Source organism: Rhinichthys klamathensis, unplaced genomic scaffold (genome assembly GCF_029890125.1).
Source record: "Rhinichthys klamathensis goyatoka isolate OS25496 unplaced genomic scaffold, OSU_Roscu_1.1 h1tg000350l_1, whole genome shotgun sequence".
Taxonomy (NCBI): domain Eukaryota; kingdom Metazoa; phylum Chordata; class Actinopteri; order Cypriniformes; family Leuciscidae; genus Rhinichthys; species Rhinichthys klamathensis.
The window spans coordinates 1,083,565-1,187,178 of record NW_026606862.1 but is presented as its reverse complement, the minus strand read 5'-3'; the positions used below and the strand labels follow the sequence as shown (position 1 = coordinate 1,187,178).

General features: G+C 40.1%; 2 protein-coding genes and 1 pseudogene across 2 annotated transcripts; all 3 read right to left on the bottom strand.

The window, feature by feature from the left end:
- Positions 1-36,446: 36,446 nt before the first annotated feature.
- LOC130068952 (NACHT, LRR and PYD domains-containing protein 3-like) lies at positions 36,447-41,987 on the bottom strand (annotated as a pseudogene).
- A 9,351-nt stretch (positions 41,988-51,338) lies between these two features.
- LOC130068944 (NACHT, LRR and PYD domains-containing protein 3-like) lies at positions 51,339-62,257 on the bottom strand. Its single transcript, XM_056232602.1, has 6 exons — positions 62,125-62,257; positions 54,940-56,802; positions 54,624-54,797; positions 54,358-54,531; positions 53,609-53,655; positions 51,339-52,038 (listed from the first exon to the last, which is right to left on the bottom strand). Exons 1-6 carry the CDS (start codon positions 62,238-62,240, stop codon positions 51,509-51,511), a joined length of 2,904 nt encoding a protein of 967 aa, XP_056088577.1. The 5' UTR covers positions 62,241-62,257; the 3' UTR covers positions 51,339-51,508.
- A 10,817-nt stretch (positions 62,258-73,074) lies between these two features.
- Positions 73,075-94,720, bottom strand: LOC130068950 (glutathione hydrolase 1 proenzyme-like). The gene is made up of 12 exons (XM_056232608.1): positions 94,647-94,720; positions 94,391-94,521; positions 88,832-88,921; positions 88,475-88,664; positions 88,137-88,297; positions 87,402-87,551; positions 86,341-86,477; positions 82,579-82,769; positions 79,256-79,371; positions 78,913-79,028; positions 73,338-73,445; positions 73,075-73,232 (listed from the first exon to the last, which is right to left on the bottom strand). The coding sequence occupies exons 2-12, from the start codon at positions 94,515-94,517 to the stop codon at positions 73,089-73,091; spliced, it is 1,530 nt and encodes a 509-aa protein (XP_056088583.1). The 5' UTR covers positions 94,518-94,521; positions 94,647-94,720; the 3' UTR covers positions 73,075-73,088.
- Between the last annotated feature and the right edge of the window lie 8,894 nt (positions 94,721-103,614).

The following is a 103,614-nucleotide window of genomic DNA, read 5'->3' as shown; positions in this document are numbered from 1 at the left end:
GCTAAGAAGCATACGTCGGGTAAGGGGGTCTGGTGTTCCTTCCCTGACATCCTCCATGCTCAGGTTAACTCCAGTCCTCATTTTCCCTCTTTTCTTGGAGAAGTTGATAGACGTCTGCAACCGAAGTTTGTCAGTTTCAAGTTCGTAACCGACCCCGAGTGCTTTGTTCTCCCCATCATGAATCTGGTTAGGCAGTACCAAGGTCCTCGGTATAATGGCTTCAGTAGTGACTCCACCCCTTCCACTTTGGCATGATAGAACCCATGGTTTCAGGAAGAAGCCTCCCGCTTTTAACATCTTCTCTACCCCTTTGGTGATCTTTTCCAATGCCTCAGGATCATTGTGCGAGGTTAGAATATCGTCCACATAGCTGTCCTCAATCAGAGCCCGGCGTTCTTCCACCATATCAGCAAACTGAGGAAAGTTGGCAGTTTCCCTCATTGCGACTTGGGCGATACATCCTGCGGGTTTATCACCGATATTCACTCTGACAACCGCAAACACCTCAATATCGTCTTTAGGATCGTCTCTCCAGAGGAATCGGTGGAGGTGAACTTCCTGATCTTTCAGCCACACTGAGTTATACATTTTCTTTACATCACCCAGTGCGGCATGGCGTCCACTCCTGAACCTCAACAGGACTCCTCTGATGGGATTAAGTACATCGGGACCTTTGTGGAGAAGATCATTCAGACTTATACCTTGATACTCTTGGCTACTATTCCACACAATTCTCACTGGGGTTGAAGAGGAATGCGGATTCAGTGCAACCAGATGGCTAATATACCACTTCGGTCCTTCCCACTTCTTTATTTCCTCTTTCGTGAGTTTAACAGCAGCTCCCCTTGAAACCATCTCATGTATTTGCTCTTTGTATGTAGCTTTCCACATAGGTTCCTTCTCCAGACGGTTTTCAGTATTTCTGAATGTTGCCTCCACGGCCTGCCTATTGTCGGGCAGTGTCTTGAGGTCTGTCCTCCAGGGATAAGCCGCGTCCCAATGGGGAGAGTTGCTGTGCTTGTCCGCCAATACATATGTTAGACATTCTTTTATCTTTTCCAGGTCTCGCTCCTCCTTGAGGGTCATCCCTTTTCCTCCAGGAGGGCACCTACCACACTTACAACCACCACATTGAGGACTGCACGCAGCTCCAATGCTGTCCCACCTGAACCACTCAAGGACCTCATTGTAAGGGGTTTTAGTGCTTCGGACAAGTGCATCTCCTTCCTCCTCTTGAGGTAAGACGGTTTCTTTGTACGCCATCGAAGCTGATCTCATCGTCCTTGCAAGGTGTGTTTCAGAGTGGTATACTGCCAAATCGACAGTCTCAATAAGATCAGGATGGGTACCTCCAACAGTCTTTCCCAGCGGACCATCCCAGAGGACGAGATCTCCTACTATTTTAATTGGCTGGGGAACAAGACGGCCTTCTCAATGACTGATAAGGAGGTCAATCTTTTTGGGACGAACTAGCTCGTCCCTGGGTACATTTGGAAAGAACTTCTGCAATTGCTTGGCTGTGACTGGCTGAGTCACCTCCGCGATGTCTTTCAACCCATAGCAGAAAATTCTATGCTCTGCTACCTCTCCCTTAGGTGTCTTCACTCTTAACCGTAGGGAATATCTTTTTGTAAAGACGGTCTTCTTCATCCCTCCTACTCCATGAACTATAAGCTTGATCTTCTCACCGCACAGTCCAAGGCGATCGGCTGTCTCATTGGTGATATAATTGGTGTCAGATGCAAGGTCGATTAGAGAGCCAATAAGGCAACCTGAGTTTGTCGTTACTTCCATCAGCATCATCACCACTGGATGCTCTTGCAATCCATCTCCAGCTGTGGCAGATACGGTAGTTGATATTCTGTTTGAGAACACATTCTTGTATTTCTCTCTTTGTTCTGGAGTCAGCTCCGCCAGAAACTCTTCTTGCTTGTTGGTTAGGCCAAGTGTCTTTCCTCCAACTTTTATAACGCTCTGCTCCTCACTGCTGCTGTCCTTCTTTGGAACCGGTGGCTTAGGACACAGAAGATAATTGTGGTCCGACATCCCTCCTTTCCGACAGTCTACTTTTGGGCAGAGGTATCTAGGTGTGCATCCTTTCCCATCCCTAGGGTGAGACCGCAAACACTTGAAGCACAACCCTAGCTTCTTCACATGGACCCCTTTTCTTGCGAGATCTTCCTCTCTGAAGACCTTGCACGCAAATAGCTTGCCACCATGAGAATGATCTCCACAGACAGTACAACTGGGGTAACCGTCCCTCTGACCTGCTGTGGATTTAGTGAAAGCCTTCCTCCCTCTCTTCTCGAAGTAATCCGCAGCACCCTTCTCAACAGAGCCTCTATCTGTGGGGCTTGGCTCTAACTGGTCCAACTCCTCAAGAATCTCCTCCTGCCTCTTTAGGAATCCTAGGAGGCAATCAAAATGATCCAGTGGAGAGAATCTGTTTGCTGGGTTAGTTTTGTGCATAATCCACTCCTTCTTGAGTGAACTGGGAAGCTTGCTTTCAAGCGATCGAGCAACAACACGGTTCTTCACGGCGTCCTCTTCACCGAGAATCTGGAGGTTACACAGTGCCCTTTCCACAGCCTGGATCAATTCAATTGATCTTCTTGGATTGTTTCCTTTGACAGGGGGAAGAGACTAGACCTCATTAACGATCATAAGGACTATTTTCGCTCTGTTCCCGTATTTGCTGTCCAGCAACCTGAACATGTCGTCGGCGGTTCCACAGCGAGATAGCACCAGATCCTTCTTGTATTCTTCGTGGAGACTATTTAACAAGTGAAACTTTTTTATACATTCCACACCTTGTGGGTTACCCAATTCTTGTAGATCTTCCCACTCAATCTTCCAGCGATAATAGTCTCTCATGTCACCAGAGAAAGTGGGTAGCCGTACTTTTTCAAGGCTGATTTGAGGCTTGAGATTAGAGTTTCCTTTGATCCTTTCCGGGCTGCTTTGCTGTAAGAGGGGCCGGGTGTTCATGTTCAATGCCCCCGTGTACCTTTTGGGCTTCGGCTTGCGATCGGAAGACATGTCAGGGAGAGAGAGGAAGGAAGCATCTTGCATCGGATCCCCAGCTGCGCCGCTCTCATCTCCCAGATTTCTTTCTCTACCCTTTACTTGGTCTGCTTCATCCTCCTCCAGTTTGTCAGACAGCACCAGGACCCTCTTCTTTAGTGTCTTGTGGCGTGTCCTGAAATCTAACGCCTTCGAACCAGGAATCAACTCCTTCCATTCTACTAACATTTCTCCGAGTTCAACAACCTTTTTCAAGAGCTCTATTCCTTAACCTGCGGTCCTTGATTGACTTCTGAGGGTTAACTTCCTCTTCCTCTGCCTGCGTGATGGCCGTCTCAGCTGTTTTAACCTGTTTAAAAAACGCCTCCTCAGCATAACTGGTCCAAAAGGTTTCCTGAGTGGCTACCTTTACCTCAAGGAACCGGTTTTCACACTCCGTTGTCTTCACATCAATTTGATCCGCCGATGCTTTCACCTCTTCATCCGTTGACTCCCTCAGGGCTTCAACATACTCATGTCCCGCGTCTATGACTTTAGAAAAATCCGTCCTGAAAATCTTCCATTCTTTGAGAACCTCAGTCGGTTCCAAAAGCCCCGGTTTGGTGAGAATATGAGCCCTCTTTGTGAACGAAGCCTGTGCTCTTGATCGCACACTTTTTAACTTTTCCAAGTCTGCCATAGTTACTCCTTTTGCGTTGACCAAAAAGCTGTCACACCCAATGTGTATTTCCGCTCTTTTACTTTAATCAACAGGCAGTTTAATTAATGGAAAACTTGGGGTCCGTCAGAGAAAGTGAGAAGCCAGCTGTTTTGGGTTGGTTGAAGCTTTCCTGGATTGATTGAACTTCCTTCATGAAGCACTGCACTCACTCAAGTGCAGTGAACCACGGTTTATAACTGTTCGGTGTTCCAAGAATTTCCCCACCGAACGGGGCGTCAGGAGAGAACACGTTGCATAACTCAATTGTGGTTTTGTTTACTTGGATTTATTATTTCCACATATAGTTGATTTGTCCACAAACAAAGAGGTTATAAACCTATAGACATAAAAAGACAGTGTAAATGACAATATTAATAACACTTACATATCATACTATAAATTCTGAACAATATAAAATATTAATAAACATTAATTCTAATAAATATTTCGTAATAATATATCAACATTCTCAATAAATACTATAGTATAATTTAGCAATTAATCTAAATGACTATAAACATTAAGCACAGAAATGCAACAGCTTCACACAATACACCAATATTCAATTAAACCAATCGCTCTAAATCAAAGAGATATTCTCAGTGCTTGGCCCGACGTGAATCTAGTGAGTGTAGTTTATGTAGTGGCGCTTTAGCATAGTAACTCATTATAAACGCAAGACAACAAACTACATTTCCCATCCGGCATCGCAAACCAGGAAGTATCTCATATGAAAGTGAAACGCTCCAAATCCAAACATTTCCTTAAGTTCTACCGCGAATACTATCAATACGACAACATTAAACATTGAGTGCAAACGAGGTTCTCAGTGTTCCCACAGCAACATTTACCAACATTCATCTACACAAAAACTGCGCGCATATGCCGCGGTTGTCAGTAGTTACACAAACAGACAGGCAAACTTTCCCCCGCATCTCAATAAGCGTTTCATTATTAAACAGCAGCTTACCGGTGGCGCGTCTCTCCCGACGAGACAACATGCAAACAAACTCTTGATTCTGCGTATATCTCAAGCTCATGATATCACACCGTTTTAAGATCTCACTGATTTGCGTTTCAATGCTTAACTAGTCCCTCCTTCAATCAGGAAGGTGAACCTCCCACCTATTAACATGCGTTCTCTACCAAACACCCGTGCTGTAGTGAGCGCAACACCCACGGCCCAGTCCATTCTTGGATCCTTCATAGCATCCTCTGCAGAAAACATTGTCAAGCCAAGGCATATGAAATCTACAAGTAAAAATATAGCTGCGAGCAGCGATTACGGGCCCAAGCTGGTGGCACCGCAACCCCGGTGCCTTTAGTTACCTAAAGGCACTGGAGTGGCGGTGCCGCCGGCTTTGGCCCTTCATCGCTGCTCGCAGCTATATATATATATATATATATATATATATATATATATATATATATATATATATATAAACAAGCCGGTGGCACCGCCACTCCAGTGCCTTAGGGGTTACTGTGCATGACGGGCAATAACGTAACCCCGCTTTGACCTTTGAGAAGATGTGTGCTGTAGAGCTTGCATTGGTGTGGGCTCTGCAAAAGTGTGCATTGAGGGCACATATCAACCACAAAGTATGCGTGAGCAACCTTCTGAAACCTAAAATGAAAAATGAGACACCCTACGGTCTCATGGACTTAATGGACACATGAAATAAGTACACAAGTTTGAAAGATATATGAAGTGTGCCAAGACAGAATATTTGCCTGATCTGATTAGAAAAATAGTTTGTGTGTGTGTGTGTGTGTGTGTGTGTGTGAGGCGTGATTGAACAATGTAGACGTAAAAACATACTCCGTCCTTTTGTTCATACAGGACATTATTCAAACTGCAAAGTGTTTACTTATATTTGTGTACAATCGCAATAAAACACAACATTGTGCTTTTGTCAAACTGTACTGCTAAACTACAACTGTCACCCATCCAAAATCTCTTACACACACACACAAACACACACACACACACACACACACACACACACACACATAGTTTAAAAGCAAAAAAATCTTTTGGACATTCATCATATTCCATTGGATTTCATTTATTGTCCTCGAACAGAGCCCTAATCTGTTTATTTTTTCAGTTACACATTCTACATTGATTAAAAAAGAAAAATCAAATGTGTTTTTTTTTATACATAAATAAATAATCTATCATTCAGATGAGAATAAAGTTAGTGTTAGTTCAAATTTTAAGGAAAACAAATATATGATCTGATATATAGCACATTCATTTAAAATTCATTCAGGTTCAATTACCAAACATACAAATCTCAATGTAATTTAAAGCAAACAATAAATTTAAAATATATGGGTTGTATGCTATTTTTTTATATAAAAAGATATATATCCAAAAAGACAAGGCCTAAACTTTAACAAGGGTTAAACAATCACTGTAACAGACACAATCACACACACACACACACACACACACGTCAAATCACTTACATTTTAGATGCAATATTGACTTTTTTTCTGTTTCAGCAGCGAAAATAGTTAAACAAAGATCACAGCAGAACCATCGAGCATCTCACAGCAACGCGTTCTCATTACTGAATGATTCAGCATTTTGAACGAATCGGTTGACTCAAAGATTCAACGACCAATCCATAAACATCTGTCTCATTCATGAATGACTCAGCCGTTTGAACGAATCGTTTGAACGAATTAATCAATGACTCGCTCATTAAGACGGTCGCCTGGCGACACCTAATGACGGTTTAGTGCTTTGTTTAAAAGTATCATTCTTTCCAACGATTGTTAATAAGGGTGTCACGATTTCGATCTTAAATCGATCGAAATTAATTTTTTTTCGAATCGATCGAATTAAAAAATGGAATCGTCGATGCTGCCACGCCCCCATGTCACGTCCGGTCGGCGTGCCAAGCGGGAAAAAAACACGCGTGTTGAAAAGCTGCGAGTCTATGGTCAACCTCCTCTAACTTAGCTATTCAAAAGATAGCATGGCAACTGCAGATGCAGGAGACCCATCGACAGAACTTGAACCCCCTCCTCTTTCATTGAAGTCGCAGGTGTGGAAGTTTTTGGGATTTCCAGTGAGTTATGTTGACAACGTTCGCGCTTCAAAAAAGCCACAGTTTACTTTGCAGACATCCCAAGTCTCGCGGAAGTTCCTGGAGTCTCCCGCATATTGATAGCGTTAGCGGCTCCCTGATGCCCGCAAATTTGTTAAAATCTCCCGGAATCTAGAGTGAGCGAGCGAGCAAGAGTGCGCAATCGCTGTGCTCCAAACCGTATAGCGCGCGCACGGGAGAGAGCAAGAGATCTTGCGTATGTGCCTCATGAAGCGCATGTAAGACAGAGAGCATCCTGATTGGCCGGTTTCGGCTTTAAAAAAATAAATGTAAAAATCATCGAGAATCGAATCGAACCGTGACCGTAGAATCGAAAATTTAATCGAATCGAGGATTTGGAGAATCGTGACACCCCTAATTGTTAATTAACTCATATTTGAAACATAAGCTATATATATATATATATATATATTCACAAAAATAAAATAAAAACACATTTGAAGCGTGTTTGCTTACTAAATTGTGAGCTGAACGAAAGTTGCAGCAAAGATCAGCAACAGGAGTCAAAATTCATTAATCACAAGAGTGAAGAGCTGACTGAAAAAAATGATGAAGGAATATTTTGTGTAAAAGCGCCTATTTAAGCGAATCTGTCATTTTCTCATTTGTTGTTGTGTTTTCCCTGAAAACCGGAAGCAATCGGCCCCCGATATGGTGCTAATTTTAAAGTGAAAAAGTATGCGGCTGCACTGGCATTCATAACGGTGCGCGTCCATGGCGACGAGCGAGCAGAACAGAGCGAACGTTTTTTCATTTCTACTTCCATAGAAATTCATTCGAGCGCACTGCGAGCGCCACCACTATAGATGTCCGTGCGGACGTCCTTACTTTACTTTCACTTTTATATTAGCGATTTAAAAGGCCTCGCTGGTGTCTAACGTCGATTAACCGGTGGGAAAAGATCCTCACAGCCACATACCTAATATATTTATATTTAATTACAATAGCCATTCCTGATAAAAAGTTTTATGTACTGAGTTGATATCATTTTGGACACAAGAGGGCAGTATAGCCTTTTGTATTACTTGATGTATTTATTTTTTAACTGAATAGCACATTCTGGCTGTTTTTAAACTTGTACATTATTCTTAGAACTAAACCCATTTTATTCTTGTTTTCAATTTGATATTTGTATAATTTTATCTAGAAATAAATGGTGTATAATTATTTTTTTAGAAGATATGAGGCTTTTAGTGTTTACTTTTTTGACATGACTTTAATCCCTCGCCATAGCAAAACAATTTGAGATATTCAATAGCCATTCACAATTTAGCTTCTTTAATGTATTTTCATCATGTTGAAAAAGTTTGGTGGGAATTAAATAAACCACTTAAGAGGAGTGGGTAAAAAATCAGAGGCTGATTTAGCCAAAAATCCACATTCAGACAAAAATATCTGACTTCCTGTTGATCCGAGGTAATTACGGTAAATTAGAAAGTTGTCCGGCTCGAAGAGTACAATATACATATCGAGTTTTGTTACTGTAGATAAAACTAACCCCCCCACTTTTGTCAAAAGCATTTAGAAAGTGACACACTTCCTGCTGCCAGTTGGTGGCGCTATAACTTTGACTCACAATAGTTACATCCATCCGATTGGCCTCTTACCACGAACACACTGCTGAAGTTTCATCAAGATCAGTTAATGTATGCAGAAGTTATAACACTTCGTGTTTCTCTTTTCTCGCCATAAATTCGTTTCCTCGCCACGGCCAAACTGTTCGAGATATAAAAAATCCGTCCGCAATTTAGCATCTTCAATGTGTTGACCTCAAGCTGACCGAGTTTGGCGGTAAACGGATGCAATCTCTAGGAGTAGTACTTCAAATTCCAGAGCAAGCGTTCTCCAAACAACCCATAATAGCCGACTTCCTGTTGGGCTGGTGTAAAACTTGACCGAGGGTAAGTTGTTCGGCCCGATGAGATCTATATGTGTACTGAGTTTCATAATAATTCATGCAAGCGTGTTTGATCTATGGACCAAGTTTTGGGGACCCCGTTCAAGGGGGCGCTGTTGAGCCCCCCTGCCACGCCCGGGTACCAGCTTCAGCCCGGCCCTGATGGCTGTGGGCGCTGACCTGTGTGCAAAGTTTCAAGAGTTTTCAAGCACGTTAAGGGCCCCAAAAGCCCCTGAAACCTTGAACACCATTAAAATAATAGTCAAATTCCCCAAACCCCCCACACACACAGAGACAGAGGGAGAGGGAGGGAGAAAATTCTCCTGAAAATCACATTCAAACCAAAATATCTGACTTTGTGTTGTTCGGAGCTAATGACTGTCAATTAGAAAGTTGTCCGGCTCGAGGAGACAAATATACATACCGATTTTTGTTACTGTAGGTAAAACTAATACCCCATTTTTGACTAAAGGTGGTGCTACTGAGCCCCTCACCACGCCCGTTTCTGAAACTTTGCACATGTCTACTAGCTAATAAATGAGATGTGTCTGTCGAGTTTCATGCAATTTCAAGCATGCTAAGAGTCTCAAAAGCATCAAAAAAGAATATTAAAGTTTGATGCGTTGCCACGGCAACATTATCTTAGATATTAATTAATCCTTTCACAGGTCTACATCTGGCATGTGTTTACATTATACAGATGAAGTTTGAAGCAAATCGGGTAAAAATAAGAGGGTGATTTCAAAGCATTTTGAAAGTGACACACTTCCTGCTGCCAGTTGGTGGCGCTATAACTTTGACTCACAATAGTCACATCCATGTGATCGGCCTCTTACAGCGAACACACTGCTGAAGTTTCATCAAGATCAGTTAATGTATGCTGAAGTTATAACACACTTCCTGTTTCACGTTTCTCGCCATAAATTCGTTTCCTCGCCACGGCCACACCGTTCGAGATATCAAAAATCCCCAGGCAAATTTTCATCCTCAATGTCTTGACTTCATGCTGACCGAGTTTCGTTGCGATTGGTTGAATTCTCTAGGAGGAGTATATCGAATTCCAGGGGCATACGCTTCCAAACAAACCATAATAGCCGACTTCCTGTTGGGCTGGGGTAAAAAGTAAAAGTACAAAGGATATATGAACCGATGAGATCTATATGTGTACCGAGTTTCATATTATTACATGAAAGCGTGTTTGATTTATAGACCCAGTTTTCGGACCGCGTTCCAGGGGGCGCTGTCGAGCCCCCCTGCCACGCCCGGGTACCAGCTTCAGCCCGGCCCTGATGGCCGCGGGTTCTGACCTGTGTGCAAAGTTTCAAGAGTTTTCGAGCACGTTAAGAGCCCCAAAAGTGCCCGAATACTCGTAAGAAAAAAAAAAAAAAAAAAAAAAAAAAAAAAAAAATCCTAAGGAAAACAATAAAGATGAATAGCAAATAATCCTAAGAAGAACAATAGGGCTCTGCGCCCTTTCAGGGCTTGGGCCCTAATAATAATAATAATCCTAAGGAAAACAATAGGGCCTGCGCCTTTTCAAGGCTTGGGCCCTAAATAGTAAAAGGCCCAAATGTGTTAAATTAAAATATTTTAGTTGTTTAACTAAGTACATTGACATTTTTTTGTTTGTTTGTTGAAAAACTTTTAAACAGAAATATATCTTTGGTATTTTAACTCTATTATATTTGTTAATATTAATGCATTATGAAAACATGACCAAAAAACGAAAATGCTAAATTATGAACACTGATCCAGATTTATTTCCTATCATTAGCTCACGATACCTAATGCATTTTAATGCTAACAAATAGAACATTATTATAATTTGACCATTTTTTAAAATGTTTACAAATTATGTACACCTATATGAGACCATTTATCAGTAAACACTGCCTTTTCCTAAATTCTGCTGGGTGCGCATACGCTCACATATAGTAGGTATTGTATGACGATTATCGCTCACTTTATCTTAAACTTTTAAATCTCTGTAATATTGGACTATTTGGCAGAATATGCTGAATGACGCTAGGTGTCGCTGTATTATCGAAAAATTACTAAGGGAATCTTTCAAATGTGTGAAATAGTTACACTATATTAAGGGAAAATGTTAAAACAACTTACCAATAGCTAAATGAAGTCTATGTCCAAAGCAAAGTAGCCCTGTGCGGTTATTCAGAGATGATCATATTAGCTTGTTGTCCGTTGTAATGCAGACGAGCGTTTCCTCAAGCAAACCCCACACAGAAATCGCTTCTTTGAGGCCGTTGCAATAGGAAATAGTGGGAAAAACGAAGTTTGCAAAAGCTTGCTTTTCTTTTCAAACTCGCAGTCAATAAAATGAAGTCAAGCTCAGACCGCAGCTCTACTTGACCACACAGCCCAGGCACAGCAATGTCAGAGGAATAGTTGCGTGAGGCAATCCTTTTTTTAATCCCTTCATTGCTTACAGTGTTTATTGGGCACACATCTTTGGCTAAATCAAATCAAATCAAATCAAATCCTTTTATTGTCACACAACCGTATACACAAGTGCAACAGTGGGTGAAATCCTTAGGTGCAGTTCCGAGCAACATAGCAGTCATGACACGATGTGACGTAAACAATTTACAGCAAACATCAGATTTACATAGATTACACATCTAATGTGTACAAAATTACTCATAAATAAAATTACTCATGAAGTGTACTGTCTTTATAAAGTATCTTCTTATTAAACTGTCTGTACACAATTCCAATCACCTGTCAAGTCCAGGTTCAGAAAGTAAAATTCCTCCTCAGTATTTTGTTCCAATCACCTGGATTTGCTAATTAGCACAGTTTTTCAGCCAGGAGATAGAACTAATTAGTGAAATCCCAATATTAATCCCAATAACATGAATCTTTGTCATTGCCTTGACCATTTTCTGACACCAAGACAAAATAGAGATGCTTTTAAATAATTTGATAAAAGAACATAGTTCTCAATGCTTCGGTTTGCAGCTAGAGACCCTCATTATGCTAGCGTGCTAGTGTGGGGCTATTTTGAGCCTTGTTAGCAGAGGTGTCAATTCCAGGGGTCAGAAAGTAAAAGTCCTGCCATATGTTTATTCCACCCATTAACTCCGCCAGCTGATTTCACTAATTAGTTCTATCTCCTGGCTGAAAAACTGTGCTAATTAGCAAATCCAGGTGATTGGAACAAAATACTGAGGAGGAATTTTACTTTCTGAACCTGGACTTGACACCTCTGCTTGTCAGTGGTATTAACTAGCGATTTTTATTTTTACTTATTCTATGCCCCATTCACTAGCGTTATAAGCTAATCTGTGGTTAAACTAACACTAACGTTAAAACTGGGTACATTCGATTATCATGAAAACGCATCCCAGAGAACGACCGACTCGGTACCCGTGTGTTATTTAGCCCAGGTTCATTTTTGGCCGGAATTGTCCTTTAACACATTTACAATTGGATAAATAAAGCTATGAGATTTTTTTTTTATTCAATATTTAAATATGAACTAATTTCTAATTTTAACGTTCTTATTAAAGGGTACTTTAAATATAAAACTAAAACCGCAAGCAAATCAGTGTGAGTTGAGGGAGTCATTCAACCGATTTAACTGTTATATAAAATAAACATCACATTTGCTATTATGCACAGGAAAACGGCACTCTTGCTGATGTGATATTGTATGATAACAACATAATATGATATAAATAGAAGACAAAAACTCATTTAAGAACACCTATAATCACACATCACGCAGTGAAAGCACGAGACAAACGCGATCAGCTCACAGTGCCTCGTACATCCTTAAAACAATCATTACTATATCATCATAGACAATACACATCGCACACCACTGCACACAAGCAATGAGCTTACAACTGAGCTGACATTGACCAGCTTGCTCTCTCCTGCTGTATGTGTGCAGGAGACAGACTGATGATGACACGAGCGTGACGCGATTGAGAGCTCTTACTTCATACTTTATAACAATCATTAAAGATTTACAAGAGAAAAGAGTTTACTTGATAAAGTAATTGTAACATGAACATTTACTGGACTCAAGCAACTTGGGTTTACTTGATTATTCATACTGTTAATGTTAAAAATTATAAATTCTTTTTACATTTGTTCACATTAATCAAAATATGACAATAGTAAAAAATGACACAACAGGCTTTATAATTGAATTGCACTGCATTGCATATATGAGCCATAAAAGCACAGAAGTATGAAATATGATACTCAACAATCAACAGGTATGCATAAGTTTGCATGTGTTTTTTGTTGAGTATGGTATTTCTCACTCTCTCACACACACACTGCCAGATTCTTCAACAGTTTTCTCCAGAAAGCCTCCAGTGCTTACACTAGAGCTATCTTTTATATATATAGCTATCTTTCACTATTAATAGATGAACACTTACTGTGCAACATCTGTGTGAATCATCTCACTGGCTCTTTCTGCTGCTCTCAGGTTTCAGGTTTAGGAATGTAATGCGCACGCGCGTGTGTGTGTGTGTGTCATTAGTTGCAGGGCGTAGCTGATTGGCCCAAAGCCCCAGGTGGAAAAACCACTCAAAGATTAGTCACTAGCCCAGAGCAGAGCCATAGAGAGAGAGAGTTGCGACACTCCCATAGACCGCCACAGGAACTCTGGAATGCGGAAGTAACGCGTGTCGTGGAGCGGCCGATAGTTCCAAACACTGATAGTTCCCCCATTGAACCCCATTCATTTTCAGTGCTTCAGAAGTACGTTCGCTGGTAAATGAATGAAATTACTGTATTTTTTTACTTTTACACACATTAGCCGACCTCTCGTGAATCTAGTCTGTAGTTATATTTAATGTAGCCAGTTTTAGTAAATGTTTATTGGAAGATAATAGGTTAATTGCAGCGATAGCTTACGTGACCAACACTTCACTAACCTTAGCTAACTGGTAACCTGATGTATATAATATATAATATTTTTAATAATATTTTATATGTATGTATATATATATATATATATATATATATATATATAGCCTATATAATATTATATACACACACACACACAATTCATTTATTTAAATGGGTTAGGGCTATGCATGTGCTTATATGTATTTAGGAACATAGTTAATTCACTCATTAACTATCTCTCCGGTTTAATTTTATGAAGAATATTTTTCGGTTGAATATTTACCGAACATTGCTGTATATAGTCGTTGCTTTCTATGTTATGGGAGCAGTCTATTCCCTCCTAAATCATTAATTTGTACATGCACAGCGTAATTATTTATATTTTATGTTGGTTGGAGTTCTGAACGGACTGCAGACCTCTGCGTGATCACGAAGCGGAATTTATAAGCAAGATCACGGGAATCAATAGCCTAATACAGCCCAGTTGTGCTCAAATAAATATCATGAGACGTCCATCATCAGATGAATGACATGGAAAAGTTAAGTTAGAGCCGCTAAAGCCAGTGCTATTACTACCGATGCGAACATGAACACTAGCGTTTCCCTCCAAAAATATAGCCTAAAACTTATCTAAGTTGTCGCCCTGCCTCTCCAAATGCAAAACTGACATTAACAAAACGCAATAACAGCTTAAAAAGTACTTGGGTGTGTGTTTTATTTTATATTTACCGTTTAATAATGCAATCGCTGCTGTCTGTCCATAGAAGAACATGACAGCCCGCGTACGTTTTGGAACTATTGGAGCTTACATGAACCACGTGACAGCCGTCGCGGCGACATCAGAGAGTGTCGCAACTCTTCCTCTCTATGGCTCTAGCCCAGAGTCTCTGAGATGCACGAGTTCCTCAAAAGAGTTCTAGAACTAAACTCGTTCCTGCGGTGCTAAAGACCCTTATATTAGACCTCTAAAAGGACGACGCTTTCCCAGAGATACAAATATTAACAGACAGATTATGAAGAATATTACAATTGAATTAAATTTCAACATAAACGTAACAAGCTTACACTTAACTTTTTATACAACTTTTTTATATGAAATAGATCCACTGTTATCTGGAGGCGAGTAGTTACCCACTACAGGTGATCATGGGGTTTTAATTGCCAAACAAAGATTGTATGAAGAAAAGTCACCAGATCTAAATATTCACACACACCCTTTCAACATGAAATCAAGACACTCAAGGCTTGTTCGACTTCATGCAGCTCTGCGCAGACCGATCGGCGGCAGACTTGAAGCAGTGCATGCCGGTTAGAAATTTTGTCCGACTTGATTTTTTTTTATTTTTTTTTTTTTATTCAAAAATAGGACATACAGGAGGAAAACAACATCTTCTGTACATCAAAAAAGTCTATAGACAAACCACAAATAAGCCAGGGAGTTATCAAAAACAAAATATAACGTAAAAAAAGCATAGAAAGGAAAAAAAATTAAATATCTTTTAAAGCTTAAAGAGGTCATATGATCTAACAGCTTTTTTGTTTGTACACTCAGATATTGAGAGAACATAGTTCTTAATATTAGCTGCAAGCACCAGAAAGCTTGGTTTCTTTTTTAAGAATTTTGACTTGTGCAAATAAAATTTGGTTAAAATGATAAGCAAATTTATCACATAATACTCTGAACATAAATTTTTATCATGTTGAGTGAAACCAAACAAAACATTTTCCCACCGCAAAGCAAATTGAGGGGAAATATGGACAACAATAAATTGAACCACTTTGCTCCAAAGTTTTTTGGTATGTGGGCAAGACCAAAATAAATGGACCATTGTTTCGTTTAGTTCTTCACAAAAAGTACAGCTGATATCCAAGTCTTTTTTCATTTTTTTCAGATAAAAGTTAGTGGGGTAAAACCTGTGAAGCATTTTGAATGAGATCTCTTTAACTTTGTTGGTTAAAAAAAACTTGTGAGGCAAAAGCCAAACTTTTCCCCAACAAATCTCTCCAACAAATGAGGACCAATAAGATACAGCAGCGGGTGCACACCTAAACTCCTGTAGAAAAAGCTGACGAACTGCCTAGGGCTGCAACAAACGATTATTTTGATAATCGATTAATCTAACGATTATTAGAACGATTAATCGACTAATCGTCGATTATTTCGCAGACTAATTCAGTAAGTTTGGAACGATTATTCAGCTTTTCCAATTAGTTAAAACATTGAGTTATACATATTCTAACTATAATACAAAAAAAGAAAATCACTTCAGCTTTTGAAATAGTTGTTTTAATGAACTTTGAGCCAACTAAACAGGTCATTCTCTTTAAGTTTTCAGATTTCGGTCCAACTCAAATCACACACAAATGCTCTCTAAGCATTGTTTAATAGGCCCACTGCTTTTCTTAGAACTGAAACAGAAAAAGGGACATTTACTTCAGGACACAAAGAATGGTAAAATATTAATCTGCAAACAATTATTATAATTATAAAATTACAATCTTTTTTTACATGACAATTGAGCTGACAGAGACGTTCTCATTCACCTTTTAATTTATAGTATGATAAAGTAACTGCCATGATATTATTCCTATGTCATAGGAAGGATATAACATCTCGTTTTGTAAGTCTTCATGATTATTGAACAAAATACAGGCAAGTGATAAGACTATAATAATACCTAATATACTAATAGTGTTACAATAATAAAAACAGCCCTGACTCCTAAGCTCAATCAAGCATTATTCTATACAAAATAAGTCATCACATTACTGTAATTATATTACTATTGATAATATTATTATTAGTAGTATTGCATTCTCTAATAAAGAGAGATTTACCGCTGGTTAGTAAGCTCCAGCTGGAGAACACTCACTTCTCACCGGCTCCTCTTTTGCCGGGATGTTTCCTCTTGCACTCCAACATGCATGTTGTGCTCCCGTGAAAATTGCACACGACAGCATTCTTGATTTGAAGTTTTGTGAAACTTTCCCAAACCTAAACCTTGCTAGTTCGGATTCGTTTGCACTGTCATAATTCGCGCTGTTTTCTCTTCTACCGCAATAGCATTTGTAAGGGCTGCACTACACTCTAGCGCTACAGCGCCGTAGCGTTCAAATCGCGGGATTGCAGGCCCTTACATTAGGTCACGTGAGATCAAACGACTACTCGACAACAAAGATATTTGTCGACAAATTTTTATTGTCGACGTTGTCGACAACGTCGACTAATCGTTGCAGCCCTAGAACTGCCTTATTCATACTTTTAGGTAGCAGTGAAAAACATATATTTCCAACAGCTGTTTCCTTCACATCCACCAGTTTAGGGGGATCAACAAGACCATTAACACCTTTAAAAAGTGAGATGACAGCTGAAGGTATGGCATCGAAGACGATAGAGAAGTCCTTAGGTGAAATAGGTATACCAAAATGATGAAGAAATTCACTGTAGTTAAAGAGTTGACCATGCTGATTGAGTAATTGATTTACAGACAAAATATTATTGTCATACCACTTTTGAAAGAACAAGGATTTGTTTTTATACAAAATATATCTGTTGTTCCAAATATAAAACCTATGAGGAGTGAAGTTGTGCTTGTAAATCATTGACCAAGATAGCAGCATTTGTTTATGAAACGAAGAAAGTTTAAGAGGAATTTTTTCAATATTATAAGTGCATACCAACAGGAACTGGAGTCCACCAACTGAAGAGAAGATATAATGGGGAATAAAATTCCACAGATTGGTTGGGCACTCTAAGTATCGCTTAATCCATTTAATTTTGAAAGTGTAATTTAACGTAGTAAAGTCAAGAAAACTAAGGCCACCTTTACTGTACTCATTCATTAAAACAGACTTTTTCAGATAATGATTACGATTCTTCCAAACAAAATCATAAAGGATTTTATCTATGGATTTACACATTGGTTGATCTATGCATAAAGAAAGAGCAGCGTATGTTACTCTTGATATTCCTTCTGCCTTTGAGAGTAAAATCCTGCCTTTCAAAGATAAATCACGTAATAGCCACATGTTAAATTTCTTCTTCATTTTTTTCAGCAATGGGAGTGAGATTATTCTTGCTTCTTTGAGATTCATTTTTATCAATCACAATACCCAAGTAATTAATAGAGTTTTTCACAGGAATATTAGTAATTAACTCAACATCACAGTCTTTAAGAGGCAGTAATTCACATTTTTTAAGGTTTAAGCGGAGACCAGAGGCTTTACTGAAGGCTTCTATTATGTCAATAGCAAGAGGAACCTGGGAGCAGTCTTTTAAAAACAGTGTTGTGTCATCTGCCAGCTGACTAATAATAATTGTTTTTCCAGCAATGGAAATGCCCTGCAAATTACTATTTTTAATATGATCACACAAAAGTTGAGCTGCAAGTAAAAAAAGATAGGGAGAAATGGGGCATCCCTGCCGAATTCCACGTCTGATTTCAAATCTGGGAGAAGACCCATTTTTAAGTTTAATTGAGCCATTTGCATTACTATATAAAGTTTTGATTGCATCACAAAAGAAATCCCCAAAGCCAAACTTCTTGAGTGAATGAAAAAGAAAATTATGTTCGACAGTATCAAAGGCCTTAAAAAAGTCTAGGAAAAAAATGAAGCTGTCCTCTGAAATTAAATATGAATAGTCAATTACATCTAAAACTAATCTAATGTTGTTGGAGATATGCCTCTTAGGCATAAAACCTGATTGTGTTCCATCAATTATAGAATCTAATACTTTTTTTATTCTTCTAGCAAATATAAAGGCCAAAATTTTGTAATCATTATTCAACAGGCTGATTGGACGCCAATTATCAATATAAAGTAAATCTTTGCGTGGTTTAGGGAGTAAAGTAATCAAACCTTGAGTCATGCTCCATGGTAAGGTTTTGGCTAATATACTTTCATTAAACACCTGCAGTTAGAAGGGCGCTATCTGCTGGGAAAACAATTTATAAAACTCAGATGATAGGCCATCTGTTCCAGGTGATTTGTTGTCTTTTAACAGTTCTAAACACTGAATGACCTCTGCCAGGGATAAGGGGAGGTCACAAAGATCCCTTTCTGATTTGTCGAGTTTAGAAGTATTATGTAGAGAATTAAGGAATATCGAAGAATCAACGTCGGTATATTCTGAGGTATATAGCTTTTTATAAAACGAGGAACAAAAATCAGATATTATATGTTGATCATCACTTATACAGTTGCCTATTATTAATTCATTAATAGTATTACTTTTTGCGCGATACTTTTCCAATTTGAAAAAGTATGCAGAATTTTGTTCCCCTTCTTCTAACCACCGTTGCTGAGACCTTATAAAAGCTCCTTCTGCCTTCTTTTTATATATATTATCCAGGCTCTCTTGTAAATTAAGCATTTCTAATTTATCTTCCTCTGTTAAGACGTCTGGTGAAATTTGAGACATTACCGAAATGCCTGTGATAACTCTCTGTTCCTCCAATTTTCTACTTTTGGCAAGATTACTACCAAGCTTCCTAAAGAATTTTGCTGATTCATATTTAAACAACTCCCAATTAAGACTAAAAGAATTTTCCACCACAGCTTTGTTGAAAAAATGTTTAATCAACTGTGGGATTTTCTGTTTAGCCTCCTCCACTTTAAGAAGAGAATTATTTATTTTCCAATAATTGGCTTTGTAAACATTATCTGAAAAAAAATTCAAAGAAATGAATACTGCTTTATGATCACTTAATGGACAGGGAAGAATGTTAACAGAGATATCCTGCTCTTTAATACTTTTTGATACTAACCAGAAATCTATGCGAGAAAGTCTAGTGTTGTCTTTGTTACTCCAGGTGAACGAAATATCATCTGGGAATTTAACTCTCCATATGTCAACTAAATCAAACCTGTCCATAAAAAGCTTAAAGTATGCATTTCTATTATTATCACGTGCAGGTGGCCATCTGTCAATCTCAGAGTTTAGAGAAACATTAAAATCACCTCCAAGTAAAATGTGAGCATTTGGAAATTTCGTTAGCCAATACTTGAGTCTATTTTCTATATTAGCCAATAATTGGATGTTTTCTAAATTAGAATTGTACCCGTAAATGTTGAATGTGATTAAAACAATCTTGTTATAATCAACCACTTGGCAGATAAAATGCCCTTTTGGATCAGTATCTGTGTGTAAAATGTCACCATTATACTTATGCTTCAATGTTAAAACTCCAGCGGATCTTTCTGAACAGTGAGAAAACCATAACTCGTTCCCCCACTGAGATCTCCAAAAATTTTCGTCGTTTGAGTTTGAGTGAGATTCTTGACAAAATGAGAGATCTGTGTTCAGCTGTTTAACAAATAAAAATAACGCTTTTCGCTTAGTTATATTTCTTAACCCCCTGGCGTTTAAAGACACTATAGACAATGAAATTTTACGAACAGAAAAGGCTTATGAAATGGTTTAAGTACAACGGAACAATTAACAAACAATGCTATACTGAGCACCAGATGCACATAAAAAAAAAAAAGAGTTATATGGTGGATATTTAAAACCATATTTTTGCGTCCCATCAATAGAAAGAAGACCAACAAATTTTATGTAAAAAAAGGTAAAAAGTTATTTTACGTTGGTGGCCAGTAAGTGTGATCTTTCAGGGAACATATTAAGCTGCATACCAAACGATCCTCAAAAATTAAAACTAAGGATCAGGCATCAGAACAAGGTAGTAAAAAAGAAAAACTAAGAGCATTATACCGGAGATTTCGGGCCAATATCAGCACAGATCTTCAAGTGATTTCCTTACCATCGACAAAAGCCCGTGCTCCCACAAAATAAGCCGATTTACCTTCACTACGCGCCTTATTCACCAAAGGCCACAACTTCAACCTAGCCTCCTTGACAAGTTACGTGAGATCTTCAACAAAGCGGAGTTTGTTGTCACGTATGACGGGGTGATTTTTTGCCGCTTTCCATAGAGCATCTCTGTAGGATCTCTGGGAGAATCTGATGATGATCGGTCTCGGCCGAGCGTTGGCAGGTGTAACTTTCCCAATGCGATGGGCAACGTCGATCGCTGGCGTCAATTTGTCATCTGGCAGAATACTCCGACAAAGCTCTGTAACCTTTTCCTTCACGTTTTCTCCAGAGTATTCGGCCACTCCATAGACCTTCAAGTTCCACCTTCTTGAGTAAGTCTCCATTTCAGACACGCGAGTTAAAAGCGCCGCCACTTTTTTTTCTTCCTCTTTAAGGCGGCCATCAACATTTTTAACTTTCTGCTGGGCTTCTTTAACTTCGCTGCATATAAAGTCCACTGTTTTCTTCAGCCCTTCAATTTTCAGTGCGTTTCCATCAATTTTTTTGGAGTTTTCACTCACCAGAATTTTTATGGAGTCAGCCTGCTCCTTAATAAGCTGGGAAAGGGTAGTAATGACTACGTTGTCTTGGGATATGGGCTCGTGTTTTGCACTATAGAGAGCCTTCTTTGCCGCTGGGGAATCACATGGAGTCACCGGTAGCCCGGGAAAGTGATCCTCCGACATGGATACCTCAACTGTCGACATGCTAGCATACTCGTGACACGAGGCTATCAGAGCATTATTTGGCTGTGTATCAGGGATGAGGTTCTTCTTGTTCTTGTGCATTCTTTTCTTCTCAGGCGGTGACATTAGAATGTTCTCAAAGTCATAAGAAATAATCCGATTATAGAATGCAGTTTTTCTTAAAATACCACCAAAGTAAAACTTTGTGCGGGAGCTCAGCAGTAACTGACTTACTCGGTCGCCATCTTGGTCGCCTTGTCCAACTTGATACAGCGCCGACGCCACGTGACTGTGACGTATGCCATCAAAGTACCGCGAGAGCGATTCGAGAGTAGCCGGAGAACTCAGCCAGCGCAGCTTCTGAAGAGCGGCTGCTCGGGGCTGCACGAGCTCTGATGACGACACAGCTGTTCCACGATTGGCCGGATTCACCGCATGACAACGATCACGTGCGTTTCGTGTTTATTCGGTTTATTCTCACACCTTTAGTTCCACTAAAGCTCACAAATCAGTTTTTTTTTTACAGTAAACACTCTTTTCATGTAGTCGCGATGTATTGTGTTATGTTTATCAAAATAAAACTGATTAAAAAACGTTGATTCCACTTCATTGATAGTAGTAGGCTTATGTTGAACTTTATTCTTGTTCAAACAAACGCTGTATGAAGCAGTACATAAAGTATTGAATGAAAATGTCTCTGAAACATCTGTGTATTTGGCAAATATTGCATTTATTTCACTTCAGCTGTGCTAAAGTATACAAACACCACGTGAGCGGTCACTAGGAACCAGAAAGTGTCCGACTTCACGTCTCCGTTTGCAGCTCCTCCCCGCCTGCACGCGGCTACTCTCGCCGATCAGTTACATCCAGCCGCAGCCGAACACACCTTCAGACGCTGGTCACGTGACGCAGGAGCCAGCCAATACTGAGCCGCGTTCTGACGCTCAAGCCGGAAGCGCTGCACTGTTTACACACGTGACCAGCGACGACACGAGGATGAGTAACGACAGAACTTTCACTTTTGGGTTCAAACAAGAATTGAACTTGTACTTAAATACAATTTCAACGTCTGTAAATAAGAAAGCTATAAAAACACCTAGAATTTGTACCATGTTTAATATTCTTTCATAATATGCTTTTCTTTTTTTGTGCCCCCACTTTTTTTCTTCTTTCATTTTCATTTTCTTCTGGCATATCAATAGATAATTCAGACTTCTTTATATTATTTTTCCTGTTAACTATTGAACTACAACTTGTTTATTGTCTTACAATTTGTCTGTTTTTTCGTATCTTACGTTTGTTAAAATTTTATTAAAAATAAATAAACATACTGATTTATAGAGTACACGCGAACTGACGCAGCTCCACTGACTAACACACACACACACACACACACACACACAATGTCCTGCCCTACGCGTTCAAAGCTAGATAATACCAGTGCTTCAGCAGCACTAGTGAAGCACACTTTATCGTCACTAACACACAGTAATGCTGGACTCACCCAGTGAAACACACACTTTATCGTCACTAACACACGGTAATGCGGGACTCACCCAGAGAAACACACACCAGCAGTGACACACACACTTCAGAGCCGCTGAGCTTCATAGTTGCGCGTCTGAATCCGCATCGCGAGTCTCTTTATCCGAGTCTGAGCTCGAGTGTGTGCTGTGTGAGATGTGCCTCGCCTGTACTGTATAGAGTAGAGTAACGTTAGCGCTGCAGGTTTCTCAATATGTTCTTGTCTGTACTTGTGAAACGTCATCATCAGTCGCTGCCAAATCAGTGTTGCCAACTATTTTCAAAGGAAAGTAGCTAAGGCCTTCCCTAAATGTCGCTAGATGACGTCATACATCATTTAGCATATTAATGACGTCATCGCGTCGTACTCGCGTTCTGTCAGCCTTGTGCGTTTTCTCTCTAAATTAATGCTCTATTTAATAAACAGCCGATTCTCAAATAAAGCTGTTCACATTTCCTATTTTTTTGTTGTCAGACAATAGAACGAGTAGCTATAATATAGGCCTATGTGGAACATTATCTGAATTGAGAGAGTTAGGGAACCGGATGAACTAAGCTCTGTGATAGTGAGTGTTACAAGTAATAAGCACAAGAAAAGAAATAAAATTAAAATGGTCAAACTAAATTCTTTAAATATAAAACAAAAGAAAAGCAGATAAGTAATAAGCCCGTGGAAAAACACTGCTCATTCGCGTCTGTCAGCAGCCATGCGCTCCTCTCAGCCATTAGGGACTTTAAATTGAACAAACTGAGTGCGGCCAGAGAGGTAAGATGTGAACCAGTCTAATGGAGTGTGGGTGATGCCGATGGAAGATAATCTGTTGAGAAGGACGGTGTGACAGATGGTATCAAAGGCTGCACTCAAGTCGAGGAGGATGAGGATGGTAAGGAGTCCAGAATCAGCTGCCATGAGGAGGTCGTTGGTGATTTTGATGAGTGCTGTTTCAGTGCTATGAAGTGGACGGAAACCAGACTGGAACTGTTCATACTGTTTATTGTGGGATAGATGAAAATGGAGTGGGGAGGCAACTGTTTTTTCAAGGATTTTGGAAATGAATGGTAAATTGGATATAGGGCGAAAGTTATTGAAGTCGGAGGGATTTTTTAAATTGGGGTAAAAGCAGCAGTTTTGAATGATGTAGGTACAGTTCCAGTGGTGAAAGAGGAGTGGACGATAGCAGAAATGAAGGGAGCCAGGGAGGGAAGGCAAGCTTTAACAAGTTGTGTGGGAATGGGGTCAAGTTGACAGGTGGAAGCCTTGGATTTCCTCATGAGTTCAGTGATTTCTGAAATAGCGGGGAGCTGAAAGGAAGAGAATGAATGTGTGAATGGGTGAAAGTCAGCTGAGATGCTGGGGAGAGGGATAGATCCAAGGTGCTGGTGGATGTTGTTTACAAATGAGGGGGGAGAAAGTCCTGTGGTTGGGTGATGTTGTTAAGTAAGGAACAAAGTGACTTGGAGTTTCCTTTATTGGCAATGATCAAACTGGAGTAATAGTGGGTTTTGGTGCTAGCAACGGAGTCCTTGTAAAGTAAGATGTGGTTATTGTACATTTCTTTGTGAATAGTGAGACCAGTTTTTCTAAAAAGACATTCAAGTTGCCGCCCTTTGGCTTTCATGAGACGAAGATCGTGGGTGAACCAAGGGGCGGAAATAGAAAAAGAAACAGATCTGTTTTTTTAACGGAGCAAGGGAGTTAAGAATATTATGGAGTCCAGTGTTGTAGTGAGAGACCAGATCATCGGGGTTGGATAGAGTGTCAGGGAGGCAGAAGGAGTGAATACTTGAAGTGAGAGTGACAGGATTGATATTCTTTATATTCCGAAATGTAACAAGGCGTGGTGTTTTAGAAATAGAGAGAGTGAGTTTCACAGTAAATGATAGGAGAAAATGGTCAGTTATAGGGAGTTCAACAGCTGTAATGTCAGAAGGGCTGACACCAGGGGCCTCATTTATAAAACTTTGCGTAGGATTTGCGTCAGAAGTGGCGTACGGATGAAACATAGGACGTGCGTACGCACAGAAATATTCGGATTTATAAAACCGTGCGCACGCACATCCTACGCATTTTCCCCTTAATAAATCACAATCAATTCTAAATGTAGCGCAGCTTTTGCGGCTTCATGTCACGCCCATAGTTGCCCATAAATAGTCAGTGAAACGCCCACAAGTTAATATTCATCGATTGCGAAATCATGGCAAACATAGAGAGGAAATCAAAAAAACGTAACTTCACTCAATGTGAAGTAGAAGTTATCGTTGGCGAGGTGGAAAAGAGGAGACAAATGTTGTTTGGAGGGCACAGTGTGGGCATTAGGCTACTAATGCCAAAAAGGCACTTGAGTGGCAAAAGGTTGCAGACGCCGTATGCTGTAGCCTCACAACCTCGGACTGTGGCCGAAATAAAAAAGAAATGACAAGCTACAGATGTCGGTTATAATCTACTTGGAAATGGGAAATAGTTCAGCGCAAATGTAATTTCTTGCAGCTTTCTGAATGATTGAGACATAGGGCTACGTCATACGTTATTTTATCAAAAATAAAACAAACTAAAGGCATATGCATGAATACCATGATTCCGTAGCTGATGAAGACATGTTTACTATGAAAACAACTTTCCCCAGTGGACAAATAATACATCTATCTATTTATCTATCTATCTATCTATCTATCTATCTATCTATCTATCTATCTATCTATCTATCTATCTATCTATCTATCTATCTATCTATCTATCTCCCTAATTGTCTATCTATCTATCTATCTATCTATCTATCTATCTATCTATCTATCTATCTATCTATCTATCTCCCTAATTGTCTATCTATCTAATTGCATCTATATCTGCTCCGCCAGACGGACACATTGGCGAGAATATCAGTTTTGTACATTATTTCGTTCTGTTTACCATCTTATTTATGAGGATGAATTGTATAACATGCCAATATTATTGCAGAACATATTTCACTTTTCTTTTTGTAAATATGTGTTAATTTGCATTTCTGTTGCAGATCGATCAAACGGGTGTTCGTGTAGGCTGTAAATTGTAATACTTGCTTTGTGACGTCTTCGTATTATTTATGAGAGGCAGTATTGCCATTACACAACGGTCTACAGTTTCACACACTTTCACGTGTTTCTTCCATCTGCCGACGGTGTCGCCATTTCTCATTTCACCCGTGTGTGTGCGTACGCCTGGGTCAGGGCTTGCGTGAAGGACCGCACATTTTACCGTCAAGTTTGCTTTTTATAAATACCAATTATTGCGTAGAGAGCGGCGTACGCCTTCTTTTGTGCGTACGCAACGTTTATAAATGAGGCCCCAGAACAGCAGATTAAGTCCAGAGTATGTCCTTTGGAGTGTGTGGGAAAGGTGATATATTGCTGGCATCCAAAACTCTCTAGGCAGGAGATGAAGTCTTTAGTAAGAGGCAGATTGATATTGTCCATGTGGATATTAAAATCACCCAGCAGTATTATGTTTGATGAGAGAGAGGATAAGTGAGTGAGAAACGCAGCAAAATCATTTAAAAATTCACAATTCAGTTTTGGTGGGCGATATACAGTTGCAATGATGGTTGGAGTGGGACCAGACAGTTTGCAGACAGCAGATTCAAACGAGCTAGAGACAGGCACGGATATCGTTGAGACTTTCCACTTCTCGCGAAGTTAAGTGCAGTGTTGTCACAGCTGGTGGTAGTGCTAGCCGACCGAGCTAGGCGGGCTAACACACTGTGGTCGACAGCCCGGTTGGTGGAGGGTGGAGGGCGACGTGAGCTGGACCAGATGGACTTTATTACTGTTGAGCTGTTGTGATGGAAATTCCGGCGGGACCCTCGGTGGATGTATCTCGGACGAAGCTGGAAGGCGATGTCCGGATGAAGGTGGAAAGCCTCCGGCACAGGTCCAGGCAGGTGATAGCGCAGCCAGAGCAGGTCAATGGCCGAGTATTGAAGCAAACCCGTCACTAGCAGGTGAGCAGGCAGTAGAAAGAGCCAGGCACAGACAAACAAAATGTATTTTCTACTGGCCCACATTGTAGAGGGGGATTTAAGCAGCGTCCACGGCCAGTGAAAACGCCAGATGAGGCTCAAGCCAGAACAAAACAGGTGAGCTAACGGCGAGCAGCGGCAGCAAGATGCGCCAGCGTTCACTCGCGAGCGTTATGTCATGAAATATACTGAAAAATATATGAAATACTATATTGTGCTATATATTAAAATATATTGAATAATACATAAGGAATTGTTGCTTTTTGTATATTTACAATATATTTACACTGTAAAATGTCATTAGATGAGTGTGAAAACATGTGGAAAAAGGAGGTTTTACTCAAAGTTGTAAGTCACTAATACGAAGACATAAAAGTGTTGGACACTGATAGACTGTGCACTTATTTGTATTTATTAAACCCCAAATACTTAATGAGCATGTCTGAAACTGAACTGAGTTTTAAATAAAGCAACATGCAGAATATCATCAGTGTTTCTTGGTCTTCTCCTGGACCGAAGCACATGCTCTACTCTTAAGAAACCCTTTAAATCCCAACAGATCATTAAACACTAACAGATCTCTCAAGATCTCAGCAGAGGAGGACTAAACAACAAAAACAGCATTACCAGCTTCACTCATTACTAACCAGATTGACTTTCTTTCTGTCATTCGTCTACAGAATCTCAAAATGTCTTATTGAGAATTAACAGAGGTTTAGATGTTGATGATTTATTGAAAAGAATATAATTGTAGTCACCATTATGGAGATCGGTGTTTACTATAGTTGGACTGTAACCAGGGGCGCAAATACCCAGTGTCAGAGGGGTATGCAGCAACAATTTTTGCGCCCCCCCCAAAAAAAATAACAAAAAAAATAAGTAAGTGTGCCATGTAATACGTGAGTAGGAACGAGTGAGAGCTAACAGATAAAATAAGTGCAAAATTGTCATTTATTAATACAATTAAACTATAGCTACTCCACCGTGATGAACCCCCCTAAAGAAATTATAAGCTCCATTGGAACAGCAATACCAGTGTTTCTCACAGGATTTTAGGTAAAACTGTGGTAGGTGGACCTCTGTTTCTCTAGGGGGGTTCGGGGGCATGCCCCCCGTAAGAAAATTTTCTGTTCTTTAATGTTAAATTCAGCAGTCTGGTGCACTTTGAGAGTTCAAAATTAAAAGCTCCAACCCATATTCAGGGTGCAAATTAAACAAAGAAAATTTTAAACCTCTTTTAGTTAGCGTCTACATTACACTACTACATAATAATAGTTATAATATTAATCCCATGATAGTAATAGCCATATATTGTAAAACAAATGCACTGAAAAATAAAGAAAACTTTTGTACTAATTTCTATATTGAAAGATATAAGCACATGATGACATGTTTCATGGGCCGGTGTGTCAGAAAAACACTATCGCTGACTTTTTTTGACCAATACACCGGCACTAACCCAGCGCCGCCAATTAAGCAAAAAAAGACAAAAAACAAAACAAATGGGCCGCCGATGGACGACTTTTATGGGCCGTTAAGACAAAAAAGAAGAAAAAAAAGTATGAGATGTATCGGCCGAAAAAGCACGTCGGCCCACCGGGAATCTCCCGGTAGTCCCGATGGCCACAGAGATATAGATAGCCCTGGATGTCACACTTTAAATCCTACCTGTTGGCTTTCAGCATGCACTTATTTAGCTGCTGTCGCATCAATTGACATGCCATCTCCTTTTCCCTCTTTCTTTTTCTATTTTTATCCCCCCAGCATTTTGTTTTATCCATCTTTTTCGACGACAACTCACTAGGCTACTCGTACCAGCTCGCTCAGCGCTCACGGCGCCCCCGCCCGCTCGCGATATTACCCCGCCCCCCTTCTCCATGAGGGCACCTACTCTAGCCTGTTAGTCCTCTAAAATTTTATATAACATTGAAGAAATGCAGAAATGATTTAGAAACGCACAACAGCATCTACATATAGAAAATACAATATCTTTTTTAAAATTAAATTTTAATTAATTTTCTTTTTTTTTACCATCGCTTTGGCGCCCTATGCGCCGCATATAGCGCATACCCACTTTTTGCGCCACTGACTGTAACTGTGTTTTAAGACAGTGGTTCCCAACCCTGTCCTGCCCCCCCAACACTGCACGGTTTCTTTGTCTCCCTAATCAAACACACCTGATTCAACTCATCAGCTCATTAACCCATGTGATTATGAGCTAATGAGTTGAATCAGGTGTGTTTGATTAGGGAGATGGGTATGATCTGATGGGTATTTATGGATGATGTCATAATCATCATTGACTATCCTGGATCCCATATCTCATCCCAAGGTTTATTACAAAAGTGTGTTAGATCATCAAATGCACATACATATTGCATTATAAACACTGTCAAACTATAACAAGAGATCAAATGTTGTGGTAATCAGATGCTTTTATTAAACACATTGTGCATATTTTTAATTACTTCCATATTTAGACACACACAGACATCAAGAATCAGCATATGAATCTCGACAATGGTGACATGCTTTGTCGCAATGCATGCTGGGAACCGTGGATGAGTTTTATACTATGGTAGCTCCCAGAATGCTTTGCAGCATGAAGCTTGAGAGTCTTTGGGGTTTACACATTTGTAGGGATTAAATTGTATATGGAGTCTTTTTTCAGGACGTAGGAGTAAAGCTACAGTGCTACTACTCTTCACTGTCGTCGTTCCTCCTTTTTTGCTTCCGCTCCTCTGTGAGAGATACGAGACCGGTGCGTCGCGCAGGTGTCAATCATTATCAATCACGCCACCGGCCTCACGCTGTTCTCCCGCGGCCCTCGGCCTCGTCCTGCTCGCTACAAGCATTTTACACACTTGTATAGCTTGAATGCACTTCAGATTTACATGTATTTGTGTACAAAGAAGGTATACAAAAAATATTCATTGACATAAGTGCTGTAATACGAGTTTAAAAGACTGTTCAGATGAGTACAGGTTAGTATAGAGCAGCAGTTTTCAATAGGTGAGGCGCGCCTCCCCTGGGGGCGCCAAAGAGCGACAGCAAAAAAAAATAACTGTATGCAGCTCTATGATGCAGCTCTATTAATATCGGCTGTGAAGAAAAACAAGAAAAAAATGTTTGGGAACTTGCATGCGGTTTAATATTTTCGAGTCAATTGATTTCACCTACCAATCATATGAGAGGAACGCAGCTCTAACACGTTACAAGCCTATCATAAGCAGAGCAGGGCGGGTCCTGGCAACAGTGTGATTGAGATCATATGTCACGTTAGCGTCGCCGCTGAAAGCATGGAGCGCAAGTTCATGAAGCCTAGGGATGATGTCCTACCCACGGGCGTAATTTCCTATGCGGACAGGGGGGACATGTCCTCCTACACTTTTCAAAATCCCGTTTGTGTCCCCCCCACTTTCAAATTCGTTTGTTATTATTTTTAACCGCATGCCGTCATTGCCACGGAGGAGCAGGACCGAGCCTGTGTAAAATAGCGTTAGCTCACTGAAGTGAACTAATGAGCAGGTAACGTTATAGCGGTTGCGGCACAGACAGCGATGAAACGCCAGACACAACGACAGGTGACAATGTCATTATGGATGAAAAGAAAGAAAGGAGATGTGAGTTGGTTGATTCAGTAAATTAGCTCAGGTCAGGATAATCATACTTAATGTCTACAGTGAATGTCCTCCTGACACACACACACGACACACAGAAAGACACGCGCCAGTATCGAGTTATTTTTCGTGCTTGAACAAACAATAACACACACATTTATGCCAAAATGTCAGTTTTGTCGAGTATCCTCACAAGAACAGTCTTAAATGAGTTAAATAAAATCTTAAATGAAAGTAAAGAGTATTGAGAGAATGAGATGTGAGATCATGTCAGCTGGTCTTAAAGTGACAGCAGCCACTCATTCTCTCTGTCAGTAAAGTTAACCAAAGAACAAAGGGATCAGTGAAAATTACTCACTGCTCTTGACTAAAGATATATTTTATATTTTAACATGCGAACAATTTATGCGAATCCATAGTTTTCCTGTGCATTTTAAAGAATTTAATTCTGCCATTAAAGCTATTTCCCCTACTCTGATTCATCCTATCAAAAGTCATATTCAATTTATTTATTACTATTTAATGTTTATTTGACAGGGACAAATGCATAAAATATTGCTTTATAAAGAATACAAAGTAGATGCCATGCATACAGGTTTCTAACCATGACTAATTTGCAACCCCTGTCCCTGGTTAGGCTTATACAATTAAAACAGAAATTACAGAGTATTGAGTTGAAAATGTATAGCTATTAAAATACATACAATAAATACATCCCATACATGAGATAAGATATGGGCTTAAGTAGATAGAAATCAAATCACTATAAAACAGAGTCTAGACACATTTCACAATACAAGAACACAAAAGTGTGCATATGTCTGTGCGTGCTAACATATGCAACATAATGTTTGTATGCGTTGTGTTGTATCCTGTTACTGTACAGTCAGTGTTCACAGAGTTGAACTTTTAAATGGCATTGAATTGATTGATAAAAAATGCAATAATAAACATATTTGTACAATATTTCAAATACAAAATAAAATAGCACCTAGAGGAATTTTTTTTTTTGGAACTCGAATATTGATAATGATAATTGGAAGACTGCTTGGTTAATCCCCTTTAAATATTTCATTAATAATAATACCAAAGAAATACATTTTAAAATTTGTATTTGTATTTGTAATTGATTTCCTGTTATATATATTTTTCTATTTATGTTAATAAATACACGTACAACCTGACCAACTTCACTATGTCCTCCACTCATTTGTCACGGCTTTGAGCCGGTCGTGACAGTTGTGACGGAAGGACTCCGTCAATGCAAAGATCCAGAGGTATGGGGTTTCGTATCCTTCCCCCCAGAACGGCGAAGGAGAGTTGCCTTGGCTTTTGGCTTGCTTAGTTGGGGACATTTAATATTCAATAATATTATTGATCTGCCTTACTTAGGTGGACGTTGACGCAATTTTCTTTTAGAAACAAACTTTGTTATATTGTTATATTGTTTTTGTTATATTGTTTTCATGTTGTCACTGTGAAGCGCTTTGATACAATCTGTATTGTAAAAAGCGCTATATAAATAAAGGTGACTTGAATTGAATTGAATTGCCTGGGTGGGAGATGAAGGGGCTGGAGATACTGAATTTTTGGGGGTTTACCAGCTATTTAATTCATCGGAGCCAGTGGGATGTATCGGAGCTTCGCCATGCCGACGAGTCCGGTGATCCCGAGTCCGGTGGTCCCGAGTCCGGTTGTCCCGAGTCCGGTGGTCCTGAGTCCGGTTGTCCCGAGTCCGGGGGTCCGGAGACGGAGGAGGAAAAAGGCCTCCTCAACGACTTGTCCGGTGGCTCCTAACCCAGAGCCCATTCCGGAAGTGACTGCCGTCTTTGACGCGCCGCCCAGTCGCCCCGCCCAAGCTGCTCGCCCTGCCTGTCTGTTCACGAGCCGGAGCCGGAGCCGGTGTCTGTTCCGGAGCCGGAGCCGGTGTTTGTTTCCCGAGCCGGAGCCGGAGCCAGTGTCTGTTCCCGAGCCGGAGCCGGAGCCGGTGTCTGTTCCCGAGCCGGAGCCAGTGTCTGTTCCCGAGCTAGAGCCGGAGCCAGTGTCTGTTCCCGAGCCGGAGCCGGAGCGTCTGTTCCCGAGCCTGTTCCAGTGTCCCCAAACAAGATGGCCGCCACCGGGTCGGTGTCTGTTTATGTGCCTGTGTCTGTTCCTGTGCCAATGTCTACTCCTGTTCCTAAGCCAGGCTCGGTTCCTGTTCTGCCTTGGTTTTCACCGCCGTGACCGCCCGAAGGGTCGTCTCTGCCGTGGCCGCCAGTTGGACTGTCGTCTCCGCCCTGGCCGCCTGATGGGTTGTCTGCTTTGCCCTGGCCGACTGCTAAGTCATCACCCCTTGTTCCTGTTTCCCTGCATGGTCCTGGCCCTCCCATCCCGCCCTCGGACCTTCCACGGTCCACCTTCCTCCTGGACTCTTGTGTTGTCTTGTTTTCTGTCGTGGAGCATCTGGTAGCCGCTCCGTAGGGGGGGGGGGGGTTATGTCACAGTGTCTGGCTGTGTTTCCCTGGGTTATCACTAGAGGTCCTCGTTCTCACGGTGTCATTCACATTAGACTACAATTCTGAGTACATTCTGTTCTGTCACTTATCTGATTATTGCACTCAGCTGTTTCCCGTCACCTTGTTAGTTCTGTGTATATATGCCCTTGTCTGTGTTTGTGTTTGTTACGGAGTCCTTGTTTTATCTCCCCACACTTCTGTTCATGTGTCTGCCTGTTTCTTGTTTGTTTCTGGATTGCCTTATTGGATTTTTATGAAAAACAGCTTATGAAAACCCCAAATTCAAATTTAGAATATTGTGAAAAGGTTTTCATAGATGTAAGCCATAATCATCACAATTATAACAAATAAAGGCTTGAAATATCTCACTTTGCATGTAATGAGTCTATATAATATATTAGTTTCACCTTTAAGTTGGGGATGAATTTAAATATTTTTGCTTATGGATATAAAATTTTGCCAACAGTATAAATAAATTAACAATGTATTCAATACCTTTGTTAACATTGTTTTCATAATATACAACAATATCCTTCAAAGTAAAATAGTATTTAATTTTTACTAAATTAAAGATAAATTCTGCCAATTCCTTCCAGAAATTTTGGATAATTCAACACCTCTTTCCCACTTTTACAAAAGGAACATAAATCGTCAATATCAGAGTATCTTGCAATTAATGATTTAACAGGATAAATGGTATGCAAAATTTTTAAATGTATTTCTTTGGTTTTATTATTCATGCAATATTTAAAGGGGATTAACCAAGCAGTCTTCCAATTAATATTCGAGTTCCAAAAAAAATTCCTCTAGGTGCTATTTTATTTTGTATTTGAAATATTGTACAAATATGTTTATTATTGCATTTTTTATCAATCAATTCAATGCCATTTAAAATTAATTTTGGATTTATCATTAATGTGGAGTTAAATTGAATATGACTTTTGATAGGATGAATCAGAGTAGGGGAAATAGCTTTAATGACAAAATTAAATTCTTTAAAATGCACAGTAAAACTATGGATTCGCATAAATTGTTTGTATGTTAAAATATTTCCATAATTATCAAACATATTCATAAGATGATTAATATCCCTGTTAAACCAATTCCTTAAAAATAAGGATTTATTGGTCGCGTTGTAACCAACAGTTTAACAACACTTTGGTCTTTTTTAATCTAGAGGAGAAGTTTAAACTTTGACATCCATGCTCTTGTTTTCCTCATAGTAATGACAGTGACGCAAATTGTACCCAAACCGGAACGTTTCGCGTGCGCACGCGATAGTCTTTTTTTTTTTTTTTTGCAAAGGTCCCTTTAGGGGCTCCGTAGTTTTATAACCTTATTCAATTTCTGTATATTTCATACCTGTACAGGAAAGGGCACAGGTAAATATGACATTTATTATGGGTTTAAGTGAGGATTGTTAAAAGTTAAAATTGTTAAAAGTTGTTATATTTTTTGAAGCCTAATGTTTAAAATTTGGGGAAAAAAAATAATTTTCATGGAGACATAAGTAGCTATATTAATATCAGTGATACTGGCCTTCATTCATAAAAAGATGCCATTAACATACAGCCGTAATACTTGAAAATAAATGGTTCCATTGAAGGTAAGTCCGTCTGTGCAGTTTCTCTCCAGTCGGCTTTGGCGCCGATTACACGTTAAGCATGTTTTGTGGACTTATGGTTAGGCCTACTGATGTTCAGTGATTTTAAAAGTAGCCTCAATTAGGCCTGCATGAAGTTGGAAATGATTTGCTGTTGCAAAGAATCGTTTATGAATGCACTTTTTAAAAAGTTGTGGAAATAAAATGTCTTCAAATACAATATTAAAAAATATTTACATTTCATCAGATTTAAATGCTTTTTGGACATTAAAACCCTACATGTTGCATCTATCATCGATGGAAATATCAAATTATGTGGAAGCATTGCTAGAGTGTGACTATTGTTTTGTGGTAATAGAAATGGTTTATTAACAGGGTTAAATTAGGATACACTTGAAATAGAAAATAGTTTAGTTTTATAGAAAGTAAATATTTAAAAGAAATATTATTGAATTTAATAAATTACCATCCAGAAAAATTACAAATGCTGCTGTTTCTTTCATTTCATCATGTCAGTCAGAAAAGCAATCAATGAGTTTGGTTTGAATTGTTTATTATTATTCTTAAAGCTGCCCTAAAAGGATGATTATTCATATGATGACTAGAGATAAACAGCTCTGAAAAACAAAAAGTCAACACATACACTCACCGGCCACTTTATTAGGTACACCTGTCCAACTGCTCGTTAACACTTAATTTCTAAGCAGCCAATCACATGGCGGCAACTCAGTGCATTTAGGCATGTAGACATGGTCAAGACAATCTCCTGCAGTTCAAACCGAGCATCAGTATGGGGAAGAAAGGTGATTTGAGTGACTTTGAACGTGGCATGATTGTTGGTGCCAGAAGGGCTGGTCTGAGTATTTCAGAAACTGCTAATCTACTGGGATTTTCACGCACAACCATCTCTAGGGTTTACAGAGAATGGTCCGAAAAAGAAAAAACATCCAGTGAGCGGCAGTTCTGTGGGCGGAAATGCCTTGTTGATGCCAGAGGTCAGAGGAGAATGGCCAGACTGGTTCGAGCTGATAGAAGGGCAACAGTGACTGAAATAACCACTCGTTACAACCGAGGTATGCAGCAAAGCATTTGTGAAGCCACAACACGCACAACCTTGAGGCGGATGGGCTACAACAGCAGAAGACTCCACCGGGTACCACTCATCTCCACTACAAATAGGAAAAAGAGGCTACAATTTGCAAGAGCTCACCAAAATTGAACAGTTGAAGACTGGAAAAATGTTGCCTGGTCTGATGAGTCTCGATTTCTGTTGAGACATTCAGATGTTAGAGTCAGAATTTGGCGTAAACAGAATGAGAACATGGAACCATCATGCCTTGTTACCACTGTGCAGGCTGGTGGTGGTGGTGTAATGGTGTGGGGGATGTTTTCCTGGCACACTTTAGGCCCCTTAGTGCCAATTGGGCATCGTTTAAATGCCACGGCCTACCTGAGCATTGTTCCTGGCCATGTCCATCCCTTTATGGCCACCATGTACCCATCCTCTGATGGCTACTTCCACCATGTCACAAAGCTCTAATCATTTCAAATTGGTTTCTTGAACATGACAATGAGTTCACTGTACTAAAATGGCCTCCACAGTCACCAGATCTCAACCCAATAGAGCATCTTTGGGATGTGGTGGAACGGGAGATTCGCATCATGGATGTGCAGCCGACAAATCTGCGGCAACTGTGTGATGCCATCATGTCAATATGGACCAAACTCCCTGAGGAATGCTTCCAGCACCTTGTTGAATCTATGCCACGAAGAATTGAGGCAGTTCTGAAGGCAAAAGGGGGTCCAACCCGTTACTAGCATGGGGTACCTAATAAAGTGACCGGTGAGTGTATATTAAATCATTTACAGCTTTTGGGGTTATAATGTACAATTAATGAAGTTTTCAGTACCATTCACTTTACTAATATACACTATGCTTTGTGATATTGTTAGATAAATAGAGACTCAGGGGTTTTTACAGGATAAAATAATGAACTGAACTAAATTAAAAAATCTTAAGTTGGAAAACCAACATGAGATTGACCCCTCACACACTAACAGAAAATTAAGTTTCTTTCAGTCAGTTGTGTGTGCTTGTTGTTCAATCTGACACAGAGACACTGAAGAACCATTATAAACCCCAAATCCAGCATAGAGGGGTTCAGTGAATGTGGTGTTGAACGTGTGTAAGAGTGTGAGTGTGTGTGTTTCAGAGATGATGTAGAAGGACAGAGTGCCGGCCGACACGTCCAGAGACACTCCTACTCTTTTAGAGTATAAAGGTGCAGATATGTCAGTGCTCTTATTGTTGTGACAGACAGTATATCTATTATTAATGCAGTACAGAGTCCAGGATTTATCATTGTATCCAAACCAACAGTTGCTCCCACCTTTTCTGCAGATTCCTTTATGAGTCACTGCTATATCAACCCAGCCGCTCCATTCAGCCTCCCAGTAACAGCGTCCAGTCAGACTCTCTCCACACAGAACTTGTTCAAAGCCATCAAATCTCTCTGGATGATCAAGATATGACTGTTTTTCTTTCATATATGTAACTTTTTTGTTCTTCTCAGACAGAATGAGATGAGTATCTATGGTGTTTGGATCCAGTGTGAGATCACAAGCATCTGAACATAGAAAGAGAGAACATTTATAACAAAGCTTCAAGCAGCAATACTAGATGTTAAGGGGCACAAGTGTATGTAAAATCTTTGAAGGAACAACTTTCATGACATTTAGAAAATAATTCAAAAGTAAAATTTTATTTAATTTTTCGTTTGTTCAAAAGTAGATATTTTTGCATGTTTTTTTTGTTTTTTTACATTTTGTATGGACTTATAAATGATTGCTCAGGTATACTCAGGCCAACGTTGTGATGACAGACTAAGTTTTGTTTTATTACATCAGAGTATTGAGTTTTGAAAATGTAGCATCACAATCTACTTGTAATGTTGTGTGCATTTGTGTGAGTTTGCAGATGAGTTTTTTGAGAACGGCGTGGTTAGTCAAAAAGCTTTGAACAACTTTGTCATGAGTGTCCCAGGTAATACATGCCCAAATTGTATTAATCAAACTGTCTAGGGGGAAAAGGAGCATAAGAAATCAGACGTAACAATTTGTTTCAGTGATCTATCTTTGACAAAATGGATATGTGAGTGTATGTAGACCTACATTTGTGTAGACCTGCTTTAACTCTGGACTTCCCCCCATGATCCATGCTACAAACACATGAACACACATTAAATGTATATATGCACCATACACATTTAATCTCCATATATTTCATATAAACACAGAACTGTATGACAGATTTAGTACCTACATACTTGAGTATCTGCAGTGAGCAGTTTGGATCCTTCAGTTTGTCAGAGAGCAGCTGTACACCTGAAACTCCTGGATGATTGTAGCTCATATCCAGCTCTCTCAGGTGTGAGGGGTTTGAACTCAGAGATGAAGACACATAACCACAGCCTTCCTCTGTCACCATACAACCTGACAACCTACAGATGGATAAAAAAATAAGGACAGCTAAAAATACATTTTCATTATATTAGACTCGCTGAGTGATCTCTTAAAGTCTTACCTCAGTATCTCTAGCAGACAATTTGGACTCTTCAGTCCATCCGAGAGCAGCTTCACTCCTGAATCCTGCAGGTCATTGTTACTCAGATCCAGTTCTCTCAGGACAGAGTTAGAGGATTGAAGAGCTGATGATATCATTTCACAAGGCTGAGCAGTGATATTACAGACAGCAAGACTGAAAGAGAGAAAGAACAATTTTTAAAAATCTGTTTATTGAAAAGATATATCAAACCAACAATAGTCAGTAATGGTTACTGCATTCTCATACAGTTTTCCTAAAGTTACGGTTAACCTCTTAACCGTCTCCAGAGCGTCGGCGCACTGAAGCGTTTTTTTATTTATTTAGTTCAAATATACTATCAGATTTAATGTTATACCTTGACAAACTATACATCATTAAAAAGATATAAGACTCAAGATTCAGTATTTGACCACTATTGTATTCTGAGAAACTTATAGTGACAGTTATGTCTTAATTTGTGTCAGGAGTTATGAAATTAAAAAATGAGTCGTTACCTTTAATATGAATTATGAGCCTCAGCCGGTCTCATTCAGAAAAAAACTCCCGTGCGATCGTCATGACAGCGCTTGACAAAACAACGTCCCTCAGGGCTTTTAGCTCAAACATGTGCAGATTTGGAGAAATATTGATAGATTCTCATAGCTTTACATTAGACTTCTATAGACAGGAATAATATTTATTGAATTTATACCCAAATGCGTCGATGTAATCATTTTGAGCGCTGTATACTCTGTACTGTGTTATCAATTCATCCTGAAAGTGAGGGCGCTGTTTGAACAGAAGTCCATAATATATGGATCACATGAAGAAGAGCCATAATCATGTGACATTCAGGAAGTCCTGCCACAACAAAGCTATCCGAGATCGCTGTAAAGTGCAGATAAAGATGTTTTGAAGACAATAAACATGATTGCAATGATATTTGATTTACCTGTGTTCTTCGAGTCATGTCAGGTATTTTCATAATAATTGATTATATGTATAATGTAATGCTAATCGAGATAGACTTTCAAATTGTGCAGAATACAATAAAATAATATATTTTCTATCTGATTTTTTTATCTGAAGCCAAATCAGATTACAGAAAGTTATTTAAAACACTCGACTTGCGCTATAAAGTAAGTTTGGAGAACAAACATAGTTTTATTCTCATAAATTGTCGTGTATTGATGGTGTGCTAAGCTAACATGCTAGCTAGTACTGAGCACCTGCTACCTTACTTCGGTGTAATTTTTATGATTTTTTTCTAAATAAGAATGCTTACTGAAATGTTTCGTTTTTCAAAAAGGGCATTTGATACAGTTTCACTGTGAAGTGAGAACTTTTATAAAATAAATGAGGGATTGAAACAGTGTGAATTGCTAGTCGTTAGTGATTATAATGCAGACAAAAGAAAAGCATATTTAGAGCAATAAACTGGCTGGAGAGGTGTGAATATGTGCAGGGGAGACTGAGACTGAATGGGGCTCGTTTTTGCATCACAAAACAATAGAGGCAATAGACTGAATAGATGCTTATAAGAAAACAATAAACACCAGTCTAATCAAAATAAAGTCATATGACATGATCTTGAAAAACATTGAACTAAATACAGAGTTTTAGACTTATCATCTTCAAATTTTAAATATAACATGGCCAGACATGTGGCTTTAGCTGCAGTGCATTTCTAGATTGCTACAATGCCAACTTCAATTTTATTTTCATGAAGATGTTTCATAAAAATAAATGTATAATAACTTTACAAAACTTTGAAGCTATTTATAACTATTTTTTTCATTATGATAATAATTAATTCTACATTTACAATAAACTTCCAGGTGTCAGCTTTCAAATGAGATCTTACTTGTGCTTTTAGTACAAAGGGTTCATGAACTGTATCTGTTTCAGTTTGGGAATGCCATATCTGGGGATTTTTCAAAAATGGGCTTGAAGCTTAACAGGTTAAGGGCAATTCTAATGGTATTTATATTTGAATTGGTAGCAAACTAAGCTCTCTACAAACCCCGTTTCTATGAAATTGTAGCACCATACACAAACCACAAAGATAATTCAGAAATATATGCATACTGTACTCACAGTGCTTTCCTGCAGTTGCTCACAGCTGCTATCAGTCTTCTTCTACCCTCATCTGATGTGTTGTATTTCTTGAGGTCCAGCTCATCCAGCACCTCTTCTGACATCTGAAGCATGTAGGAGATTGTTGAGCAGTGAGCAGGAGAGATTTTCTTCTCTGAGTTTTGTCTGATTTTACAAATTCCTGAATCTCTCTGGAAAAAGTCTGATCTTTCACTTCCAGCAGACAGAGGAACAGATTGATGGATCTTTCAGTGGAGAGTCCATGTCCATCATTGATCTTCTCTTTAATGTACTGTGTCGTTCTCCTGATGCTCTCTGAGCTGTTCTCTGTGTGTGTCAGTAGATCCTGTAAGAGTCTTTGATTGGACTCCAGTGAGATGCCCAGCAGAAACCGCAGGAAAAGATCCAGATGTCCTTTCTCACTCTCAAGAGCTTTATCTATTGCATCCCTATGCAGATTATGTATCACATCACAAAACGTGTCAACATGTTTTATTGCATGATGGTAAAATACATAAAAAGCAGCGAGAAACTCCTGAACGCTCAGGTGAATAAAGCTGTAGACTGTCCTCTGATGAATCACAGATTCCTCCTTAAAGATCTCAGTGCAAATCCCAGAATACACTGAGGCGTCAGTGACGTCTATGCCGCTCTCTCTCAGGTCCTCCTCATAGAACATCACATTGCCCTTCATCAGCTGTTTGAAAGCCACTTCGGCAAGTTTCACAATCACTTCTCTGTTGGACTGCAGGAGTTTCTCTGGATCTCTCTCTTCATACTTCTGATTCTTTGTGTTGATCTGAATCAGTAGGAAGTGGATGTACATTTCAGTCAGAGTTTGAGGGATTTCTGCACTCAGATCTTCTTCCAGGAGCTTCTGAAGCACAGTGGAGGAGATCCAGCAGAAGACGGGTATGTGGCACATGATGTGGAGGCTTCTTGCTCTTCTGATGTGTGAGATGATTCTGCTGGCTTGATGCTTGTCACTGATTCTCTTCCTGAAATATTCCTCCTTCTGAGGATCATTGAATCCCTGAATCTCTGTCAGACGGTGGATGTATTTGGATGGGATCTGATTGGCTGCTGCTGGTCTGGAGGTGATCCAGATGAGAGCCGAGGGAAGCAGATCTCCTTTCATGAGCTTTGATATCAACACACCCACTGATGAAGTCTCAGTCACATCAGAAACTTTCTGAGCGTCTGAAAACATCAGTGTGATTCTGCTTTCATCCAGACCATCAAAGATGAACACAACTTTACACTCCTCATAAATCTTTGAGTCCAGATCTTGAAGTTCAGGTTGAAAGTCCAGCAGAAGTCTATGAAGACTGTACTGATGATCTCGGATCAAGTTCAGCTCTCGAAATGGAAGAACAAACATGAAATCTACATCCTGATTTGCTTTTCCCTCGGCCCAGTCCAGAATGAACTTCTGCACAGAGACGGTTTTCCCGATTCCAGCGATGCCTTTAGTAAGAACAGTCATGATTTGCTCTTCCTCCTGGCGTCCTGGTTTAGGTGAAGCTTTAAAGATGTCATTGCAGTAGATTGGAGTGTCTTGTGAGTGTTGTGTTCTGGCTGTTTTCTCCATCAGTAAAACCTCATGTTCTTCATTCACTCCTTCTCTCTCTCCTTCTATGATGTAGAGCTGCGTGTAGATCCTGTTCAGGAGGGTTTGCTTCCCTTGTAGTTTGATTCCCTCAAATAATCTCTCATATTTGATCTTCATGCTAGTTTTGTGTTGATCTTTGACTCTCTGTAGTTCATCATCCAGTATTTGGTCTCCAGTCTCCACCAGCAGGGCTGCTTGTGTGTCATCCATCATGAGGTCAGAGGTCTCTGTTACACATCTGAAGTCTAAAGGACAATCCATGGACCTGAGAGTCTTCACAGACACACTGCTGGGTTCTGGAGACTCAGATTCCTGACTGCTGCTGATGCTGACAAAAACAGCATTGTAAAAAGGTTTGTTGTTGTTGTGGGAAGAAGGAGACGGGAACCTGCGAACGTTCAATAACTTTTGATAATTAAATAAACAAATACAAAATGAAAGTAAAGGCGGCAGCGCCTCACGGACGACTGCTGCTACACATAATAAAACAAAACACAACATAAGTCCAGGCCTGGTCCACTCTCTCTCTTCACTGTCGTCGTTCCTCCTTTTTTGCTTCTGCTCCTCTGTGAGAGATACGAGACCGGTGCGTTGCGCAGGTGTCAATCATTATCAATCACGCCACTCGTCCTGCTCGCTACATTTATCATCATTATTCATGGATTGATTACTCTTCTGAGAGACACCGCTTGATCCAGGATATGGAGAACTCATTTTAGAGGCAGTGCCCTCTTCGTCTCTTTTGACATGGAGACTCATTTTAAAGTCACTGTCCTTCAACTCTTACTTACTCTTACAAATGAGTGTTGAGAAACTGATTACAGACCTTTTGAAAATACAGAGTTTAACATGCTGTAACCAACAGTATTTTTGGAAACTGCAGAAACTCCTTTGATATCTCATTACCTTTATCATAATTTGATAAAGTAAAATTATAGTTAATTCTAGTTTAAACAAAGATGGTTGTTTAAAGGGTGTATTTAGAAACCATACCCTCCCCACAAACACTTAAGCTGAAATGGTTCTGTTGGGGATCAGGGTTCTTTATTCCTGCCTTCTTGTGCTTTGGTCATCCTGAACACAATTGCTTTTACTTTAATAAACGATAAAGACTGTGAAGTCATATTTCTGCCCAGACAGACACTGTCACATGCCAAAAAAAAACACATCATCTGGAAAGAGGAACAGACACTCAATAACAGCAAAACACACACATAATGATGGGCAATTAACACATCATAGAGGATTGTGCAGATATTTCACAGAACTTCTGTTTTGTGTTTATGTATTTATTCAGTTTTAATAATCAATTATTATTTATTAGCATATTCCGCTTGTTGGTAAAACCCCAATTAGAGGCTATAAGATATACAAGTAGATGGCATTAATTTATATGAATGAAAATATATATTAATATGCAGGTCAGATATTAATTAGTTTAAATTGATTCATATTCATATGAATGTGGTGAGTATAACAGAATTTAAACTCTAATTTCTTACAGTTTCTTCAGATTTAAATTTTTGCTACATCAGTGTGTGAATGTAGGATCTGAAAATATTGACAGTTTAAAATACTATAACAAAAACTTTATGAAATCTGAAGTAAATTACCTAAAGTAATTTAGCTTTAGTTATTATTGTTATCAAAACTGGTCAAAGATCGCTATTGTATGGACATAAGAGTTTAACCAAAAATCACATCAAAATATAATTATCCTGATTTAAAATATCATTTAAGGAAGAAAAACAAAACAAGAAAAAAATAGAAGCTCATTTTTATGACTACACGGTTAAATGAAGAAAAAGTTTTGGACTTACCAAAATATGCAGCCGTTTAAATCTCCAGTTCTAACAGGTTTAAAGCCTTGGCATTGATAATCTTTCATCCTCTTTTACTTTCACTTCCCTCCGTCTGAAAAGCAATCATACTCCATCTAGTGGTGCAGAGCATCATCACATTCTCAAAGCAGTATCTTTAAGATGGTTTAGGTGATTAAACACACACACACCGTATGCATTAAAGTTGTATTGTATTACTATAAATATTATTTAATAATAGCTTTTTGCTGTCAGTTACCAGTACTGTGTGTTACTTCTGACCTACCTACAGTTAAAACTGTCTAAAATTACAACTTGACAGTGAATGTGATTCACCATGTGCAAAGATTTATTGAAGAAAACCAGTAACCCAGTGTTACACAGTGCAGCTGTTACATTAAAGAGACATTTTCACCTGATCTGATCATTTCAAGTTATATTCACTGCTGAAACCGAATGACGTCATAGTGATTCAGTCACATAAAAAATTAGATCATCTCACATTAAGCACAGTAAAGAACAAAAAAAGCAATACAATTAAAACCACTGCAAAATTGAGAAAAATTATTAATGACACTATTAAAAGTTACCATATAATGTCATGATAACCCAAACCAGAATAAGACTTTTTAAAGAAGTGGTACATTTACATTTATGCATTTGACAGACACTTTACAAATTACATTGCATCCAAAATATACATATAGTGGAATGGAACATTAAAAAAATAGGTAACACTTTACAAGAAGGTTCATTAGTGAACATTAGTTTTACCTGGTCAAAAACAGCTCTGTTTTCAGCACGCCGTTTCAGTGCATATGACTTTAAATGATAATGAGCTTTGCTGACTCCGCCCCTCTGTTCTGTGCATACACCATTTGTAACTCAATAACACAATAACCATAACGCGTTGTTCAGTATAAACGTGGGATTATGAATTATATTGAGAACATCATACATAGAAAACATGCCGTAATGTACCCTGAGCAGAGGTGGGTAGAGTATCCAAAAACTGTACTTAAGTAAAAGTACAAGTACTTATAGAAATATTTACTCAAAGTAAAAGTAAAAGTAATAATCTTAAAAGTTACTTGAGTAAGAGTAAAAAAGTATCCAATGAAAAAACTACTCAAGTAGTTAGTTACTAGTTACTTTACACATAGGCATATATATATATATATATATATATATATATATATATATATATATATATATATATATATATATATAAATATATATATATATATATATACTGTATATGTAACATGATATTATTTAGATTTTTTTTTTCATTTAAATGACTATTATTATCATAATTAGATAAGCTATCTTTGCAACAAAAACAGAAGAGACAAACATTATTTCTGTATATCTATAGCCTGAAAACCATTGGCTGTCCTTTGGTTTGTATAATAGTATAGTAACTTATACAACTACATTTGGATTATTAGACAATGTAGGAATAAAGTGACTCTATGGAGTTTTGCATTCAAGGGATGGGAACCATTGACAGATTAGAAAGTGTTAAAACTCTGCACATGTGCTCGCAGTCATGTCATGCCCAACATAAACAACGATCAAATGCACGGATCTTCTTCTGTCTGTTCTCCAAAATGTATTTAAATGTAGGCTATATTTATGAAAGCATCTTTAAACTGGTTAACTGAGTCCAATAAGGCAGGCAAAGGCATTCGTTTTCAAGTCGAGTTCGCACGCCACTGCGCAATACCGACACTACAACACCGAGAATACATTGTGTGTGTACACACATTCATAAACTGGACGATGATAGCTTATTTAATGTATAAAGTAATGTATATGTCCAAAAAAAGGGTAATGCCATACTTTGTAGTAGTGCTATATATGGCGTAATAATGTGTTTGGTTGTAAAATGTATTACCTGAATGAAATCGAATGTATCGTCGTGTGGAATAATTCATTCACAGACAGCTTACGAGGTAACATACGAAGATGTTCAAGTTCACCTAATAAAGATCTTCATCGCTGGCAAAAAATATGATGCATTTGCAGATTTACTTTCTAGACTGTACTGTAGACTATGGACCGCCACACAATGTTCTTGATGTTCTTAAATCTTCCTGTTACGACTCCGAGACGATTCAGTGCGTGCAGGAAACTGAACAGATCATTCAAACTGATTCGCGAACCGATTTAGACAGATCTGCCCAACTTGTTTGATGAAGTCTTTGAACAGAATCGACTCAAAAGAGTGATTCATTTGTGAATTGAGCATCGCTCATGCCCAGAAAAAAGAGAGAGCGCGCGCTTAGAATAAACTACGCTTTTAACAACATATTGCATTAAAATAAAGTAACGAGAGGAACGTCGCCAAACGTAACGAAGTAAAAGTACAGTTTTTTCATTAGAAATCTACTCGAGTTAAAGTAAAAGTACCCACAATTAAATCTACTCTTAAAAGTACAAATTTTCCAAAAAAATACTCAAGTAAATGTAACGAAGTAAATGTACTTCGTTACTACCCACCTCTGACCCTGAGTGTAAACCTTAGACGCATTCATTGTGAAGCGTGCAGCTAGCGATTTGCAAAGATTAATATAAATATTAATATAAAGTTTAATAAATGTTACACTCACTTCAGTTGTTCTAGAGGTTCAGCAGGAACACGAATATCTGGTACCGATCCTTTATTCAGGAGCAGCTTCTTAGCAAATCCAGCTTTATACTGATCCTCCTTTATAAAGCAGTCTGGTGTGTGAAATGATTCGCGCAAACATGAGAGCATTGACGTTGTTTGTGGAGAATATTCCCTTCGAAAACAAACTCAGCCACTGCGTCTTCAGCGGTTCGGATTCAGGAACATCAAAATGACTGTGTTCGTTATTACACCCAAGAACAGAACACCACAATCGCTTAGAGCCATTCTGCTCATAGACAGTGCTCCGGCATATCAACACTGACCGCGCCGGTCTGCGCAGACTATGATTGACAGCTCGCTCACGAGCGAGGGCGGGTCTGTGTTGAAACGATGCTGTCAATCAACAATCGTGGGAGGGGCTTCCGAGCGTGTGACATCACAAAATCGAACGGCTCAATTTGAGGCAGGGGAAAACATATAAGGAGATTAAAGCAAAAACACTGGATGGATTTTTATCATTATATGATGGTTGTGTACAGGCACTGCCAACACACATTTCAGTACAATCAACTTGTAAAAGTGCATGTACCATTATATGACCCCTTTAATTTCAGCATTTACTAATATGTTATTAAAATCAAATGTTGTAATTGTTTACATTAGTTAATGCACGGTGAACTAACATGAAGAAACAATGAACAGCTGTATTGTTATTAACTAACATTAACAAGTATTACAAAATACAGGAACAAATGTATTGCTCATTGTTAGTTCATGTTAGTAAATACATTACTGTAACTAATGTTATCTAATGAACCTTATTGTAAAGTGATGTGATTCACCGTGAACTGCGTGTAAAGCCAGACTTCCGTCCCTTTGGATGCCGGAGGACATCTCTAATCACCGGGAGTTATCCACAGTTCTCAGCCTGGGAAGTTCCCGTTCACGGTGACAGAAGCAGTCGGAATCATTCCGTTGTGTGTGTGTGCGTGTGTGTGTGTGTGTGTGTGCGGGTGCGTGTGTGTGTGTGTGTGTGTGTGTGTGTGTGTGTGTGTGTGCGTGTGTGTGTGTGTGTGTGTGTGTGTGTGTGTGCACTGTTGAAGATTGCCAGGAATTTACAGGATTAAAGACTATTACTTTACAATTAATTACTGTAGTAAGAAATTTACAATGAAATTAATGCATTCTGGGTCATTTTCTTATGAATTACTGTTATTCAACAGCAAAAAGATGCTTAAATCACTGTAATTTACTGCTCCTTCTATACTGTGAATTCACATTATAAAGTTGTCTTTAACCATGCCACTGTAAGAAATGTATTCTTTACCACTGTAATGGTTTTGAAGTCACCATAATGGGAATTAGCTAGAATTTGAAATAAACTAATTGGCTGATTTTAAGTTAGTCAATCTATACTATTATTAGTGTCAATTCAGCATGAAGATCTTACTTCTAATTCATAATTGTTTGTAGATATTTCACAATAGTAAAGCAGCTGCTGAGATTTATTTTTGAAAGGTGTGACATCATCTTACAACACAAAATTAGTTTTCTTCCATCAGCTAATGATGCACAGACATCAGTACTCAACATACAAAACACAACAATGGTGACACTCAAATAATGATAATAAGATGAATTCTGAAAATTATAAAATAAACAAACAACGCAAACTGCTAAAAGTGAACCAAAAGTAGGTTCAGCAGCACAGATAAAACCACCAAGAATCCAGACACTCCACAGCATAATCTATTCATCCTGCAATGCATGCTGGGTACCTTCATAGTACATATGCACTGTACAAATACAGTATGATGTTGTAGACTTTAGTTGTATAAACTGTGTTCTCCATGTGTGTCAGTGGTCTCTCCCTCACGGCTCACAGCGGTCACATGATCCACTCAGAAAAAATATATTAAAGTTCCAGTCAGTGACTCTGATAGTGTTTAGGCCAGCAGAGAAGGCCTTGCTCGCCCTGACGGCCCACTGTCTGAGACAGTGACGACATCTACAGTAGCTTTTATAAGATCACACCAAATGAAGAACCTTTGACCCACACAACAGATAATATCTGAAACATGAACAGCCTGTCATATACAGTATATGTGACCTGCAGTCAGACTCTTCAAACCATTCAGAGAAGGACTGACAAAATTCAGTGCGATGGATTTTCACGATTAATACCGTTCCGAATTATAAGACATCCGTTCAGGACATCAATATAATCCCGCGGTAACTAAAGAGCCTATCCTTTTGTCGTGTCCTCAAGAGTTAGGCGATCAGTCTATATAAATTCGTATTCTACTATAGAAATAATAGATTTTCCCTTTATATTATAAGTATACCTTTCGTGGTACTCTTCAACCGTGTTCGCACTATAACAATTTGTCATACATATATCACTCTTTATGTTTACATGTTATATGCTGCCTCTTTGGCTAGGCTGTTTGATCAATCAAATTTAACAGTGAATTATTCTTATCTCAAAAGAATTCTCACCCCTTGATGTTGGTTCTCCCCAAAAAGGATCTTCCTGATACAGTTGAAGGAATGTGACTAGCACTCAATGATCCAAGGTCCAGTCAGATGATTATAATAAATGTAACAAAATTTATTAAAATAATCAAATGAAAAAGGAATACTTGTTACAGATCATAAATGAGTACTAACTAACAGATAGATACTAGCTAGGCTTGAAGCTTCTTGCCTCTGACAAATGATGGCGTGTCAGAGTGTTGGTTGCAAGGACGAGCAATGAGTCCGTCTGAATCTTCTTCTTTTATAGCAAGGTTTCCTCGGTACTCCAGCAGCTAACAGAAAAATATTTCAGTAGCTAACAGCAACCTCTTCGGTAGCTAACAGCAAAGACTTTCAGTAGATAGCAGCAGGCACTTAGATAACAGCAAAGACTTTCCGTAGATAACAGCAGGATACGTTTAGCTAATGACAGCATACCATAATTCTAAGTATACATAGGGTGTGCTTGTCTTTGGGCAAACATTCTTATCATAAACAGTGGACTTAGTTCTTGGAAACTGTGACAGGCCGGGCGGGGGTGTGCATCCTGTCCCAAACAACGGTAGCATGTCATTTTGTGGTTAAAGTTTTTTTCCTTTAAGCAAGTCATCCACAGTTCACAATCATTTATTTGATTCATTAGTATATTTCAAATGTCTACATCCCTTAATCGCCCAAATATTTCTCTTACTCTGGTCATCCTATTTGTAGTTTTCTTATTATGACCTTTTCTGGTTTTCTTTTGAGATTGAGCATCAGAGGAAGCGAGTGAAATGTCACCCACATGTGCCATTTCGATCACATCAGAATGGCAAAAAGAAAAACTAATGAAGTAATAATTATTTCTGTAAACATTATTTCCCCTCTTTTAGTCTAACACAGAGTGTAAGAAGCATTATTCTGTGAGCTCATCATTACTGTGTGTGGCTTCACAAAATATTCTTTAGGGTTCAGTAATTCCTTCATCTGAGTGTAACCAGTGGACGACGACACCAAGCGTGACTGATGTTGCTGGAGTTAGATGAAACTACTTCTGCGTTGTGTAGATGTTGAGCAGCGCTGGTCACTCAAACACGGGCAACATCGTTCGTTCACCTGGATCTTTATTTGCGCTCCTGATAAACACACACACACAAGCTTCCTCTTTGGGTGAATCGCTCTGTCCTGTATCTCCCACGCAATCATGGTGCAAAAGGGTCCAAAAAGCCCAAAAACAAACTCAAATAAGTGAAAAAGATTGATTTATACAAGAAAAGGGTATAAAACAGAAAACATACTTGATACAAACACAAATAAGCATCCTCTTTGTGTGAAACGCCCTTACATGTTCTGTCTGGGCAACATGACATCATGACTTTGCGTAAACATACACGCCACTTTCAATTCAAGTGGCGTGTTATCTATACGCATTTTGAGCTATCCGCGTGTATGTCCACGCCGAAATCTTTTGCGTGTATGTCTACGCCATTAAATGTCCGAGTGATTCCGCGTGTATGTGTACGCCGTTAAATGACCGAGCGAAACGAAGCAAAATCTATATCTACATCTGTGGAGCGATATTTCTTTTCCTAGGATGGTAGGAGAAGACTCATAAATGGTATTAACCCCAGTGACGGGTAGGTTTAGGGACGGGGTTGGGGTAGGTCATATATTTATATATACATAATACAGTAATATAACGTTAAGTCAAAGGCGTTGATAAACACGCTGAAAAGCGATTATGCGTGTTGATAGCACGCCAAAAATGAAAATACGAATTGGCGTGTCATACATACGCCATTTCATGAGATCAGTCTGGTCTGGGGTAAATGTACAATCTTATCACCATGTGCCCATTACAAAAATAATAACAGTCAATTAAAATAACATTATAAACATGAGATAAGATGGATATAGCTCAGTTGCATGGGAGAGGAAGAATAAGAGCAAACACTGGTAATAAGACATCCTGACTCAATTAAAGGGAAAACCCTCACAAATAGACAGCTATACCATATGCAGATATGAACAATTTTGTGTTAATCCTTAACAGTATAATTTCTTTATCTGATACATTAGCAATATGACAGAAAGTCTGACCAATCTCATCTCTTAATGAAGTTTTATGTAGCAAAGTTGGGGAGGAGCACGTTCAGGTAATCAACCATCAGCTAAATAGTAGAGGTGTAACGTCCGGGTTCAGGAAGTAAAAGTCCTCCTCAGTATTTTATTCCACTCGCCTGGATTTGCTAGTTAGCACAGTTCTTCAGCCAGGAGAACTAATGAGGGAATCAGCTGGCGGAGTTCATGGGTGGAATACACATACGGCAGGACTTTTACTCTCTGACCCCTGACCTCTGTATATAAATATATAAATGTATAGATATAGGCTTCCCTAACCTCTGTCTGGCAGTTTCACACTCCGCCACCCCGTCACACACTCTTGGCTGGTTTTATATCCCAGTCAAGGTCTTGTAGTAAGACTCTGGGTTCGGGCCAAATTCCCAGCTCGGAAACCTCCCCAAGACAGCACTCCAAATACACATAAATGACCATATCTGATTTCATGTACGTGTGAACTCGTGAATTTGCACTTGTGGAAGTTGTACTCCATAGCTCATTGAAGGGGAATTGTGGTAATTTTGTGGTAATTGTGACTTTAAATCTCAGAATTGCAACTACTTCTCATAACTGCAACTTTAAATCTCACACTCCAAATTTATATTAAAATCAGACAGTAACCTCATACATTGTGAATATAGCTCACAATTGCAAATCTATTTCTTATAATTGTGACTATTAATTGGTCACAATTGTGAGAAAATTGCATTGACAAGATATACAATCATAATAACCTTTGAGTTTTTTGCTCTGAGGTGGAAATATGCTTCTGGCGTTCCTCACAGGAGGTTATTAAATCTGACACAGAGACACTGAAGATTCAGGATAAACCCCAAATCCAGCATAGAGGGGTTCAGTGAATGTGGTGTTGAATGTGTATATGTGTGTGAGTGTGTGTGTGTCAGAGACGCTGTAGAAGGACAGGGTGCCGGCCGACACGTCCACACACACTCCTACTCTATTAGAGCGGGCTGAAGGGCCAGATACGTCAGTGCTGTTATTATTGAACCAGACAGTGTAATTCATATCAGAACAGTACAGACTCCAGGACTTTTCATTGAGTCCAAACCAACAGTCAATCCCACTTTTCCTGCTGATTTCTTTATATGTCACTGCTACATGACCCGAGCCGCTCCATTTAACCTCCCAGTAACAGCGTCCAGTCAGACTCTCTTTGCACAGAATCTGCTCCTGGTGCTGGAATCTCTCTGGATGATCAGGATACGGCTGATGATCTTTCACACATGTTGTTCTTCTGTTCTCCTCAGACAGGATGAGTTGAGTGTGTGCTGTGTTTGGATCCAGTGTGAGATCACAGGCATCTGAACACAACAAGAGAGATCAGAACATCTTTGACAATGTTAAATATGCACAGGTGTGTGTGTGTGTGTGTTTACTTGGTAAACCCTACGTCCAAGTCGGCAAGTAAGTTTGGCATCGGGCCAAAAAATCTTTTGCCACTAGATGGCGGGCCATAACATAGTCAAAGGATAATTTAGGAAATGTATTGATGAAAAATGCACCTAGAATTGCCTGTGACAGACGGTTACAGTGTCTCTCGCTGCTCAACCTTCCAATACTTGGTCAGCATTTGCTGTAGCAGCGCGCTTTCAGAAACCCTCCCCTTCCCCAGCTCCACCTGCATAGATCTGCTATGGTTCATTTCATGTATGTAATATTGTACAGAATCAGCATGTCTTACTTGCTCTGCAGCAGCAGCGTAGCAGATCTATTACGCGAAGGCCAAACATATCAACATTGTCACATCCATTACCATAACAAACTCCCTGTCATGAAGGAAATACAGTTTACAGTATAAAAATCATTACACCTATGTAATTTCCTCATAATGATACTGGAATACCAGTGTAGAGCTGGGCATTTACACAAATTTCAAGATTCGATTTCGATTCACAAGCTTGCTATTTGATTTGATTTCAATTCGATACAATTCAATTCTAAATCTATTAATTGAGGCCTATCAGGTACAGTACATGGCAAAACTGTAAATCTGTCAACTAATGCTGTAAATTTTAGTTACATCACTGGTACATCACTATTATATTAAAGGTTACAAAACAGGATGAGTAGAAATACAATGAATATGCAATATAGTGCATTTATTAAGTTAATTTTTCTAGCTGACCAGCTAGTTTTTGGACTTTTAATGGCTTTTCTGAGGTACATGTAACATTACACGACATTGTATACAAGCCATTTTATTGCCGAAAACAGAAGAAGCCCTATTCGGACGGGACTAGTTTTCTAAACAGCGTTTGAGTTACAATTCTTACCACTCAATGTCTGTGATTTCATGTACCGATTTGGATGGGACTGATATCTCTGTGTTTATTACAGAGGTGGGAGTGTGTGTTTTCTAGATGTGGCCGTTACAGAAGGTCATGTCCTGTGTGTGCGTCACATATATGTCTTTTAATTTATTATTAGTTTTTATGATTTTATATTATAAAAAAGCATTCAATTAAACTTCACGAATTTATAGCAGTGGCTATTTATAATAAATAATTGAGCAGAGAAATCTAGACAAGTATCTTACTCATACCTGACACTGATATTAAAATGGGCAGTCTACGCAGTTTCCACGATTTGGCTCCATTTATTAATTGTAAGGGTTTTTCCCGCACATGAGGAGAAGTACATTTTTACGTCTGTGAAACACGAATTTCACCAACGACCCCCTGGAAAACTAGTTCCATCTGAATCGCGCTATTGACTGAGAATTAAATTCTTGGGATTTAAGAATCGATAATGGTTCTTCAAAATGACAAAAAATCTATTCAAATCGAGAAATTTGTATTTTTTTACCTTGCCCTACCAGTGTGTGTGTGTGTGTGTGTGTGTGTGTGTGTGTGTGTGTGTAAGAGGACCTACATTTTCTCAGTCCTGGTGTGATCCTGAAATATCCTCCATGGTCCAAACTATACATAGACAAAAACATACACAAAAAATCCAAAAAAATTACATGATATGTGAGAAGATTCCTAAAATTGCAAATAAAATTAGTTTTGTGTTTTTTAATAAGTTCACCAAAAAAAATTAATTCGATCATTATTTACTCTCCCTCATGTCATTCCGGTTTGGTCGTAAACTGTTAAGAGCGACTATCAGCCTTAAGATTTTTTTGTGAATATGGCCCCTGATATTGCATCTGTGTCACGTTAACCACTGCAGCATCAACACCAGTGTGCTCCAGACCAGAGACAGGATAGCACAGAGTGAATCATATGTGCAGGTCAGCACACAAACAACAATCAAACATTGCAAACAAAAGACCACAAAAAGTTTTAAATAAGTACTGCAGATTGTAATCGCATTTAACCCTTTAACACTAGGCTCTCTCGAATCCTAGTAGGATTTTAAAAATATATGGGTTGTAGTTATTTGGTATTAAATGAACTGTTCTCTAGTTTTACACCCTCAAAATGTGATATACCAACTGCTCTCTGTTTTCTCTTATGTGAGATTTGTGGATTCTGCTGTATTATATCAGATAAAGCCAGTTAAAACATTATGAGACCATACAAATATTTCAGCAGCAATTAATTTCTTAACAAAAGATCCCTCTTGGTGACCCCTAATCACACACTGAGACACATATGAGTCATAATGTATAAACATACTTGAGAATCTGCAGTGAGCAGTTTGAATCCTTCAGTTTGTCGTTCAGCAGTTGGACTCCTGATTGTCCTGGGTGATTGTAGCTCAGATCCAGCTCTCTCAGGTGTGAGGGGTTTAAACTCAGAGCTGAAGACACATAACCACAGCCTTCCTTAGTCAGCATACAGCCCGACAACCTACAGACACACACACAGTTAGATCATCTACAAACACACCTCAACATTATGACCGGCTGACTGTACACTATCCCATATATGTTCTTACACACCTCAGTATCTCCAGCTGACACTTTGGACTCTTCAGTCCATCAGAGAGCAGCTTCACTCCTGAATCCTTCAGGTCATTGTTACTCAGGTCCAGTTCTCTCAGGACAGAGTTTGAGGATTGAAGAGCTGATGACACAATTTCACATGACTGACCAGTGAGATTACAGCCACCAAGACTGAAAAAGATTAAAACACATGAAAATTTTATTTTAACCTCATTCTTAAACTGTATTTTTATAACATATTTTTTTGTAAAATATATTCAAATTAAATGATTAAGACACAATTTAAGACGTTAAGACAAAATTAAACACTCACAGTGCTTTCCTGCAGTTGCTCACAGCTGGTATCAGTCTTCTTCTACCCTCATCTGATGTGTTGTATTTCTTGAGGTCCAGCTCATCCAGCACCTCCTCTGACATCTGAAGCATGTAGGAGATTGTTGAGCAGTGAGCAGGAGAGAGTTTCTTCTCTGAGTGTTTGTCTGATTTCACAAACTCTTGAATCTCTCTGGACAGAGTCTGATCTTTAACTTCCAGCAGACAGAGGAACAGATTGATGGATCTTTCAGTGGAGAGTCCATGTCCATCATTGATCTTCTCTTTAATGTACTGTGTGGTTCTCCTGATGCTCTCTGAGCTGTTCTCTGTGTGTGTCAGTAGATCCTGTAAGAGTCTCTGATTGGACTCCAGTGAGACACCCAGCAGGAACCGCAGGAACAGATCCAGATGTCCCTTCTCACTCTCAAGAGCTTTATCTATTGCATCTCTATGCAGATTATGGATCACATCACAAAACTGCAACGTGTCAAAATTTTTGATAGCATAATGATAAAATGCATAGAGACCAGCGAGAAACTCCTGAACACTAAGATGAATGAAGCTGTAAACTTTCCTCTGATGAATCACAGATTCCTCCTTAAAGATCTCAGTGCAAATCCCAGAATACACTGAGGCGTCAGTGACGTCTATGCCGCTCTCTCTCAGGTCCTCCTCATAGAACATCACATTGCCCTTCATCAGCTGATGGAAAGCCACTTCAGCAAGTTTCACAATCACTTCTCTGTTGGACTGCAGGAGTTTCTCTGGATCTCTCTCTTCATACTTCTGATTCTTTGTGTTGATCTGAATCAGTAGGAAGTGGATGTACATTTCAGTCAGAGTTTGAGGGATTTCTGCACTCAGATCTTCTTCCAGGAGCTTCTGAAGCACAGTGGAGGAGATCCAGCAGAAGACGGGTATGTGGCACATGATGTGGAGGCTTCTTGCTCTTCTGATGTGTGAGATGATTCTGCTGGCTTGATGCTCGTCACTGATTCTCTTCCTGAAATATTCCTCCTTCTGAGGATCATTGAATCCCTGAATCTCTGTCAGACGGTGGATGTATTTGGAGGGGATCTGATTGGCTGCTGCTGGTCTGGAGGTGATCCAGATGAGAGCCGAGGGAAGCAGATCTCCTTTCATAAGGTTTGACATCAACACACCCACTGATGAAGTCTCAGTCACATCAGAAACTACCTGAGCGTCTGAAAACATCAGTGTGATTCTGCTTTCATCCAGACCATCAAAGATCAACACAACTTTACACTGCTCATAAATCTTTGAGTCCAGATTGTGAAGTTCAGAATGAAAGTCTACAAGAAGTCTATGAAGACTGTACTGATGATCTCGGATCAAGTTCAGCTCTCGAAATGGAAGAACAAACATGAAATCTACATCCTGATTGGCTTTTCCCTCGGCCCAGTCCAGAATGAACTTCTGCACAGAGACGGTTTTCCCGATTCCAGCGATGCCTTTAGTAAGAACAGTCTTGATTTGCTCTTCCTCCTCGCGTCCTGGTTCAGGTGAGGCTTTAAAGATGTCATTGCAGTAGATTGGAGTGTCTTGTGAGTGTTGTGTTCTGGCTGTTTTCTCCATCTGTAAAACCTCATGTTCTTCATTCACTCCTTCTCTCTCTCCTTCTAAGATGTAGATCTGTGTGTAGATCCTGTTCAGGACAGTTTCATTCTCTTGGAGTTTCAGGCCCTCAAATAATCTCTTGTACTTGTTCTTCATGCTGGTTTTGTGCTGGTCTTTGACTCTCTGCAGGTCTCCAGTCTCCAGTGTGTGTGTCTGTAGGACTGCTTCAGATTTGTCCTGCCTGATATGGGTCTGACAGTAGGATGTAGAGGATGGCAGAAATCTGATCACAACATACAAAAGACACAACATCAACAAAATGTATGCATTAAAAAGTTCACACAGCATTATAATCTAAAGATAATAAATGTTCTACATAAATTTCAACGTCTGGAACGACCTAATATGCAGAGGTAACTCATTCCATTTTTGGACCATTGTTCAATCGATCAGCTTTTTTTGTCTTGTTCTTTGCACAAGTTATTTTTGTTTTTCTGATCTCAAAGGGAGATCACAGAGCCCAATTATACAAAGCTTAAATTTTTTTTTTTTTTTTTTTTGAAGTTGATTCTAAAACTCAGAGGAGGTGCTGGATGAGTTGGACCTCAAGAAATACAACTCAATAGACATCAAATATTATGAAGAACAAAACTGCTTAGACAAGCTAATAATGATTTCTAAAGTGTTTGTTATGATGCCTTAATGGGAGCTACAATTATTTCATGTTGCCCATCAGGGTAAAAAAAAGAATAGGGGCTAGGATGGAGCCATGTGGATCCCCCTAAGGAAGAAGTCTCTTATCGTAGGTGGAATCTCCAATGCTAACTGAAAAATATCTGTCAGTAAGATAACACTGGAACTCTCTCAAAACAGTGCCTTTTCATCACAGCAAGTGTTCAAGGCATAAGATGAGAATATTAAGGTCATCGATTGTCTGTCTGAGGCCAAAAAGATAATGTTTAGTACATTTACCAAAGCTGAGTCGGTACTGCTCCACAACCCGATTGGAAATGCTCAACTATGGCATTTATGTTTATGAATGATGAACTTGCATGAACCTGGGTGCCGTGCCCTTAGGTTTATTTAATTAATGAACTAAATAGCGATTGTGTGCCTGAGCCAATATAGCTCAAACTTACCTAGGTAGAAACACGTACTATGTGTGCCGTTAACAAACAGGATACATTGCAAGCTGATTGAGATGAAAAAAATAACTCCCACCCACCACCTGAGCAAATAGGCTATCATTCGATAATTGTCATTGTCATTATCCTCTTATCATTTAATTTATATGGGCGGCAGTGGCTCAGTGGTTCATGTAGGTTGTCTACAAACCCGAAGGTTGGTGGTTCAATCCCCGGTTCCACCTGACCAAGTGTTGAGGTGTCCATGAGCAAGACACCTAACCCCAGCTGCTCCCGACGAGCTGGAGGGCGCCTTGCATGGCTGACACCAGTATGAATGAGTGTATGAATGGGTGAATGTGAACTGTAAAGTGCTTTGGTGGCCATTGGGTCTGTGAAAGCGCTATATAAATGCAGTCCATTTACCATTATTTTCATTATAACGCTAAGACGACTGCATTCTGCTATTTTATTTGATCTATTTACTTAGTTTTATACATGAAGTAAACATAAACGCAGCTCTTGGTTTCCACATGCTTATAAACTTAGGTTTTTTGCACAAGGTTTATGTTGAGACGTAAAATACTGCTTCATGCTTTCGGTAGTAGAATGAGGTAGATATCGTTCATCAACTGTCACAGCCGGCTCTGAGCCGCGACAAAAGAGGGAGGCAACTAGAACAAAAGCAAATTAAAAAGTATTTATTAACAAAAATAACGTTTACAACTCATAACTAAATAAGAGAAAACATCACTACAGAAAACATTCTGCTCGGAACATCAACGTAAATGAAGAATAAGCTATGTAATTATCAAACACAAAATACACGCTCCAAAATACAGGCCTGCAAACATAAGCCGCGTTTCCACCGCAGGAACTTTCCCCAGGAACTAGGAACTTTGGGGTGGTACTCCGTGTGTTTAAACCACAGGAACCAGGGTCTAAATGAAGTTCCGGGTAAAAATTCCCCCCCCAGAAAGTCCCTGCTGGCGAGGGAGTACTTTTTCAGAGTTCAGGAACTTTCGGGGTGGGACTTGTGCGCTGAACATGCTGATTGGTTCTTTTACCTTGTTCTCTCTGCCGGATGGCGCGCGTTCATCCCATCCATCTCACGGTCATGTCCGCTATAGCCAGAGATGGGCATAAATACATGGAAATGTATTTAAAATACAAATACAAAATACTGTGTGAAAAAATTTATTTAAATACAAATACAGTATTTTGTATTTTGAAAATACACAAAATACATGTGAAATTGGCCATCCAGTGCAGGCATAGGTCACAGTGAATAAAGAAACTACATAGGCCTAATTGCTGGCCATTACAAATAAACTTGTGCAAAATAGCAGCCATTTATATACTTATTTCTGACCAGGTTACAATGTAGTCGATTACTTGTGGTGAACACTATTAAAAAATTCATACTGCATGTAAAACTGTGGGAACCTTTTCTGCTTTCTAGCTAAGAATATGACCCAAAATCTGACTTCACAGAAACAATATATATCATGGTTTCACAATTCTCAATATCAGTTTTAATACAACAGCAAAAACTGAATTTCAAACTCTGTTGAAGCTTTTTTTTTTTTTTTTTTTTTTGGGTAGTCCAATGCTTTTTAAGTAGGGGTGTAACGATACCCTCATCTCATGATTCGATACATATCACGATACTGAACTCACGATACGATATTATTGAGATACTCCAAGACATATGATAAAAAGGTTAACAAAAAATGTACTGTTGGTTAAAATGCTAAATTTGATATTACATTGTGTGTGTAAATGAATAGGTTTGGACTCTGTGCTGGAAACCCAAAGCACAGGACAATAGAGACATCAGAATAACAATATTCATGATTCTGAAGCTGAAAACAGAATTATTTAAGACGAATATGCTTGCACTCTTTCAATGACTAGATATGTATGTGGCCAAATAATGTAGGCCACATACTTTACTTTACAGTTAAAGGGTTAGTTCACCCCAAAATGTAAATTCTGTCAGTAATGACTCACCCTCATGTTGTTCCAGCCCAGTAAGAATTTCGGAACCGGAATCTTCAGAACACAAATGAAGATATTTTTGATGAAATCTGAGAGCTGGATCACTCCTCCATAGGCTTCTAAGGGATTGAAACTGGCCGGCCCAAAAGTTATGAAAGACATCGTTAAAATAGTCCGAGTGACTACAGTGGCTCAACCTTAAGTTTATCAAGCGACGAGAATACTTTCTGTGCGCAAAAAACAAACAAAAATAACGACTTTATTCAACTATTCATTTCCTACTCTGTGGGCCTCGAGATTTCACGTAGTGTAACAGCGCAGCGCTTCTGTGTTGTACGTCACACACACACACACACACACACATGACCAGCGTCGGCCAATAGTGAGCCTGCGTGTGACGTACAACACAGAACCGTTGCGCTGTTACACTACAACTATCTCGAGGCCAACAGAGAAGGAAATGAAGCCTATGGAGGAGTGATCCAGCTCTCAGATTCAATCAAAAATATCTTAATTTGTGTTCTGAAGATGAACGAAAGTCTTACGGGGTTGAACAACATGAGGGTGAGCTGACAGAGTTTTGGGGTGAACTATCCCTTTAACATCAGACATTTGGCATTATCAGGACCCACAAATATTTCCTAATAATTGCATTGTTATTATATTCAACACTATATAGTAGTTAAATGTAGTACTGACACTAAAACTCTGTAAACTAGAATTTTTTCTCACACATTAGTTTTTTTTTTTGGGTGAATTATCCACGATACATATTGTGGCATTTTTGTCTTGCGATATATTGTGACACGATATTGTTACACCCCTATTTTTTAAATATAGTAATTTTATATTTATTTTATGTAAAGTGTATTTGTTTCTATAAGTTCATAAAATTCTAAATGAGTCTGAACTAGTTGATGCACGAAACCAGCACCTGGATAAAGAGGTTGACTGCCAAAAAGTATTTTATGTATTTTGAAAATACAAAAACACTCATCTTAAATGTATTTAAATACAAATTACATTTGATTTTCCCCAGAGGCTTCAAAATACAAAATACAAAATAGTATTTTGTATTTCAAATACGTATTTTAAATACATGTATCTGAAATACTGCCCATCCCTGGCTATAGCTGATAACAAACGTTGTCTATCTAGCATTACGAGCTTTCTGAAATGAATACGCTATGGTATTAGTGTTCGTCTCTTTTCTGCCGTTTTGTTAATTACCTCGTTAGTAAACCAATAGATCGCACACAAAAGCAGCACACCTTGATTCTACTCAATACTTAAAACTCAAAACAAGTACGCGCAGACTAGGAGGAGCAGTCGCACGCAGTTCAACGTCCCCAGACTAATCTTCCCGGTACTTTAGTCCACGGTGTAAACGCAGTGAGCAACCGGTCTGGGGCAAAAAAGTTCCTATGAAAAAAGTTCCTGGGACAAATAGTTCCTGGTAATTGCGGTGGAAACGCAGCTATAAATTCCCAAACTAAACTAATACATGAAGCAAATGAATAATAAACAAATAAAGCAGCAACCCAAAATAACAGAAGACAAAAGGGTAACCGAAGAGAGTGAAGTCAGAGAACCATCTCCTTTTATAATCTTTTATAATAATTTTATTTACCAACAATCTCTGGAAGCTTCATTCAAACGAAGAGAAAAGTTTTCAAAAGACAGCCAACGAGCGATAAATATAACCCACAAAATGATCGAGTTTATTGTTCTGGATGACCAGCCGCTGTCAAAACTGAAATGCCGTGTATTTAACTAAATTGTTTCTGGACTTTAAGTTATAAAGAGGTTATTTTCTTATATTATTCATATATCATTTTTTAGATTCCTAGATTTATGTTTGCACTTTTTTATACAGTTATATTGTAAGTCTAAATACCTTTTTCAGTTTAAAGTATTAGATGTGTGGCTGCATTTTAAGTTCTTTTTCACTTAAGAAAAATAAATAATATATTGCTGTGAAATGTATGTCAGATAATAAAAATACTCTAGTTCACTGTATGTATTTGTTCATGTTTAATTAAGGGATAAGTCTGAAGCACACCATAAAATAATTATAGCAATTCATACAGGGCTAGTACAGGGCTAGTATGAATTGCAGCTGTATAGATACACACCCAGGTATCGGATCGGTACTCGGTATCGGCTGATACCCTGAGTCCAGGTATCGGAATCGGTATTGGGAAGGGAAAAGGGTATTGGATATTGATTGGCTATTGAGTTTTAGACGAACTCTGAAAATGTGCTGCAAATTACAATAGTGAATGGTAACCAGCCATTTAAATGTTGAGCAGATGCGACATGCACCAATCAGCTTGTGCCAAACAGTTAACACAGTAAATATGTGCATATGTGCATCAGTGCATTAAGAACCCATCAGCATCTGTTGTCCATGTTAGCTTAAATGGACTGTACAATGTTTTGAAGCATTTGCTAATGCATCCCTGGGTGTGGTACTGTACCTGAAAGTGATGGGGTTGCGCATGGACTCATCACTCCTCATTGACACACAGCTGGGTCCTGCTCCACACTCTTCTGTCTCCTTCAGGTCCTCTTCTCTCTCCTCACACTGATGCATTTTGGAGTTGTGTTCCCCTCCTCTTTCTCTTGATTTAAGACATGTATCTGTTAATTATCTTCAAAAGGATAATAAAAACAAATTTACAGTAATATTGGCAACAATCATGTTTCATCTCTCAGATTCATGGATTAAAACTGTACTTTTTCCATTGCTAGGGCTGTGCCGGTGAACTTGAGACCGGTGAGCGCGGAGTAACACCGGCGCTGGCCCGAAAAAACATTGTTTTGTACTGAATGCTGTTTTACATGAATATAATAACATTTTGTTTACAAAAGAAATAATTGGTTAGCAATTAAACGGTACATTGCTGCCATGGAAACATTTGAGCTCGTGCCGAATGAGAGAGGAAGCCTACGTCACGTGAGCCCATAAATTTAAGCTTCTTCGGCTTTGTATTATATGTTTTGCGATCTGGTCACCCATTTATCAGCGAATTTAACAATATTCCACTGGACTTGGGATATCTTGTTTCTTTTCCCAAATCCTCACGCACGTCTCGCCCATTTTCGCAGGGGATTGCACGTTTCTTCCTTTGGTTCGCTTCTAGCGCTTTGAGTGGGGGTTCAATCTTCAGCTGGCTGGCAGGAGCCGCCACTGGCATGTCACGTGACCTGCCAGTGGCTGGCTAGTTGTCTGGCAGTCTGCCTTTGGCAAGTTTCAGAAACCATTGATTTTTGACAGTTTTTGTGTTTTGTGTTCCTCTCTTTCTAGCTCATTTATTATGCATCTGTTGATATGATTATGTTCTTTATATGATTGATGTTTTGAGGACTGTTATCCCAATATAACCTGTCAAATGGCCGTGATCCGACTGGCAGCTTACAGACGCTTGCTCGACGCTCATCCAGTCAGTCGCGGCTCATAGTGCGAGTATAACGCGTTGCCTGACACTCTCGCTGCAAGGAAATAAATTGTTTTCTTATTATGAATATAATGTCACGCATCTATTCTTCTTTGCAACTGCACACTGTGTGTGTGTTGAACAATAGTTTAGGTGCGACAAGCAGTGGCCTATATAGATTCTTGTTTTTTATTTGTAAATAGTTTTTTTCTTTGTTTTTATTTGTAAATAGTCTTTGTAAATTTGAAAATAGTGATACAGTCTGTGCTAAGTGATTTTACCGTTAAAGTAAAGGGATTAATTCACGTTTTTATAGGCTACTTTTTCACAAGGATTAAAATCGTCCCGGTCTAGTACCGTAAAAAACGTGAATTAATCCCAATAACATGAATCTTTGTCATTGCCTTGACCATTTTCTGACACCAGGACAAAATAGAGATGCTTTTAAATAATTTGATAAAAGAAAGCTTTTTTAATAATTCAATAAAAGAATGTAAACTTTAACGGTAAAATCACTTAGCACAGACTGTATCACTATTTTCAAATTTACAAAAACTATTTACAAATAAAACCCAAGAAAAAAAATATTTACAAATAAAAACAAAGAAAAAATATATATTTACAAATAAAAAACAAGAATCTATATAGGCCATTGCTTGTCGCACTTAAACTATTGTTCAACACACACACAGTGTGCAGTTGCAAAGAAGAATAGATGCGTGACATTATATTCATAATAAGAAAACAATTTATTTCCTTGTAGCGAGAGTGTCAGGCAACGCGTTATACTCGCACTATGAGCCGCGACTGACTGGATGCAGGGTTCTAAATTAACTTTTTTTATCACCAGCCAACGTGGCTGCTAACTTTCTAAAGTTACCAGCCATTTAGAATTTCCACTAGCCAAATTTTTTCCGGTGAAAATAAGAGAAATTATGAGTGCCACTGAATGCATTTGATCATTTTATTAACATTGTTGGCATGAAAAACACATATAAAGTACAATATAACACAGAAAGTGCAAACATTTAATTTCAAGTTTGGGATCTATCTATCTATCTATTAGGGATGTGCACGAATATTCGAATTTTCGATCTGTAATTATTATTCAAAAAATAAAATACTTTTTCGCAGTTATAATTAAATGCACTGGGTGGAGCGTTTAACAAGTGGATTGTATTTGTCCACTTTTGGAAGTTTGGAATTACTTAGATGAAAATGATAGCCTATTACAAAATGGAATTACGTTGAATCAATTATTAATTAAACTGAGTTATCATATCACCACCACAATGAGAAATCACATGAAATCCAAAGAAACAGCAGTCGACTGAGGAAGCAGCTGTCCATCACTGCATTAACGACTGCAGGTCAGCAGCTGTACCCCGATATCTTCTGGTAGCAAAATGATTTTGAGACATATGCTTCCTTTAAGTTTTGTTGAGGGAGACAGGTTTAAGAACAGAAAAACGCATGCTGTTACTTCACTTTGCACACACACACACGCGTGTCTCTGCAACGTCTGTGTCAGCGCAGCGCGTTTTATCATTCGAGCATGTGGATATTATTATTTTTCTCAACATGAACGTGAAACAATATAAACACGATAATCATATGCTGACTCGATCATGTAGCTACGTTCTACGATAACTGCGCAGTCTGCTTTTCTTTTTTTTCTTTTGAGTCTTTTCCCCGTTTGCGCTGCTTGAGCTTAAATGCTTTTGTTGTTAATATTTTTTGTTGTCTAATGTTTTCAACTAAAAGAAAACCTTAAGATATATAGTAAGCTTGTTGTGTATATTGCCTAATGTATAAGCTTGTTCAGAAATAATGACAAAAACCTTAAACTTAAAAAAATAACGTATCTCTCGTTAAACGACATTTAAATTTAAACCCAGAAGTCTGTCCCAACCACCGCCGCATTTAGTTTAATCTTAACTTTTTACTTTACTTTACTAGCTCCCTCCTATTTCAGTCTATGCTCCCTGCTCTGGCTCGTTCTTCATCTTCCTTGTGTTTTCTGGTGGACGGACGCGTTCGTTTCCAATTTCCATGATCATTTCTCGCGCTGGTTCTACGCGCAGCCAATGGGCGTATGAAACGTCATCACGTAGCATTACGGCACAGTGTTCATGGGAAATGTAGGAAGTACTGCCATGGGGATAAATTACCGAGAACAGAGCCTTATGCATCACCGGCCAAACTGGCTAGTAAGTTTTTATTAACACCCGCCAAAATGAATTTTAACCCGCATTTGGCGGGTTGGCGGGTGTTAATTTAGAACCCTGACTGGATGAGCGTCGAGCAAGCGTCTGTAAGCTGCCAGTCGGATCACGGCCATTTGACTGGTTATATTGGGATAACAGTCCTCAAAACAGCAATCATATAAAGAACATAATCATATCAACAGATGCATATTAAATGAGCTAGAAAGAGAGGAACACAAAACACAAAAACTGTCAAAAATCAATGGTTTCTGAAACTTGCCAAAGGCAGACTGCCAGACAACTAGCCAGCCACTGGCAGGTCACGTGACATGCCAGTGGCGGCTCCTGCCAGCCAGCTGAAGATTGAACCCCTAGGCTACTGAGCGTTTTTCTACCTTACCCAGGCCCGGATTAACACAGTGTAGTGCCCTAGGATGACCACATTTTAAGTGCCCCCCACCCCCACCCCATATACTCACATGCTAGTGCAACATGAACATGTCATACTAAATATCTTTATTTCCATCATAAATGGCATGTATGAGGACTACATGCAAAACCTTATGTCTAAAAAAACCATATACCAAATAAGCAAGCCCAAGAACCAGCTAAATTCAGCACCACAGAGACGCACAGCAGCAGCAAAACATTTAAATGCAACCAAATCCATTAGTAATCGGATTGACGGCTCAATCGAACTGAAAAGCTTTTATTCAACCTTTATTGATCCGATTGAGCTCGATCGGAATCAAATTTCGATCGGATAGAAAGGGGTGGGTTATTCCTTTTTTTATTCAGATTAAAATCCTAAACTGAATGTGCAATGACGTTGAAATAGCGTAACGACATATGACGCTCGAAATGTTCTTCCTGTTGAATAAGGTGTAATAAAATCAAGTGTCCCAAAAATTCTCCTTTCACTCAGCGTCTGTGAAGTGGAGCAGGACAATGTCCCACCAGTCATTTTTCGGATTATCACCCAGAGACGACTGGTTTGGGGCGCGAGAAGGGAGGGGCATTTTACTGATAAATATAAGCAACAAGGTAATGTTACAACAACAGTTCATATGCTCATTGTCCCCAAAATTATGACCAGATATGGATAAATATTAAGCCTGCTGTTTAAAACAAATAAAGAACCAATGTAGGAGATGGGTATATGCACAGTAGCCTATAGCGTACTAACGTTACCTCTTCCGATTTTAAGCTTGCGTATAAACGCGCACATCAACCCGATCACGTTTAGCGTTCATGTAGCCTAAACATAACATTCAGATTCATCGATCGGAATGAATTCAGTCCGGTTGAAACAAAAGTTATGCATGTAATAAGCATCTCTAACTAAGCAACCAGCTAAAAGAGAAAACTGTTCCAAATTTCAAATCGACAGCAGCGTCACATACATTAGCCTATTTGCCCAGAAATAATGGTAAATAAGCCTTACCTTTAGCAGAACAACTTTTTCTAGACTTTGTGTTAGGCTACCGCCTTTGCTCACAACATTAGCTGCTGCTTGATATCGGTTGAGGCATTTTTCGTGCTAGTGGCTTCTGCTGGTGATGCCGATCGATGTCTTTTCTTCATTTCGAAGAAATAGGCTACACTGTGACCTGACCCAATCGCAATTCTTTATATGCATATTTTATATTCTCTCTGTATATATGTTATCATTAACTGTTCATTTTATATCTGCATCTCTTCCAGCAAAATAATATATATACAAAACATGAAAACTATTTTAAAGGTTTAGTCATTCTCTTAATCATTTGGTGCCCCCCCCCCCTATTGGCTGGTGCCCCAGGGCACTCGCCCAATCCCTTCTATGGATAATCCGGCCCTGTTACCAGAGTAAAATATCATTATAAAAGACCTGATACCTCTTTGCTTGCACATAACATTGTATTTACCACCGCTTGTGCTTGTTATAGCCGCGTCAAGTTTACACTATAGCACATTTCACACACGCTGCGGTTTTAGTTTCGCTTTCTCTGGCAGCTGCACACAATCAAACACAGCCCAAATGTTTTGACACTGCGGAAGATGAAATTCACTCTTCAGACCTTTTACAACAAGTGTCAGTTTCTTGCAACATCAGGAGAAAACATGACGATATTAGAGAAGAGAAGTGTCTGCTCGTGTCCACATCCCTGTCGAAGCGCAGAGCGGTAGAGGACGCGTCTTTGTCGGGGAATATAACCAATGTTTTTTAAAATCTTATTTTAAAACCAAAGATTAAAAAAAAAAAAAAAAACTATTCGAGGGTGGATTAACCCATACCTCCTCTGGCAAGCTAGTTCAACCACCAGGTCATTGGGAGACCAGCATTAAACGTGGATCTGTATTTATTCACTGACTGATAAAAACAGCCGATAAACTAGAATGCATTACAGTACAAGGATGAAACTATAACATAACTTGTGTCGATAAATTAAACGCAAACTCCTGCCCCACCCACGTTTTAAACAAAAGTCGTCAATGCTTTTAGTCTAAATATTTAATCAGAGTCATCTTTCTAAGTATCAAAAGCGATTTACTTCAATTAGTTTAACGGATGACGTTTCCATTATTTGCACATTCAACTATCATCCCGTGTAAAATCAGGAAGTAAAGAAACCTAAATGACAACGTATTTCTATTATAGCCAACATTGTAAAGATTAACTTCTGAACTTACCCCAGTATAGGCTATACCGAAGTTAAATACACTAGTTGTGTTTATCTCCGGACTGGCGTCGCTTCTCCCGTTTCTTCTTCTACTCTTGTTTTCTGGACACAGGTGACTTGAGGTGCGTGTTCCCTGTGCTCTGCGAAGTGCACTTCATAGGGGGCTCCGCCATCTTGATGAGCCCCCCGTCCGAGTGCGTGTTCAGCTCGAGCTCGTAGGCACTGCGCACGGCATTAGTCCAGTCATTTTAAGCCAAAATGGGGGTCAACCTTGAACAAATTAGGGGAAAAAGACCCAAATATATTCCATTCATCTTCATTATTTTTCTCACGTGAAAAGGGTAAAAAGTTTAACCCTTAGATATCATCATGAAAACCACTGAGTTGATTACTTACATCAAGACAAACAAAAAATGTATCACAAGTTTTTTGCTAATTTTTGTTAACATGGACAAACGGTGCATAATCTAATTACATATGTGTTAATTTGCATAAATACCCAAACAGATCTAAACATTGGGTATAGCAGGTGAAAATGTCTTGTAGAATTTTGTTGACATATAACTGTAAACTATTTAATATTAAGGTCTGAATGGAACCCATTTAGGCTACCCATGAACATTAATGCAGGAAGAAGTACTTTAGAAACCAGCCTTTATTAATTATTATGGCAGAGATGGGGGTTGGGGCTGGGTCAGTGGGGCTGGGTCAGTGGGTCTGGGTCTGTGGGGCTGGGTCAGAGGGGCTGGGTCTGTGGGGCTGGGTCTGTGGGGCTGGGTCAGTGGGGCTGGGTCAGTGGGGCTGGGTCAGTGGGGCTGGGTCTGTGGGGCTGGGTCTGTGGGGCTGGGTCAGTGGGGCTGGGTCAGTGGGGCTGGGTCAGTGGGGCTGGGTCTGTGAGGCTGGGTCAGTGGGGCTGGGTCAGTGGGGCTGGGTCAGTGGTGCTGGGTCTGTGGGGCTGGGTCTGTGGGGCTGGGTCAGTGGGGCTGGGTCTGTGGGGCTGGGTCAGTGGGGCTGGGTCTGTGGGGCTTTGTCAGGGGCTGGGTCTGTGAGGCTGGGTCAGTGGGGCTGGGTCAGTGGGGCTGGGTCTGTGAGGCTGGGTCAGTGGGGCTGGGTCAGTGGGTCTGGGTCTGTGGGGCTGGGTCAGTGGGGCTGGGTCTGTGGGGCTGGGTCAGTGGGGCTGGGTCTGTGGGGCTGGGTCTGTGGGGCTGGGTCTGTGGGGCTGGGTCAGTGGGGCTGGGTCTGTGGGGCTGGGTCAGTGAGGCTGGGTCTGTGGGGCTTTGTCAGGGGCTGGGTCTGTGAGGCTGGGTGAGTGGGGCTGGGTCAGTGGGGCTGGGTCAGTGGGACTGGGTCAGTGGGACTGGGTCTGTGGGGCTGGGTCAGAGGCTGGGTCAGTGGGACTGGGTCAGTGGGACTGGGTCTGTGGGGCTGGGTCAGAGGCTGGGTCAGTGGGGCTGGGTCTGTGGGGCTTTGTCAGGGGCTGAGTCTGTGGGGCTGGGTCAGTGGGACTGGGTCTGTGGGGCTGGGTCAGAGGCTGGGTCTGTGGGGCTGGGTCAGTGGGGCTGGGTCAGTGGGACTGGGTCTGTGGGGCTGGGTCAGAGGCTGGGTCTGTGGGGCTGGGTCAGTGGGGCTGGGTCAGTGGGACTGGGTCTGTGGGGCTGGGTCAGAGGCTGGGTCTGTGGGGCTGGGTCAGTGGGGCTGGGTCTGTGGGGCTGGGTCAGTGGGGCTTTGTCAGGGGCTGAGTCTGTGGGGCTGGGTCAGTGGGACTGGGTCTGTGGGGCTGGGTCAGAGGCTGGGTCTGTGGGGCTGGGTCAGTGGGGCTGGGTCAGTGGGACTGGGTCTGTGGGGCTGGGTCAGAGGCTGGGTCTGTGGGGCTGGGTCAGTGGGGCTGGGTCAGTGGGACTGGGTCTGTGGGGCTGGGTCAGAGGCTGGGTCTGTGGGGCTGGGTCAGTGGGGCTGGGTCTGTGGGGCTGGGTCAGTGGGGCTGGGTCTGTGGGGCCGGGTCAGAGGCTGGGTCAGTGGGGCTGGGTCAGTGGGGCTGGGTCTGTGGGGCTTTGTCAGGGGCTGGGTCTGTGAGGCTGGGTCTGTGGGGCCGGGTCAGAGGCTGGGTCAGTGGGGCTGGGTCTGTGGGGCTGGGTCAGAGGCTGGGTCTGTGGGGCTGGGTCAGAGGCTGGGTCAGTGGGGCTGGGTCAGTGGGGCTGGGTCTGTGGGGCTTTGTCAGGGGCTGGGTCTGTGAGGCTGGGTCTGTGGGGCCGGGTCAGAGGCTGGGTCTGTGGGGCTGGGTCAGAGGCTGGGTCTGTGGGGCTGGGTCAGTGGGGCTGGGTCAGTGGGACTGGGTCTGTGGGGCTGGGTCAGAGGCTGGGTCTGTGGGGCTGGGTCAGTGGGGCTGGGTCTGTGGGGCCGGGTCAGAGGCTGGGTCAGTGGGGCTGGGGTGAAATAAAAAGTGTCTGGATCAAAAAATCTAATTACGTACACAATGCACTCAATGGCCAAACCCATCTCTGCAATAATAATTAATAAAGGCTGGTTTCTAAAGTACTTCTTCCTGTATTAATGTTCATGGGTAGCCAAAATGGGTTCCATTCAGACCTTAATATTAAGTCTTTTACTGTTATATGTCAACAAGATTCAAAAAAACATTTTCACCTGCTATACACAATGTTTAGATCTGTTTGGGTAATTATGCAAATTAGCTTACGTAATTATATTATGCACCGTTTGTCCATGTTAACAAACAATTTAAAAAAAACTTGTAATACATTTGTTGTTTGTCTTGATGTAAGTAATCAACTCAGTGATTTTCATGATGATATCTAAAGGTTAAAATTTTTACCCTTTTCACGTGAGAAACAGAATGAATAGGCGTGAATGGGATATATTTGGGTCTTTTTCGAAACGTTCCCCTAATGGGATTCTTCAGGGTTTTTTTTTCTTACTCAGGACATATTGAGGATACAAAATCAGTTGAGTTTGCTTCTGTTGCAATTTGTTCAACCTTTTTTTCATAAAATGACTGGACTACATAGGGTGTAGGCCACATCACTACATCTGAAGATTACGTCACATCTGTCCACATAAAGAAGAGTCTCGGCTAGTAGGCTACGAGTGTGAGGATGTTGGAGCTGGAGATTTTTGACCTTTTCTCACAGCACTTGATATAATTAAACTTGTCAATTTGATATTGGCGGATCCAGAAAGTTTCAAACGACAACCACCAGTGACAACTGGAGATTCACCCGCTGTAAAACGCAAAAGACTTCGGATCGGCTTCAGCAAAAAAGAGACTGCAACCCGGCCATTGGATTCATCCGCGCTGTGCCGTGCCGAGGCACAACCCATGTAAAGTTGATAAATCCGCGAATAACTGCAATTGCAGATTTTTAACAGAGATGGAGACAAAGAGGAAAAACTACGGACTGCAGGTTTAAAATTGACGGATTCGGTATTATAACGGTTTCAACTTCTGTTCAACCATTCAGTTAAAACATGTTGTGTGCATTCTCGGGCTTCAGACGACGAGCTCCTTTCACATAATTCTCCTCAAGGCTCTCGGTGGATCCTGGCATAGGCAATGTTTCCTGAAGCTTTCAACCATCAGACTTTTTTATGAGATAACCTTTTCAAGCTGATTTTAGTAGGCTTTAATCACGGAATGGTAAAATAGTGAAGCGAGGATTCAAGTGCAGGAAATAGAAGGATCTTTAATTAATAATAAAAAGGAAAAAAAACTACAAACAAAAACTCCCCGTGGGGCGGAACGAGACAGACATCTGGCAGGAACAGGAAACAGGAAAAAGAGGGTAACGAGAAGTCAGGTGGGGCAAATTAAACAATAATCAGATAACAAGATGGGAGGGGCTAGACAATCACAGGAGAGCACATAATACAAGGAGATACACGACAAGCCATGTTGTGCACACAACAGACAGGACTATACACAAACACATGACACACCGGGAATGTCAGAGCGCCGTCACCAAACCAGACAGAAGTGACAGAACCCTGACAGCGACATGCCTTATTTCCCTAGGGCTTAAAATAAGCAGGAACTGTTACTGTATACACCCCTGGTCCACTAAAAACAACTCAGTGCGTGAAAAAGGTGTGTTTTCTTCCATGCAAACTCATATTTACCATTGTTACTGTTTTTATGCACTTGTCTGCAGTTGAGAACCTCTGTACGTCTGACAGAAATAAAGAGTTGTGTTTAATCCTCTGCTGAGATCTTCACAGATGTAATGTCTTCTTTTAACTTCAGTTGGTTTCGTCTAAGGCTGTGGCTGAAGAAAGTTGTAGTTCTTGTGTTCTTATTTCTCTTTCTTGCAGTGTTTGTTCACAGAAGGTGTTTGGATGATTGCGAGAATGTTTCAGGAACTTCACACTGACCTTTAAATAACATGCTATTAACATTCAGGAACGTCATACGTTTTAAAACACGTTCCTAACATAAAGACATTTTTTACGTTTCCAGAACAAACACTGGATATTTGGAGAACATTCTTCTGGGTACTCACCAATGTTACATTGACAGAACAACACTTTATAAAGTAAGTTAAAGTTGACAGGATACTTTATTGATTTGCAATAACTCCTTTACAACTATCAAACTCTTTTCAGTAAAGCTTAAAGCAAATGGGATGAGAAAAATAATCTTAAGTGTATTTTTCTTACCCCATTGGCAGATCATTTTTCTAGTTTAAAGCAAAAACTCACTTCATTTAGATTTTTCCCCCCCCAGAAAACAAGCATTTTACTACTTTAGCAATTGCATCTTGATTTAAGAATTTTTCGATATTTGGACTGGAAACGAGACAAAAATACTGAGTAAGAAAAGCATTTTTTTGCAGTGTATAGAGATAAAAAAAAATAATAAAAAATTAGCAGATTTCAAAATGCAAGTGATAGCTAAAGATAAGCTAAATAAAAATGGAAAAGCTGTAATACTACTGATAAAATGTGCAGCATTCTTATGAGCTGTGGGATATTGAAATCAGGATGGCTGAAACAATATTATGAATAGTTTTTTGGCACATTGCCTGCTCAAGTTTAGTTGGCACCTATAAAACACCCCAACAAGCAAGTCTGGATCTGTCACTGGTCCAGGGTTTGACTTCTGCTGGTTTAAACACAGGAGTGCTCAGTATCCCGCCGGATAGCCTCCTTTCCTGAAGTCGGACTCGGCACAGAGCTTGTCCCGCTGGCGAACAACCGCCTGGACCACTGACAATGAAGTATTGTGATGGATATTATGACCCTTCAGCTTCAAGCCATCAATTACTCTCTGCATTCATAATACAACACAGAGAGAAAATTAGTGTATCACTTTTCTGACTTTGTGAATCCAATTTAGATGACAATCGTTTGTTTTCAAATGCAAGAATCCCACCTGATCAAAGTTATCTTCTACATTTGTGTCATGTAGCGTGATCTGAACTCTGGGTTCTGTGACAGCTTTCTGCAGGTCATAGTCCAAGAACAGGTAGTTCAGGATCACCTGAGATCAGAGAGACAGGTTTTTAGATTAAAGACAAAAAGATTTAAATACTACACAAACCTATTGTCCATTTTTTATATCACATAACCTTAGCCATTGGCCCAGTGGCGGCTCGTCAATAGAGGGCACTGAGGCGCCGCCCCATCACCATTCCAGAAATATACATGTATGCAACAATTATATAAAAATGAAATAAAAATAAAATAGTTTACTCATACGATGTGCAGGCTGGTAGTAAGGCCTCAACATTTAATTAAAACTGGCTTTAATCGGTTAACTATTTTCTATGTTTTTCAATATGTTTCATGCGGTTTCATATGATTCCTTAAATTTTCAGCAGCATGTGACCTGAAGCTGGTCTCTAATTGGTTTCTTAAAGATCCTCCTCCAGGCGCAGGTCGCTGCGTCCCTGGCCAATCAGAATTGGATACATGTTATTTTATCCAATCTGATTGGTTCTCGTCACCTGTCATTCAACTTTGCGCTCTGGGCCACTAATGCGAGTGCGTGGGCGACTCCGCCGAAACCTTGCTAGGCTGATCACTTTCGTAGAGATAATGGCAGCAGTTAAACCACATTCTGTCATTGATTTACAAAAAAAAAAAAAACCTTTGCTGGAAGAAAAGGATCTCGGACCGGACCAACCCGATTTACAAATCCGGCAGCAGCCAGTGCCAGAGGACGAGCTTCACCCGCGCTTGTCATGAGAAACGTGTCGGCACTGAAGTTTTGTGGACAATAGCAGGGGTAAGAGACCTCAAAACGCTATCTGAAATGTATTTGTATTTATTTTGGTGAAGGTAGTATGGGGCCTCCCCATCCGATCTTTAAAAGAGAACGAAACATTATTTTTTTTTTTTGAAAAATAAACCATTAAATGGCACTTTCTGGAGAGTTTTGTGCAAAGAAATCGTCTGCGTCAGCAGTTCCTCCTTCCGCCATGCTTCTACATGTGGGGATTGTTTACATTAGACTAGAGTGTACACTGCGCAGCATGCACACTGCTTCTACATGTGGGGATTGTTTACATTAGACTAGAGTGTACACTGCGCCGCATGCACACTGCTTCTACATGTGGGGATTGTTTACATTAGACTAGAGTGTACACTGCGCCGCATGCACACTGCTTCTACATGTGGGGATTGTTTACATTAGACTAGAGTGTACACTGCGCCGCATGCACACTGCTTCTACATGTGGGGATTGTTTACATTAGACTAGAGTGTACACTGCGCCGCATGCACACTGCTTCTACATGTGGGGATTGTTTACATTAGACTAGAGTGTACACTGCGCAGCATGCACACTGCTTCTACATGTGGGGATTGTTTACATTAGACTAGAGTGTACACTGCGCCGCATGCACACTGCTTCTACATGTGGGGATTGTTTACATTAGACTAGAGTGTACACTGCGCCGCATGCACACTGCTTCTACATGTGGGGATTGTTTACATTAGACTAGAGTGTACACTGCGCAGCATGCACACTGCTTCTACATGTGGGGATTGTTTACATTAGACTAGAGTGTACACTGCGCCGCATGCACACTGCTTCTACATGTGGGGATTGTTTACATTAGACTAGAGTGTACACTGCGCCGCATGCACACTGCTTCTACATGTGGGGATTGTTTACATTAGACTAGAGTGTACACTGCGCCGCATGCACACTGCTTCTACATGTGGGGATTGTTTACATTAGACTAGAGTGTACACTGCGCCGCATGCACACTGCTTCTACATGTGGGGATTGTTTACATTAGACTAGAGTGTACACTGCGCCGCATGCACACTGCTTCTACATGTGGGGATTGTTTACATTAGACTAGTGTGTACACTGCGCAGCATGCACACTGCTTCTACATGTGGGGATTGTTTACATTAGACTAGAGTGTACACTGCGCAGCATGCACACTGCTTCTACATGTGGGGATTGTTTACATTAGACTAGAGTGTACACTGCGCCGCATGCACACTGCTTCTACATGTGGGGATTGTTTACATTAGACTAGAGTGTACACTGCGCCGCATGCACACTGCTTCTACATGTGGGGATTGTTTACATTAGACTAGAGTGTACACTGCGCCGCATGCACACTGCTTCTACATGTGGGGATTGTTTACATTAGACTAGAGTGTACACTGCGCCGCATGCACACTGCTTCTACATGTGGGGATTGTTTACATTAGACTAGAGTGTACACTGCGCCGCATGCACACTGCTTCTACATGTGGGGATTGTTTACATTAGACTAGAGTGTACACTGCGCAGCATGCACACTGCTTCTACATGTGGGGATTGTTTACATTAGACTAGAGTGTACACTGCGCCGCATGCACACTGCTTCTACATGTGGGGATTGTTTACATTAGACTAGAGTGTACACTGCGCCGCATGCACACTGCTTCTACATGTGGGGATTGTTTACATTAGACTAGAGTGTACACTGCGCAGCATGCACACTGCTTCTACATGTGGGGATTGTTTACATTAGACTAGAGTGTACACTGCGCAGCATGCACACTGCTTCTACATGTGGGGATTGTTTACATTAGACTAGAGTGTACACTGCGCCGCATGCACACTGCTTCTACATGTGGGGATTGTTTACATTAGACTAGAGTGTACACTGCGCCGCATGCACACTGCTTCTACATGTGGGGATTGTTTACATTAGACTAGAGTGTACACTGCGCAGCATGCACACTGCTTCTACATGTGGGGATTGTTTACATTAGACTAGAGTGTACACTGCGCAGCATGCACACTGCTTCTACATGTGGGGATTGTTTACATTAGACTAGAGTGTACACTGCGCAGCATGCACACTGCTTCTACATGTGGGGATTGTTTACATTAGACTAGAGTGTACACTGCGCCGCATGCACACTGCTTCTACATGTGGGGATTGTTTACATTAGACTAGAGTGTACACTGCGCCGCATGCACACTGCTTCTACATGTGGGGATTGTTTACATTAGACTAGAGTGTACACTGCGCCGCATGCACACTGCTTCTACATGTGGGGATTGTTTACATCAGAGTGCGCACGTGTTTTGCGCAGCATATACGCAGTGTTTAAGCGGTTGATGGAAAATAAGCTAATGCGCGTTCTAAAAGTCTAAATTTGAATCTAAGCGATAACAATATCGTGCATATTCATTACCGCGATTTATCGCATTACCGAATACCGGCACATGTCCAGCTGACGGAATAGATTGCTAGTTGAGAAACACTGCTTTAATTAATGTTTTTATGATGACTTTGTGAAAGGTTAACTACAGCATGAGCCGTCTTCCTGCTGGCCAGTAAGTTATTTGGCAAATTTCATTCATACAGATCTGTATTATTATGCTATAGTTTTTGATAGTGTTATACATTTCTTACAGATAATCACGATGATCATTGCGTTTGTCTTACCGAATGTGGTAGCTTTATGCAATTACAGTTTGTCTATCAGCTTTTTTTTTATGCCGACAGTAAAATGTTGCCAGATATTGCTACGAAAAACAAGAAAAACAAAACAATAATAATAATCCGAAATAAGTTCAAAGCCTGTGTTTTGGAAACAAGGTTAATATATCACTAACCCTAACATGCAACTTTCCACTTTAATAACTTCCTAAAGTGTCACACAATCACCTTTCGCACGCAGAAAGTGAGATAATGGAATAGTCCAATGTAGTGGTGGGGGGGCCCCTCCTTCGCAAATGTTTTTTTAGAAATATATAATTTGCGAAAAGTAAAACAAAAACAAAAAAACTTAAGCATAATTTAATGGGGCATTTTGGGGGCCCCTAGGTAGCTCGGGGCCCAAGACAATCGCCGACCTTTGCCTAATGATTAAGTCCGCCACTGAGAGAACGGCGCCAGTAGATAACTCTTCTTGCGTCTCATCCGCCTCGTATCGTTCATGACTCCTTATTAAAAAGTGTCTAATGTCCATAATAGCTACTACCAGAAGCCACAAACAACAATGACAGTCAAGCCCTAAAGCTGTAAGTTAACCGATGGCTCTTTCGGGCTCTCTCTCTCTCTCCTCTGGTGCGCACTCTAAATGCAAGCATGCTGTAACCATAGTGTTAAAAATCCCAATTAGTCACTCTATTGGGAGACACGCCCACTTCCTGGAGCTTCCTTCACCTGAGGATAATTACCTTACTAATCAACCTCACTAGTGTGTCTGTCTTTGTGCTGACTGTTTGCTCCTCAGCTTGCTATGACTTTGTAAGTTTATTCAAACGTTCTGTATTGATATTAATTTGATAACTGTTGATTTGTTCAAAGATTTTCTTTATGGTTATGTGAATGTATACTTATTATTATAATTTGTATTAGTAAAGTTAACTTTGTTTGATTGTAGACACCAGCAATATGCAGCAATTGTAAAGCCATATTAAGGAAATGGTAGAACCAAGAAAGAAAGCAAATGGCAATAAATCAATTGAGAAGTAACTTCTGGACTCATTCCTGTGTTCTAACCGACACGCCATTCTGGTAGCACTCATCCTTAACCAGTCAAACACCAAATACTATACACATAGTAACCATAGTAGCTTTGATCTGCTTGAACACATTTTAATCGTCTTTAATAAATGATTCCAAAGGATAGATTAAAAGACCCGGTCAATTTTAAAAATAAATACAAAATTATTTAAAAAAAATAATAATAATCAATAAATTAATTTTTTTGAGATCCGGGGCTATAAAAAAAACACCCGGCGACGCGCCTGGTGTTCGATCCCGGCACTGTATTGGGATTCGGACATTCATGCTCCGTGTGTTTGTCTTCTGTTGTAAGCGAATGGGATGAGCATTCGCTCGTTCTCTGTGCACTCTGTCTTGTTGTGCGAGTGTGTGGTTTCGAGTCGTCCAAGTGTGGTGTTGTGTTCTGTGTAGGACGCGGTTCGTGAATCCATTGGCCGCATGCTTTTCTGTTCTGTGTGAGCACATGGCTTGTGATTGTTTGCTGGCCATGTGCTTGTGTTTTAGTCATGTTTGGTGTGAGCACATGGCTTGTCATGTGTGTTTCCTTGTGTCATGTGCTCTCCTGGCTATTGTCTTAACCCCGTCCATCTTGTTAGCTGTTTATTGGTTGAGTTTGCCCCACCTGTCCTCCCTCATTAACCTCTTTGTTTGCCACCCTATTTATTCTCCATGTGTTTGTCCTGAGACAGACCATCTTCAAATGTTCCCTATCATGTGTTTCTCTGCCTTGTTAGTCAAGACCTGCAGCCGGTCCTGTTTTCCCCGTCAGGGTAGTTTTTGTTTTGTTTTTTATTAAATAAAAGCCCATACTCTGCGAGTCCTCGCCTCTTCCCTTTACCCCAACCTTGACAAATTTAGAACAAATGTTTTTCAAGTTAAGAGTAGTACTTCAGAAATGTTAATATATTGATACTGCTGCTTTTATATAAAGAGCAATGCTTTAATTGTTCAACTCTCTTACGAGTTTTGTGTTACCTGGGCTGTTGCAGTGGTGATATTTGTGCCACCTGCACCTCCAACCACCATTTTGACTTGTCCGCTGTGTTTGTCCAATATTATTGTGGGACACATTGAAGAAAGCGGCCTTTTACCTTGTAAAAACAAATAGTATTTAGCATGTGAACATTTATATTCATGTACTGTAGGTGTTTTTTCTTGTACTCAACTCTTTCCCCGCCAGTTTTTTTTTAAGTTGCCAGCATTTTCACACAATTTTAAAGACATGGATTGCCAGAACATTCCATCAATTCAGTCAACGGGAGGAAAAAATTAATATTGTAAATCATTTACATTCAAAGAATTCAAGTTTTTTTTTTACCTGGTTTAATTAAGTTGTTATTGTTAACTTTATTTATCACCTCAGGTTCAATGAAATCCCACAGTTGGTCATTAAATATAATGCCTGTTGAGCGTGACATCACCCCAGAACCAAAACTGTGAGAACACAAAACATATCCAGACATCAAGATTGAAAGGAACAACAAAGCAACAGAGCTTCATAAAAATAGACACCAAAAGTACATTAACATCTTTTTTTTTTTAATTATTATTATGCATTAAAATCAAATCTATATTTTTGAATGGAAGAGTGCAGTTTCTTAAAATAAGTATTGTATTTTATTCTGTTGTTTTTAAAGGGTTAGTTCATGCCGGTTAGAAGTGTGTGTGAGTGCGGTCCGCCTTGCTCTGATGTCATGCTGACGTGTGTAAGAAGCTCTCGCGAGCGCAAGGCGGCCGTGTCGGATTCTGCAGTCGCTCTCCGCTGACTGCGCTGAGCAAAAGCATGATGGGAAACGACTTGCTGACGACACAGCTTAATGCTCATTGGTTTAAACAACCCTGATGTATTGTCCTCTTTTAAAATGTTTGATTTTAAAACTCTGATATCATGTATTTATGTGTATAAATTATGTGTGAATATTCCCACAATCTCCGACAGTGCGATCTCTACATGGGTTATGTTATTGTTGTCATATTTATAAAAATAAATAATAACAAGTCTTTAATGAAAGTAAAAATGGAAATATGGAAAAAAATAGTCTTTTGAATGGAAATAGATAACAGTACTTTTGGTGTCTTGTTCATTATATATATATATATATATATATATATATATATATATTCTCATATAAAAGCAACATAACTTTAATTACATCCAGTTTATTAGCAACACAGTAAGAGTGTGATTCCCGCGATATCCGTCTTTGATCCCTCAGGCGTCTGATCCGCTACGAGAAGAGAGAACTGTTCGTCTTGTCTGCACTGTTTTCACTCCTCCTGGCGGGTGCTGGTGTTTCGCGTGTGTTCGGCCAATCAGCGAACACTAACGTCACAGTTCCTATAGCGCTGGTTTACTCCTATATAGCGCTGGTTTACTCCTATATAGCGCTGGTTTACTCCTATAGCGCTGGTTTACTCCTATATAGCGCTGGTTTACTCCTATATAGCGCTGGTTTACTCCTATATAGCGCTGGTTTACTCCTATAGCGCTGGTTTACTCCTATATAGCGCTGGTTTACTCCTATATAGCGCTGGTTTACTCCGATATAGCGCTGGTTTACTCCTATATAGCGCTGGTTTACTCCTATAGCGCTGGTTTACTCCTATAGCGCTGGTTTACTCCTATAGCGCTGGTTTACTCCTATATAGCGCTGGTTTACTCCTATATAGCGCTGGTTTACTCCTATAGCGCTGGTTTACTCCTATAGCGCTGGTTTACTCCTATATAGCGCTGGTTTACTCCTATAGTGCTGGTTTACTCCTATATAGCGCTGGTTTACTCCTATATAGCGCTGGTTTACTCCTATAGCGCTGGTTTACTCCTATAGCGCTGGTTTACTCCTATATAGCGCTGGTTTACTCCTATAGCGCTGGTTTACTCCTATAGCGCTGGTTTACTCCTATAGCGCTGGTTTACTCCTATAGCGCTGGTTTACTCCTATATAGCGCTGTGAGCGCTGGTTTACTCCTATATAGCGCTGGTTTACTCCTATAGCGCTGGTTTACTCCTATAGCGCTGGTTTACTCCTATAGCGCTGGTTTACTCCTATATAGCGCTGGTTTACTCCTATATAGCGCTGGTTTACTCCTATATAGCGCTGGTTTACTCCTATATAGCGCTGGTTTACTCCTATATAGCGCTGGTTTACTCCTATAGCGCTGGTTTACTCCTATATAGCGCTGGTTTACTCCTATATAGCGCTGGTTTACTCCTATAGCGCTGGTTTACTCCTATAGCGCTGGTTTACTCCTATAGCGCTGGTTTACTCCTATATAGCGCTGGTTTACTCCTATAGCGCTAGTTTACTCCTATAGCGCTGGTTTACTCCTATAGCGCTGGTTTACTCCTATATAGCGCTGGTTTACTCCTATAGCGCTAGTTTACTCCTATAGCGCTGGTTTACTCCTATAGCGCTGGTTTACTCCTATAGCGCTGGTTTACTCCTACCGACTCTGAAGTAGGAGTAATTTAGTTCCTCCAAAAAAAGTTTCTAGGACTAAAATCGTTCCTAGTTCCTGCGGTGCGAACACGCCAAACTCCGAGAACTTCTGCCAATAGTTCTAGCAACTGTGAAAAGGTTCCTCCGGTGCGAAAGACCCTAAAGTGGAAGTTGCGTAGAAATCTCTCAGATGTCATTAAAAATAACTTAATTTGTGTTCTGATAATGAACGAAAATCTTACGGGTTTTTAATGACATGAGGTTGAGTAAATAATGATAGAGTTTTTGGGTGAAGTAACCCTTTAATTTGATTAGGAGGCCATGGACGGAGGCCACTGGGCGAATGTGGCCAGGATACCAGGGTTACACCCCTACTCTTTATCGAAGGACATCCTGGGATTTTTAATGACCACAGAGAGTCAGGACCTCGGTTTAACGTCTCATCCGAAGGACGGTGCTCTTTGACAGTATAGTGTCCCCGTCACTTTACTGGGGCGTTAGGACCCACACAGACCCCAGGGTGAGCGCCCCCTGCTGGCCTCACTAACACCTCTTCCAGCAGTTTTCTCAGGAGTCTCCCATCCAGGTACTGACCAGGCTCATCCCTGCTTAGCTTCAGTGGGGACCAGTCTTGGGCTACAGGGTGATATGGCTGCTTTTTGTGTGACTATTCGGCTAATTCAATTTTGGTCGACTAAGCCTCTTCTCGTCAACTAATGTTTTGTCTACTATTAGGGGGCAGCCCTAGAAAAATAAGAATAGGAGCAATTCGTGAACATACACAGAAGTGTAGAAGTGTAACTCACACAAAAGTCAAATGTAGTTCATACAGTCATCTCACCATATAAAGGAGCTTGAGGTATGTGTTCCCTCTGGGCTATGAAGGCTCTGATAATATCAAACATGTTGAAAGTTGCCCGAGAGCCAACGACTCTACTATCTCTCTGCCAACTTCCAGCATGTCTGATATTATTAAAGCCAGTTGGAAGGAAGTTCAGTTCTTGGACATATTAGTGTTCCCCCTCAGTAATTATGCAAATTAGTCTACTAAACAGAAGGCTAATAGTCTAATGTTAAGTCTAAGTAATGTTAAGTTCATATTATTAGAGGTGATTTTATGTTTCAATAACTGAAATTGGGTGTGTTAGATCAAGACCAGGGATAAGAAACACTGATCTCGCTGTCTCTTTATTTCTCTTACTAGTTATTGATACTGCTGGTGACTGCCACTGCACTCCCATCTTCTGCGATAATAGACAGGTGAGACGTGCCATGGTCCTCCGGCACATTATCAAGGTCCTCCTGCTCATCATAGCTCGTTTGTTTGATGTCATCTTTAATCTTACTCCTGATGTCGTCAGCATAGCTCACTGAGGTCATTTTTTGGACAATCTGTGAGTGTGAAACAAAATGGACAAAATATCAGTTTGTAAATATACACAGCAAAATCCCCAGTGTTAAATCAACACTGCTCAGAGTGCATAATGACAGCGTTTACATGGGCACAATTATTATTATTTTTTGCACTTGCTCACGTGTAAACACAAAAATCCGCACGAGATCCGATTTTTTTTTTTACATCTGATCTGAGCCACACTCATTTCAAAAATGCTATTGGACAATGTTGATATTTGAAAATCAACCCAAACAAACACACCCCTCTCTTCAATGCTTTGCCTCCAAAACTCAGACTCCAATCCTAACAGCCCTGCTCGAGTCAGTCTCGAACCCCGATCACCTGCATGTGAGTCGAGTGCAGTAACAATGACGCTAAACACCGCATTAACTAGCAGCTGTTAGCGCGACTCTCACTAGCTGGCCTCCATTACGCTCGCAATCCAAGAGTGGATGTCCGTTTATCATAGCAAAAGCGCAACAAAATAATGCTTCACGAAAAGCACATTTGATGAACGAATGACAAGGAAGTGCCAAAAATGAACATAGGTACAGTACACAATAGCAATAACAAACAAGAGTTGGTTGCGGCAATCACATCAACCCAATCACTTTGTTTATCATCCATGTAAACACTACGTTCGGATTCATAAAGATATAAAAGATTGGATGACGCGTAATTTTCTTTTATTAAATCCAGACAAGACAGAGGTAATACTTATCGGTTCTAAAAACCGTCCACAAAACCTTTCACAGCACGACTTTAACATATTAGGATGCCCTGTTACTTTATCCGCTACAGTAAAAGACCTGGGTGTTACATTAGACTGCAACCTGTCTTTTGAAAAGCATATTTCATATGTTACAAGAACAGCCTTTTTCCACCTTAGAAACATTGCTAAGCTACGTAATATGCTATCAGTCTCTGATGCAGAAAAGTTAGTTCATGCATTCATGACCTCGAGACTAGATTACTGTAATGCTTTATTAGCTGGTTGTCCTGCATCCTCAATAAACAAGCTACAGTTAGTGCAAAATGCAGCAGCTAGAGTTCTTACTAGGTCAAGAAAATATGATCATATAACACCGATTCTATCATCACTTCTTTGGTTACCTATAAAGTTCCGTATTAATTACAAGGTCTTGCTTTTGACTTATAAAGCTCTAAATGGTTTAGCTCCTGTCTATTTAACGGATCTTCTATTGCCCTATAATCCATCGCGCTCTTTCAGATCCCTAAATTCGAGGCTTCTGGTCATTCCTAGGATATCCAGATCCACCAAAGGAGGGAGAGCATTTTCACATTTAGCTCCGAAGCTCTGGAATAGCCTTCCTGATATTGTTCGTTGCTCAGACTCGCTCTCCCAGTTTAAAACTAGACTAAAGACGCATCTATTTAGCCAGGCATTCATATAATTTTTTTTATCTTAGTTACTGTAAATCCGGCCTCTACTTCTTAAACGCCAGAGGAGAACTGGCCCCGACTGAGCTATATTCAGAATTAATATTTTTTGATTGTCTAACCCTGATTAATTTTGCAGGTAGTCGAGGTACGTTTATTTTCCAGACACAGTAGATCATAGAATGGTCACTAAATGAGTCAGACAATTCTCCAGATAAACTGATCCTATCTGGATGTGAGACTAGGATCCAGTCTAACAGGGATGATGACTTAGAGTCCGATCTGGTGGGTTCTGTTATAAGTTGTGTTAAATTTGAACTAGGTACTAAATAAATTACGATCGTGCTTACATGAGCCAGCTAACCAGTTGTTATTAAAATCACCCAGAGTTATCATTTCAGTGTGATCATCAAGGGAATTAATAGTTGATATAATACATTTAGTGGATTCAACCGGAGCTTTGGGGGGTCTATAAATATTACCTATTATTATTGGTTTATTTTTATGGAAAATTATTTTAACAAATAGAGATTCAAATGCAAGGGATTCTCCTTTGGTGTAGCAAGTTCTGAGACTAGAGTTAAGGAAATATATGTAGCCACTCCTCCCCCTCTAGAATCACGATCAGCTCTATATAAAACATAATTATCAAGTTTTATATCATCATCTGATATCGTACTATTGAGCCAGGTCTCAGAAAGTGTGATTACATTAGGTTTATTATAGGTGAGCCAGGCTCTTAAAAGGTCAATCTTAGGTAGTAAACTTCTAATATTCAGATGAATGAAATACCTTTACTGAAGTTCATAGTACAGTTTTGACATGACAGTAAACAAACAGTCCGTCAGACGAAGCATAGCAGTAACAAGGTAGAAAAGAGAGCTTACACTCTCATACACATACACATTTCTACATAAAAACATAATCTAAACAAAAATAAAATAAAAATTACCAGCTTCACTTATTACTAAGATTGACTTTATTTCCGTCAGACGTCTACAGAGTTCTTAATGAGAATTAAAAGAGGTTTAGATGTTGATGTTTTATTGGTCAAAAACCTGCCACCATTATGGAGATCAGTGTTTGCTTTAGTTGGGCTATTGACCCTTTATATATTAGATTTTCTTTGCAACAATGTATATAATGTTGTAAAGCAGTGAAATCAGCAGCTGTTTGCTTAAATGATGAGATCAGCATCGTAACCTGGCCTGATTGAATACAATTTCCTAATTTTGCCCCTCTGGAGTCCCAGAATTGATATTTTTTGTTGAACTATCCCTTTAAAACAGGGACGTGGAACGTCAGTCCTGGAGGGCTGCTTCCCTATAGAGTTTATCTCCAACCCTGAATAAAAACTCACCTGCATGTAACCTTAGGCCCCATCCACACTACTGCGTTTTAGTTTAGAAACGGAGAATTAAAACGAATACGATCTCCGTCCACACCAGCGTTTTAGCTGCGTATTAGAATTGATCTCCGTCCACATTAAAACGACTGAAAACGCGGATCACGTGACCATTCACCAACACTGGGCATGCGCGTGCCGGTGTAAACACAACTTCATTGATAAAATTATCCCACCATGCTCTGGGTTAACCCCAAACCAACGCTCCATGTACGGTCAATGCCGCCGCTGCACACGGGAATCGTCACAGATCGCTGGAATAATAGCTTGACTCCGGCGCATGTAGGCAGTTATAGCGCTGTAAAATGCCGAATTTACTTGTACAACAGCTGCTAGCAAAGATATACGCCATGACTGATGACACCCAATCAGAGAGCTGAGCGTGAGCCTCTACTACGTCATCGTTTCTAAAGTCCTCCGTTTGGACCCGTCTACACTAAAACGCCCTCCGGAGATTCAAAACGAAAAACGGGTCGGCAGCGTTTCTAAACTTCTCCGTTTTGGGTCTCCGTTTTTGCCGGTTTAGTGTGGACGGGAGGTGCAAACGTAGCAAAAGGTCTCTGTTTTTAAACGAAAACGCAGTAGTGTGGACGGGGCCTTAGTGATCCAGAAGACATTGGTGTTCAGGTGTGTTTGATTAGGGTTTGAACTAAACTCTGCAGGACAGCGGCCCTCCAGGACCAACGTTCCCCACCCCTGCTTTAAAACTATCCAGTAGGCCCAAGGAATATATAAGTATATTAGAGTTGAGTTGAGTTCACCTCAATCATGTTTTCATGAAGTGGGTCTCCCAGTTTACTCTTGCGGGCATCAGCGAAGCGGAACGCCTCTATCATACGATGATAGGTCAAAGTCTTGTTCTGCGTTGTGGACACACTGCTGCTTGAGATGTTGTAGCCTGAAATTAAATGCTTAATTATTTGAACTGAAAATGAAAATGATTAAAGACTATGAGAGATTACTAAACCCATGTTTCACACAGTACAAGTATTTTAGTCCTTTACAATGTGTGATAGGATCTCTGTTCCCTGCTGGAGGAATGATCGGCCTAACTCAACCAGAGCCGCTGAGTCAGTGGCCACTTTCAAGAAACTGCTGAAGACGTATGTTTTCCGGCAGGAATGATCGAACTGTTTTCCGGCAGCACTTGATCCAGTAACACTCCCACTTTATCTTCTCTTCTATTCTATTTTACTATAAAAAAAACAACTGCGTTAGATTAAACTGAAAGGGGTCACAGCACTTACATGTTGTCCTACTGTTAGTTTAACTGCTTCTATTGTTCTCATTTGTAAGTCGCTTTGGATAAAAACGCCTGCTAAATGAATAAATGTAAATGTAATCTCAATATATTAATGGTGAATGTCTGGAGTAACTCATGGTTGAGCAAAAGATGGTGGCATGAACCGCCTGTTTTACGGAACAAACTCTAGGTAATTTGAATTGAACTACACGAGCTTACAGGACATGTTGTGTTAGACGATCATATAGATAAGGTATACTGTAGTAGCTTTGAACTGAACACGTTTCTCACATCAACTCCTGTGCTTCGTAAGGTTCCTCGTATGGCTGGTGTTGTGCTGAATTTGATCTGCCTGCCAGATTATTACTAACCCTAACTCATTGAGTCCGCTAACAGACTGAATAATCCTAACCTCACCCCACACTTAATCCTAACTCCAACCATATACTGGTCACCTATGCCATGGGCCGGTCCTGAATGACGTGATGGCTGTCTTAATATGGAGAATTCTTTGGAGTAATTGTAGAGTACTTGCTTTAGCACTCCCTAACTGTAACACACACACACACACACACACACCTCTGAGTATGTTGAGTATCAGAGCGAGTACGGGTCCACCGAATGGAGCATCAGGAGCATGAAATATGTATTTCCCCACAGTAAAGTTTAATGCATACTCATTCAGCACAGGTTGATAATTCTTCAGGTCCTCATGTGTTATAATCCCTCCTGTGTTGCGAGAAACAAAAATGGTAACACTTTACAAAATGGTTGCACTAATAAACATTCATTCTTGCTTAACTGATGCACAGATGAGTTAATGTTAGACTCATGGAGAACTAAACCATTCATTAAAGATTATTGCACCACAACTAATTAAGAGTCTATCTGATTAATAGATTAGGTAATATATGAATGCTATTAATTAAATGTGTCATCGTGTATTAATTCCTTATCAACATAGTATTAACTAATAATGTAAATTAAATTATTAGTTGCCGATGCAGTAATCATAAAAATAATAATAAACTTTATTTTATTAATACATTTTATATAGCGCCTTTATTAAAGTAGCTTCTCAAGGCACTTTAGACAATAAAATAGACAGATAAAATTACAAAGGCTACAAAACAGGAACAGGAATACAAAATAGTTAAAACCATCAAAAAAACGTCCATTTAAGCATGAATTAATGCATATTAGTGCACCATATTGTAAAGCGTTTCCACAAAATATTGAGACAGATTTGCATACTTTGATAATATTAAGTCACTAGATCCTGTAAATATGAGTCAAATGTAAGCATGGAATAACCTGCAGCATTGATATCATCCACTATAGTCTGAGTCAATGACCCATCATAAAAGGCATCTGGTCCTTCTTCTGCTATCTTCTTAAAGGTTAGAGCTAGTTTAGGAAAACTTATAATGTCATTTTCCTTCAAGGTGTTATTATTTAAGTCGCAAAAGATTTCACTGGAAAGAAGAGACAGAAGAGCAGAAATCAGATGATAACATTTAGAAGGCAGATGCTTAAGAGACCCTGGTGTAAATAGAGACATATAGTATTATAGTGTTAGATCTGACTTGTAGAATGTTTTCCACTGACAGTTTTTTCAGTTTTTCTCTAGTTTACAAATGCCACATTCTTACCACAATGTTTTATCATTCAGAATTGTGCCTCTAGTCTCATTGATGGCATTAGCCAAGGCCTTGCCAATCTGAAAACCCTCTGATGCCAGCTTTATACTGGGCTCAAACAGCTCCTTCCATCGCAGTCTCCCGTGTCTCTGGTGCGCCAGCGCATAACCCCGCAGTTCTCCTGGCACAGTTATAAACAACCCTGCTATTCACACAAAACAGAGGAGTGGTCACATCATCCAATGGCCTAACTGGCAAGAAATCATCAGAGCTGTTTCAATGTGTGGACCAATGTGCTTATACTGAATCTGTGCTGTAAAGCCGTCATGGAGGCTGAGTTCGGGGATATGTGGATTTATAGTGGTTTACCTGGTTGTGCTTTCTTGGGGTCATTGCCAAACATGTTCTCTGAAGCACTCATTGGAGCAGTTTCTCTTGCATTAATTGTCTCCACCTTTCCTGAAGATGAAAACATTACTTTTTTGTTTAACACAAAAAAGGTGTCCCAGTGGTCAAGGGGTGGCAGTGACTGGCCAAAGAGGACACTGAAGAATCTAAGAATCTAATTTGAGATCTTTAATAGCAAGCTGTGGGTCCAGTGTTACATACATCTGTGATGTATACTGTAAAACCTTGCCGTAAAAAAACAGCCAAATTCTGATAGTATCATACCCATTTCCAATAAAACAGTAATATGCCATATAAAACAATGCATTCTGGGTAATTGTCGTTTTTGAGAAAATAGCCAACAGGAATATACTGTGAATTAACAGCGCTCAAAATCGACACTCAGAGGATGTGTTCCAAATCACACCCTATACCATCGTTCACTATTGCCTACATTAGCTCAATAATATAGTCCACCAAAGAAGTGAGTGAATTCAGACACTGATGAACACCTGATAAGAACAATCACTGAAGGACAAGAACAAAAAAGAGACGAGCAGAAACACGAGAACTACAACTGACTTCCAGTCACACTGAGTGTGAAACCAGTTTACAAACCAGTTTGACATTATTTATTTCATACATGCACAAATGTACTTGTTGAGAATTAACAGAGATTTAGATGTTTTACTGAAAATAATCAAGTTTGTAGTCACCATTATGGTGATTAATTTTTAGTTGGGCTCTTGACTTTATAACATTAGTTTTTCTCCTGCTGTGACAGTGAGTTTATAAACGCACATTTGTTATGGCAAGAAAAAGCCAAGATGAAGTTGATCGGGTGTTTTAGGCTGTTGTGACGATGCTATAATCATCTTGGAATTTTTTGATTCACTGATCTCTTCCTGTGTCTAATCTTTGATTGTATAGGTATTTTAATTGTATATTTTTTTAGCATAGTATCTCTGTTATTCTACAGCATGATTTGTTTAAAAAAGTCCTCATAGTAACTGATTGCTGTTGGAACTCTTGCTGTAGTTTCACAGTGGTGGTGATGTAACACTTTTGATACAGGATTAAGCTCTGAATGAGATCAGTGAATCATTATATTCTTATATACAGCATTCAGCATATATTCACTCACCTAAAGGATTATTAGGAACACCTTTTCAATTTCTCACTAATGCAGTTATCTAATCAACCAATCACATGGCAGTTGCTTCAATGCATTTAGGGGTGTGGTCCTGGTCAAGACAATCTCCTGAACTCCAAACTGAATGTCAGAATGGGAAAGAAAGGTGATTTAAGCAATTTTGAGCGTGGCATGGTTGTTGGTGCCAGACGGGCCGGTCTGAGTATTTCACAATCTGCTCAGTTACTGGGATTTTCACGCACAACCATTTCTAGGGTTTACAAAGAATGGTGTGAAAAGGGAAAAACATCCAGTATGCGGCAGTCCTGTGGGCGAAAATGCCTTGTTGATGCTAGAGGTCAGAGGAGAATGGGCCGACTGATTCAAGCTGATAGAAGAGCAACTTTGACTGAAATAACCACTCGTTACAACCGAGGTATGCAGCAAAGCATTTGTGAAGCCACAACACGCACAACCTTGAGGCGGATGGGCTACAACAGCAGAAGACCCCACCGGGTACCACTCATCTCCACTACAAATAGGAAAAAGAGGCTACAATTTGCAAGAGCTCACCAAAATTGGACAGTTGATGACTGGGAAAATGTTGCCTGGTCTGATGAGTCTCGATTTCTGTTGAGACATTCAGATGGTAGAGTCAGAATTTGGCGTAAACAGAATGAGAACATGGATCCATCATGCCTTGTTACCACTGTGCAGGCTGGTGGTGGTGGTGTAATGGTGTGGGGGATGTTTTCTTGGCACACTTTAGGCCCCTTAGTGCCAATTGGGCATCGTTTAAATGCCACGGCCTACCTGAGCATTGTTTCTGACCATGTCCATCCCTTTATGGCCACCATGTACCCATCCTCTGATGGCTACTTCCAGCAGGATAATGCATCATGTCATAAAGCTCGAATCATTTCAAATTGGTTTCTTGAACATGACAATGAGTTCACTGTACTAAAATGGCCCCCACAGTCACCAGATCTCAACCCAATAGAGCATCTTTGGGATGTGGTGGAACGGGAGCTCCGTGCCCTGGATGTGCATCCCACAAAGCTCCATCAACTGCAAGATGCTATCCTATCAATATGGGCCAACATTTATAAAGAATGCTTTCAGCACCTTGTTGAATCAATGCCACGTAGAATTAAGGCAGTTCTGAAGGCGAAAGGGGGTCAAACACAGTATTAGTATGCCGTTCCTAATAATCCTTTAGGTGAGTGTATATATATACAGTATATGTGTATATATATATATGAGGTATGTCCCTTGAAAAAACACAGTTAAAGCAACCAGAGAAAAAACTGATGTTAAAAAGTCAAGGGTCAAGAGCTCAACTAAAGCAAACACTGATCTCCATAATGGTGATATAAATAGAACAAAAGTCAATCTGGTTAATAATAAGTTAATAATAACACTGTTTCCAGTAGTTAACTGTAAAATTGAGTTTTGTGGGTCAGTCCAGGTTCAGTCCAGGAGAAGACCTTCTTTATTTAAAATATGTTTGTACTTATTTTAATGTTTTTGATTTATTTTTAACAGACATTTTATTATTTGGTATATGGGTATATATAACTATATGAAGGTGTGTATATATGTAGGTGTGTGTGTGTGTGTGTGTGTGAGTGTGTATATATGTATGTATTTTTGTAGGTGTATATGTACATATGTATGTAAATGTATGTGTCATGAACAACCAGAGACAGGTTAACGCAGCGTGAGTTTATTCACAGGGTAGTCAGACGGGCAAGGGTCACAGACGGCAAACACAGCATAGGAGACAAGGCAATACTCTGGATCAGAAACCAGGCGAGATGACAGAGGCAGGCGGCAGATGAGACGGAATCCGGGAAACAGGCAATGGGTCAAATACACAGACTGGAACAGACTAACAAACTTGGAAAACTAGGAAACGCTCGGAAATGTACACAACAGTGAAACAAGACTTAGCAATGAGTAATAGTGAGAGTGGGGTATAAATGTGTGTGGAGCTGCGTGTGGAACTAGATGCAGGTGTGAGAGTGATCAGTGGAAACAGGTGTGCGCAATCAGTTCAGGGTGTGTGCGAAAACAGTCCAAGGCAAGCCAGTGCAGAAGTGGAGCGCCCTCTCGTGACACTAGAGGGCAATCCAGCCGAACATCGTCACAGTATGTATGTATTCCGCAATTACTTTGAATCACCTTTAACTGTTGCTATATGATTTGTGTGAAGGGCTTTAAAGGCATGAACTACACATATATCTAGCAAGTGCCGTTATATTTTTTTTCTCCCCTTTCTTTTCTATGAACTCATCATTGATGCCACTACCTTAACTATATCACAATCATAATGACATATTTAGAGTTTTTTTTTATTATTTTCTTTTCCTTTCTTCCTCCTTTCAATTCTTCTTTTTCTCACCCTTCCTTGGTCTCCTGCCCCCCCCCCCCCCTACTCTCCCCCTCCCCCCTGTATATATATACTTTTTTTATTGACTCAAATGAAATAACTTGACGCGTAAACCTCACTCCCCTGATCTCAAGAGGCGCTCTAGCGACTGATGCTAATAGCTGTGGTCTTTAGCCTTCTTGTTAAGAGTTCCTGACTCCCATGTTACACAGTTTGAATCCCACTGGGAGAGGGTTGAGTAGACCCGGATACACATAGGCTTAATTTGCGAGTGGGACAAGTGCCCAACACTTTTTGCCAGGGTCGATATTTTCCCTACCACTTTTTTAAACATTTTGTGGCATGGATGTACTTAATTAAAATAACACATCTACAGCTGACCACCAGAGCATTCATTTAGTTCGTTAGTGAATTAAGAGGCGATCTGGCGCTGGAATGTGTTGTTTATTAAATCATGCTGAGTGTTCGTTGCTGCTGTTATCAGTGGCAGAAGGCAACTTGGTGCTCTTGCACTTCACACAGACGAGCTTTTCGATTGCTTAATGCCGTCGCGGAGACTCTTTATTCGTTCCGGTGAAATCACAAAACAAATGCATACAAACGTGTCCACACTCTTGACACACAATTACTGATGAACATCTTTGGTTTTAATGGGAAAAAAATACCCTTCTTATGCAAGGGTGGATAAGAACCCAGAACCTCTCGGACATGCTTAAAGGGTTAGTTCACCCAAAAATGAAAACTCTGTCAGTAATTACTCACCCTCATGTTGTTCCAACCCCGTAAGACTTTCGTTCATCTTCGGAACACAAATTAAGATATTTTTGATGAAATCTGAGAGCTGGATCACTCCTCCACGTCACACGTAGGCTCACTATTGGCCGACGCTGGTCATGTGTGTGATGCGTGACGTGCAACCTAGAAGCTTTGCGTAGTTTCACTACGTGAAATATCACGGCCTTACAGAGTAGTTGAATAAAGTCGTTCTTTTTTTTTTTTTTTTGTGCACAAAAAGTATTCTCGTCACTTGATAAACTTAAGGTTGAGCCACTGTAGTCACTCGGACTATTTTAACGATTTCTTTCATAACTTTTGGGCCGGCCAGTTTCGATCCCTTAAGAAGCCTATGGAGGAGTGATCCAGCTCTCAGATTTCATCAAAAATATCTTAATTTGTGTTCCGAAGATGAACGAAAGTCTTACGGGGTTGGAACAACATGAGGGTGAGTAATTACTGAAAGAATTTTCATTTTTGGGTGAACTAACCCTTTAACAAAAGTTCCGCCACTAGACCGCAACGGCACAAGAGGCTTCCATGCGAATCTATGTAGTGATTTACTGACGTGAAGAATCTCGGTAATGACAAAATATTTTATTATAGTAGATAATGTAAGGATGAAATTATCACGTTAAACATATATTCTTTCAGAGTGAAGCGTGACTATTTAATTGTGTACATGCATTAGTGCTGCACGATTTGGGGAAAAAATCGAATTGTGATTTATTTATTTTTTTGGTTAAAATTACAATTTGCGATTTCTGAAACCACAAATTAAATAAATAGGCTATATAGACTTATGCTGTACTTGTTTGTTTGTAGGGCTGCAAAATTTGGCCCAACATTTATTAATATAAAAAATATAAGAAATGTTGTTCCAGAACTTGAAAGGATGTTCATCTGGAAACCTGTTGGATGAAACACATTCACACCTGGTCATTCACACACAAGTAAGAGTGTGGCAGGAGTTGTTTCTGAAGGCACTTGACCTCAGGCTGCTCTAGGGAAACTACTTCCTAAATAATGCATCATAAGTTGCTTAGATTGAAATGTATCTTCTGAATGACAAAAAAGTATTTTCTCTCTATATACTGCACATGGTTAGAAGAAAATCACTAGCCCACGATGTGCTTTAAAAAGATGAGCACTCACAGGAGTCTTGTTTGTTTGTTTGTTCCTTGAACTGTTGCCATTGTGGGAGTTGTGGCAGTCTGGTTTAAGTATCTCAAAGCTCATGTACCTGTTGATGGGCTGTATATGGTGAAAACCCCGCCTCCTCCGATGCCCATGCTGTGGGGATTAATCACACTCACACACAGCAGAGCAGCAATAGCAGCATCGACTGCTGAACCGTTACGCTTCAACATGTCCCTGCAAACACAAAGAACTCTGTGTACATTCAGTGACTCCATATTAGCAACTAGAGTTGCAAAAGTCTCATCGCTAATGCATGGAATCTTTCCCAGAAACATAAATGTGACTCTTTGTAATCGTACCTCCCGATGGTAGAGCAAACTTTGGCATCCGCTGCCACCGCTGCTTTAGCATAGCACTCTTCAGCTTCAGAGGGTCTCTTATGAAGTGTGACTATGAGGACTATCACAACCACTGCAATCAGAAATGTGACGAACAAGCATCTGAAAGTAAACCACCAGAGTTTGAGAAATGTGGAATTTGTTTATCACACAAACAGAAATATTTTATTTATTTTGTAGGCTGTGATGCACTTAATTCTTCCTTATATTATCTACTGGCAAATAGATATACTATATATATAATAGGCCTACTTGTTGCATTCATTTGAGTTGATGTTACTTACTATGCAAAAAAAATTGTACTTACTATACAAAATGTAATTTTTAATTACAGTTAAGCTATTTGTGAATTTGTAGCAGATATTACTTTTGTTGGTTTCTGCTAAATATGTCTGCCTCAACAAATTAAGAGATTGTTATTGAACACTTGTTAAATAAATTAAACTAAAGAATCTGTTTCCTTAAACCAGTTTGTCATGCATTTATTTATTTCAACACTGCAGGTTAAGTAAATATTAAAATTATTCGTGATTAATCACTGCCCATAACTGTGATTAACTTAATTAAAAAATGTTTTATCAACAGCACTAATATATATATATATATGTATTATTATATACATAATTAATAAAAAAAAAACACACAAAACACTATATATAGTGTTTTGTGTGTGTGTGTGTGTGTGTGAGAGTACATGCTTCATCACCTTCTTGACCTGCTTGAGAGACAACCCATTATTGAACAGCCCCTGTCCACCAGTTTAAAGAAACTGTAAAATAATAGCAGTTTGGTTTCAGAGAGACAAGGCTGGTTGGTATCTTATACAAAAAGACAGCTTTTCTCAAATTAATACTTTCACTGGAAACTATAGTAAAGATTCCAAAGAAATGGAACCTTCTTTCACTCTGTCAATTTCAACACATTAAATAAATAAAACATATTACCGTAGTCCGAGGAGGAGTTGACAGGAGAGCCGCTGTACAGGCCCAGCAGATTAGATGTAATACTTATCAGAAAAATCACACGGTTGAATAATCACATGGTAACCGCGGGACCGCTGCTTCCTGTCTAACTGTTTCCTGTTCGTGTCTGCAGACCTGCAAACTATTGCCTTCACTGATCTGTTGAGCTTCAAACTGTTAAACCTGGCCTCTTGTGCACACCATTTTCATTGGTCTATCTGTGGTGTACGCACTCGGAACAAAAATATATTTCCATACATTTATGATCAATATATTAAATGGTTTAAATATACTGAAAAATACATTAAACCATATATTGCATTAATATATTGCCTTAATATATTACAATATATTGAATAATACATAATTGACACTTTTCATATGATTAAAAAGATTGCCTTAAATTCCTCAAGGATGTTTTACTCAAAGTTCTAAGTTGCTAATATAAAAACATACAAAAGAGTGTCAGGACAATGATAGACAGTGCATTTATTTCTATTTATTAAACTGCAAATACTTTGTGTGCCAATTAGGTCTGTGTATTAGCAACAAGGTCACGATACGATTCGTATCCGGCCACAACACAATATATATTCTGATTGTTCCAATTCAATCTGACCTCTGACCTGTAATGCCTGAATCATAATCATACACTGTTGGTTCGTTGGCCAGAACTGAGACTGGGTCTGGGTTATCACTAGGGTTTTTCTCCATTCTGTCACTGATGGAGTTTTGATTCCACTGTTGCCATTGGCTTTTGACTTGCTTAGTTGGGGACATTAAATTTAACATTTAATTTAATATTCAACAATATTATTGATCTTCTGCATTGACACCATTATGAGAACTGAACTGAGCTGGACGATGACATACATACATATAAATGAACTAAATTATAACTTTTTCTAATAACTCAGAATATAGTATAATAGCTGTTTATTAAACACTATAGGGCCATTGCTACAGTAACAGTTTGGCCTCTGCATTATGAAGCGACTGTTATTATTGTAGCACTGTATAACAATACAGGTAATGGCACAGGCTTCATGTTAACATTGGGCACTCCCCACCAGGTCCAAAATTCTGATAGTTTTCTTCTTTTTAAGCACATAAATAATAATGTACTCATTCTAATAAATTTATATTGTAATGTACCCTTACGGAATGAATATATATTTCCACATATTTAAGATCAATATATTAAATGGTTTAAATATACTGAAAAATATATTAAATAATATATTGTGCTTATCAAAGATGTGACAATATATTTACGATGTAAAATGTAATTAGTTGAGTATACTAAGAAAACACATGGTGCTTTAAATTTCAAGAATATTTTACTGGTGAAGTATTTGCACTAGTGAATAGAATTTAATATATAGGCTCGAAGAAGGTTTAATCTGTCCCGCAGAGGAACAGAACTGATATCAAGAGACGTAATCCTCCAATCAGAGCTTCACACTTGCACAATACGGAAATATCTGCTAAGTGTTTTACTTATTTTTCTCAACCTGGCAACTCTGACTCCACTGTGGATAAAAGTGCTTGCTTTTTGAAAACATCGGTAAGCTTGCAGTTTGGCAATCTCCAGTTCAATATCCTATTCACAGAAAAGTGTAATACATCATGTCTGTATTGATTTAACGGCGTGAGAGAGAGATAGTTTGTCCATGGATGAACTACCTCAGTCTGCGCCATGTTTCCCTAATAACAGTGAAGCTGTGAGTTTAATTGCTTCAAAAACAGGGATGTTACCGACTCCTTGAGGAAAATAATCTAGCTCTTCAGTGGTGATGCTATTTTATTAACAAAAATTGCTGGCCAGCGTTAAGAAGTTCCAGACCTCAAAAGAATAATATAATGCTTGGTATTTTAATGTAATCACAATAATATCAATTGCAAGAGCTCTTTTCAGTCTGCTGCAATCTTTTTTAATTCTTTTTTTCCTTTTTTCCACTGTAACAGTATGTAAAAAACATCTCGTGTTATGACTATAACCCTTGTTCCCTGAGAAGGGAACGAGACACTGCGTCGAGAACTCGACACTTTGGGGACGCTCCCTTAGCGTGCGCCTCTGAAGTAAGAATGAAACTCTTCCAATCCTGATTGGCGTTGCGTCCTGACGTAACATGTGACGGCATAACCGGAAGTATAAAGGTGACGCTGAAACAAACACATACCAGCCTCGCGATGAAGCAAGACGCGCTAAGACCTCGAGGGGCGTGGCAGAGCGACGCAGTGTCTCGTTCCCTTCTCAGGGAACAAGGGTTATAGTCATAACCCGAGACGTTCCCTTTTGAGGGAACTCAACACTGCGTCGAGAACTCGACACTTTGGGGAACGAATGCCCACTAGGCCACGCACCGAATATGCCTGTCCCGGAGTGAAACTGATTCAGGCACTCAACTAGGACGAAAGCACGTGTGCGCCTGGTGTACTAGGGAGGTGTAAACTGTAAAACCTAATAAAAGTGTGTGGGGTAGCCCAGCCGGCTGCCTCACAGATCTCCTGGAGGGGTACTCCCGAATGGAGGGCCCTAGAGGAAGCCATGCCTCTAGTCGAATGAGCCCTAACAGCTAAAGGTGAAAGCAAGTCGGGCACCTTGTAAGCCAAGGTAATAGCCTGAACAATCCAATTACTAATAGTTTGCTTGGATGCCGGGAGCCCCTTCTTAGGTGACCCAAACCACACCAATAATTGGTCCGATCTCCTCCAAGAAGAGGACCTCTCGAGGTACACGCTCAAAGCTCTGACTGGGCAGAGCAAATGAAGCTTCTCTTCTTCTGCCGACACATGAGGTGGAGGATGGAATGCCTGAAGGATCGTGGACCGAGCCAGGGGCAAACTCCAAGCAAGCTTAAGAGAGGTAATACCTCAGAGAAATACCATTTTTAGCGTAAGATCCCTAGGCGAAGCCGACTGTAGAGGTTCGAAGGGGGCCAGGGAAAAAACCCTTCGAGAACCACCGCCAGGTCCCAGGCCGGAAACCTGGACCTGGTTGTCGGTCTCATCCTCCAAGTACCACGGAGAAAACGTATGACCAACTGGTGCCTCCCCAGAGGCCCATCACTTAATGGTGCGTGGAAAGCCGCAATAGCAGCCTCGTACACTTTAAGCGTGGAAGGGGAGAGACCCGCAGAGAAACGATCTTGCAAAAACTCCAGAACTGAAGCCACCGGGGAGTTTGCTGGATCTAACTCTTGTTCTCTACACCAAGTGACAAACACATTCCACTTGAGGCCTTATAATCTCCTAGTAGACGGAACCCTAGAGCTAAGTATGGTTTCAACCACCCCCACTGATAGACCAGCATTTAGGTACTGAACCCCCTCAGAGGCCAGACCCACAGTTTCCACAGCTCCGGGTGAGGGTGGAAGATTGTGCCCTCCGCCTGAGACAACAGAACCCTCCTCAGAGGAATCTGCCATGGCGGAGCTATCAGGAGTGATATCACGTCTGAAAACCACACTCGGGTCGGCCACATTGGGGCAACCAGAAGTAGACTGATGCCCTCTAGACGGACCCTCTCCAGGACTCCCGAGAGCAGAGCGATCGGGGGAAATGCGTACAGGCGAAGCCTCGGCCAGACCTGTACCATAGCATCCAACCCCAGTGGGGCTGGATGTGAGAGGGAGAACCAAAGTGGGCAGTGGGACGTCTCTCGAGACGCAAATAGATCCACTTCCATTTGTCCACCTTTCCCATATCAACTTCACCACATCTGGATGAAGTCTCCATTCCCCGGGCCTCAGCCCCTGCCTCGACAGGATGTCTGCTCCCTGATTCTGAACCCCCGGAATATACATTGCTCTGATAGACAGTATTTTCCCCTGGGACCAAAGAATAATCTGATGCGCCAGTCTGCACAGAGGGCGCGATCTGAGTCCCCCTTGTCGGTTCAGATAAGCTACCACTGATGTATTGTCTGATCGTACTAAGACATGATGATGTCTGGAAGGCAAGGCAAGGCAAGGCAAGTTTATTTATATAGCAAATTTCATACACAATGGCAATTCAAAGTCCTTTACATAGAAGAAATTAAAATAATCAAAACAAATAAGAATAATTAAAACAGTTTAGAATAAAAAATCAAATAAAGTAGTACTGGTCCACCCCTATCTGAGATGGAAGAGATTGAGCCGGTTTACGGTGCCACTGGACCTCTAGCTCAGGGACGTACTCTGCTGGGGTGGTGCTACACCAGTAATGCCCAGCGGGGGCCCCACAGAGCACGCTTCGTGTGCGCTGTCTGCTGCCGTTACCCTTAACGACGCTCTCAGCGACTTCTTATACAGCAGTATAACTTACTCCTTCACTCGCCTCATCGGAGTGAAGACTCTCCCGCTCTCCTTCAAAATCTCTTCCAGAGATTATAAAAATAAGTAAATAAATAAATTAGAAATTAGAAAACAAACAAAGACAAAACCAGTACAGTAAAAACAGTCGGACGGACAGTGGCACAGTGCTCATTCAGTAAATGCATAGCTAAACAGATGTGTTTTGAGTCTGGATTCGAAAGTGACTACTGTAGGAGCACATCTGATCTCCTCTGGAAGCTGGTTCCAGCTGCGGCTGGCATGATAGCTAAAAGCAGACTCTCCATGCTTAGAGCGAACCCTTGGTATTTCTAGCTGATGTGATCCTAATGATCTGAGTGATCTGTTAGGTTTATATTCAGTGAGCATATCTGCAATATATTGAGGTCCTAGCCCATTGAATGATTTATATACCAGTAATAATACTTTAAAATCGATCCTAAATGTAACTGGGAGCCAGTGTAAAGACCTGAGGACTGGTGTGATATGGTCATATTTTCTGGTTCTGCTCAGAATCCTGGCAGCAGCGTTCTGTATGAGCTGCAACTGTCTTATGGTCTTTTTAGGAAGGCAAGTGAGGAGTCCATTACAATAATCCACCCTGCTGGTGATGAAAGCATGCACAAGTTTCTCTAAGTCTTGATTGGAAACAAAGCATCTAATTCTTGCAATATTTTTCAGATGATAGCATGCTGATTTAGTTATTGCTTTGACATGACTACTGAAACTAAGGTCTGACTCTAGAGACACACCAAGATTCCTGACTTGATTTTTAGTTGTTAGACCCCTAGCGTCAAGGTATGCATTCACCTTGAGAACTTCATCTTTGTTTCCAAACGCAATAACTTCAGTTTTGTCTTTGTTTAACTGAAGAAAGTTTTGGCACATCCAACTGTTGACTTCATCAATGCATTGGCACAGGGAGTCAATGGGGCTGTAGTCGTTAGGCGATAGGGCTAAGTAGAGCTGTGTGTCGTCTGCATAGCTGTGGTAAGCAATTTTGTTCTTTCTCATTATTTGGCTCATTGGGAGCATATACAGTTTGAACAGGAGTGGTGCAAGAATTGAGCCTTGAGGGACTCCGCAAGTCATGGATGTCCACTCAGACTTATGGTCTCCTATACTCACATAATAACCTCTCCCTTCTAAGTATGACCTGAACCATTTTAGGACTATCCCAGAAAGCCCCACCCAGTTTTCCAGCCTGTCAAGAAGTATGTCGTGATCAACAGTGTCAAATGCAGCACTGAGGTCGAGTAGTACCAGCACTGATAATTTGCCTGAATCAGTATTTAAGCGAATATCGTTTATTATCTTTATGAGAGCTGTCTCTGTGCTGTGATGCGATCGGAAACCAGATTGAAAATTGTCAAAGTATCCATTCGAGATTAAGAATTTGTTCAGCTGATTGAAGACAACTTTTTCAATGATCTTGCCTATGAAAGGAAGATTTGAGATCGGTCTATAATTGTTTAAGATGGTCTTATCCAGATTGCTCTTTTTCAGGAGGGGCTTGACAACTGCAGTTTTCAGGGAGTTTGGAAAACTCCCAGAGAGAAGTGAGGCATTTACCACTTCTAGGAGATCTGCTTCTAATGGCGCTTTTCCACTACACAGTACCAGCTCGCCTCGGCTCGGCTCGACTCGACTCGACTCGCCTTTGTTTGGTTTTCCACTGTGTAAAAGTTGTACCTGTACCTGCTTTCGGGTACTTTTTTTCGTACCACCTCCGGCGAGGTTCTAAGCGAGCTGAGGCGAGCTAAGCCGATACTAAAATGTGACGTGAAAACAATGCCGACTGCTGATTGGTCACAGAGAATCTGCGTCATCATTGCACGCGCCAGATGGAGTATCCAGAATAACCCCGCCATTTCTAAATAGTTTGGCCAGAGATAGTTACTAAACTTACTACTATTATTATGGCAACTCGGAAGAATACGCCGTGGTCAAACGAGGAGGTGCAGACATTCCTTTGTTTGGTTGCCGAAGAGAGGATCCGGCGAGAGCTTGATGGGGGAACGAAATGCGTCGCTATGACGACCGGGTACTATTTGTGGCGGTACTTTCTGCAATGGAAAACGGAGCGAAAAGCGAGCCGAGTCGAGGCGAGTCGAGTCGAGTCGAGCTGGTACTGGTAATGGAAAAGCGCCATAAGCTGTTTAACACACTTTTGAAAAAAGATGTGGGAAGTGCGTCAAGGGCGCAGGTTGATGTTTTAAGGTGCTGTACGGTTTCTTCCAAAATTGTGCCTTCAATTTCTTCGAAAACAGACAAAGTAACTACTTTCTCAGGTTGTGGTCTGATCTGTCTGACCCCAGCGCAACTCAAGGATGAGCTGATCACCTTTCTGATATTATTGATTTTCTCAGAGAAGAAAGAAGCAAACTCACTGCACTTGCCGTCTGAGAGCATTTCACTGGGAATCTGGCTTGGGGGGTTTGTCAGTCTCTCTATAGTAGCAAAAAGTGTGCGTGTGTTTAAGTTTCTGTTTATAATATTCGAGAAGAAGGTCTGTCTAGCTTTGCCTAGTTCAATATTAAAAGCATGGATGCTGTCTTTGTAGATGTTATAATGGACTACAAGTTTTGTCTTCCGCCACATGCGCTCTGCTCTTCTGCATTGTCTTTTCATATTTTGCACAGCTGTTGAGTTTCTCCAAGGTGCTTTTTGTCTACCACTATTCTTCCTGACTTTCACAGGAGCAATATCATCAATTGCACTTTTAACTTTTGAGTTAAAAGAATCAAGGAGAAAATCAACAGAGTCAGCAGATATGCTTGGTTTTAAAGATATGGCCTTCATAAATAGCACACTAGTGTTCTCATTTAAGCATCTCTTCTTGACAGACACAGATCTAGCTTCAATGGCAGGAGAGATCAATATATCAAAGAAAATACAGAAATGATCAGACAGTGCTACATCCTTAATAACAATCGATGAGATGTTTAAACCCTTACTGATAAGTAAATCTAGAGTGTGTCCATGATTGTGTGTGGGACCATGTACATGCTGAGTCAGATCAAATGTTTTTAAAACAGTTTTGATTTCTTTTGCCATATTGTTTTCTGCATTATCTATGTGAATGTTAAAATCTCCAGCAATGGCAAAACAGTCAAACTGTGAGGAAATTGTTGATAGCAGTTCTGTAAAGTCCTCAGCAAAGGCTGGAGAGTATTTTGGAGGCCTGTAAATAATGATAAGTAAAATACATGGAGCACCTTTTAACACAATACCCAGATATTCGAAAGACGGGTAATTCCCAAATGATATTTGCTTACATTGATAGACATCTTTAAAAAGAGCAGCTAAGCCCCCGCCTCTCTTACCCGCTCTGCAGACACTCATAAAAGTAAAGTTAGGAGGGGATGTTTCATTGAGGACTGTTCCACTGCAGCTGTCTTCTAACCAAGTTTCATTTAGAAACATGAAGTCCAGGTTGTATGTGGTTATTAAATCGTTGACTAGAAGTGATTTATTTTTAAGTGAGCGGATGTTTAAAAGTGCTAACTTAACAGTCTTACTTTTTGTCCCCACAGCAATCTTAGTTTGGCGTGTGATAGGCACCAGATTAGATGGGTTTGCTGTACGGCTTTTGAAGGCCTTAGATTTTCTATCATGTAATTGAACGGCAATAGAGAAAGATTCAGG

Bases quoted from the DNA above. Each gene is read 5' to 3' on its own strand.
- LOC130068950 (XM_056232608.1), bottom strand. From the start codon at position 94,517: ATGTTGAAGCGTAACGGTTCAGCAGTCGATGCTGCTATTGCTGCTCTG. The intron at 79,029-79,255 runs GTAAAAAAAAAA...TGTTTTTACAAG, and splicing joins TAACAACTTAATTAAACCAG to GTAAAAGGCCGCTTTCTTCA. The intron at 73,233-73,337 runs GTGGGATTCTTG...TTATGAATGCAG, and splicing joins TAGAAGATAACTTTGATCAG to AGAGTAATTGATGGCTTGAA.
- LOC130068944 (XM_056232602.1), bottom strand. From the start codon at position 62,240: ATGCATCAGTGTGAGGAGAGAGAAGAGGACCTGAAGGAGACAGAAGAG. The intron at 54,798-54,939 runs GTGAGTGTTTAA...AATCTTTTTCAG, and splicing joins AGCAACTGCAGGAAAGCACT to TCTTGGTGGCTGTAATCTCA. The intron at 52,039-53,608 runs GTAGGTCCTCTT...TGTTGTGTTCAG, and splicing joins CACACCAGGACTGAGAAAAT to ATGCCTGTGATCTCACACTG.